The sequence below is a fragment of the Centruroides vittatus genome, unplaced genomic scaffold (genome assembly GCF_030686945.1).
Source record: "Centruroides vittatus isolate TY-2023 unplaced genomic scaffold, ASM3068694v2 contig_1114, whole genome shotgun sequence".
In the NCBI taxonomy this organism is placed as follows: domain Eukaryota; kingdom Metazoa; phylum Arthropoda; class Arachnida; order Scorpiones; family Buthidae; genus Centruroides; species Centruroides vittatus.
In genome coordinates, this window is record NW_027120716.1 from 776,809 (window position 1) to 904,365 (window position 127,557).

The window sequence follows — 127,557 nt, forward strand, 5'->3', positions numbered from 1 at the left end:
AACAATAAAACTCTGACAATTTGTAAGTACACAGAGTTTTATTGTTGCGTTGCCACGAAAGTTAATATTAAGAGTTTGGCCAAATTGCGTGATTTTTCCCTGCATATACTCGTACATTGATGTTAACGTCAATATGTACGCAAAAACCTAATATTCTCGTATAAAGATGAATAGAAATTTCGATCTTATCATGTCCCTTACAACCGGAAAAACAATAAACTTCAAGTATAGAAACCCCAATTTTGTCTACCTTTGTAATTTAGTTAAGCAGCTGGAGGGCGCTTTAAAGTTTAGAGTATAGCGGTGTGAATTTCATATGAGATATAATGTGTATATAAACCATAGCGAAAATTAACCATTTAATGTATTTATTTATTTCCATTTTGCTTTAAGAACTCTAACAATTCGATTAAATCTGGACTAAACGAATATTAACAATAAAGAAAGTGAAAAGTATCTCCTAAAATAAGTCAAAAGATCCATTCGTCGTCTCTGTGACGTAACCGATCAATTGTTATCTAGGTGGATCTTTTTCGGAAAATCATAACCAATAATTGTGATATTCGGCTTAACAATGTTCAAAAATATTTAAATTTAGAAAGTTCGCAGTCTGAACTTACCAATACAATAACTGCAAATGATGCAAAACTCAGAACAACGCTTGAAATCAATTACTTTAAATCTCGCTCACTGAAAATTCGTCCGCTCTGATCAACAATAAACAACCGCTCGCGACAAATCGTCAGAGTTTTATTGTTTCATCGCCTCGAAATTTAATGTAAAACGTTTGGATTTTTGACCGAATTTCGTGATTTTTCCGCCTCTCTGTGGCTGAAGAGACGGATTATCGCAAATCATTCCTTGCATATACATTCATGTTAACAGTAATATTTATTCGAAAATGTAATATTCTCGTGTTTCGCGTCTATATAAAGACGAATAAAAATTTCGATTTTATGATGATCCTTCGAATCAAAAAAAAAAAAAAAAAAAGACCCAGTCTAGTAACCTCCTTTTATCTATCATATTGTGATTTACTTGAGTGGTTCTCTATATAGTCTATTAATAAGATTGAACCTTTGTTAAATTGAGGTGTCTGAATATTACAGATTAAAGCTTATACATGATGAGGACTACGGAGCGCGTTACGTTCTGAAATATACGAAAGATCAAGACATCTATTAAGTGACTAAACATCCCTGTTGAGAACGATTTATTTTTGCATTTATGACGAATTAGAAACTTCATTCTAGATGTGTTAAACTATGCGTTAGACTCTGTTTTCCGTTAAGACTGATTGTAAAATCGGAAAAAAAAAAGTTCGTCAAATGATTATTGCACAAAGCAAATATTTACATAAGTTCAATACCGTTTATTTTTTCTATAAGTTCAATACCGTTTATTTTTTCTATAAGTTCAATACCGTTTTTAGGGGAATTTTGTGTTAAGTTTACTGTTTGAGTTTACTGACACCTTCTACTTTACTGTTAAGCTACGTAATTATAATAGGACAAGCAAACTAGACGCTTATTGAGTTGCAATCAGAAAATTCCGCCTGTCTTTTCCTTATCTCGAGAGCGGAGTTAGATACATGAAAGACGAGATCAGATACGGAAATTTAGGGGCAGTAGGAGACCCCGACTATGTACCAAGTATGTACGAACTTCCGATGCAAACCGGAAGTCGCGTTATTTCAATTGAAAAATTTTTTCCTTAAAATATTTAGCAACGAGTTGCTTAATTTTCCAGGCAACATGAAAACTGCGTGTGGCGCCATACGTTATAATATTCTATTAAAATGACTTTTCTATTTTTTAATCACTATAAAATTACAAAAAGCTTAATTCTGAGGGTGGATATGTGTTTTATAAAAAAAAAAAATTCTAATTGCTAATAACTACTGAAATTTTCATTAAGTCTGATTCCACTCAAGATATGACGCATGATTCACTATATTCCCACCCTCGACCTATAACCGTCAAAATTTAATAGCATCAATTCTCCTAATACAAAAACTTCTTTTAAAATTTCAGAAATTTTTGACAAAAGCAAAATTTTCGTTATTAAACTTCAAAATGGTGGAACAAAATCATGTCTTTTTCCAAGCACACACTAACATTCATACATACAGGAATCAACCCTCCCCTCAACTTTTTTACATTTCTCGACGTTTACACGTTTTCTGAGTCCAAAAATGTAAACATCTTGAGGATCACTCTCTGACCAATAGCCCTAATTTTCCTCTGTTATATATAACAGCCAAAAAAGTAAACTTCGTATTTTTTAAACTCACTCTTGAATACTCAATATACAGTGGTGTCTCATATAACGTACTTAATCCGTTCCAAGTGCACGTCTGTTAAGTGATACGTCCGTTATAGAAAACGTATTTTCCCATAGAAATACATGTTAAAACATCTAATTCGTTCCGCAGCATAAAATAACCGTACTGCATCATTAAAAAAATAAACATGGGGTGCGTTTTTTTATTCCTCCGCGTAACTCTGCGCGAGCGACATCGATTTAAAAATTCCTGCGGAACGCGTTCCTAAATTCCGGTGGGAGCGCGCGCCGTCGAACGGCAAAAACGGCCGCTTGTAGTAGTTTACGGTGGAAAGCAACATGGCGTCCTCCATGGCTCAGATAATTTCCTTTCCGGGTCCATTATGTGGTTTTATGAATGAAAATTCAGAAATTGTGAAAGCGCGAGTTAGCGCACGCGGTGATGTAAGTGTCTTTACGAATTTTTTTCGTGGCTATTTTGAATGCTCTTTCAACAAATAATCCATTTTATAATTAAATTTTACAATTGGAACACTTCTTTTGCCTTTAAAAGCTCATATTTTAGAATTATAGATTCCTCCATCACGATACTATCGATAGTGCGGGTGCCACCATCTTTCTTTCTTTCACCGTCGCTCCTAAATGCCTACAAACAGCAGCGCACTCCCGTAGTAGCGGAGACGCAGAGCGACCGCTATTAAAGAACGCACCCATGGAGCAGTCACCAATTATGCCGGAAAGTCCGTTGTTAGCAGCCAGTCTGTTGCTCGAGTCACGTAACGGCCAAACAGAAAATCCGTTGTTCGCAGCGTCGTTATTCGAGGCGTACGTTATACGAGGCACCACTGTACTGTTCGTTTGTTATTTTAATCAAAAGCTTAGGGGTCGCAAAACTAAAATTAACGGGGATAGCCCGGGATTTTGCATGGAAGGATGCGAGGATGACGGAGGTAAAAACATACGACGAATTTAAAAAACTCATGATTAAGAAATTTGAAAAAGAACCGTTTTCTTTACGGCTGCAAAAATTTCATGCCTGCGTTCAAGCGCAGGACCAGGACGTACAGACCATGCTGTACGATTACAGACCCTAGCATCAGAAACTATCATAGAACAAACTAGCGATGACGCCCGGGATGCTGATGTCATTAAAAGGTGCCAACAAAAGGAAAGAGTTGAAAGATTGAGGATGCAATTTCTTAGCGGGTCGATCACTGTCGCTTTATGCAATTTCGATTGCATAAAGCGACAGTGATGTCGAGGGAACTGGACACATTCGACCGAGCAGTGCGAGCAGCTATTAGTGAAAAAAAAATACAGTACAGTAAACAGTTAACGTTCACGTTAAGCGCGACTGCTTTCGGAAACGAGTTTCAGCATGTCCATAACACGATAAACTTTTTAATATTATGAGAAGTTCTAGACATAGTGATATCGATAATCAATTTTTGTTTTTGAGAGAAGAGATTTTACAGGAAAAGATTATCGTGAAGATAATCGTAAACATTTGAAAGCGAAAATAATCCGCTTCAAATCGGATTTTAATTAAATCACTAAGTAAGGTTTCTTAAATAAAATCGAAATTGCCTAGATTTATCAGTTTCACTCCATCATTCTTCACTGTTGATGAAATGAAACTGAGAAGAAACGCGCTCGCCCTATAATTTCTTTTGTATCGAGCGCCGAGCAAACAATAGAACGGGAAATCAAATTAAAATATTAAAAGAAGAGAATCCTCATCTGGTGCTGTATTAAGTTATGCCACCCAAATGAGTTTATGAAAATCGAGACAAACAAACTATTCTTTAATGTGATAAACAGTTTAAAATTTGTTGTGTGATTTATATTATGGTCGGAATACCTCATCACAAAGAAAGATTGATTTTAGGAATCTATTCCAAGCGTTTGATTTAATGCCAACTTTGAATCCCGTTAACACCTGAACATCGATGAAGTCTATGGATAAAATGATTGGGTTATGAAAACTCGGATGACTGGATAACGAGGTACAAAATTTGTTCATAGAAATTAATGGATAAACTCGTCTTTACGATATTCCGATTTAAGCGTGGTTTCCTAGACTCAAAAATCTAGACTCTCGTATTGCGTTGTTGTTCTTTTTTTTTAGGTAGACTTTTATTAATTATTGTTTTGTTTGAAGAGCCCGATAAAGTATGTGGCCTGAGGAAAGAGCAGTCTTTATCCCATCTCGGCAACTCTGTGTAGTATAATCAGTTCACATGTTTCAAATAGTAAAATTACATTATTTACGATTTAAGTAGTTATTTGTGCATAAAACACAGACAGTCAACAGAAAACACTTATACTTTTTAATTTAAAAATTCGTATATAAGTAATTCGTCCCTGAATCCCGAAAAACCCGAGTGGTCTCCGTTGCCGCTCATAGCGGTGGTGACCGTACCCTAAACACTGGGAAGTTCGGTAGTGGGTTCGCGCCGCGACTCGGACAGGCTGGCTGCTAGGAGTTTTCCGGGTTTTCTCCTAGCCAATAACGACTGAATAGGAGGCCAGTTCCCCATACAAGTCCTCCCGGAAGGCATGGTTTCCCGCGCGTACGTTTAGGCCGTGAGATAAACGGCTGGCTCTTTGGTCGCGAAGCGATCAATAACTGCTTTTCGGAGGAAACGCGTATTAAGGCTATAACCTCCATATGAACCTGAGAGGAGAAGAATGAGAATGAGAAAATCCCGAAAAACGGAATCCAGGCCACCAAGCGGAATGTAACGTAAAATAATTTAATATATTTACATGTAAAAACAACAAATATTTTAATATATTTTAAAGAGTTTACTTATAGTTATAAATTATTACAATGTTAATTATAATAGTCGCAAATTTCTAACGTTTATAGTAAGTATTTTCAAAACGAAATTTGTCGAATGTTTTATATTAATAAAGATAATATTGATAAATACGTCCTCCAGGTGGACCGAATCAATGATCGAATGACGTCAATATAACGGAAGGAACTGAGAGACTTGTCAAGTTTTGTTTTTATGGAGATATATACTTTCGTTAATAACTGAAGAGTTTGTAAGCAAACACACTATTGATATAATCAATTATGTCTGAATCGTACGGTAAGCGGGAACAGTATTTTTATACGTTTCGTTAATATTTACGTCATTTTTCTTAACCCATATTAAATCGCCGCTTATATTTAGTGTTGTAATAATCGTTAAACGTTAAAATTATTAAATTCTTATTTCAAGATTTTCGTATGTTGCCATACTTGTTTATATATTGTGTAAACACATTCTAAGCTTTCTTTAATAAATGCAATTATGAAATAATGATTGCAAAGAATTATGACATGTTGATCATCCATATTTTGCCTGTATTGATACCAAATGTAATGTTACAGAATACACACTGTTATATCATAACACTAAGATTATATAATTCTATTATCGAATTACACAAGCATTTTTTCCATAGTAAAGTGTTAGTTCATATTAAGATATAAAAATATCATCTCTTACTCTCATATTATATTTTTATTGATCTCAAATATTACATGTTTAACAGACTTAGGGAATAAATAAAATTATATGGTTTATTTATGAAATAATGAAATTACCTAGTATAATAAACTATTTTAAAATAATTATTAATAAGAAATATAAAAAATGAACACTATATTTCACTATGTAACATAAAGTTAATGTTAAATGTCATATTTCCAAGATAATTTTATTTTCTCTTAAGAGAGAGATAGCAATATTAATTTTATTCAGAACTTAATATGTTTGTGTAATTTAATCTATGGATATTACTAAGAATTTCATAGATAATATAGATAATACCTGTAAATGATTTTAAAATTTTAATAATTATCGTACTTTTTTCCTAGGATTTCTAGCATCCTGAAATTATCAGAAATATCTATTTTAAAAGGAAAAATATCATTATAAATAATTTATTATTTTTAAAAATTTAAGATATAATTTGAGAATAACATAAATGATTTCGGGTTAATTAATATATAATTTTGTAGGATGAAATAACTTTTGATCAACTTGCTTTAATAAAATTATTTGATAAGTAATGTAATTACTTATCAAATAATTATGCAACTTTTGAAAAATTATCTTATAATTACCACGAATGTCGATTACTTTACTTCTCAAATATAGAAGAATGAATGTCTTTATGTTAGTTTAAGTTTAAATATAGTTTAATATAAGTTTACATATACTAAAATATATAAAAATTATATATCCATTTTTTTAAAAAGTGAAATAATCTATTGATTCAATTAGTCACAATTAGTTATTTTTTATAATAACTAAGTACAATCACCCTTTTAAAATTCAGAAATTATATATTATAATGGGCTATTATATTATAAACAAAATAATGCTATTGTATGTTTAAAAAACTAAGTCATCATCATCTGGTTAAATTTTAATGCATTATATATAATGTACAAAATAGAATATAATCAGGTTTTAATGATTAATTTATTACTATAAATTAATTTCAAATAACAGTTATGTTTCTTTCACAAATAATTGTTTTATTAAATTTGTATATATAAATAAAACAAAATCTGAATTTTAAATATAAATTTATTTATGAATTTTATGATTTTGTTTGATAGAATTATGATTAGTAAAAAAAAATAGCTTCAAATTAGTCAGCTCATAAAATGCGTTTCAACAAAATAACTTGTAGGCTAGATTTTTATTGAAATATAATGTAAAACCACTTAGTTTGAATCTTTACATAGTAATAAAAATTTTCTGTATACTCAATGGACATTTTTCACTGGGCATTCATTTTTTGGAAAAGGCATGATTTCATTTAAATGTAACTTTTTTCTATTATTCAAGTGCCTCTTACATTAGAAGATATTTTTGACTTATCGTTATGTTTTTAGTTTTTTGATAATTATTGATTGCAGTTTTTTTAATATATACAAGTGAAATATTTTGTAACTTTCCCCCACTTCCATTTGGACATATTTGTAAATTCTTTTATGTTACTTAATACAGTGCAATGTGATTTCTGTGATTATAGTTTTGTGACTTAAAATTCTTATCAATATTAGACATTTTAACAACTCTAATGATAAATAGAAAACTTAATCTGATTAAATTACTTATTCTATTTTATATTTATTTATAAAATATATAAATTATACTTTCCTAGGTTTACATATTCTAACTCAAAGTAATGTTTAAACAATGAGACAAATTAAATAAGTACTAGCATAAACAACTTTAAAAGTCTAGCAATACTTTAATGGATATACATAATACATTTATATCCATTTAATGAACTGGCTTGATACATCCAGTGCAGGGTTGTCCAATCTTTTTTCCTAATGGGCCAAATTAGAAATTTACTTATATTCAGCAGGCCACAAAGATATGTTATATAAATATATGCTATTAAGAAGTTCAAAATATGAATATCAAATATATATAATTACCTAAAATAGAGTATCATTGACAGTAAAAAAATTATACTCGCACAAAATAAAAATAAATTTAATGTGATTTTTGACATTGCTTTCTTTTTAAAATGTAAATATCTGCATTTATGGTACTAGTCTTAATTCTAAAAATGTTAGTTAAATGGGAATCACTCAACCTATTTCTTTTAGCAGTTTTGATATTTTACATGCATGAAAAGAATTGTTCACAACAATATGTACTACCCCACATGCATAACAGTCTTCTAGATAAAACAATTTTTAGCACCAATTACATCATAATGACATCAAAGTGTATCCAGTGAAACAAGAATCATTTTTATGACATAATTTACCAAAATAAATGAAAACATACCTAAAAATTTAGGGTGCAGTGAGCAGCATAAAAATATTAAGTAGGCTAGGCCGCGGGTTAGACATCCCTGATCCAGTGTATAATATGTTTGATTTAAAGAACTTGGAGCTGCTGGAAATTTACAAATTGGGCAGAAGTGATAGGAGTATTAATGTCAGGGATGCAGATACAGTACAGTCATAGCTTTATGGAGATCATTACATGAGTTGCTATAATGCAAACAAGAATAATAATATTTTGGTAACATCATCTCTTTATTTAATGAAGGTTATAATGTAATATGATTTAATGTATGTTTAGTTTTACACATGTTCTTCACTTTTGTTTGTAGTTATTTAATAAATTGAAAAACTGACACTAAAAAGTTAGTGTCAGTTTTTTTTTTTTTGCCTGTAAAAATTGCCAATTTTTACAAAAACAATATTTATAAGCTTGTTTCCCATTGGGAAAATATTACTGCATGTGAGGGTAATTATTTTGTTGAATAACTTGGTTATTACATTTTTTGTTTCTTTTCCATGATAGAAAAATGACAAAACTTTGTTGTTTTCTATCAGGTAACCAAGAATAATAATATAGGTAAAAATATTGCATCACTTTGAAATGCCCAGCTTATTTTTACCAAAGAAAAATTCCCAAAGAGAGAAAAATTTGACTGTAATCTAAACTGTTATAATTTTTACTTGGCATAATTTTTTTACATCTTGGATGTTTTTGTTTATATATTCAATATTTCACAAATGAAATATTTAGTCCTTAAAATTTAATTGGTGTATTGCATTTAAGGACACCTTCCTATGGAACTTGGACCCATATTCATTGTATAAACAAGTGTCCAAGTTCCAAGATAGGAGTGTCCCTTGTTAGGCAGACAAGATTGTAAAGGAGTCAATGTCCGATCATTAATTCTTGTTTTGGGGCGTTATTTTTATTTTGTTCTTGGTTCCTTTTTTTTTGTTGTTACGGACAAACTCCCAAGCACCAATGACCAAAAGAACAAAAAAACGAAAATTTTTAACTTAGTTTGCATCGTTGCCCGATCCTGGAACATCATCCTATGTAAATTAGACAGTGCGGAGCTACACTGGATGAACAATTAAAAGCGGAACAGCCAGGACCAAAAGGAGAGAGAGCTTCAGGTGACCAAGGTGGTAAACGTCAGTGATAAGTTCGAGGAAATTGTGTTTGGCTGTACACTATTTATAGCTTGAGGAGGAGATAAAACGTTTTCTTTATTATGAGAAAGCTGTACAAGATTTTGATATTGTCTGTGGTTTGTGGAAATTATTAGTTTTAAATAAAGTCCTGGTCTGGTACTTGCCTCATTATTATGTAACCTATTGTTGTTTCCGAAAACGGTGAGTTACATAACTGGCGCCCGAACAGGGACCTTATGGGTCATAAGCAAGTTTTTTTTTGAGTTTATTTCAGATCGAACCGTTAGTGTATTTGTTTTGTATGGACGAGAAAATAATGTCTGAGGAAGATTTCATTACTCGTGAAGAGTTCAGGACTTTACAAAACCAGCTGACAACGTTATCGCAGCAAGTCGCTGCACTGACGCAAAGTATGGCAAGTATCGCTTCTGCCTTATCTTTTAAGCAGGCGGAGCCGCCAGCCGAGAACCGACCCGATCCCAGGGAAGTGAGCCAAACCAGTCCGGGGGGAAGCATTCCCAATAGGCCGCCAACAGGTATATCTACTCCCCTCCCACCAGTGACACCAAATACCTCGGTGGTGATTGTCAATGCTCAACCTACGCCATCTAAAACATTTAACGGGACATCTGAATACCCGGAGGCCGACTTTATCCAAGATATGGAACAATATTTTTTCGTTAATCAGGTCTCAGCTAATCGTTGGGTTGATACAGCCGCCTTCTTATTAGAGGGTTCTCCAGCTAAATGGTGGAGAAACGATGGACGGAAAAGAGTAGGTAATAGCTGGCCTCTCTTTTCCCATTTACTTAAAGAATTGTATTCTCCTCTTACAGACGAAGTCGCTCTAGCAAAGAAATTATTCAGCCAATCGTATGATGGTATGTCTGGTGTCGAACAGTACATTTGGGACACTGTTCAGCTGTACCGTGCGTGGAAACCCTACTCCAGGGACGAAGAAATCGTCCAATGTATAACGACTCAAATGCCTTTAAATTTACGTGAGTATCTAGAAATTAGACATTGTTATTCTATTAATGACTTAGTGCGAACTGCCAAGGAGTACGAATTTCGGAGAAAGCCGACCAGTCGCCGATCTGCGGAACGAACCGATGATTCGAGAGAAAGTTTACCTGAACGCGCACTAACTCAACCCCTTAGTGCGGAAAGAAAGGCGCTCTCAAACAATTGGAAGAAGAAAAGTGTAGAAGAAAAATATGACGAACTTCAAAAGATTCTAGAACAAGCACAGAGAAACATAAGAAAGGCTCAACGCCAACAAGAAAGAACGTATAATCTAAGACGGCAGCCACTCTCATATAAGGTGGGTACACCTGTATTATTAAAAACTCATCCAATTTCTTGTTCGCCCAAACGTTTTAGTGCAAAATTTGCCCCGAAATGGTCTGGACCTTATGAAATTTCCAAGGTGATATCGCCATTAGTCTATGAACTACAGGACCCCGCTACAGGAGCCAAACATGGACGACATCATATATCAAACCTTAAGAAATACAACTTATTTCCAACCGTATCACCAGTTCCTCTTGATCAGACGTCACCAGCACCCCGACGACTCCGGCCCCGAAAGAAAATAGACTACCGACAGACTGCCAAACGGAGGTCTAAGAAATGAATAAAGAAAACAATAGCACCGATAATGGTTACAATTTATTGTCAATCATCGATGTTAGGAAACTGTAAATCTCCTCCTCATCGACAAATATCTACAACAACAGCTTTATTACCAATATTACGGCACCAGGACGGGCACCCTTACTGGTATATAATATTTTTCAAACCCTATAAAAGAAATATCCAGTATTTCTTTTTTTTTAAGAGGGGAGGGGTGTAAAGGAGTCAATGTCCGATCATTAATTCTTGTTTTGGGGCGTTATTTTTATTTTGTTTCTTGGTTCCTTTTTTTTTGTTGTTACGGACAAACTCCCAAGCACCAATGACCAAAAGAACAAAAAAACGAAAATTTTTAACTTAGTTTGCATCGTTGCCCGATCCTGGAACATCATCCTATGTAAATTAGACAGTGCGGAGCTACACTGGATGAACAATTAAAAGCGGAACAGCCAGGACCAAAAGGAGAGAGAGCTTCAGGTGACCAAGGTGGTAAACGTCAGTGATAAGTTCGAGGAAATTGTGTTTGGCTGTACACTATTTATAGCTTGAGGAGGAGATAAAACGTTTTCTTTATTATGAGAAAGCTGTACAAGATTTTGATATTGTCTGTGGTTTGTGGAAATTATTAGTTTTAAATAAAGTCCTGGTCTGGTACTTGCCTCATTATTATGTAACCTATTGTTGTTTCCGAAAACGGTGAGTTACAAGATGACTGTCAATCTGACCTGTCTAACGAGGGACACTCTTGGGTTTGAACAAACTAGTCCATTCCAAAATCTGTAGTTTTGCAGAATTTGCTTTAACAAGTTTTTGCAGTGGCTCTAAATACAAATCTCCAACAGAATGTTTGGTTAATGTTACCTAAGGTTCCAAGATGGCATCTCGTCTCTGATTCCAGCAAATAGAAGGGAAATGGGGGATGAAATTGACTTGCAATCCTACTTGAAATATTTCTTTTACATAAATTAATGTTTTAAATCTTTTATTATTAAATGCTGTATTTTTATTATAAAATTTGTGAATTTGTTTTTCTTTTTATAAAATGAAAATGATAGAATTCAATAAAATAATTAAATATTTTTACAAACATGTACAAAATTTTGATCAGTTCTACATTAAGAAATTAAGGTAGAAGTCATCTAGGTAGCCCCTGTGGCAGCACTTCTGGAATATATACAACATGCATGCTTTGAAAGTTAATCTAGGTGTTGTTAGATATCTTGTAGTCTGAATAAAGCATTGTTTGATAAATTAATTTTTAACCATTACAATTAAAAGTACAGTAGAATTTTGATTATTTAAATTGATCTGTTCTACAGATGATTAGATAATCAAAAATTTGGATAAGTGGATTTACATTCTTTACATGTTAATCTACTTACCCTGTAATTTCATTCTTTACATGTGGATAACAGTACAGTATTGTATGTGTATTGTATTTATTTATTAATGTGTAAATAGTATTCTACTTTTAACGTACTGCTTGACCAAAACTAAGTCCAAAAATAAAGTGGTGTTACACAAAATTAGAGCTGATCTTAACGGAAGAACAAAATACAACAATTGAAAATTCACACTAAAGTAAGCAAAAATTTACAATAATATTTATTAAGTATATAATAAGAACAGCAATATGTATATAAACAACAATGATTATAAACAAGAAGTTAGTAATAAATATATATTTTAATTCCTCAAAACAAGTCAAGATCAATTATGTATAAGCAAAAAAAAGAACAATCAATAAAAGAAATTCTTTCTTTTCAGCTCAGGATGTACAATTAATTAAATCTATATAAAATAAATTCAAAAGCAAGGAATACCCCTCTTATGAGTTAATTGCTTCATCAAAAGAATGCCAGAAAATTTGGTTCGAAAGAAGTTTGCTCTCAGTAGCTACACCACATTGTTGAATGGGTGTCATCTTTTATTTTCTTAAAAGTGTAATTCTGCACTATCCTATTTACATATTGAAGTGTTACAGAATCAGTCACTTATGGAAATGAACATTTGTTTGTTTTAATTTTCCATCCTTAAATGGAAAAGTAAATTCCCCTTAAGGAATGTTTTATGTTTATAAAACATTCCCTGAAAGAAAATAACAACAACTAAAAATAATGCCCAAAACATAAAATAACGATCAGACTTGACGATCAGGTGTAGACTCCTTACACCCTGATCATTTGGATCTGTCACACCAACTAGGTATCACTGATCATTCAGTCACATGATGTAAGAGAATTGCAGTGTGACATCAGTGGGCAAAAGAAAGGAAGGCAAGTGATGATTTGGATAATTGGACATTCGGTTAATTGGCATTCAAATAATCAGAGTTTTTCTGTAAATAAAGTTGAGAGATATTATTTAATTATGTTAATCATAATAATAATCAAATATTTAATTTTGTCCTATACAGTATTAGTATTATTCATAAAATTTTTGGCATCACAAGAAGCATTTTCAAGCCTTTTATATCCTATATAAAATTATGCTACACTATTTGGGCTACGATTTGAAAAAATTGTAGACCTATTAATTCCTACTGGCATCCATCTATCTGTCCTTTCCTTAATTTTGAGAATGGGGTTAGATGAAAGACGAGACCAGATATGGAAAGCTTAAGAGCTGGAGGCTCCAATTAACTATATATAAACTTCCAGTTTGCATTGGAAGTCCTGTTATTTTAATTCAAAAATGTTCCTCTGAATCGAGTTAGATAACTAGCATGACTCTATTGCTAACAGGAAAAATATGATATACAGGGGCAAGACACTATTAAAATGTTAAGAACATTGTGATGAAAACTTGTAGCCTGGCATTGTGATGATGTCACAATAAATAATTGCTTATTTTCATTTTAAGAAAATGACATTGTTTTTACAAAATTCTTAAATTGGAAAATCTTTTAAATTGAATTTTTTAAAAATAAATTTTAGAAACAATAAATTTGATAAATATTAGCTAATATTAAAATAAAATTATGTAAACAATTCAATGTTTTAATGTATTAGATGTAATTTATTATTAAAATAATAATAAATGTTTATTCACAAAAAGGGAGAGTTTCCCTGTTAAGGGGGTGTTACATTTAATTGGGAAAATTACGAAAAACTTGAACAGTTTACATATATAAATAATAATCTTTATAACATTAATTACAAGTTTACTTTTGTTGAATAATAACAATCAAACCTTAAAGTTATTAATACAGATGAAATCAGTTATACAGTAGTAATGAACAATGAAACTATTAAATTAGGTTTTTTAATATTTCTGTAATTTTGATAAAGTAATTATATAGTTTATATAAAACTTTATTATCTTTGTTGATACGCATTCTAAGTTCAAGAAGTGATTTACATTGAATTGTTCATTTGATATCAAGTGAGTCATGCACATTAGTTAAGCCTTGACAATCCTGTATCAGATGGTAAAGTGAGAGTTTTTTGGAATTGCACCAAATACATTGATTATTAGCAAAATTAATATAACTGTTGTTGATGTAAATAGAATATTTATTAAGGCATATTTGTGCTATTAATCTTTTCACATTTATTTATTTATTTTTATTTATTTTATAGTACAAGGTAAGCCCTGTATGTACGGGCAAAAAAATGAACCAAACAAAAAAAGTATTACAATCACACATAGTAATATAAAAACAAAATTACAGTGTCTTCCACAAGAAACACGTGACAATCAATCTATAAACAAAAAGAGGTACAAATTATTATCATCACATCCTTACTAAAGTCAATAAATGTTACCCCTAAAAAACAAAATAACAAATAAACACACACAAAAAAAAGAAAGTGGCAGCGATTAGTCGACGCATATAAAACTAAAACTGATAATAAAATAAAATAAATTAAACAAATACCTGAAAAATATTAAAGTGTTAATTAATAATCGCCCGAAAGTGCCGACCATAAACGCTGCCAACTATCCAACACTTAGATGTCCTCTTAAATACTATAATCACACCACCTGGTGGACAAATTTCTGAAAAAGAAAGAATAAAAATAGCTTATTCTAATCAAATCAAACCTGTTGATCGTTTGTCTTAGTAATAAACCTGTAAATACAATAATATTTGTTATGATCTTGCAACAGTTGCCTATATGATTGAATTGACAAGTAATCCTCCAAAGCACTTTTGTCTATCTGCAGTTAAAACTTTACATTCAGCTACCACATGGTAAGCATCAAAATTGACACAAGAATCACAGAACTCACAATACTCGATACATGGAGAACTCATTCGTCTAATTGTATTACAACGAACCTGTAGCACTGCTTGTATCATAGAAAATGGTCTTTCCATATTTAAATAAGTCAGCGACCCCCAATCATTAAAAACATCCCAATACCACTTACTATATTTATAGTTGGCCGCTCTATCTTTGAATTCGTTTACATAATTGATCGCAAGCTGCATTAAAATATCAGAGGCAATAGTTTCATTGACGGCTCAATTCGATAACCGAACTTCTGCATCAAAGACACAATACGATCTCCCCATGCTATTCTTAATGAAATTAATAATTAGCCGACTCAGTAAGCTTACTAGCAGCCTGTTTGTATATCCATCTTAGGTTACTTTTTATTATATTAAAATAAAGGGAAACCTTTTGAAACTCCAAATATATAATATACGATGGAATCCATCTTTTTAATGAATATAGACGCTTAATAAAATTAATTTGTAGATTATCATCTCTGTCTTTCCAATCAAAACCCCACACCTTGGACCCATATAACACTACTGACTGTATAAAAGCCTCAAACAATTTTAACTTATCTTTCCACCATACCAATCTCCCAGAAACACATACCTTAATAATATCTATTCCTATATTCACTTTATTATGAATATACTTTAAATGTTCAGAAAAATGTCCATTAGACTGGAAGAATACACCCAAATATTTATACTCATCAACTACTTCTATTTTACACTCTTGTAAAAACCAATTTTCCCTTTTAGAATGTTTTCCTCTGTTTCGAAAAACCATAATTTTGGATTTATTAATATTCACCGAGAGATTTAACTCCTGTAATGCAATTTCCAAAAAATCTATCAATCTCTGTAGGCCCAAAGGCGAGTCTGCCATGACCACCAAATCATTAGCATAAGTCAAAATTTTCACCTCAGTTCCCAACAGATCAATACCCACTAATTCAGAAGCATTCAATTTACTTACCAGTGGAAATAAATATAGATTAAACAATAATGGGCTCAAAACACAACCCTGTTTCACACCCTTTAGTGAAAAAAAAGATCAGAAATACCCTCTTTACCGGACACACAAGCCTCTGTATTAGTATATATTGAATCAAAAAATTTACAAATTTATAACTCAACCCGATCTTCAATAGCTGTTTCCACAAAATGTCTCTATCCAAGGAATCAAATGCCGCAGTCAAATCTACAAAAAAGACATAAAGTTTGCCTCGTTTCTTCCTTAAAGACTTCTGTATTAAAGCATATAAAACAAAAATATTTTGCATTTAAATTAATTGATTTAGATATACAGGTAACCCCGTATAACACGGGAGTTATGTTCCAAAAAATTGCCTTGTTATGCGAATCTGTGTTATACGAAACAAAGAACTAGTATGAAAAGGGGGGGTTAGGTTCCAAAAATTAAAAGACATGCTATTATATTTTCATAATTAAGATAAATATCTTTATTAAAATTTTCTTAAGAAGTGATACATATTAATATAAATTAAATAATGTTTTCGTCGTCGTCACTAAGCACTGTTAACCAAAAATTTTTAATCTACATAGACAAAAAAGAGACACAATTAAAGTCTTAATCCACACCTTTACAAGTATACTTTATCCCAACGGCCAGAGTCGGTTCAGTGCCTAAGAATTAGTGACAGAATAAAGCAAGTATGGAATAAGAGAAAAACATCTGGCAACGTAAAACAAGAAGCATCAAGATCTGGCAACACTGAAACAAGTTTTGAGAAGGACCACGCGTATCGACAGAAGGCGGGAAAAGAAAATTTACGTACTGTACTTAAGTACTAATAGTTCATGAAAATTATGCATGAAAATCTGATAGTACATACATGCTCGAATGAAAAATGTCAAATGAGGTATCTTTCATGCTTAAAAGCTTTATCATGTTTATTGAACTGTTGTACAGGGGTTTCCCTAATTTCAAATTAGATAAAGTTTGCTTTTAATGGTTTTTATTACATTTTATGTTGTATGAGGGTTTTACCCAATTCTCGAACCATGTTGGAGTGAATCCGTGCTATAGAAGTGCCGTGCTAAATGCCATGTATATGGTTGTGAAGATGGAATAAGGAGCAGATTGGTGTACCAAGCATTATATTTACTCTGATTTAAAGTTGTTTGGTCCTTGTTAATAGACTGAGATATTGCAGATTCGATTAGTAGTGTATAGCCATATTTCCAGTCTTGCAGATTATCTTTGAATAGCAGGTCAGATACACCAAATGAGTTTAAAATTTTTGAAACTTAGATTGCCATAGTTGGTTTGAACTTATGTTTTACTTTTTTTTTGATAATTTCCTAATTAAATTATTATCATTTTCAAATTTTATATAGTAGTAGAATTTTATTATACATTTGAGAAAAAGGGAATGAGCATATATGGTTGGTTTCGTTACGTATAGCATAACCAGGAATAGATCTTTCTAGATGAAGTTTACGAAGAAAATAAATTTGAAAGGATTCCGGTTTATATAAGTAGTCAAGACCCCAAATTGGACTGGCATAGTATATAATGGGATTAATTATTGAATTAGCTTCATATGGATATTCAAATTTGACATTTTCAGAGTAGAACATAGATTTTGAATAAAGGTTGGATGTCACGCCAACAATTTTACTGATTCAAGAGAAAATTCACAAAAAGGCATTAAAAAACACTTTAAGAAACATTTTTATTATCCTGCTAGTGCTTTCGATGTATTTATTAACATTGTCTTCAGGCAGAATTATTCTGCTTGAACATACTAATGCTGTTTCAATTATGAAATGGCTAAAGAAATTTGATTTATTTACTAAGTTAGATGTCATCCTTGTCTCAGTTATTCCAATAATATCTGGATTAAATTTGGATTGTAATTTATTATTAAAATGCTATTTCATTCATTTTGTTAGAGTATGTATTATTTAGAATTTCATATTTATATCAATTAATAATTTTGAAAAACCAAAAAATACAACAAAAACAAATTGTTAAATGTAATGTTTTTGAATAAAATTGAAACTACATTTGTAAATACAGTAATACCTCAGTTTTCATTGACTTCTATTATCATCGGTTTCAGTTTTCGTTGATTTTTTTTTTTCCCCTGTGAAAAATTTGTCTTGGATTTCATCAGCATGCCCACGAGACCTCTCTGCAAAATTTTGCAAAAACAAAGGGTGACCCATGCGTTTTCCTGCTCAGTGTGGTGTTGTTTCTCATTGTGTGAGTGTTATCCTGCATGTCTAGCCAAACTATTCCATTGCTTTCCTTTCTTTTTAGCTCCATCATGTTCATTTATTCTTTACATCAGTCTTTTATATTCATTTTATATTAATTTTTTTTAATTGTTTTTGGTATTAAATACTATATTATTCTCTATAAAAATGTATAAATTGTAAATATATAAAAATGTAATAAAAATGTGTTTTTGGTAGGTACTTCTGTTATTATTATCTGGTATTTCTGTAAATAAATAGCTGATAGACTTGATTTTTCATTATGACAAGTTGTGATATTTTTAAATGTTTATATATTTTTAAATTTTGATACATTTTTCTTATGCTTGTATGACACCAAATTTAATAATATGATTAAATACAAATGAAACCTTTTACCCAGTAAAAGCACTTCAATGAAAACATTCGCGTTTTCGTTGAAGTACTGTTACTGGTTTTACCCAGTAAGATTTTGTTTGTATTTAATTAATTACCCAAGTAATTTGTGAAGAACATAGTTAATAACCTGAACTGACAAAAAATGTTTTTACTTGAATGTGAATTAACATATGGTCTTATCCAATATCCAAAATGTAATAATAATGTAATAATCCAAAATATAATTTTATAAAGAATTATTTTAAATTCTCTTCAAGTAATGTTTAAAATGGATGATTTAGTTTTTTTAGAAATTTTTCTGGTTTACATTTTATTGCTTGATTCAAACATGCAATGTTTTTAAGATGTTAAAATAAATTTCTCTTCATCAACAATGCTTATTTTTTATTGATCAATACAAAACAAGATTCTTTAATAAATATTAATACATAGAAAAGACTAAAATGTCTTGATTTTTGTTATTAGAGGCATAGTCTCTGATAAAAAGTAGGTAGTCTCTACAATGGAAGACTGTTGTTCCTGGTGATTCAACATGATGAAAAATCAAGACATTTTAGTCTTTACTACACATTTTTTAATGTGTTAATTTGCCAACCATTTATTATTATTATTATTATTTTTTAAGTATTCTTTAAATCTTTCACAATAATAGATTATTAAAACTTCCCTGCATTCAAAGGACCATACACAAACCTTATGGGAAATGGATCCCAGTGAATTTGGCTGAATTTTTGATACATTTTGTAGTTCTAATGGTCCTGATCAAATCTCCATAAGAACAGGGAAGAAGCTACTGGGACATCTCACTCCTCCCATTATCAGCAAATTTCATGAATAGTTTGCTAAGTCATGCTACCAAAAAGAAATATAGTTTTCAGAAGTAAGAGGAATACAGCAGTATAAAAGAGATGCATGAGGAAAGGGAATCTCCCCCATCATTCTTCCAATAGTGGAGATCCAGCCTTATTGACTGATACTGATAATTCAGTCTCCATGCCTCAAAGCCTCCTCGAGATAAATGTTTTAAGGTTTCACAACCCAGACCATATTTAATCTTTTTTGTTTTAAAATATATGTGAGATCTGGAAATTTCCTTGAACGTAAAATTATATTAAATTATATCCAAATTAATAATTACCCCTTTCTTATATCCAGATATAATCCGAATATAATACGAATTATAATAAAATTGTTCCCTATATTGAATCGAAAATTTTCCTATTATAAACATCCTGCCTAAAACGAACCTGGACGAGAAAATATGCGTCCCTGGCCATATAACTGTCAACTATCCATTGTTCTTACGCTGAGTACAGATCATCTTGCAACTTAAGTTTATAGTTAGCGCCCAAATTTGCCGTATTGTTTCCAATCCCAGGAACACCTATGGTCTAAGCACATGCACGTGACCAACTTTCCCAGCAAAAAGCTATATAAGATGCTTCCTTCCCCCCTCACGGGGAGTCAATCATCGATTTAGATCGAGTCGCAATCTTACCCTTTGTGCCTATGAAATATATTTGACTTTTGTGCCTCAAGTGCCACCGACCCTTCCCTAAAAAGGAATATTCGAACATCGTGACGAACAGCATATTTGAATTACTGATTGTCCAAGAGGTATGGAACCCATTTATGTGAGCTCTCTCTCTCTCTCTCTTCGCGGGGTAGGGATATATAGCTTTTTATATATCACCCCTTTTATATCAGATTTTTGTAACGTATATTTTATTTTCCATTAAATCGTTGTTATCCTGTTAAATGGTGTCTTGTTTGCTCGAATATTCGTTTATCGCCTTACCATGACTCCACCTTCCCTCCTACACTTGACCGGATGAAAAAGTAGTCCCGTCCGTACGGGATTCCTACCAACAAATAAGCCATCTCTGACTCATGGGCAAATCCCTTCGACTTGTTGCCGAAATTAAACAGAGGTCTGACCTCGTCGTCCCACCTCGGTACTCACATATATGATGTGTTTTCAAATGTTGATGTTTGGCACATTATCTAGAAATCATTCATTATTTGATGTGCACAAATTTGATTCTTGTGTTGTGTGGATTCATACTGCACTAGTCCATATAGTGTGCTTTTGCTATGTGGCACATGGGCATCCTTCTCACAAGAGACTAACTCTGCCAGGTCTCTAATGTTGAAAGAAACTCTCAGTTGGGACATACCATGTTTTAAATTTTGAAACAACAAAGATTTATGGCTTCACCACACATGCAAATTATGCTGTTTTTGCATCTTGGATGTTCAATAACTAAAAACTGTCAATTTTTTAATTTTTAATGTCTATGAAGACTCTTGATCAGACCACTAAAACTACAAATATTAAAAAGCAAAATATTCAGCTAAATCTACTGACCCATTTTCCCAAAAGATTTGATTAGGGTCCTTCACTCTAAACTGCAAGAATTGTATTTAAAAAAAACTAGTAATATTCTTACATGTTTGCACAAAATCATTCAGTGATGTGTGATGTTTATTTGTGAATTATTATTTTCTAAATGCAATTAAAGATTACATTTTATATAACAAAAACTCTCAACTTTTTAGATTTGCATGGCACCAAATTTATTAATGTAAGTGAAATGAAATGTATCAAAAATAGACATTTAAAAATAGTCTGTCTTTATAATGACCATTTATGAAATCTCTACAATGTAAAGTTATTTCTTACTAGTGCACAAAAATTCATGAACTTTTCTCAAATCATGCAGACATTATTGATAGAAATGACTTTTGTAAAAGTAAGAGTTTGATTTTAAATTACAAAAATTTCTAGGAAAAATATGGAATTCTCAAAATTTTTTTGAGTTTGAGTGACTATTCTGCAAATGATTATCATATGAAGATATACTATTTATGGTTATATCAATTTTAAATGATAAAGAATATTGAATATAAATAAATACATTTCATTTCTTAAGTTTTTATGATTTTAACTGATATTTAATATATCTTTTTATTCATTTTCATACAGATTTTCTTTTTAAATTTCTGGTTATTGGAAGTGCTGGAACTGGAAAGTCATGTTTGTTGCATCAGTTTATTGAAAATAAATGTGAGTAAACCAATTTTATAAAAGTTACATTACATTATTTAATTTTAATTAAGTATGAAATTAAGTTAAAATTAATTTTGAATTCTAAGAGAAAATCAAAAATAAAGACAATTTTTATGTAAAATTAACTCATAAGGAAAGGTAACTAAATGACTACCAACTTTTAAATACAACACTCCCCTACTTATGAATAGGTTAAGTTTCCAAGGTTTTGTAAGTTGTAAACTAATGTACTTAGCAGTCAAAAATCCTTGATTCTAAGCATCTTTGAAGTAAAAGGAACCAATAGGATTTATACCAGTTATTGGATTTATATGCTCTGGCACAAGTATGTTTGTAATATTGAGTAGTGTAGTGGTTATGTTTCAGCTTATCAATCTTTCCCATGGCTGTTTGGGTTTAAATCTAATTATAAATCTAACCATAATTAGTAATTGCTTGTGTCATACATTTTATTTCTCTGACTTTTCCTTAATCTCAATGTATCATTTTGATGATTTTATTAGATTGATATTTGTAAATAAAAAAAATATTTAAGAGGTTAACTTAGGTCAGTTTCATTAGTTTATTAAAGTAACATTGTAAGTACTTGGATGAAAATTCAACAAAAGTTGTACAGCACTTTTTGATGAAATACTGCATTTTTGATTCTTTAAATAGTATTGATTAGGATTTGCATGTGGAAAGATGTGAACATCAAGTCCAATGTTGATTTAACATGGTGTTAGTTTACTAAAATGAAAACTACACACATAATGACAAAGTAAAATGCAGGAACATGATGACTAAAACAATGTTATGTTAGCCTTGATTGAATTAACACTAACAATTGAAAAGGAAGAGAACAACTTCAATACTATGGAAAACAATGACATAGACTGTTCAATATTTACTATAAATAAAGTTAAGTTATATTTGTGTGGTATTTGTTATCTCGATTTATCTATTTTTTCGAAAACAAAAATTTATGGATGAGTATATAGAAATTAAGGTTCATCTTAGATCCAAGTAAATATGTTATTTTCTAATAATGCAAAAACACATTGTTACATCATTTTTTTCCTATAGCTTCCTCTTTATTCTAAAAATATTAATATTAGCAAGAAGAAAATATTTCAAAATAGTCCAAAATTAATCTTTTCCTTCAATGAAACCATACTATTTTTTGTGAGAAAAAGCTTTAAATTTAAACCATGTAGAATTTTTATAATATTTAAATAAGTGAAAGTTTTATTTATTCTTGAAGTAAAATATATTTATTTTCTTATAGTTAAAGCAGAGTCTAACCATACAATTGGAGTAGAATTTGGGTCCAAAGTAGTGAATGTTGGAGGCCGTTCAGTGAAATTACAGATATGGGATACAGCAGGGCAGGAAAGATTTAGGTATGTTACCCTGTTTTGAACTCTAAATTTTTGTTATATTTAATACAATACAAATTTTTATATTAAAAATCTCATAAAATTTTAAAACAATTTTTAGATTAATACTTGTTAATATTAAATAATAATAGTTTTTACAATTAATATATAATTTAATTCATTAACATACAATGTATATGAAGAATATATTGTTTTACCAATATTGCCCTCACATCACAATCATTATTGAGATTCTGATTTTAATATGTACAAAATAATGATTTTTGAAAAAAATTTTAATGTTGAAAATATAAGCTTTCATATAATGACATCTGTTAATATTTAGAAACAAAAATAAACAGATGTCATTAGTTATGACTCAAAACAAAGATATTTATCATCATAGTTTGTCTTATTCATTCATCAGCACTGTCAACATCAGATAAGATACTGATGAATGAATAAAAAATAAATATATATATATATATATATAACTAGTAGTTTTTGCTCACACTTCTCAAAAAAGTAAAGTTATATATATATATATATATATATATATTATTAGGTGTTCCTTATTTTTCGAATATTTTTTTTTTCTAACGCATAGGGCCTAGTTTTGTTTATTTTACCCTTAAATACTCCCACAATAAATTTCAGCTCATTTTGATCACTAGAACCCGTGCCAACTTGCATCGAATCATTTCCATACATATGATGCTAGAGAAGTGGCACGTATTCGCTTTGTTCGCCATTCTAACACAATTTGTCAGGCTATTAACACAGTTTTTTTTCAAAGATGTCAGTGGAATTACAAAGCACTAAAAAACATATTTTTTTAGTCGGAGAGATAAACCACCAAATCACGGGTGCAAAATTGCCGTCAAATTGGCAAGTACTCGCAGTTTTGTTTTTTAACATTTGCGAAGTTAAACTAACTGAGTGAAAGCATAAATCTTGTGATACGCGAGTGTATCATATTTTGGGAAAAAGCTAGAATACCTAAAAAATCTATACCTAACTGTGTCAAGAAATTGGTGGATATTTATCAGGTATGGAGACTCTCCATAGGTCAATAAAATCTTTCAGCAATCAATTCCTTGTGAAATTCTGACCCTAAATGATGTGTCACATGACCCTATTTCCATTTAAAATTTCGGAGTTGCATTAAATATGGCCACCATCAGGATGGTGACTGTGCATGTAACACACATCAAGCTGTTTCCCCTTTGGTCTAATGTGTTCCTGATATGAGCAAATTAATTTTGGGTACATTTTATATTCTGAAGAAGAAGTGTTAAGTGACTTTTTCTTTACCATCCTGTATTATCATATTCTGAGTGGTGTACATAACTATCTGCAGAAAAATGTCCTGGTTTGCTCACTGAGTGAACTGTTTTATCAGGACAATGCACGAGCTCATACTGCTCACCATATTTCATGCACATTACAGCAATTCAGTGGGGAAGTATTGCCACACTCCCCTTACAGCCTGGATCTTGTTTAGAGCAATGTTCACTTGTTTGAACCTTTTTGAAGTTCCTTGGAGATCAGCATTTCAGCACTGATGAAGTGAAGCAGACTGTCCTAGGATGGTTCTGATGAACTGACAAATCTTTTTAATGGTAAAGCTTTCCAAGCATTAAATGCTGGGATAAGTGTATAAATGTAGCAGGAGAGAGAAAAACAAATGCAGTTGCCACTCCTTGACATTTTTTTTTATTCCATACACACAAGCCCTGGTTTGACTTGAACCACTCTCATATGTTTGAGACCTTGGTAATTCTGATAACATTAAGCAACTTGTAACAGTATCCATGATTACTATATGATAATTTCATGTAGAAATTTACACTGGTATATACTGGTATTTACTTGGCAGAAAATTGCTAAAATGGAAATAAAACCTGTACATAGCTTGCACCACAGTATACTCTGCATGTAAAGAGTGGCAGTCATTGAAATTATGACATTTATTAGTATGCGGTTTAGAAGGTATCATCTCAAATATTAAAATGTTTTTGTTTCATTTCCTAAAGAGGAAATGAAACAAAAATGTTTCAGATCTCTAGAGAGAATTGAAGTGTTCTACAATATGAATATTTATGGTTCAATGTGCCAAACATTGAGATATATTGCAGGCACTTCATCTCTCTCCAGAGATATCAGTGCAGTGCTGCCATAATATAAAATAGTGTTCATCTGGTATGATGCCATTCATTGCCACTTTAACATGAGCAACAGGAACATGACATACTTCTCACATGTGATCTAGCATATACTCAATGATGGCACTTGACCTGTGGAACATGTTAGATATTTGAAATTGTAAAACTCTGATTAAGAAAGGAATAAATGAGATGAGATACATTTTTGAAGTCACACAAAAGTTATTACAAAATGATCAGAGGATTCTTATAAAGTGCAAAAATGTTGGGCAGAGCTCTATCAGGGCCACACATTCCTTTGTAAATTACTATATATATATACAGATATCTTATTGGTAAACTAACACAGAATTGTTGCAAAATTTCAGTGTTTCAAAAAGTCTCTTATTGACTCCTTACACAAAATGATGGGGAAATTTTAAAACTGAAATCTTGAACAAACCTTCAGTTCCTAAAACAAAAAAAATTTGTTTCACATTAGACCCACTTCTATTTAAAAACACTAATTCATTCAAATTCACAAAAAAATCTAGAAGTTCAACTAATAAAAACCTCCTTAGCATTATATACATAATTTTAATGTAGATAATATACTATGACAGATTCCAGAGTCACTCACTCTGCTCTTATTTGCTGTAAAGAACTATTTGATGAGTTACTAATCATGAATTAAAATTATCAGTTAACCCTTAGCCTGCCGTTTGCCACGCCCCTTATTTTGTAAAACGGCCAAGGTCAAAATAGGTGAATCAGGCAATATTATTTTAAAAATTCACTAAAAATTAAATTATTATTTCATTCATATGAAAAAAATCACATATATTTATCAATATAGTTAGTTTTAAATACATATAAATAAACAACAACTAACCCGTTATATATAAAGACCAACAACTGCCGAATTATCGGATAGCAGAAGTTGCGGGTTCGAATCCCGCTCAGGCCGATTCTTTTCTTCCAGTTAAGCCTAAATTTATTTAAATTATTTAATTAAAATTCTAATTATTAAATTTAGCAAGAGATGGCGCCTAACGCCTAACTCTAGTACCAAATTAACTTAAATTATTAATATTACTATAGCCATTTGCTAGCCCGATAATTCGGCAGTTGTTGGTCTTTATATATAACGGGTTAGTTGTTGTTTATTTATATGTATACGCCTTGCCGGGGTTTGCGATGGCCGGTTGAGTGCCTTTGGGAGGACATGGGCAATTAATGTGTCCCCAGCCGGCATTGTAATAGCCGTCGATGGTCGTACGGTAATCTTATATCAACTGGAAGGGGAGGATCGGACCGAAGGTCCGGGTAGCGTAACTGGTAACGTGTCTGCACGGATAGCAGAAGTTGCGGGTTCGAATCCCGCTTCGGGCCGATTCTTTTCTTCCAGTTAAGCCTAAATTTATTTAAATTATTTAATTAAAATTCTAATTATTAAATTTAGCAAGAGATGGCGCCTAACGCCTAACTCTAGTACCAAATTAACTTAAATTATTAATATTACTATAGCCATTTGCTAGCCCGATAATTCGGCAGTTGTTGGTCTTTAGTTTTAAATACGACATATTTCGATAAAGTTTGTTTAAAAAATTTATGAGAAAAAAAATATATATATATGATAACTGACATTTAGACTTGAAAATTTGTTACTATTTGTCAAAATTAACATTGCCTGGTTACTTCATTCTTATTGTCACTGAGCCAATACCACGTAAAATATTGTTCTGTACAATTTGATATAACATTTATGCATGTACGTTTATTCGTTGTGAAATTATCGCACATTATATCAAACATTTGTTTAAAATCTAAACTTTATTCTGCTTTCAACTAATATAATAAACTAATATACTTTATTCATTTTATATCAAATAAGATTATTTATTTTCGTAATAAACATATGATTACCAGTAGCAATAGATGTAACATTTGCTGATATTTTAGATTTAAAAAATAATTAAAAATTAAAAATTAAAAAAATATATAAAATATCAGAACTAAAGGTCATAACTTGAATATTTATGATGCATTAACATATTATAGCTGAATTAACTGATTATAGCATTAATAAACTTATTATAGTAATATTATTGCATAAATATGCTAAAAATGAAATAAAAAATAATCAGAAAATGAAAAATTAAGGAAAAAACATCGATAATTAAAATTTTTTACATCGACAAAACACCACCTGGGCAAAAATATGTGAAACAGACGATAAACAAGACGATACCGTCAAGTGCTGACATCTGTTGTCGATAAATTTTATAAAAATCGATTTTTAACAGGGTAACGATGAATCGGTACCCTGGCTGTTTTGCGAAACAATTAGGGTAACGATAGATCGGTACCCTGGCCGGGAAAGGGTTAACCCTACATCACATAACTTGTACTTATTAGATTATATGAGTTATCAACATAAAATTTGGTAAGTGTGTTCATGTGTTAGATTTCTACTGTTTCCTCTGCAATTTTATCCCAGTGGTTTTCTAATGATGATTTTGTTTTTATAGATTACATGAAATTTAGATTTTTATCACTATTAACAATTAGTAGAGTATATCAATGCTGCATGAACAATGTTATCTAAAATAACATTTTTAAATATTTGATACTTATTTTTAGATCTGTAACTAGAAGTTATTACAGAGGTGCTGCAGGTGCATTATTGGTTTATGACATTACTAGGTAAGTTTTCATTTTTTTAAAGTATACTTAAAGTGTTGCTTAATTAAAAATATATATAATTATAATGAACTGATACAAAACACTTTTGTAAAAACATTATCAATCATCCCTATTTTTTCCATAGAAATGAGAATGGGTAAAACTTTCTGGAGTTTGAGATGAATTAGTATTACTTGAAGATATTTACAAACAAAGCAAAGAATATGGATTCAATCAGATTGAACAGGGTCCTTCTGTACATGAATTGCAGTAAATTATTTAAATAGACACTTGAATAGGAGGTGGATTGGATGACATGGACCAGTACAGTGGTCTACATGATTGCCAGATTTAACTGTCTGACATGAGGAATATTTAAAAATTGTCTATGAACAAGAACCAACTAGAGAAGATATGGAGAAAATTCAAATAGCTTGTGCAAACATACCACAAAACATTTTATTAAAAACTATGAGACATGTTCAACAGAGAATTGACTTATATAGTTTGCAAAATGGAGACGTGAATGAACATCATTTGCCATAGAAGAAAATTGTGACAGACACTCATGTTAATTAAGCATTCTGCTATAAGATTAATTAAAATTAAAAATACATTGCATAAATTTAGATAGCCTCCAGCTCTGACAAAAGTTTTTGTATCGGTTCATTATTTGAAAAAGAATGATTCCTATAAATAATAATTTTTTTAATGAAGTTCATAGATATACACAGACATCTATAAACTTCATAAAGGTTTAGGTATCTATGAAATGCATAAGGTATAGTAGTATTGTAAAAGTTCAAACACTCATAACTTCTGATAAATGCATCTTTTAAAAGAAAATGCTTAGATAAAAGTTTGTTCATTTGTGATGTAGAATCATAATATACAATAAAAAAAAAATGGAGATTTCCATTTAAGAAAATCCAATTCACTTCATTTTCACCAATTGTAGCACTGATGAAACTAATAGCTCCCCTTGAATTTTTGATTCAATTTTTTTTGTAGTATGCTTATTTTTTTAATTATTCCAATTTATTAAAATGGAACACGCTGTATAACAACATATACCTCAACCCAATTCAATCAGTAATATAATTTTGGAAGTTCCAGAAACACATTGCACATTTGAGTTATTAGTTTCACTCTGAGAATTTTACACATTGTTGTTTTAAGAATTTTTAAAAGAAGTTTGTTTTTATTGATTTTTGTGAACTTTTGGAAAGGGTTTTCTCTATAGATGGCATAGTCTCCTTCCTTATGCCCAGTCTTCCAGTTCAAAGTTTATCATTAATGGAATATGTCTGTTTGAACTTAACATGAAAAATAAAAAAATTACTTTTTTCCTACATTATAAGAGTTTATTTTGATAATAAAAATAACAATTATTATGTAGATGTATTTATATACTACAATTTAATGTGGCTAACTCGGCATATAACCTGGATCATTACATACACTGTACCACTGAAGCAGTATTGCAGCTTAGAACATGTTGCTTCAAATTTTTTCCCTTCACCCTTTCTTTCATTTCATTTTCCATTAATAATCCTTTATAAATATTATAAAATAAGTGAAACAGAACAAACAGAATAAATGGAATATTTATTCTGTTTGCTCTGTGTGACTGAATCTCCTAAATGCAAATAGCTGCCAAACACTCAATCTTTTTATTGCTTCATTTAGTTTCCATTTTATTTATCAAATAATAATAAAATATATTATTATTATTATGTTAATAATTCTCAAAGTTTTAGTGTTAATAATATCCAATGATATTGGTTTGAAAATAGATTGCTTAGATCTTGTTCACTGTAAAGAATTAATATATGATTCAATTGAAGTTGATTTCTATTTCTCTAAGAGGAATTATATATGGGGAAGTATTGGTAACTTATCAGCCTTCAAGATGCAAATTTAAATAGGAGTGTGTAATAATATCAATAAGAGAGGATTTATGCATAGAAAATGAATGGACGAGAACTAAAGGTGAGACAATGCTGTATATGTGCTTAATGATGATTTCAGGAAAAATTTCAATGGCAGATGCAAAGGATTTTCATGTTTTCTAAAGATGCTCTTAATAGCTAACCTACACTTGTTTTCAAATTGATTTTTAAATTCAGATAATCCACAAGTTAACTCGTGAAAATATAGTAATAAAATAGTTGATATTATTAACTAGCAAATAACATATGAACTATAAATGAAAGTCTTGAAATCTGTATAAATAAAAAAAATTTCGTATCCAGTCAAACAGGGGAAGGGGGAAAAAATTTGAGTTAATGTATTCCCTTAATCTGAATGATAAAATTGAATATTTTTAATTAAAATTAAAATTTTTAGTTATATAAAAATTAATGATGATAGTAAATTTTAACACAACCTAATTTTTTTTCTTTTCAAAAGCCGTGAAACATATAATGCTTTAACAAACTGGTTAACAGATGCAAGGACTTTGGCAAGTCCAAATATAGTCATTTTATTGGTTGGAAACAAGAAAGATTTAGAAGATGATAGAGAAGTAACGTTTCTTGAAGCAAGTAGATTTGCACAAGAAAATGGTATATATTTACTCTTTAAAATTAAAGAATTTAATTATTATAATTTATTTAGGTTTAAAATAATACATTAAGATAGATCTCAATGTTTTATACAATATAATCATTGAAATTTTTTCAGTAGTAATAATAAATTTTATATTCTTTTCATTAATTATGTGCTTTTGATTAAACAGAAGTGGTTAATATCAATTTTTTTAAAATTTACTTTTAACATTATGTGAGAATACAAGGGCACAGGGTCAATACCCTAATTGGCATTTACATGTCAAGTCATAAAACTCGCTCAGGTTGTCATTTCGGATGGCTTTTTATCAAGTGGCAATGGGGCTGAGCAAGTCGGCAGGTGTCCTTGGATAGACATTTATTATATTACTATGAGATACATGATGCTACACAAAGTTCAATACATAGACAGGTTATATGCGGTGGTTAAATGCGATTATATAGTCTAATATTTTACAAGAGTACTATCTACCAGCTAGGCCTATTAATTTTTGGATTTCTTCATTGATTTTTAATTATTAATTTTGCAATTTGAAATATTATAGCATCCATTTTAGTAATGTAGACACAAAACATTAGTCAACAGAAAAGAAAAATAAATTAAAATTACTGAACTCATTAATTATAATTTTTATGGACTTCATATTTTCCAATGTATAACTTTTTAGAAATCTAAATTTAAAAAATTTTGAATTGTCTACATATAAACTACTTTAAATCAGTAATTTTTAAATTTAAAATTACATTTGGCAGCCATTATAGATTTTTTTTTAAATATCCTAGGTTGGCAATACCACAATAGATAGTGTAGTCTATTGGAAAGCAATGCTAATTATCTTTAACATTCACTTTCCTAAAAAGAAAGACCTACAGTCTTTTCTCGGTGAAATTTTATTTATTTTGCTATAATGATAGTGCCAAAGTAAAAAATATTTATCAATATATTCTTAATATTACTATAATCCATGATTTTTTTTATTAGATATTGAATCAGGTCAGAAAATGCTGTCATCAGCTATTACTATTCTAGTGATGACTATTCAGCTTAATGTAGGATGGTTTATTTTACAAAAAATATAATCAAGTTTTTATTTGTTTTAAATAATAATTTGATTTTTTTTAAAAGCTTTACTTAAATATTTGTAGACCAGGAAGACTGAATGAAACTTATTAATCAGATTATCAGATTTATGTATAAAGTATAAATATCCAACAAAATCTGAATAATGATAGAAGAAAAGTGATACAACTCACAAAATATTTTTCAGAAGCAATTTAAGTTTGGTGTTATGATATTCAGTTACTATTATCCTTACGTCATTTGTGTCACCTACTGGTTATTATGTAATGTGTGTGAATTGTGACACTTCCTGCTATTTTCAACTCATTCTATTAAAAAAAACACACACACGCGCGCGCACATGCACACAAAAAAGTGTTTTTGAGAAATTATTTTTCTTTCTAGATGTGTAATAAATCTGTCATTTAAGTTTATTCTGAAACTTCCTTACAACTTTTGTTTCCACATGTTTTATATCTATTACAAACTACTAATTAGTCAATTTATATTCCTTTATTTTAGAGAAACCATTACTTTAGAAATCTAAAATAACCTTATGTATGTCAAGAATGGCATTTTTAGAACATTCTGTAAGAATTAATCCATGCTTTTTATGAGAATTTTTTATCAGATAAGACTGGTTTTTGAAAATATTGTAAATAGATATAATTTTGAAAAATTATAATACTTTACATGTTATTTTCTTCTACTGATGATTGACTGGTTGTTCATTAAGCTTACCTGCTATTTAGATGAAGCTATTAGCATAAAGTTAAATAATTGTAAAAAATAATAGTGTATAGATTTCTTTTTTTATTGTGTCATAATAAACAATGATTATTAAGATGATAAATTTTGATATTAATCACTAATGATAGAAAAAGAAATAATTACATCATAAATCAGATATTTATATTTCAAACTTGTATGAAGTTTTTTCCCTCTCTTACAGAATTAATGTTTCTAGAAACAAGTGCATTAACAGGAGAAAATGTTGAAGAAGCATTTCTTAAGTGTGCTAAGACCATTTTAGCTAAGATTGAATGTGGTAATTATTTATTTTATTTAGTTTAAATTTTCTTCTTTTAAATTTTTAAACTTATTTATATATATATATAGTATCAGGTTTTTGCATTTTTTTTTAGGACACTTCACTTATGATTTAAAGCATTCTTGTCTATCAAATTATTTAAATACAGTAGAATCTTGTTTTAACAGATTGCAGAACAATGATTTGGTGAGACCTGGGAAAAATCCAATGTGATTTTACCTCCTTTTAGTGAATCTGTAATTCAGAATAACTGATTTTTTTTTTCTGGCCTCATGTAAGGTAAACATCACATTTTTTTCAACATTTAATTAACAATTGGATGTTTCAGATACTGAATTTAAAAAAATACATTGCATGTGGTGCAAACTTTGCACATAATTGTCACAGTTCTCATTGCTAAAGTTGCAGCCACTCATTAATGCTTTCCTGTAGCTCATTGATTAGTGGTAGGAAATTATTTCAGGTTTTGTTGTAGACACGTGAATATCTGGAAGTGCTGGGGTGTTGCAGCTTGGGAATCTTGCACCTTAAAATCACATTGTTGTGTTTGCTTAAAGTTCATATTGATGATGCCACCAAAAGAAACCCAGAAATATCATATCACCTTGAAAGAAAGGATAAGAGCATACAGTAATGCAGGCTAGATTCGTAATTTTGTCTTGTCTGGTGTTTTTTTTTCTTGTGAACATAAAAGTTCAGCTTTGTAATCTTTCCATATTGAGATCTTTGTGAGGTCTAGATCAAGAGTCACAAACTGGCAGCCTGAGAGTCAGATACAACCTGTTAAGGCTTCATATCCAGCACATGGTCTTGATTTCTTTGATTTTTAAAAATGTTTCTAACATCTTGCGAGGATTAGAACAAAAAAAAATTCAAAAGTAAAACTTCAGCCTCAATCTCGCTAATTATAAACACAAAAACATGTATGTCAGACTTGGACGTTCAGCGCCACTTTTCTGTAAGCTTAGAAGTTTGGCAATGGCATTTGGAAAGTCAGTGGAATCATGCTTGACATTCCAAAGGCCATTGTCAAACTTCTAGGCTTACAGGAATGCAATGCCGAACATCCGACGTACACATTTTTGCATTTAAAACTTCGGCCTCAACCTCGCTATTGTTTGCATTAGTTGTAAACTGGCAACAAAAGGGCCTTTGTTACAGCCCTTTTTAAATTAAAGTATATTTTGGTTTGTCAAAATGATATTGAATAAATTCCGAGTATGATATCTGTTTGACCAGTCCTTTGCTGCATTTGAGTTTGAGATTCCTGGTCTAGAGCATATGGCAGATTGAAAGCAATCCTCGAAAATCATATTGACTATCATGTAGGCAGATTAAACTGCTTAGCAATATCAACTTGTTTTGTTTAAGAACAAAAAATTTTATGCAAAAGAAAAATCTGGTGACTAAGAAGCAAAGTGAAGTAAGATTTACAGATGGCAAATTTGAAGAACTTAATCCATATATGTAGCAAGCTCTCTTGTTAGCCAAAGAGCCTTAGATGATGGGACAAAAATGGGAATCTAGAAGGAATTTACTGCATTGAATGGATGGCTCTGGCTCTTGCTTGTTACCAGAAAGTACAGAAATCAAAGATGTTTCAAGAAGGTCCACATCCTGTCTTACAAGTATCAAAATAATAAATCTTGAATGACAAGTTAACTTTTTGAAGAGTTTCTTTACTCATTTGATGTGAACGAGCTTACAAAACAGGAGAGTAGCTCTGTTTCTAGATTGTTGTCCCACACATTCCAATGATGTGCAGAGGCTGAGAAATGTAGAGTTTTGCTTTTCCTGCCTAATTGCACAAGCTATCTTCAGCCCCTTGACCCAGGAATAATATCTTTCAAACAATGCTATATAGTTGGTCATCCAATATGCTTTGTTGCAAATGGAAAGAAATTATATCCAATGTATTAGACCAGATCTGTTGTAAGCCATACAATTCATTATATGTGCATGGGAGAGTGTAACTTCTCAAATTGTTTTTACCATGATGTCTTTGTGTAGTCAAGATTATGGACAAGACACTGTTGCTGATGGGGAGCACAAAATGGAGGATGATAATGCTGGAGGAAAATGCATGGGAATGTGGGTGAATGTGTTGGTTTTAATGAATCTGTAGAATTCAATGATGTCCTTTTTACATCTCGGATGTGTATAAGTGAAGAATTGTGTGAAGAGAGTCATCAGTCTGATATGATTGAGGAGGAGCTACTGGTGCCAAAATCTAGCAAGGCTATCAATGATAGTCTTTCCAAGTCATGAAGACCTTCCTGATGAGTTTTAGCATAAATAAACCAAGATGGTTTCATGATTTGTTAAAAAAACTTATAGTCATTAGTACTTCACTTGGACATGTACTGTACTTCGCCTCATACAGTTTCTGGTCAGCTCTGTATACAGTTTATTATACACATGTATGGCATAATGTATGATCTTGTAATATACATGTTTCTATAGAATAAAGGATAGAGATCTCAATAGACTGAATAATACAGATCTCAAGTAGCTGTGTTTCTTACATGGTGGGGTTAAAAAACATAAATCTTTTTGAATAACAGATATTTTCATGCAATTGCAGGAAATCTGTTGTTCATGATGTAATAGATTCTCAGAAGCCCACACAATCCATTAAAATAGATTCTACTGTATTTTGTTTAAAAATCTGTACTTTTATATAGTCCAATAAGATAAAAATGGCTATTTCTTTGTAAATTTAATCTATGCACAGTATTTATAAACTATTTAAACAGTATAAAATCTAAAAAAAAAAATATAAATTTTTAATTTCTGTAACTCCTTTTAATATTGGTGAGAGTTTGCCATGCGACCTGCGATTGGGTGCATCAGTGGCCAAACCACAAACCCTGTAATTCATGTGACTTACTGGTCCACTGTCAGTGTACCAGAAATGTGCAATGTGATATCCAACAAAAAGGGCTAGCGTTCCCAAGGATACTGCCACATCTATCCATGGCAATCATTCCTTCACAGACAGAAGTGGGTTTCATTCCTAAACAATATCTGATACCATTCAGTGATCCAGTTGCAAAGACGACAATACTGAGTCAGACATGCCATCCTGTGTTGAGTGGTTAATGGTACCCTGTTACTGGTTGCTGTGCATACAGCTCAACTTCATGCAGCCTGTTGTGAATGGTTTGGATAGACCCAGATGCACCCGTTGACAGTGACAGGTGGCTTCAAATGTAATATGACTTGGCGAATGGATCCCAACAGGCTGTTTCACGAGTCTGACATCTGTGCACTGTCATGCACTGGTGCAATTCATTCCCTCTTTGCATGTTCACAGATGTTCCTATGTCCATTGTGTCACACAACATTGGATTGCACTCATGTGCCCAAAATGTGTGACAACTGTGCACATCAACAAACCAAGACCGTGCAGCTCCAGGATACAGTCTCATTCTCCAGCTGTTAATCGGTGGTATTCAGCATCATCTCTGAAAACATTTTTTAACCTTCTTCAAAAGTTCAGCTGCCATGAACTGTAGCTCATGTTACTGTATCATTTCAACAGAAGTGCATGTGCTTATCAAGGTCATAGCTTCAAAATCTGCTGATTCATTAATAAACAATTTTGTAAAGTAGTGCAAAGATGGTTCTGTAATTGATAGCTGCATGAATCTGTCAGACATTCTATCAAGTTCCATGTGAAGCTTGGGAAATCTGCTACTGAGACCCTCTTCATCAGGCTTTCAGTGAACATTTGTTAGGTCAAACACAGGTTTTTGAGTAGCATGCGTGTTTCAAGACTGGTCAAGTGTCAGTTTAACGTGATGAGTGTTCCGAGCTGCCAACCACCAGCAGAACAGAGGGGGAATTTTTTTTTCAACATTTTCAACTAATCCATGAGGATAATCCATCAGCTCTGTAGAATGAAGTTAAGGAGCTTGCCAAAAGATTCTCATAGACAATCTGAACATACATCACATTTCTGCAGAGTTTGTGCCCCAGTTCCTGATAGGTGAACAAAAGCAGCAGCATCTTGACACATGCATTGAGCTTCATGAAATGGACGACGACAAATGAAGTTTCCTATTGCTGATCATTACAACTGATGAAACATGGGTTTATGGGTACAATCCCGAAAAAAAGTCATCACAATATAAGAGTCCACAGTCACCATGATCAAAAAAAAAAAGTATGCATTTCCGATCTGCCATATGGTTTTTTGACATTAGGGTATTGTAATAAAAGTCAGAATTGACTGTCATGTTTTGAGATGCTTAAGAGAAAATTGAGATGAAAAAGACAAGAACTGAGGCACAACTGCAATTAACTGTTGTGCCGCAGTTCCCAGCAATGTGCTAAGAGGTGCAAAGAGAGCACTCTTTGCACCTTTGTAGATGTTTTTGAAAACAGGATGGTAGTTGTTCACACCCTTCCTACTCACCTACCCGTGACTTTGCCTTATTCCTGAAAATGAAATTGAAGTTGAAAGGGCACTGCTTCAAGACTATTGACAAAGTGAAATTACAGGTGGTACTGGATAGCTGGTGGAAGAAGTATCAGGATGACTATATATGCTCCTAGGGGACTGGTGATTTAAATTCTGATAATTCTTCATATTTCAAAATGTTTACAGGTTAAACATAGCTTAGAATATTTGTATTGCATTCTGTAATATTAAGATTCTTTTCAAAATTTTTAAATTTCATTTAAGGCATCATTTTAATATAGTTTTATATTATATTGTGTAAAATATTTCAGGTGAATTAGATCCCGAAAGAATTGGATCGGGAATCCAATACGGTGATGCATCCTTGAGGAGGCTTAACAGACAGCAACAGCAACGACGACCAGAATGTGCCTGTTAAAAATTTAAGAAAAATGTCTGCCAGCACATTAGACATTTCTTGTGCTTATCTCCTTTTTAGTCAATAAATCTCATTTTGTGATTATTTCTAATGGAACCATTCAGTTTTGTCTTTCCTCTGTTTTCCTATGCGTAATATTAATTACGTTTAAAGATATAATTATTTCTGTGCAATTACAAAATTTATTTTTCCATCATAAGAATCTTGATAAAAGATATATGGACTCTAAAAAACACCTCATTTTGATTTTGCTTAGAATTTATTAAAAATGAGTAATTGAATGTTCTCTCAAGATGCTTGATACAAGATCAGCAGTCAATAGATTCATAATGAGAAGTACTTCAATTGACAATATAAACTATCTTTTTAACAAAATATTGAAGATTATAAATCGTTTTTTTATTATAAATAATAATTATTAACTAAAATTCAATAAAAAAAAATAAGCTTAACTGACTGTTAAAAACATTTATCATATTTGCTTTCATTTATATCCCATCCTCCAAACACAATACTTTAACAAACAACAACAAAATAAATTGAAAATTTATTCATATTTATGAATAAATTTTTCAAAATTTTAAATATATTAAAAAAGATGTTATGTGTTTAGTTAACTTTGGGCATTATAAAACATGAATTTAAAAAATTATAAATTTATGCTGTGGGTAGCAAATTTGAAAAGCATTAATATATGTATAAAGCTACAAAATTAATCACCACAATAATTCAATCATTGGTTTAAGACAGTTGTGGTTTATTTTTGACTAAGTGGCAAGAAAAAATGAACGGTTGTGATTATAACTTATTTGGATATTTGCAATAACATGCTTTTGGCATCATTAATAAATCTTGAAACATATGCACAAATGAAAATTTTCTTCCTCATATTTTTGTGTAAAATAATTATGTATATACAGTTTAAAATATAATTTACTTTTATATTTTTGTTTCCTATCCTAAATATACAGTGAAAATGCCTTGCAAACTTTTGTGATTATTCATTAGTTTTTAAAATGATAAACTTGTCTAACTAGTCTGTATATGGATTATGGATGAAAGTGTTTAAACTTCTGCCTCTTTTGGCAGTCAATTATAATCCTACACAAGCAAATATGTTTCTGCTTTGTGTGAAATTATGTACAATGTATACAAATGTCACTTGAATGTTAAAAAAACTCTTGTGTATATAAAGTCTTTTAATTAAAAAAAATAAAAATTAAAGTGTAAGAGAAATTATTTAAAATTTTATACATATTAAATCAATATACAAAAATAATTTAGAGTAATTATTAATTTGATAGATATAAATTGCATTCAATCCTAGAAAGATTGATGATAATTACAAGAGAAACGTTTCAACATGAGAGCTGATGATAAATTAGCAGGAAAAATATACAAAGATATATTTTTCCTGCCTAAATACAATATGGAAACTCACATATTGCACTACATATGAAATAAGTTTCAAAGTTTAATATTATCTGTTGGCAAATGTTCTTGGGGTGATAGAACAGACTTTTTCCTTTCTTTCTTTCTTTCGAAGACACAATGTAGTGACGTAAACTTAAAAAACACTGGGCGAATTTTTCATCCTTTTTATTCGGTTGGCCGAATAAAAAGGATGAAAAATTCGCCCAGTGTTTTTTAAGTTTACGTCACTACATTGTGTCTTCGAAAGAAAGAAAATACAAAACACGGTTTCTTCAAGACAGACTTTTTCCATTAAACATCTCAAGTAAAAGAAAGATTCGAAGACAAGGTTGGGAGTTTTCCTTGGGCCTGGAGAAACTTAGAATTATGCAGTAGTTCCTACCCCTTTAAATTTATTTTTAGACTGCTGATTATTATTTATTAATATTATTTAAGATTGCTTCTTTATCAATAAGTAGCATTCTTTATGTATTTTTTCTTAAAAAGGGGGTTAGACCGAAGCAAAACGTCTCCAGCTAAAAAGAGATCTTAGACATATCTAAATGTAACCTTTTGCTTCAATTCTGATGATAGTGATGTACAGCCAGCATCTAGGAATTTAAACATTGTGATCAAATGTGTTATTCAGAATTATTCATTAAAAAGTTATTCAAAAATGTTGCTAATAAGGGGAGGGCCAGATGTTCAGGTCTCCAATTTAAACGAAACTTGGTGAGCACATAATCTTAAACACAAGCAGCTCCTTGTCCAGATAATAGGACTCAATTATCATATGTTTCCAAAAATTGGGCTTCTGAAAATTTAGTGTTTAGCATATAAGTTTCACATCTCAGAGCAGTGATAGCTGAGTGAATAAGACACTAGGTACTAGAACTAGATGATGCAGGTTTCAATCTTCGGAGTTTTAGTTTGGTTTATGTGTAACATTATTATTTTACCACATCATAAGCATTATTATTACTCGTCTTCATGTTTAAAGCTTTTAAAATGAGATTAAAAATTGTGACGTCATTTCCTGTTTAGAGAAAATAAGCTGCTGTAAATTTAACCATTTTATGTCATAAAATAAAAACTTATTTCTTCACATTTATTTTCACATATTTTGCATAATGTGTCCTCACAAGCAAATAAACTTCAGATGTTACTGCACATGGACGAAAGTGACAAGTGATATGAAAACAGGGTAGCATAGTCGCAGCATTTTATTTTTTTAATTGTTAATATTATGGACAATTTCCTCATGTAATCAAGTTTGTTACACTTCAAATGTCAAAACATCACAATATCTGAAAATAAATATGAAGAAAGTTTTATTTAACAACATAAGAGTTAAATCTAGAGGCTTGTTTTCAGTAAACAGGAAATGACGTCACAAGTTTTAATCTCTTGTCTTATAAGCTTAAATGAGAGGAATAATAATGCCAAGGATGCTGTAAAAGAATAATGTTACACATAAAAAAAAACTAAACTAAAATGACAAAGGTTTGAATCTACATCAACTAGCTCCAGTGCCAGCTTCTCATCAGCCAACTGTTCAGAGTGTGGAGATTATCTTCTATAATCACTCTTCTGATACAGTTTTGGTGTCATAATCATTCTCTTCTGGCTCTTCTTCTATTGATTCCTCATAACCTGTTCTAAAGCTCCATCCAACCCCTCCTGGGTCAAAGCTGTATGAGAGCTAGAAACATTATTAAAGAATAGGCATCCCAAAAGCTGTTTGGTATATTCTCAAACTAATATAAGTCTAAGAATTTATTGAAACCTATGTGATTGTTAAATAAAGATATATAAGCAATGGGTATGCAAAAAGTAAGCTAATCTTTCAAATACATTAAAAAATAAATAAAGTAAATGCAAATTATACTTACATCACAAGGCACATAGTGTCAAGTACACCACAGATATGATACCACCTAATTCAAAGCTTAAACAACTAAATGGTTAGAAACAGGAAGGCCACTTGACATATAGGTGGTGACATGCTATGAATAGGAAATACTGAAATGCACTTCTGCACTACCTATGTACAATGTTTTAAACAAGACATTATAAACATTTTGCAGTGATTTGCCATGGGCATACCTCGAAAGGGTTTGACTAATTTTCTTAATTATAAATGAAAATGCAAATAAAATGAACAATCACACATTATCAGTACAAAAATTTATTTTTGAAATCAAAATACAAATCACACAAAGTAATTAAAACGGAACTTTGGTATTGAGCATTTGTACAACACAAATTATTTTAAGTATTACATTTTATGATTTGTTGGGTGGTCTAAGTTATCTACTCAATTTTAATCAAATTTTCCGTAATTCTAAAGATAATTATGAAATAAATAATTCACTTGAAAATATTAAAGTACTTTGGTGTTCAGTTGTTCAGAATTTTCCAAATATACAATAATTAAAAAACAAAAAAAAAATGTACCATTAAGAATAATTACTTTTACACTGCTTAGAGCAGTTTTATTCACATGATTTAATCAATAACAAGACTTGTACACATTTTAAGATATTCAATATAATAAGTAATTGATAAAACATGGTATTGCATTTGTCATTTAAGATGATATTAAAACATTTAAGGTATACATATCATTAGATACATTTTCTGGACAAGAATGACACATTACTGATAAATTTTACTTGTGAAAATAATCTCACTAAAAGTACACATACACACACATATATATATACATATACACATATGTATGGTTCAAATTATAAATAAGCAAATGCTTAAAATTTTCTTAAATGGCATATTTTGTTTTTATAATTTGGCTTAGAATAGCATAATACAATTTTTTTTTTTTTTTTTGGCAAAATATTTTGTACTTTCAGATGAGCATTATCTTTATGAAATTTGTTAAAATTTCTATTTTTAAAATAATCTCAATTTGATGTATGATATATTCAAATGTTTATAATATGAATTCCTCAAATTTTAATTTGTAACAATTTATATATTTGCATTAATCAATCATTGTTTAATTCATAGCAGTAATAACTTTTTAAATAATTGTTGTTACTTTGTTCATTAATTAATTGCACTTTTTATGTGCATATAACAGATTAAATTTTTATTTCCCAATATGCTAATAATAACTTTTTGAAATATTATATCATTTCAATGACTACTTTATTTTATAATTATTTGGGCAAAATTAATATTTTAAATTTATAATTACTCTATGAGAAAAATGTTTTTAGATGCAATTTCCTGATTACCTGTACAATCCCATATGATTATGGATGATAAGAAAAATGTTTAAAAAATAAATTGTCGCTTGAAAGCAAGATTTTTATATGACAGTTTAAAAACATACTTTGGAAATAATGTCATAAAAATTTATTTTTTAAATTTCAATATAAAAATAAAAACAAAATTCTAATCATTTATCTCAAATTTGAATCTGAGGTAGACTGGAATTAAAAAAAAATGAAATTAAAAGAAAATATATTTGACATCCACTGCATTTAACATCTATTTAAATTGACAGTTAAAATGGTAAATGTAATCTTTGGTATAATTTTTATATTTTTTATTCATAATTAAAGTTTTAGTATTTTATTGATTTTAATTCATTATATAAAAATGTTTTGGTTTGAAAATTATTTTATATAGAAATTCATCAGATGAACTAAAATAAAATCTTAACTTAATATGAATTTTATCTAATTTTCAACAATAATTTCTTAAAATTATTGTATATATAGTATAATAATTTTAACAAATTATCAAGTAGAATTATAAAAGTAGAAATTAATATACAATTTTAGAATATGTACTTATAATTATATGTAAAGAGAAACATGTACAAAATATAAAAAATATTTTTGTATTTTATAAATATTTTTTAAGTTTTAAGAAAGTAAGTATTTCTTTTCAAAATTTTTGAAGTATTTTGTGTATTAATTTTATTAGACTATAAATATCTAAATAATAGCTTCATAAACACAGCATGTCAATATTAAGTTAATTTGTTAAATTTGAAAGGTATCATAATTTCCTTAAAACCTCAGGTAAAAATTTGTCTAAAATTATACCAGGAAATGTACTAGAGATACATTCCCAATTGGAAAATCGAATAAAAAAAATTCATTAATATAAAAAGATTAATAATATAAAACTCAATAAGTTTAAGAAACCTTAGTATGACTTTACTTGCTATATATCTAAATTAAAGAAAAATAAAGCCTTAAAGCAGTTTAGGAATATGTCAAACGAAACAAATCTTATAAACTACATGAAGCTTAAAACAATATATCATAATTTGTTAAAATCCAAGAAAATAAAATACAGTCGACTCCGCATAAGTCGACACCCCAAGGGGAAGTGGAAATGTGTCGAGTTATCTGATGTGATGACTAAAGCGAAGTTGGAAGAAAAACCACAAAACTACAATTAGGAAAATACAATAGTGCATTATACAGTAGTATAGGCTTACAATACATTGTGTCCTCCATTTGCAATTACTCTATAGATGAAAAACTGAAAAATTCATTTAGTGTTGTTTGTTTTGAGCACTTGACTGTCTTGACTTATTTTTTCAAAGATCACGAACGCCTTGAAAACATCATCTTCACAATTGTCAATTGTTGGCAAGTAACGTCTAAGGCAAGAATTCTTAATGCCTCTGGCATGAGAAAATGCAAAATTGGATTCTGGTGTGACGACGATGTAGATTGTATATTTTCTTTTTGTTTATCTGTTATTATTTTATACATAAAAATACACAAAATGTTAAGGCATTTTTATTAATATATATATATATATATTAATATTATTAATATTTTATTATATATATTAATTATATATTAATAAATAAATCAACTCCCCCTCCTGAAAAAAAAAAAAAAGTCCACACCACACGTGCGGAATGAATTCATTTTTTCAGGAGGGGGTGACGACTTATCGGAGTGTGGGATGGCAAAAGTATGTCGACTTATCCAGTGGTGACGAGTTAAATGGTGTCGAGTAAAACCAGAGTTTTTTAACATTAATGCCTATGTAAATCAGCCGGGACCACAGAAAACTGACTACTTAACCAATGGTGTCGAGTTATCTGGGTGTTGACTTATGCGGATTTGACTGTATTTTAAAAATCTAGAACATCAGTTAATGTTAAATAAAGATAATACTCTCTTTAGGTCAACAGTACGAAAATTACGTAAACAGGCTACTGATAATCAATCGCAAATTGACTTTTTAACCTGGTCACTCTATTATAAAAGAATAACTGCTATAACTAATATAACTAATATAGAGTCGCTTAACCTGGAAAATGAAATTTTAAATCTGGTAATTACCTATGATGAATTGGAGGCATCAATCAACAAAATGAAAACAAAATCTTCACAAGGTATTGATCTAATTACAGTTAAATTCTTAAAATTACTACCACCATCAGGAAAACGGGTATTGCTTGAACTGTTCACAATTCATTCTACAACTCAGTAAACTTTCCGGAATCTTGGAATACAGTAAAACTGCTAATGATCTATAAAAAAGGAGACAGAAAAGATCCCAGAAATTATCGACCTATAGCATTATTACCAACATTATGAAAATGCTTTACTTCTATACTGGCACTACGATTTCAACGATGGACTGTGGAACTTAACTTGAACTCAAAATTTCAATTTGCATTTATAAAAACAAAAGGAACAGAAATAGCCTTATTCTTCTTATTATCAATAATACAAATTTACTTACTAAAAAAACATTAAAAAATATATTCAGCTTTCATTGAAATATCAAAAGCTTTCAATTCAGTTCATATCCCAACTTTGATAAATAAATTGAAAATCTGTGACTCTGGAAAAAATTCTCAGATTCAATTGCGAAATTATTTTCATTATACAGAATTAACATTATTCATGGTAAGCAAATATTCCCAGAATTAAATAAACTGAGGATTACTACAAGGAGAACCACTATTGCCATATTTGTTTATCCACATCATTTACATAAAAATTAAACTATTTCTACTCAATACTGAAGGAATTCAAATTTCTGGAAGAATTTACCACTATATATTACATGCAGATGATCTAGTACTACTTGCACCAACAAAAATCGCCTTGCAACACAAAATAAATATTGTAAACAATTATCTGAATTCTGTTTTTAATGATCAATATCTCTAAATCCAAAATCATTATATTTAGAAATAATGTTAAACTTCCAAAACAAGAAAAATCATTCTATTTAAATAATCAATCTCTTACCTTAGTAAATGAAATAAAATATTTAGGCATATCATTCAACTGGAATTGCAATTTTCAATCATACTTGAAGAATCTATCTACAAAAATAAATACTTTAATAGATAATGTTATCTATTTATGCACAACTTTAAAAATTACAAATATAAAACTACAGATGAAACTATTTAACCTTCTGATTATCCCTTCAATATACTATGCAAGCCCTATATGAGCACTAGATTTATTATACGATTTAGAAAAATTCCACGTTATTTACTTACGAAAACTATATAAAATAGAAAGAACTGTTCCAGGATATGCAATTCAAGCCAAAACAAATGGATTCCAACTATATCTGTTTTATTTAAAGAGACTGATTAAATTTTATTATAGATTTAAAAATACTAATGAAGATAACATAAGATTCTTACATCAAATAATGCTGAATCAAAATAATAACTCAGATAACAATAAAAATCTATGGCAATATAAATTTAATAAATTAATACAATCTTTTGGTGTATCAAACAGATTATTTGATAAATTTCAGAAATGGATTGGCAATATAGCTACTCATTAATGATTGAATCAGCATTTTCTCAATCAATAATAATGGATCAAAACTCATTAAATCATTCAGTATACCATCCATGGTACATCAACATTCCAAATATCCCATCTACTTCAAATATCATAACTGCTAATATCAGTATGAATATAAAAATATTACTAATCCAGTTAAGACTCAATAAATATACATTGTTTATTAATAATACTTATTTGGATTTTACCAAAGACGTGTTATTGGTACAACTCAAGTTACTATTCTTTGAACCATTTACTAAGAGTGTGAAGGACTAAATAAATACCATCAAAAATAGGAAATTAAAGAACTAATATCTACGAAACAAAATCAAGACTTTAGAACTAAACTAAATAATCTTATGTTAAATCAAATGTATAGAATTAATGATTTTTTTTAATCAAATTGCTAAAGAATTAAAAAATATATGAAAAATTAATTGAAGTAAAATATCATTTACTAATTAGATTACTTAAAGTAAAACATTTAAAAGTAAACTAATGACAAAATGTACTACTAAATGATTATTGTAATGTTACTTGTGATTTTTAAGAAAATGTGCATTGAACAATTGTCATGTAACAAATGTATACGAATAAATTACTGGAAAAATAACCCCCTGTAACAAGGCTTAGCCTTAATGCAAATAAAATATTTATTATTATTATTTAATAAATTCTTTTTTAAACTTTAAACTATATTTAATACTTTTGATAATTTTTAAAAATTTATTAATACTCAAATGGTCTCTAATTGAATATAATTTTGGATCACATTTTGTTTTTAATACAGAATTACAGAATGTTTTTAAATCATAGTTTATAACCAATAAGAATAGATGAAAGACTAAAATCATTGTAAATTGTGATGAAATCAATTTTTTGAATCTGAAAAATCTCTGATAGAAATACCACATACTGTATCCGTATTTCAGTTCTTGCCTATTGTATATTTGGAGGTTGACTTATATGTGAATATAAGCCTATATTACAATTCTAAGTTGAAAATCTAGAAATCAATTTAAGTTGCAATTTATAATATATTACAAAATCAAAATAAATGTTTTAACAAAATGTATATTTACTGTAGAAAATTTGTAATGTTTATTATTTTATAAACAAAGTAACATATTTTAAAACTTACAAAATAATTTATTTCCTAAATTTCCCTTAATGACAAGTTTATTTTATCAGCGACTTGTAAATAAATAGCTTTACCAATTTGAGTCACTGGCATGTAATTAGCTTTTCAGTATATACTATTTAATCATCTCAAACATTTAGTAGATTAGGTAATGATTTTATGAATAGATCAAAATAAAAAAATATATCCACGTGAAGATATTAGTTAAGACTATTAAAGATGAATTTTGAAAATAAATTAATGAATATCTGTCATATGCCAACAACTGATAGTTGTTTATTTATCATAATTTACATAAGTTATAATAATATCTGCTAAAAATTATGTAAAATTCAACATATTAAAAGTGATAAGAATTTGGCTATTTAAAAAATATATTTATAATGCTTAGGTAATAAATATAAAATCGAAATTCTGATAATTCACTTTTTTCTGCATATTTTATGAAGATGGAAATTTAATACTAAGATTGTTTTATATATGACAGGTTGCATAGTTAACAAATGATATTAAAATCAAAATTTCATTTATTTACAGCATATATCATCATCCAGAAGTTATATAGCAGAGATGGGCAAGCAAGAGTTCAGTGGGAACCGAAATGTAGTTTTGCAAAATGCATGGGAGCTGCAGTTCTGTACTGTTGTGATGGATAGTATGGTAAGGCAGGGAAGGATAGGATGTTCGCCATCTCGGTCGAGAACTTGTTTTAAAAGAATAGATCTGAAATGTCAATTAAATTTATTGCACCAACTTGGAAATAAATTACTAAATATTACATATACAGTTGACTCCGCATAAGTCAACACCCAGATAACTCGTCACTCACGTAGTCAGTTTTTTGTGGTCCCGGATGACTTACATAGGCATTAATGTTATTAACCTTAAAAAGCTTGGTTTACTCGACATCATTTAACTCGTCACCACTGGATAAATCAACATACTTTTTCTGTTTCACACTTTTTAGAATTCTGATAAGTTGACTCCCCCCCTGAAAAATGAGTTTACACCACACAGCTTATTGTACGGTGTGAACTCATTTCTTCAGGAGGGGAGTCGACTTATCAGATGTCAAAAAAGTGTGAAACAGAAAAAAGTATGTTGATTTATCCAGTGGTGACAAGTTAAACGATGTCGAGTAAACCGAGCCTTTTAAGGTTAATAACATTATTGCCTATGTAAGTCAACTGGGACCACAGAAAATGACTAATTAACCTACGGTGACGAGTTATCCGGGTGTCGACTTATGCGGAGTCAACTGTATATAATTACATATTTTCACAAAATTGAGGAAATAAAATTGTAAAAATAATAATAAAAAGCAGAAATTAACACTTTCAGCAAGAGCCGCATTTGCCCATGTCTGTTATATAGAGTTGAAAAGGAAAATGTTTGTTTTCAGTGGACATCACTGTAGAGATCAGCAGTGTGATTTAATTAAAGCTGTTATGATATTTAAGACATTACAGTTAATGTGTAATAGCAAAGTATCACTAAAAGCTTATTTTGCATTTTCTTTTTAACATCTTGTTTGGATAAGCAAAACTTTGAACAAATATAGACAGTTAATATGCATATATGTCATGTATATTTTATGAGTTTTGGAACAATATTACTGCCATGCAAACAGTAAAAACAATATTTTTTGTTTTTACTATTTGCATGAAAAAAAGACATTCAACTTATAATTGACTTTATACTTATACTTAAAATATAAATATATATTAGGTATTCAACCTAATATCAAAGTAAAGATAAAATAGAAAGTTTTCTCAAACCTTTATAATACAAAAGAAAATAGAATTATATTTAATTATAAACTGATTTCATATTTCAATAATTAAAATTATTTACAATGAAAATCTATTCGTATATATTATATAAATTGAAAGTTTTGAATTAAAAAAAATACATAGACATCTGTTCATAAATAAGTACAGTATTTACAAAACATGAATTACAGATGTAATATATTTTAAAAAATAAAAGCTAGTAACTATGTAATATAAATATACAATATACTATTATTTGATACATATTGTAGCAAGATGTGATCCAAAATTCATTTTTACTGAAATTAATATATGAAAGGATTAAAAGATAAATCTATGATCAACCTATAAACTACAATTTTTTCAGCTAAGCTGTTAAGGTAAGTTGTTTGAAAAAATGAAATAAAAGAAAATCTAAACAACAAATCAACATTTCCATTTTTTATAAAATATGGTATAATCCACCTATTGTGTAATCACTTTGGGACTCAGCTACATTGGTAACAATAACTGACTAACAAATATTGGATAAGTAAATAAGGTTACAGTTAGAGAAAATTCTAGTTTATTGATTGATATTAAAAAGATATGTTAAGGCAATTTTTAACTGCTTGAATATGTCTTTTTAATATTCTGGATTCTTCAAATTCTGCAAAAAGAAAAAAAGCTTAGAAATGCCTATTTACCTGAAGACATTGCAAATCAGAATTTGGTTATGATATCATTAAGTGGAGTTTTGTGTTGGCGTAAAAATTTTTGCATTGATGATTACCATAAGGGAATTCTATTGTAAATTTATATGAAAATCACTTGTCATTACTACTTTGGTTTTAACATTTTAAGTAACATAAAATAAATAGAAAAATTTATATAATGAATTAAAATCATTTGGTTTTATTTTCTGAAAAAGTATGCATTTAAAAAAAAAAAAAATATGTTTATTTGTTATTGCCAATTTAAGAGAGGTAACCTTTAGGCATAATTTTTATTCAAATATTTCAATAAATTTATCAGTAATATTTACAAATACAGGTTATAAAATGATTAATGGTAAATTAATACAATTATGAAGGATGAATATTGAAATGAATAGATGAAAGATGAAAAAATGTTTAAAACATGCAAATATTAACATAAAATTTGTAATTATTTCACATATTTTTACAATGTACAATGAATGTATGATGAACAACAAACCTTTCATTTTATAAATGGATAGTGTAAAATCACACAATGAAATTCAACATGTGTATAAGGCACTACAATCATTAAAAAATATATATATGTATGTATATATATTTAAAATAAAATCAGTAAATTTGTATGCACAGTTTTTATCTTCAAAGAAGTTAAAATACTTTTGGGAAAATAAGATATGGAACATTACTTTTATACTTGTTCCAAGTTGTAGAATATTCTTTCTTGCAGATTTCTTCAATATGTAATATTCGTTTCAAAAAATAAACAAATAATATAAATATTGTAAGATAGGGTGTAACATGTTTAAAACCTGAAATAAAAAAATTATTTAAATTAGTTTTTAAATTAATGATCATTTTAAATAAATATTAACAATTTCATTACTGTTATGCTTAACTTTTAAACAAAACTTTATCAATTTCAAATTTTTCTTCATTTCATATTAAAAAATTATTATTAGTTAATTTTTTGAAGTTCTAGATAAATTCAATATTTTTTCCTACTATATTTTAGTTTAACTTCTTTTTACTCAGTCCTTTATTCATCTACATTTTATTCCACTTTTTCTTTTTCTTTAAGTGGTCAATAAATAAAGTTAATAAAAAGGACAAATAAGTTATATTCTATCCTAAAATAAAATAATTTTGATTTTAATTATGAAATGAAATAAGTAAAATAACATTTATCCTTTACATTACTTAAACTAGTTAACACACATACTTTTCATTACAAAAAGCAATGTTTTAATGTAAATAAATGACATAATTAACCTAAAACATGTGTTGTGGCATCAATCTTTTATCATTACAGACTACAGAAATTTGATAAATTCCTGGCAATTCCAAGTGTCTCTGTCCTTGACTAAAACTCTTCTTATTGACAGTAATGAAGTTATTGCTGATTCAACAGTTCAGCAAGATAAAAAGGAACATTTACAAATGACTCTATTTAAAAATCTAACACTGGAAATAAAAAGGATATTTTAAAGAATTACCAGTAACCACTTTCTGAAACTTTATGCTGATTTTATGCTGATTGAAAGCAAACTGATTTTATTCTTTTCCAACTCCATTTTTTAAATTAGTTTCATGGAACAGTAAAAAAACAAACATTCTTTTTATAAAAGAATAGATGGCCACTTATAAATAAGGTTCCTATTGAAAAGAAATATCTATGATACAACTAATTAATACAGACTTGAAACTGAAACTTAAGTGAAGATCTGATGACCACCAAATCAAAGAAAGTTACTACCAAGGAAGAAATGAAAGGCTGAATAACATTGATGCAAAGTTTTAGAGACCAAAATCTGCATAAATACTGAAAAACAATCTGATTTTTATTAATCAAATTGTTTTTCAACCACAAGATTAGAATATCATTCACATATTGAAAATATCCTAAAAAATACTTGATAAGAAGATTGTTGAATAATTTCATTTCAATTTGTTCTTAGTATAATTGTGATCTGAAGTGAGAGAATGGTTCCATGGGTAGCTCCATTTTCTGATGATAAATCTTTCCATTAATTTGAAAGTAACGTGAAGAAAATATATTTAAATAGCTCTGTAACTACAATTGATATGATGGAAATGAGAATGTCTATGCACGTTTCTTTGTGTACATCACTGCTTTGAACAGTGAAATAGAAACTGGAACCACACAAATAAGTTTAAGACATTTCATGTTAAATACATGTAATCACTACCATTGTGTTAGACCAGGGATGGCGAACCTTTTTGAGTCTGCATGCCATATTGTAAGCATAAGCATGTGCTTTAAAGATGTTAATGCGTGCTAATGTCTTAGACTTCGAATAATGATATTTCAAGAAATTAAACGAATACACTTTAATTCGAATAAATGTAAAAAATCTGATTGAAAAAAAAGATGATCAGGTGATAAACAGAAAGGATGATTGAAAAAGACGACAGAAATCATATGATACATTACGTGCCAGATGATTCCTCTTACGTGCCACTTTGGACACGTGTGCCATAGGTTTGCCATCCCTGTGTTAGACCAATGATTATACATATAACTTATATTGCTCAATCTTGGCACAAACTTGAAAGCTACAAACTTAAATGAAACTTAAAAATTTCAAATGAAAATTTTATTCAAAGTATGGAATATTTTATCTTTATATAGTATTATATATTCATCCATATAATTTGTTATATGGAGATATAACAAATTATTATATTTCAATAAAATTGAATGTATTTCTCCTTTAATTGCATTATATATGTAAAAAATTTACCAGTTTTTAAAATACTTTGTTTCAGTTAATTTCAATTAATTACTAAATCAGGGGTCACACTGCATAGCACCAAAATTGCTACTTGGTGGTATTTTTATTAAAGTGGTGATAAAAACCCTAGTCTGCTTGTATTGATATACAATGTGAAATTGAATTACAAATCACACTTCAGGACAAAACAGAATGTTGGGCTTCCATGCAATGAGAGTCCAGTGCATCACAAACATAGGGTGCATATACTTTTCATTTCAGATGAATCAATCTGTAAGATCAGATCAGTCTTTGTCATGTGTTACAGATTTCTTCTCTCCAGTGTTAATTGGTAAGGTATAAGGTATATAAAGATCAAATCATATTTACTCTGTGAATACAACTGTTCACAAAATAGCAAAATGTAAGCCATGCATTCTTGCTGTACAAACTCCACAAAATTGTCTCTTAACACTTATTTTTCATATCAGTTTACTGGATATTTTAATAATGTTTTTAATTACCAGTACCGTTCATATGCGAAATGCATATGGAAAGTTTGTCAAAGTAAATAAAAAGTTTTCTCTGCAAGTTGATTTCCTTTTACCTTTTTAACTATAATCTTTTTTATTCATTGTTAACAAAATGTTTTAAAAAAAATTTTTTAGTTATACAATATCCATAAGTCAGAACGGGAAGAAAAATATATTTTTTCATATACTTTAAGAGTAAAACGTAAGAAGACCATTCATAAGTTTTAAATACTTTTCTCTGTCAACCATTAAACATATTTCTTTGCTGTAAATTATAAGCTTGGCTTTAATCATGGAAGTTGCCGTCTTCTTTTTTTTATCAAATCTAAACAATCCTACCCTCTGCTCAGATTAGCTTGATTGCAATCCAGTTGATCCTAGATGGTGTTTATATATGTGGATAGAGACTGATCAGATCATTATAGTTCTTTTATATACACAATTTGAATGATCAAAGTAATGTTGGATCAGTTTAATTCTAAAAGTATATGTACAATATGTACCCCTAGCAATTTCATGATGTTACACAGCAAGTTCTGGCAGAAAAGTAAGAAGTGATGTTGATAATTGTAGGCAGTTTTGTGTAATGCCTCCCAGCATTTCCAGACTGTGAATTTTTTATCAACCAACCGAAAATTTGATGAATATTTTGGGATGACATTTTTTTCACTTTAACATTTTTTCAGTAGACTAAAACAAAAATTTTGACATGACAGAACATGTGAAATACTGTTTGAACATTTTGAACAAATGTGTTATTCAGAATTATTCATTAAAAAATTATTCAAAAAATAATTCCTATTGCTAACGAGAAGAGGGTCAGATGTTTGGGTCTCCATTTCAAACAAAACTCTGTGAGCACATAGCCTTAAATACAAACAGCTGCTTGACCAAATAATAGGACCCACTTCTCAAGCATTTTCCAAAAATGGGCCTCTCAAAATTTAGTGTTTCGGTTCTAAGTTTTTGAAAGTTTCACATTTGAGCAGCAATAGCTAGTGGATAAGATGCTAGGTGCTAGAGCTGAACAATGTAGATTTGACTCTTCAGAATTTTAGTTTTGTTTTGTTTTTTTCTTTTATATGTAACATTATTATTTTACCACATCATTAGCATTATAATTACTATTATTATTCCTCACATTTAAAGCTGATAAAACAACAAATTAAAACTTGTGATGTCATTTCCTGTTTATCAAAAACAATTCTCTGCAGCAGCATTTCTCAACATGGGGGTCATGGTGATATTAAAGAGGGGGGTTGTAAGACAATAATGAAATCATTTTACAAGAAAAAATCATTTATTATAAACTTATCAACATTTTACTTACAATACGTACACATGTAAAGAAAAAAAATTAATGTGATGGTTGCATTTGCTTTTCATTTAAAATTTTCTCCATACGTGGATCAAATTACAAAGAGCATGTACACATCAAGTTGGAACTTGTAAATTGCTCATGTATGTACATGTCATATATGCATGTTCATACCCGTCGCTATAAACGCAGCGACATAAAATAATAGGAATAGTTGTATTACATTTTTTATACTGTTGGTATTTTCTTAATGTATAAAATTAGTGCAATGTGATTATATAATATTTTAAAAAATTTACATTTATAATTACAGTCAAAATTCAATTAGTAATAGTAAGGCTTACTGTTATTATTCCTTTGGGTAGGGGGGAGTCGCAAAATATTATTTTTATTTATATTTACTATTTAGGGGTCGTGGAGCTAAGAAGGTTGAGAATTGCTGCTCTACAGATTAGATTAATTCTTTTATGCTGTTAAATAAAATTTTTATTTCTTCATATTTATTTTAAGATATGGTGGTATTGTGATATTTGAAATGTAACATCAGCACATAAGAAAACTGCCACAATATTAACAATAAAAAAAATAAAACACTGCAACTACGCTACCCTATTTTCATATCACTTGTCTTTTTACTTCATATACAGTAACATATGAAACTTATCTGCTTTTGAAGACATCGTATGTAAAATATGTGAAAATAAATGTAAAGAAATAAAAGTCTTATTTAACAACATAAAAGAGTGAAATCTACACTCTTTTAGAGACTTGTGATGACATTTCCTGTTCAACAAAAACAATTATTAATTTCTTGTTATATAAAGCTTAAATGAGGAATAATAATAGTAATAATAATGCTAATGATTTGGTAAAATAATTATCTTACATATAAAAAAAAAAGCTAAACTAAAATTTCAAAGGTTCAAACCTACATCTAGCTCCAGTACCTAGTGTCTTATCCACCAGCTATCACCACTCAGAGATGTGAAACTTCCAAAAAACACAAGCTAAACACTAAATTTTCAAAGGCCAATTTTTGGGAAACACTTGAGAAATAAATCCTATTATTTGGACAAGGAGCTATTTGTGTTTAAGGCTACAGTTCACAAGTCTGGTTTTCTCCTTGTAAGTGACAGCTTATAATGTTACTTTTGCTTTCCAGATGCCAAACTAAAAAGGCTACCAGCATTAATTAGTAAATAAAACTGGCAATGATAAATAATTTGAAGTGACAAAAAATATTTAAAACTGGGGAATGGCTGGCAATATTTTCCAGAGCGACCCCTGCTAAATATAAATTTATGTTATGTATAAAACTCAAATACTAACCACAGGGTAAGGTCCAAGCAATATGCATCAAAAATTCACCAAGATAATTTGGATATCTGACTTTACTCCACCAATTTGAAGATGAAACAAATCTTTCATTTTTACTTGCAATAGAAGGAATACGTTTCACATCTAAAATATTAAGCTTAGTTAATTATCAATAAAATTGTTTTAAAATATTATATATTTATTATAACTAATATATGAGGATAAGTCAGAAAATAAGTTTCCCTAAGTGTTTATAGGGGACTGCTTTATATTGTCCTATCTTTCCTCATACTGTTTTATTTTGTCATCACTTCTTTATTCTGTGACATAATCACCAAATTTGTTGACCTTTATCATAACATGCAATGAGATTTTCCATACCCCAACAATAGAAAGTGGCATTGCTCATTGAGCCATTTCAAAACTCCATGCTTGACAGAGTTTTCCTACCCCATAGATGATTCTTCAATAGTTTAAACAGATTGATGATCAGATGGTTGATGGTTCAGGACATCTGATGTTGATGGTTGGCCACTCTGCTCTGTATTTCACAGTCACTTGACCATATGCATGGCACCATTTTGTTGGGCAGACATCATATCTGCTCCATACACAAACACAATCCCTCTGTGGATATTTACAAGTTCCATGTTTCTGTCCACAAAAATTGTATGACTGTGTACACCTCCCTTTGCCATTTTGAAACTGTCATCAGACCCAGGTTTTGCTTCACTGGCCAGTGCAGCTGTATGCCACCTGGAAATGGGATTACACACTACCAGTTACATAAGTTGCAGCAAGTTGCATTCTGCTGTTACTAAGTAATAACATAGGGAAACTTACTTTTTGACTTACTCTCATACTTAGAAAAAATATACTACATAATAATTTTAACACACTTTAAGAGTGATTTCAATTAAAACTGAACTTTAACAGATTTTAATTTTTCTGTCCTTTTAACAAAATATTCATATAACTTGAGAGAGAGTTTAAAAATTTAATAAAAACTATAAAGTAACTACTACTAAAACTAATTTCTTTTATGTATCTTATGTATTTTCTTATTAATAAAAACTGTTGCATTTTATCTAAAAGTTTATATGTAAAAGAAAATATGTTTAATTAAGATGGAAATAGAAAAGATTAAGAAAAAATAGAACTACAAAGATATAGAAAAAAAAATAGATGAAGTAATTGGAAAATATTTGTTAAATAATTATACAAAATATCATTTAAACAAATGTTCAGAAAAGATGAATAATAATAAAAAAGTTAAAATAATGAATAAAAATGAATTAAAGTATAAAAAATTAATATACATTAAAAACTTATTTTAAAAGATTAAAAATGCATTAAGATCATTTAAAATATATTTAGTTCCTAATGTAATAAACACAATTAGCTTAAATATAAATTATAATTAAAAACAACAAAAAAACTGATGTAATGGAAAAAACAATGCATAGTATAAAAACTGAATTGCAGTCACATCCCACTCTAAGTGTGTATATGAGAAAAACAAGAAAAAAAATTGAAGATAAGAATAGATGAACATATTAGAGCTATTAAATATAATTACAGTAGAATCTTGTTTTAATAGATCATTCAAGGCCACCAAAAATCATCTGTTGTTCTGAGAATCTGTTATATCTCAAACAACAGATTTTCCACAAACAGGAAAATATCCAGTATTCGAAAAAAATTTTTGTTTTTTTAACCTCTTACTTACAAGAAGTACCAGTATTTGAAATTATTGTCTTTTAATATCTCTTCTTTATTTTACAACCCTGACAAAAAAACCTTGGACAGCATGTTATTTAATCCATCTCTAGCTTATCCTTCAATAATATCAAATATAAAAATTTTGTACACTTACAATCATTTTATATTAATAAACTTCTGAGGATTTTACATAAAAAATTTTCATGTTTATAATACATAAAAAAGATTTATGAGAAGTTGATAAAAGCATGTGCGACAAAAAAAAGCTTGGACAGTGCATCAATATTTAACCTTTGCTTGTATAACAATGTTCATATGATCATTCATCGTATGAACAAGAGCCAGGCATTCATTTTCAGTAATTTCATCCCAACTTTGCTTGATTTTTTGCTTTAAATCACCCACACTTCATTCAGGACATTTTCTCAATGCTTTTTCTAATTTTACCCCACATATTTTCTATAGGAAAATGTTCAGGACTGCTCAATGGCCATTTTAATGTGTTAATATTGTTTGACCAGCCAAGTCTTGGTGATTTTAGCAGTATGGCAACTTGCACCATCCTGCTGGAAAATAAAATATCCATAATATTGTACTTTTTTTAAAGATGGTAATAGAATTTCCTCAAGGATTTGTTGATATTTTTCTGCATTTACTGATCCCTCGATGAAATGCAAATTTCCCACACCTTGGGCTGACATGTAACCATAACACTTGCTGAGAATTTTACAGCACTTGATAGAGAGTCGTGATGGAATGCCTCTTGAGATTTTTAATGAATTTTTTTTATTGTTTCCAATGCAGACTTCAAACTTTGCCTCATCACCAAACTGCTTCTACTGTTGTTGTGTCTAGCTCTTTGGCCCACTTCAGTTTTTTTATTTGTGTTTTTAAGAGAAGTGGTTTTGCCTTTGTCTAAGAAATGTCACCTGTCACAATTGACAAGTAAAAACTAATACATTCTTACCTAGTAGAAGCTGTAGCAAAGTTTGTGCAGATGGATACAGTAAGTTTCTGCTGTATCTTCCTTTCCAGTAACTTTATTTCATTATTCACTAATTCACTGAGTGATACCCCTTGATTTTTTTAAATTATTTCATGAAGGTGTTTGTGATCAGCCTTTATTATGGTTGCTGGCCTTCCAATTGATTTTTCTGGATTAAATTTTATCAGTTTCCTGATATTTTGAAACAATACTCTATAATGTGGAATCACCAATTTTTAATTCCTTTGCAATGTTTCTTAAGGAGCTGCCCTGTCTATGGAAGATGATAATTACTTCATGTACATCAACACTTAAAGCCTTATCAGGTGTCATTTTCATTAAATAAATACACCTCAATAATGTTAATAAGAAAAATATGCAAATATCACATCAGCTCATTTACACATTTAGAAATAGGTCATTTAATGTATTGTCCAAGGTATTATTTGTCAGAAATGGTTTTGTCCAAGGTTTTTTTAGTCACACATGCTTTTTTCAACTGCTCATAACTTTTTTATGTATTATCAACATGAAAATATTTTATGTAAAATCCTCCTTTCAGTTATAATAGAAGTTTACTAATATAAAATAATTATAAATGTACAAAATTTTTCTATTTGTTATTATTGAAGGATAAACTTGAGATTGATTAAAATAACATGCTGTCCGAGGATTTTTGTCAGGATTGTATAAAAACACATTACAAAACTGTATATTATGTCACATATGTATATGACAAAGCTCACAAAAATTATATACAGTAGAACCTCAGTTAACGAACTTAATCCGTTCCACGACTCTGTTCATTAACTGAATTGTTTCGTTAATTGAAGCAATTTTTCCCATAGAAATTCATGCAAATACAATTTATCTGTTCTAGCCTTCGGAATTTTTGTAACTGTATTTGTAAAATGGGTTTTCTTTGATGAAAATGTAGGAAAACATGGTATCTATCATTACAGCAACAAACATGTAAACTTTATTTAATAAAATAGCACTGTACATACCTTCATTTGTTGTAGTTGGTGGCAGTGGAGTGGAGATATACGGAGCTTAATGCTTAGAAGAGAAATCCCCCACCAAAAAATAATGGATAGCACTTCATGGGAGATTCTTCGAGTTGAGATCCCTTTTGGTAAGGAACAAGAAATTGATCTAAAGTTGATTGTCTTACTCTTTTAATCAAAATTTTTCTCAAATGCAATAGTGCATTGTTGTTCATTTTGAATTGTCATTTTCTATTGCCACTATCATTTTTCTCTTTCTTGGATACCATATTGATTAAATATATAAATAAAAAAAAACTAAAAAAAGAAGTTTAGCCCAAACACTCTGAAAAGCAATGCTTAACTCGCGCATGCCTAACAGCAACTAAAATTTGACACAAAAAACCATTACGTTCATTATCTGAATTTCGTCTGTTATCCAAGACAAAATTTTTGCAAAATAAAAGTTTGTTAACCAATTTGGTCATTAACCAGGGCATTTGTTTTAACCAAGGTTCCACTGTATACTGTAAGCACAGAAAGAGGCAAATTACATGTTTGACATTTTGTTTGACTTCACAATTTGTTAAAAAAACTCATCCATCTTGGTTTGTTTTGATGCCACTTTTCTGTCTATTGAATACAACAATCACTTGATATTAATGTCATATACAGTATGTTTGTTTATGCTGAAATTTGTCAGGAAGATCTTCATGAATTGGTAAGACTCAATGGCCTCACTAAATTTTGGCACTACATTTGAACCAGCATCAGAATGTTCACTAGGTGCCTCCTCCTCAATCGTTTTCCCCTGCTGACTCTCTTCATACAGTTCATCAATTGTATTTATTCCAGATGTAACAAGTGCATCATTGAACTCTACAAATTCCCAGAAACATGCAAATATTAATTAAACATTGAAAAAAAATGCAAAGTTTACAACAGATGAGGCTAGGAAAATAATCCATTATTCTGAGTTACAGATCTACCAAAAGGAGGTAAAATTACATTGATTTGGCAAGACCTGGGAAAAAAATCCATTGTTCCATGATCCATTAAAATGAGATTCTATTGTATATAAATTTTGTGATGGGCATGCATTGTAATGAATGTGGTTGTAAAATCAATTTAAATAGCATTAGAATTAAAAAAGGGAAAAAAAATGTATATGGAAGACTGCTGTTAAAACATTTAGAAAAAATTGTGTGTAAAGACCAAATACGAATAACCATTTAGAAGGAAATTGACAAGTCATGGCATTATTATTTAAATATAAGCTGTGAAAATAGAGAAAAGGACACTTTGGTTAATGTGGAAGGTCTATGTTAAATTGTTGAGGATGTTGGAATAGTGGAATGCAGATGGTCTGTGTTGGTAGGCTAAATTGAAAAAATAAAAAAAAAGAAGGAAAAAGAATAATGTAATGTAAGTATTGTTTAATAAAAATAGTGTTAGTAATAAAAGATGAGTAAATGTTTTACAAAAGTTAATTATTACAGGAATAGTAATATTGGATAGTTGCCTCACATGTGATTGCAATGTGTATACTTACTTGAAGAAGATGATTGTAAAAAAGAATACTCTGATGGAATTTGTTTTCCAAAAAAGGATGTATATAAACTATATCCTACATACAATTTTCAACAAAGAAAATTGTATGTAGAATATAGTTTATATACTGTATGTTAATCTTATGGTATTTTAATTGTATTTTTATTATAACTTTATAAAAAAAATGAAATTTTTAATGGTGTTGTGTGTCAGTTGAAAGAGTTGTAAAATTAAAAGCCAACTGAGGACAACATTGGTTTTTGTTATCAAAATGCATACTGGTCTTTTGCACATTGATATATAAATGTATATCATACTATATAAAAATATAGCTATGTTTTGCAGCATAATTTTATTGTGTAAATGTGATCAACTAATATTTTACAAAAAAATAAAAACATGAAAATAGATCATATCCCTAGTATAAGTTGACCAAGCCTGATCTACATAATTAAGTTTTTATTTAATACTTAAAAATGTATATTTTTCAGTAACAACTAATATAAAAATATAAACTTACAAGAAACAGTTGGATCATTAGGACTTTTGCATGACATATATTTTTCTCTAGTTGATGTCAGGTAAATCCAATAACCAGAAACTGTAATAATGTATAAAAGTGAAATAAAAATTCTTAAAATTAATTTATTAAGTAAACTGAAATTAATATTAATTTATTATAAACTGAAAGAGCATTTTAAAACATATTACAATGTATGTATTAAATTTAATTTCTTGGAAAAAAATTTTCTACAAAACATATCATGGTTAAAATTTGGATAAGTTTGATGTTATGTGGGGACTTTGAGCCGTCAAAAATTGAGTTCTGGGAGTTTTGGGTAGGATCCTGCCACCAGGTGTGTATTATCAAACACACCTCGAATTTAGACTATAGAGAAGTCAGATATATAAGGTGAGAGAGTAAGAGACACTCCGAAGTCCAGGAATGAGCCTTTCAGGAGGATGAATGTAAAATCCATTAAACCAATTTAAGAATAAAATGGAAAATTTATTACAAAGAAAACTAAACATACCATTAGAATTAAGTTTTAAATTAATATAGTCTATCCTCCGAAGTTAGCCTATTTCTATATTAATAAAACAAGGGGTACTTAGCGGGGGGTATCCAAAACTTTGCAACTCACAACATCCCAGGAAAAGAGTTCTCTTCAAAGACCTTCTGTCTTTCTTTTAGGTTCCTTTTGCACTTTATCCTTTACCTTCCTTATCGCTCTATTTTTGCTGACTCTATTTCCTCCAAATTTAACACACTCCTCTGGAGCAGTTCTCTACTGTTGTGTTGGCCTTCTTTTCTCAGAGTTGACTCTCTGGATGTTGTGTTCACTTTCCTCTCCTCTCTTCTTTTTTCTCTCACTTTCTGCTTTATCTTCCTCTCTCTTTCTCTGTGTTTTTCATCATTTCTTTTGCTTTATTTTTTTTCCTTATCAATCATGATTTTATTCCAGAGGAAGTTGAGGTAATAAAGGATAACTGTGATTGGTTATTCTTTATTCCTCCTTCTCTCTTGTCTATTATGAATTATATGCTTCCTCCTAACACTATTGAAAAAGGGAAAAACGAGTCATCCCCTTCATCTTTTCCTCCCAATGTTGTGAGATTTATAACAATTAATTGATAATTTTTTTATTATAATTTCTCTTAATTATTTTTAATTGGTATTGCTAAAAATTTAGAAGGGGAGGTCCCTAAAATTGAAAAATAGGCAAAATTCCTGTATAATATTGCTTGATCAACATAAACAATTCCAGTGTCACATTCATGCACACATCTTAGAGATGTGGGTACAAAGGGCATGTTGTCTGATAGCTAACAATTGTTTGATGAACAACCAGACAAAACAAGAAAGGGATATAAAATACATATATAGTTTAAAATACAATAAAATTTTCAACTTATTATTTTAAAGAAAATACATTATTAGCTCAAAATTAAAATAATAAGAATAATGTTAATAATAATTCATGAATTATATATATACAAAGGTATATAACAACAACCAAAATATGGAGAAATGGTGGGCCTCACAGTTATATATTGGGTTGTTTGGAAAGTAATTTTGTTTTATCAGCAGAAGGATTAGTTGTATTTTTACCCCTCCATTTTCATTCTAAACCATATTGTCATTATTTTGACAGCTGACATTTTAAAGCTTATTTGTAAAAAATTTTTGTTTGATTTTGTGTAATTGTTTTTTTTTCTTTTTTGTGTGTGTGTCCCATTAAATATGGAAGAGTACAAGCTGCATTTTTGGCATATTTTGCTCTTTTATTACCAAAAATATATATATATATATATATATTTTTTTTTTCATGAAAAAAAAAACTTTCCAAACAACCAATATGTTTTTATTTAAATTTAAAGTAAATCATTGAATAAATTACGTTTTCCACTTGACAAACATCTATATCAATTTATCTAAACTGAAAATTTAAAATCACAAAAATATTTCTAAATCAAAATACCTAAAGGTTATCACGTTCCATAAAGTGAATGTCAAGTGTGTATTGTACAAAAAAATTAAACTATAAAAATATGTTGTTATAATACAATAGCGCAGAAATATATATGGGATATTTCAAAATTATCTTTACAACTTTATAGGAGAACAAAAATTATTCAATCATCATGCACAATATTTTTAAATGCACAAATTTAGCCATAGACATCAAGTTTCATTTATATAAACTTTTGCACTGAAAATTACTACCACGGTATGATTATCCAGTATCAAGATGACTGCTGTCATTGTTTAAAAACAATAAAAACTGAAACCTTAAAATTGTTAGTTTGTTTTACTTCACGACTGCCTTTTATCAGAGACAAAGAACTAAGGAAACTTAGAATAGAAAAGTATTCTTTTTATTTTTCAAAACAAGCTATGCATTTTGGGTGGTTTTACATAAAGTTACACCCCTCTTTGGGATATTTTTATAAATTGGACATCATTTATCTTGGATAAATGATGTCCAATTCAGTGGCGTGCCGTGACATTTGATGATAGAAAAGCTGTGTTTCTGTAAGAAGCCGACTTTCAGGGGCAATCAATTAATTGCGCGTCAGGGCCCGTTCGTATTCGTTTGTTCGATAAGCCAGTAAAAACCGTATACTTTAAATGTATTTTTAATAAATTATCTGACATACTTAATAAATAAAAAAGTTCAATATAATTACCTCCGTTATTAGATTCAATAAATTCCCTACGCCCTCTAAATGCCAATTCTCGCTTTGAGAAAAAACATATAACATCTATTAATTTAGATATATCTATTAATCGTAATTATCTCGTTATAATTTTCAATATTTATTTTATATTGTCTACCAATGTTAAATTCTATTCTTCTTTGATTTCCAAATTGCTTTAATTTTATGAAAGAATCGTCATTCGTCATAAATTTTATCGTCAAAATGTCGAAATTTTTTGTCGACGTATTTATATTTAATTTAGGCATTGGTCTTTCTCTTTTAATAATGTTTTCTTTTTCATTATATGGTCTTAAGCCAAAACTTTTTTAAAATAAATTTTTTAATCACTAGCCACGATATAAGGGCTAAAATTAAAATTATCAGAAAAACTTACTTGGTAAAACAAAATGTGTGATGAATATACATACCTAGTACAAAAAATTCTTCAATTGTATGAATATACTTTTAATGAAACTTATAATTAAATATAACTTTGTGAAGAAACGTACATAAAAATAACAAAATATTCTTTACTTTTTAAATCTTAAAACAATCCACTTAGTGAAATACTGTAGCTCCCTACGAGTGGCTAATGAATGGAATCAGAGACGGTCCAGGTAGGTGTGTCCATGCCAAATCCCGAGGGTGCCGATACCGGTCAATGTCAAATGCCTCTTTTGTCGCGTCACTAGTATATATCAAAGGACGCGACGGGGTTGTTGTAGATTTTAAACGTTTCTCACCATAGCTGTAAAAATCTAAATATGTTAAACTTAACAGATTGTCCGTCGTTCGTTTTCTAACTAATTTGTTTTAGGATCGAGTGTTCACGAAATTTCCAAAATTTACAACTTTTCGGTCACTCTCATTGAACTGGAGAAATTTCTGTCTTTATTACATCTAATATTACGAAGAGATCAGACCCCACTGTACTCGGCAAGAGATTGGTTCGGTTAAGCTTCTGTTTAAGTAAAATTTCGGCTCTTTCATCGGGGTTTTATTTATGTTTCTAATTCCCTAATCGCTTAATTATTTAACTACTTCTTAAATAGAAATAAGTCGAAACCGGTTACTTTGTACTTGAATATCTGTAGTCTTGGGAAAGAAGTGGAAAGAAATTTTAATGACAACCGATACATAAATCGTAAATTTAAGGAAAATAAATTCTAGAGCTTTTTTTGTACCATTGTACGTCTCATTCATTAAATTTGGTTGTAAATGATGCAGCCAAAATAACAGTTTATTTTTTATCACTGTACTAGAATTGTACACATTTTTTCTGCATCCCCTTATAGATGGGACATACTAAATCGTAATATCACCGGTTTAACATTGAAATCCGTAAGTAATATAAGATGGGAAAGCAGAATAAATGCGGAATAAATGTATCAAATATTTTAATGGATTTTTTTAAAACTCCTGTCGGTAAATTGCCAGTAAATTCCTATCAGTTGGGTTAAGTTATAAATCTAGTCTACGGTGGGCAACCTTTTTTATAACGTGGGCCAGAATAAATTTTACGTTTTTTTTCTGCGGGCCGTAGTAGTTAATTGACGCTTTCTTGTGACTCAAATTTTTTTAGTCTGCAAATATGAAATAAATAAATAAAAAGTTAATTACTACATTTATTTCTCTTATCGTTTTCGAAAATTACAAACTATTAATTAGTTTGTATAGTTATTAATAGTTAGTTATAACTATTAATTAGTTATTTTTCCAATTTAATAATCTATTAAAGATCTCGCGGGCCAGATAGAAACTTTTTGTGAGCCGTAACTGGCCCGCAGGCCGGGGGTTGTCCGCCATTGATCTAGTCTGCTCATGATTCACATAATCAGGTGAGGGCGGCTGAACATATAGCAGGCGGCTAACAGCCCACAACCGCTCCGGGATATAAAGTCGGACTCTTTACGCGTGTGTCGCTTCTACCAGCTAAACTGGATGAGGTTGGTGTTGGTGCTCTGTAAACCTCATGTGACAATGCCTATATAATCTGGCTGATTGGAAACTGACCCGGTTTCGACACTCCTTCCGCCACCAAATCATTCGAATATACAATAGCAATCTTATCGTTTTTTTCACATGTAGTATAGAAATTTGTAAAAGTTACATAATGCAGTTATAATAAAATATTAATTTTAATTAATGCAAAGTACATTAAAATATGAAAATTTATATTTTATAAAATACAAGGGAAGGTCATTGGAAGGTGGAATCGGCGCTTCCATCGCTTCCAATGACGGCACGCCACTGGTCCAATTGGAAAATTTGTACACACATTATAAATGTTAATATTGTTAAAAATCTTTAAAAATTTTTAACAACATTTTTTAACACAACTTTTGAAATTCTTAAAATTTCAAAAGTTGTGGAACAAAATTTAAACAATATTCCAAAATATAATGATGTATTCATTCTTCTTTGAGAAATTCTAAAAAGCAAAAGATGTCACCAAAGAGGACGCAGTAGTAATTGAAAACACTTTTATTAAACTAAAAAAGTTGGTTCTCTTAATTAAGTAAATTAAAGTAATTAATTTTTGATCAATGAGAATAATTAATTTTAAAATGAAACATGAAAAATAAAATATTGAAAAATTTTTGGTTCAATGTGAATGTGTGAAGTCCCAGACAGATCCAAACTGTCATGAAATTCACAAAAATTTAGTTGTTTTAGAAAAAAATAAAAAAGAGAAAGAAAATGTCAGACACAATTTTGTTTATGTTCAAATGCAACTCAGTCATAAATTTTAGAAGAAATGTAGACCTAAGATTGACCATCTCTGGTTAGGTGATCAAATCTAGCTTCAAGTTGACCTCTCCTATGATCTGAGTCAGGATCCCATTAGGCTTAATAACGAGGAGCCAGCCACTTGGAAAGTGCAGATGAAGGAAATCGACCAATCGGAATGAATGATCAAAAGACACAGGTTAATATAATCCTTGATCCTCAAGGATTATACACAACACACACACAGTGTCACTGCACTTGCACTTGGGCAGTCAACACACTGTGATGACACACCCAGTGTTAGAGGACAGTCCTCGCCAGTTGCGATTTGTGATGAATCTGTCGCCTGGAGTGCAAATCTGCCCGATATCTTCTGTGACTCCGCAAGTTTGCCATCCCATCCGTCCTCAGGATTCTCACCAACCATCACTATCTGTCAAACTTAGCTGTGTCACAGCCTTGGGGACTTATATCAAAAGTCTCGTTGTAAGACTGTCAATTAATTGACTTTAAACATTATGTGCTGCTTGAGGAAGTGATCTTCAACCTAATGTAAGCAATTCTTTCTGCTTCAATAGTTTTTGTAAAGGTGCAGTGTCATCTATGTCTCTGTCACCACCACCCACATATGCAAGCGTGCAAGTGACCCTTGCCATCCCTGACATGGGATTAAATAAATCCCCCCTTTTTGAACCAGCCAAACCTACACATGCATATACACATGCACATGAATATATTTACTTTTTGTTTATATATAATTTTAATTATTTCAATTAATATTTATAGTAATAGTAATAATTTCTTTGAACTTACCGAAACATATAAATGACATGCCTATTAACCAGTAATTATTATTTTTATTGGGATAATCAATCATATATATCAATGGAATTGTAGTAATGAATGGAATATATGTACATAGTCTTATTATCATAAAATAATTAATTTGATCATATTGGAAAGCTGAGGTAGTTACAAGTGCTTCCTAAATATAAAAAAGAAAAAATAATTTACATCATTATAGGATTATTAATGTACAAAAAAAAATGTATATTTATAATTTTAGTTAATTTCTCCAATAATAGTTAATAACTTACCTCTCTCCAATATAAATCTAAAACATAGAATATTTGATAACCAATTGATGTTATTAAAGCAATATTTGTGAGATTATCTTTAAAAATACTTTTGTATAACAAACAGAGGTTCACAATGACCTAAAAAATAAATAGAATAAAATCACAACAAATTTACAATGTAGATTAATTTACAAACAAGTAGAATAATAATATAAACAAGATTAATTTAATAACAGCTTTCAAAACTTTTTTAAAACTTACAAAATGTTATAAAATAAATTCATACCCAAGAAATTAATCCTAATCGGTAGCAATATAATTTAAGATCAAACAATTCACCAAAACGTGGATTGGATTCTAGATATTGCTTTGCTGCTTCTTTGGATTCTTTTAAAAAATCATAATAATTACAAACATTCTTTTCATATTTAAAATATATATAAATTTAAACTTTTTTCTTTTAGATTAAAAAAAATGAATAAATAAAAATTTGAGTTAAGAAAATAAATCATACTACTACTACTACTACTACTACTACTACTACTACTACTACTACTGTTGATGGATTGTGTCATTCAGTTTATGCCAATGTCTAATATCACGTTGAAAATTTATTACTAGCTCTTGTATCTTTAATAACTTTTGTGTTTGTATTTATTATTATTATTATTATACCATTTGTTCTATTAAATAATCTATTGACTTTTTTATATTGTTGTTAATTATTGATATATACAATACAAGGTGCGTTCCATAAGTAATGCAACCAAATTTATAAAAAAATCATTTATTGAACATATTCTTACAATTAGTCAAAAATCTTCGAAATAGCACCCTCCTGCATCGATACACTTGTGAAGGCGATGTTTCCTGGCCTGGAAGGCATTCTGGAAGGCCTTTTCCAGAATGCCCTTTAGAGTCAATGTAATGTAAGTCTTGATATTTACAATCGTGTCCGAATGTTTCCCTTTCATGGCCCCTTTTAAACGAGGAAACCAAAAAAAAAAGTCTGCAGGAGCAAGGTCAGGACTGTAGAGAGACTGGGGAACTAATGAGATGTGGGTCCTGGCCAGGAAATTGTTGACAATGAAGGCACTGTGGCTTGGTGCATTGTCGTGATGAAGTTTCCACACGTCCTTGATGTCACTTCGGTAGTGCGCGACCCTCCTTTTCATTCTTTTGAGCACTTCAAAGTAGAAAGCTGTGTTCAGTGGTCCCGGCAGGTACGAATTCATGGTGGATAATGCCTCTGACGTCAAAGTCGACAATGAGCATGGTTTTGATCCTAGACTTGCTCATGCGTGCCTTCTTGGGGCGAGGCAATGTTGGAGTGTGCCACTCCAAACTCTGCCTTTTTGTCTCAGAGTCATACTCAAAGATCCATGACTCATTACCAGTGATAACTGAGTTTAAAAAATTCAAATCATTTTCACACATTTCCAAGCTCTTGGCACCTGAGCACTGGCATGTCCTTTTGTTCATCAGTCAACACTTTTGGGACCAGTTTGGCGTACACCTTTTTCATGTTTAAATCTTCAGTCACAATGCGATAAACTGTTGTTTTCGTCATGTTTAGAGTGTCTGCTATCAATTGAAGGCTCAACCGTCAGTCAGAGTTCAACAATCACGCACACACATCACATTTTCATCGATTCGAGAAGTTGATGGATGTCCACTGTGGGGTTCGACCTCCTTTCGGCCATCCTTGAACAATTTGTGTCATCGAAAACTTGTGAATTGGACAAGCAATCACTCCCAAAGGCCTGCTGAATTAATGTAAAGGTTTCGGTGGCAAACTTTCCAAGTTTAACGCAAAATTTGATAGTGTAACATTGCTCCACAAAATGATCCATCGCATCGTGTTACATTAACTCAAAACGGGGTTCACGGGAACGAACGTCCTCACCCTCCAGCAACTTGGAGGCAAATGAGACCGGGCAAGTTTTGAAGCTAACAACCCCCACCAACTAGCGCAGAAAGTTAAAACAAGTTATGGCGTATCGTCGCGTCATGAAAAAATTGGTCACATTACTTATGGAACACACCTTGTAAGTAGCATTTTTTTCTAACCATTATTCTCTTTGGTTTGCCCTGAGAGGTCAGATCTGCTCCTCTCACAAACCCTGCAGTAGAGTTTGGTCACAGAGTTTGATTCTGTGAAAGGAAAACCGTTGCAAACTACACACACAAAAAAAAATAGCTTACATCAAATTATTGTTTTTTGTCTTAAGATATATTCATTACAGAAAACAAATCAATTTCTTTATCTAGTAATGTAAAACTTAAAATATATATATTTATATATATATGTATGCATTGATATTATTAGAACCAAAATCATGCATCTTTTTATTCATTTACCAAATAATTGAAAAGATTAAAATTCAGGAAAAGCAAGTTGTACAACTTAATTATTATTAATTTCACTTAATTGATGAATACAATTCATATTTATCAAATTAATATTACTATGAAAAATAATATAGTATTATTATTATTATTGTTATTATTATATTTAAGAAAACAAAGTTAAACTAAAATAATGATCACCATGCATTTGATTATGTATAGTTTCCTCATAACTGCATATATAACAATATACACATTGTAATATTAATTTGTATTTGTTAAAACAATGTCAAAGTACTTACTTTTAAATAAATATATTTTGATACATACTATCAAGGCAAACATATTGGAAAAGATGATAGATGTAATTATTAACTGAAGAAATTTATCATAAACAATCTCCAAAGGTTGTTTCAGATAAATCAATACACCAACAATTATGCATGAAATGAGAAGTGTAATAAAACCTAGAAATAATAAGACAAATTCTTTATTTTGCATTGTAAATAATAAAATTAATCAATGGATTAAAATAATAACTATTTATATAGATATATATATTAAAAAAAACAATTTAAAACATCCAACCAAGCTTTATTTCTCCAAAAATACTGAAGAGAAATTAAATGTTGAAAAAGTGATAGTAAAGATGTAGCAATTTTAAAAAATATGAAAAATTTCAAAATCTCTAAAGTGGTGAGATATTTTCATTTAAAATTCTAAGTTTGTTTCTAAATTTTTTGAACTTCCTATATGCATCTTAATAATTATTTTTAGTTGTTTGATTTTATCTTCAATACTTTCAAAGCTAGAAAGCATGGGTTGTGAGCCATTTATTTTAACTACATTTAATAACATATCATAATCATAGTATGTTATGTTAACATTATTTGTAACTAAACTAAGAATTCTGCAATATTATCTTCTTAAATTCCTTTATTAAAATTCTACAAAAGAGAAAATTATAACCATTTGAAATTTTCAAGTAATGCTATATTTGAAACACGATGGTGACTAACAAGAGTTGTTGTTGTTGTTATTAATTTGTTTGATAATAATAATAACTCACAAATTTATTTATGTAATTATGTAATTTTATTTTGTCATTTGGTGTTTTGTGACTTTTAGGGATATGACTGATTGTCTGAGAAGGCCAAACAGCCAATTGATGGATCTGCCTTTAATCACTTGTATAGACCCGAGATAATTAAGGAGGTATGAGACTAGCAAAAAATGTTCAGGCCCCAATATAACTCAAATAAACACAGATAATAAAAAATAATCTCAAAAAAATAATAATTGTATAAAAAAAGTTAATTTTTTATTTGTATCTAATTTGAATAAATATTGTAACTTCGTGTAAGCAGATTTCTTGTACTTATTGACATGCATTATATTAATATATATGAATGTTATTTATATATATACTAAATATGAATTCAACAATCAGTTTCAATCGTTGTGTACTGATGCAAAATAAGGTAAAATTGTTTTGATTTACTCCTTGTTTGGTAAGTACTCTATACAACTACGTTCCGATAACAATTTCCATGAATAAAATATAACTTTTTTTGGATGGTTTCTGTCAAACAAAGTACAAGTTACGGCACATCTTGCTTCTAGCAAAGCATTGTGTTATTGCACATTTCTTTCAAGAAAATCTGCATTAATGGTTTTATAAATAAATAAATAATAAAATAAAACACACTTCAATAATTTTAGAATTGATAAAATCAAAGAATACATTCTGTTAATAATTATGTATTATTTATATATTAATGTATATTATTTCCTCTGTCTCAATATCATTAAAGTCATTATTTAATCAGTCAGATGTCAAACTGAAAAATCAATTGTAATGTTAATATAAAGAATGAGCATTAAAATAGATTTTTAATAATCAGTTATTCCTGAAGCTACTATTATTAATAAAAGAATTTCATGAGCAAATATTGTGAGAATTCAATTCTATCTATGCATGCTTTCAGCTAGTTTTATATTAAATTTATTAATTCTAATAAATAATACATTCAAATTCTTGAAGCTAACAAATTATTTAATTAAAAGATATAATCAAACATTCTTAAATTCTTAATTTTGTTAATGATATGCTTTTTCAAAAGCATAACATTAACATTACATTCATAAGACAAATTATATTATTTATACATAATTAAATGTGCATTCAATTTTCATTAAAAAAAAAACAAATGACAAATCTTTTAAATGAATAATAAACTTTTCATTAAATAATAAATACTAACTTTTGTAAAGAACTTATATATTATTAAGACAAAACTCTGAATAAATCTTAGATATGTATTGGGTTGTTCGGAAAGTAATTTCGTTTTTTTTTTCATTAAAAAGAAAACAACTTTCTTATAATATATAAATATTGAATTATATTACATATTGACCATTTTAATCCAATACCTTTTGCCATCTTTCTGGTAGTAGCACAATTCCACACACACAAAAGTTCTGATCTTTGCTTACAAAAGACTGATCCAAGTGATTTTTGACATCCTCATTTGAAGTAAATGGTTTACCATTTAAAATATTTTGTAAAGACTGGAACAAGTGATAATCCAAGGGTGCCAGATCTGGCAAATATGGTAGGTGTAGTAGCACATCCCATCCAAGCTGTAACATCTTCCGACAAGTTACCAAACTTGTGTGAGGTCTGACATTAACATCGTGAAACACTACACCTTTTCTGTTGATCAGTTTTGGTCTTTTCTATTTGATGGTATCACTCAATTTGTCCAGTTGACTGCAGTACACTTTCAAATCAATTGTGTAATTGTCTGATAGAAGCTCGAAAAAACAATTCCCTCAAAATCCCACCAAACAGAGAGCATCACTTTTTTTGATGAATATTGGCTTTTGAAGTGCTTTAAGCTGACTCATGTTTTATTCCATGATCACTTGCATTTGACATTGTTGTATACAATCCATTTTTCATTACAAGTTATGATTCGCTTCAAAAATGGATCATTTTCTTCACATTTGAGAAGCAAATCACAGATGTTAATGCGACAGAGCAAATCTCGTTCTTTAAGAACGTGTGGAACCCATATATCGAGTTTTGAAACAAAACCAAGTCATTTCGAGTGATCATAAACAGTTGAATTGGACAAATTTAATCTTTTAGCAATTTCTCATGTTGTTATTTAGTAGTTTGCTTCAAACAATACCTTTATTTTGTCTTCATCAGCTTCAACTGGCCTTCCAGAATGTGGTGCATCTTCAATATCAAAATTTCCAGAAGGAAATTTTGTGAACCAGTTTTGTCACTGTCGTTCTGTCAACACATCACCTCGATAAATGTCACACATTTTTTTCTTGCTTGAACAGCATTCTTACCTTTTTTGGTAATAAAAGAGCAAAATATGCCAAAAATGCAGCTTGTGCTCTTCCATATTTAATGGAACACAAAAAAAAAAAACAATTACACAAAATCAAACAAAATTTTTTACAAATAAGCCTTAAAATGTCAGCTGTCAAAATATATAATGACACGGTATGGTTTAGAATGAAAATGGTGGGTAAAAATATGACTAACCCCTCTAGTGGTAAAAAAAAATGAAATTACTTTCTGAACAACTTTTTTACTTTTCAACTATGTGAAATTTCAAATTTTAACAATTATACTTTAAGGATATTATTATTACGTTTTTAAAAGTTATTAAATTACTCTCAAGTAAATTTTATAATAGATCAATAATCTAAATTTAAATTATTACGGAAAGTGTACAATAAAAATATTTACCACTTAAACGATATTTGATGGCAATTTCTGTTTTTTTGGCTGATATTGAAAAACTTTTTATCAAATTACCAAATGGCAAAAACATAAAAATTGTTTGTAGTAAAATCCATGCAGCATATATTACTCCTATTTTAAAATCAAAATAAGAATGCAGATCTTTTGGAAAATTTGGAAATGTTTTTAATGTGCAATGAGTCTGCAAAAATAAATAAAATTATAAAAAGTTTTATATTAAAATATGCATATATAAGTTTTGAAAACTAAATTTAATATATTTTTTAAAAATTAGTTTTTAGTACCATATTTTTGCAGAATGACCAACATGCCACTTAAAACCAGGAGACCAGCATGCTGGAAATCCTGGGGTTACGGCATGCCAGTTAAACTGAACTAAAAAATAAAATTAATCAGATGTAATAAAATTATTGTTAATTAAATGTTAAAAAAAATATATTCTTCTGATTACAATAAAATAATAACATTATAATTTGACAAACTTAAAATCAGGAAGAGTTTTCCTTTACAGCGCAATAAAACAATTAACCGCTTATTGACACTAGTAGTAGTAGTAAAAGTTAGTCAGTGTGGGCTGCACTGACCATCTATCCTGACCTTGAAAATAACACCTTTCTCTCAAATTTCATGCAAAGCAGATGTTAACAGGTATAGAAATCAAGATAACTTACTGCCAGTTTCGAAAATTTAATGTTTATTTTTGCATTTTTAAATTGAATTACAATAAATAAATAAATAATGTAAAAAAAGCACATTCATTGTCCCAAGAGTATTTTACATTGTTAGAAAGACAACAAAATGAAGAAATTATACATATAATCATATTTTTTTGATGTAATAGACCGCGTTTCTTTATGCAGCGAGAGTGTAGCGAAATAACGTCACGAGTAATGTTGGCCAATTAGAAACCAGTTTCAGTGTATTCGCTGTAAAGCGCTTTTCGAGCGCTGCATAAAGAAACGCAAGGATACTGACAGTTTCACCATTTTAGAATAAAAACTTATTTTTTTTAATGCATCTTCTAAAGAGGAATCTATAACCTCACTTAAACCTACATGTTGGCAATCCCCAGGATAAACAGACATGCCAGTTTTTACCATACAGAAATATCTGATTTTATGGTCTCCCTGGATAGACTAGCATGCCAGTGATTCTGTCAAAATACGGTATACTACAAAAATTTTAATAAATAATATTAAAGAGTATGCAATTGAATCAAGAAATTTTTTCAAAATTATAGCAGTAAAGCAACTTTTTAAATTAGAAATTGATTGCATAATTTCTGTAAATATCAAAATTTCTATTTTATGCTTGTTTTCTAAAAAATAAATGTATTTTTCTTTTATTTTTATTAAACTCGCTCTTTTATTCAAAACTTCCAGAAAATTTTGTTTTATGGCATCAGTCAACTCAAAATGATGACCACAAAGCAGAAATTTTAGTCCAGAAAACAGGAAAAAGTCACACTGTGCCATATCCAATTAATATGGAGCTTGTGAAACCATATTTGTTGAATTTTTGGCCAAAAATTCACAAACAACAGCAGCATTGTAAGCAGGTACATTATTGAGCTGCAAAATCCATGAGTTTTCTTGCCACAAATCAGGTCATTTTCTATGCAAAAGACGCACAATGCTTAAATAATATTCTTTGTTGACAGTTTGGTCAGTCAGAAATAATTTGTGACACTATGACAAAGCAAGGAAAACAGTCAACATGACCTTGATTTTTGACTGACTTTGACATGGTGCTTTCAGTCTTGCTTCACCTTTCAAGTGCCATTCACTGGATTGTTGAGCTGTATCAGTGTCAAAAGCATAGATTCATATTTCATCACCCATAATAATGCATTTTAAGAACAATTTGCCTTGAGAAAACATCTCAGCCACTTGAACAGTTTGTTGTTTTTTTTGGAAAAACTTCAACATTTTCAGGATAATTCGAAAAGCACCATGCCCCAAGTCCAAATCATCTTTTAAAATTGATACTGGAACATGTTCAATAATGTCCCTAATTGTTAAATGACAATCATTGAGTACCAAATCTCTGACTCAAGCAATATGTTGTTCATCAGTTGAAGTGAATGGTCTATCAGAGTGTGGTTCATCTTCAACAGATTTTCTGCCTTTCTTAAACATCTTGTACCCCTCTATAGACTATCACCACCAAAAGCTTTTTGCAACATTTTTAATCATTCTATAGCAGTAATTCCATTGCAGAAACAAAATTTAATGCATGTTCTTTGCTCAATTACACTTGACATTTTTTAAAATGCTGGCACAAAAATTCTTTACACACAAATCAAGTGTTTATTTATGGTTGTTAGAACAGTTGTTGTTTGTTAGTTGTTTATTAATTTAATTTTGTATATTTTTTCCATTGTTATTATTGAAACATTTGATCTTGTAATTGTAATATATCAGTTTCCATAGCAACATAGATACTTTCATAAGTGTCCCTAATGATGAATTTTTAGTTGTTATTCGAGTTATCATTTAAAGTTAATAAAAAAAATATAGACAATGTATCTTTTTCTTCTTTCCTTTATATCAAGTACATAGCCTTCAATTATATGATCAAATGCTATGGACATCATGTGACTTTGTCATATGATGGCAGAACTGAGGCAGATCTGGAAAGAACAAGTCAATCCTTGCACTTGCTAGACTTGGATGAGAGAATCCTTGCATTGGTGAGGCATGGACAAATGATTCTGAAACTTCCTGCCACAGAAGAGGCCATCCTTGCACTTGCCAGTCATGGGAATAACAATCCTTCTACTGGAAAGGCATAGAGAGATGATCCAAGAACAAAGCAATCAGTATTCATTTCTTTGTTCTTGTGTTGTTAGTTTTTTAGGGCCATTTTCCATTAAGTGCATGCAATGCTTTTTTATTTTTGTCCTAAATTCCACTAAGTGCACTCAATTACATCAGGGAGTATGGACATTGTTACTTTGACCCCACTGTATCTTGTAAATGAAGTTATGGATCTCCTTTGTTATTACATTTTCAAATTCCTCGTAACAATTAATGGAAAATAGCAAAGTTTTTTCATTATTGGCCCATCAAATTTTGAGAAAAAACTCAATTCTATAAGCGACACAAAATACATGCTAACAACCTTGAGACATTATATGATGTCATTTTGTTGCACACACTCGTGCTAGCAACATTGTATCTCATAAACTAAGTCACGAATCTCTATTTTTTATTTCATTTTTGGATTCACCATCATAATTAGTGTAAAATGGCAAACTTTTATCAAAATCAACCAATCAAATTTTGAGAACTAACACAACTCTGCAAGACACATAGAAGAGGCTTTGCTAATGCTCTGCTTCAATAAAATAAAAAAAAAGAGATAAATTTTTATTTTCTAATCAATAGATCACTTACTGTTTATTTGAGATAGGACAATGTACAACATAATGCAGCTGAATTTATATGATTTAAGCTGTGTTAAAAAAGATAAAATTGAAATGTGCAGCTACATTATGAACATCTGCATTGACTTCTAATGTAAATATTACAATGAATCCTTAAAATGTTCTTTTCTCTGAATAAAATACACATAAACTAAGTAATCTGTACAAATGCATACCTCATTGATTCATCTAAGTCAACATATTTTTGTGATGCCTGTTAATAAACACTCTTATCTCAAATATCAAACAGTAAATAATGAATTTTAAAAAATTTTTAAATTTTTTTTACAATGTAAATAAATATGAATATTTTAATAATTTCATTGGAATAATAGTCTTGTCTTTCATCACTGATTAAATTTAAAATGTTTTGTTTTCTAATAAAAGTTTTGTTCATTATTTTGTCAAATACAGTGGGTGATCAGTTAACGAACATAATCCGTTCCAAGACTTTGTTCACTATCTGAATTGTTCATTAACCGATTATTGATTTATCATAAGGTTCTTATGGGAATTTGATTAATTCATTCTGGCAACTCCAAAAAATAAAAAATATACTTTCTTACTACATTTATTTATATGTAATAATAAAAATACCGATGAGAATTGTAACCTATATACACAGTCTTGCATTTTTATTAGTTATGTTTTTTCCATTTGTGGAGCATTAAAGAATCTGTCTAATGTCGATTGCTTTTCTCTCTTCAGGATTTTCCAGAAGTAATTAATAGCATTGCAATTGTAGAGATCCCCAACCCTATTAACCTCAACTTGGTTTAAATGCCATTCTAAGACCATTGTTCTGACATCCTCCCACTTCTTCAAAAGATTTTTAATAGATGTCGGTATTAATCCTCTTTTTCAGTAGAAAACATATCTTGCCGAGTTTTTTGGTGTTCTTTATTCAGGAGTTCTTGGCATTCTTCTGTCATCATATCAGTTTCGGGTTCCACTATGAGCTCTTCAATTTTCTTTATTTCTCAGATGTGATTTTTGTTACTCTTAATCTGAGTCTTCTTGATTATACTGTATCTTTCTTAGATAAGATTAAACTGCAGCCTACTGTAGACCTGTTCAAGCCATACTGCCCAGCAACATCATCTTCTGCCCACTCTCTACCTTTGCTATTATACTCTCACCTTTTGAAAATAAAAACCAACGCAAAACTTAACAAGTGCCAGCCCAACAGTCTTGTGAATACTATAAAAGAATTATTTCTGTCAGAAAGATAAAAGGCTAGAATTACAAGGGAGAGTTTCAAGGTTTGAAAGAATACTATCTGATCAGTATATACTGGGTTGAGCATCAATGTCGATGTCTCCCACACTCCAAAAAGTTTTGAATCATTGCCTGAAGACAAGGGAAAACCAATCAGTATTCATTATTTTACGTTGCTTCTTCTTGTTTGTTCTGTGAGGTGTTCGTTGACCAAACATAAAAATCTTTCGCAAAAGTGTTCATTATCTGATTTGTTTGTTAACTGATCACCCACTGTATAAACAGAAGTAAATTATACTTAAATAGATATGAGTTTGACAATAAATGTTTTTACAATTTACATCACATTTTAAATAAATAATATAATCATAAACATAATAAAATCTTACCTTTGTACATAAAAACAGTAAAACAGCAATTGTAGGTAAGAATAAAAATTGGAGTAACCATAATATCATTAAATGAAATTTAATTCCTGGTTTTTCTTGTTTTTCTTCTTCTAATTCTTTTTCTATTGCTGAAATTTCTGTACTTTTATCCAATAGTTCTGTTTCAGAATCTGAAGATAGATTTAATATTTTTGGCTCAATTACAGGTTTTGGTGTTGAATGTCGAGATAAATCGGATTTTTTCTGCAGGAAAAAAAATGTAAATACATGGAATACACAATATAATATAAATAAAGTTCAAGTTATAACAATAAAAACATTATATAATATGATAGCATTTAATTATTATGTAATGATATAATGAAATTATGAAATATACTTTTGCTTTTTGTTGCAGAATGGCAACATTTAATGTAAAACTTTTCTATAAATAATTATAAAATTTCTAAAAATTTGCATTTATATATTTAAAAGCTGTGGCTAAATTCAAGTATATTTATTACTTTCCTGTTATAATTCATATTAATAAAAATACAAATCTTTAAAAGTTTAATATATATATATATAATTATTGAGCAAAGAGCATCTTATCATACTTGGAGTTTAAAATTATCATCATCTTATCATTTATATAATAATTATCATCATAAGTTTTATTTTATGTACACTTTTTTAACAATAATTGTAAAACATTAAAATTTTAAAACTATTGTATTTACTAACATTAGCAGAAACACGTGCAGATGATCTTGCAACTAAGTGTGGGTCTTTTCTATTAATAACAGTGTGGCTATCAAATTCATCACTTCCTGTAGATATGTTATTTCGTTTTAAATTATGGACAATTTTTTTATTTTCAACATTTCTGGTGACACTTTTGGAACGTGAACGTGATCTTGATCGTGACCGAGAACGAGAACTAGATTCAGAACGGGATAAGGTCTTTTTAGCTTTCCGATCTCTTTTTAATCTATTCTGAGATGTTGATCTTCTTTTATTGCCAGATTCAACAACCTATAAAGTAAAATAATAAATAAATCTTTAATACTAGTTATGAAAATAGCATAATATGCTTTAATATAAATGAAATAGAAAAACATTTACAAAATATTTTGTTATTAGCAAGAGGTGCACTTTTATTTTTATTATAATCCTATTTAGGAAAGTATAATTTTAAAAAAATTTACTTTTACATCTTTTCTTGGAAAAAGTTCTTCATTTCCACTGGGGAATTCAACTTTACAGTATCTTCTGTTAACATTTAGAATAACTCCTTCTTTTATTATGCCCTGTTTTGATTTTGTTATTACAGTATCACCTACTTTTAATGTTTTATCTCGAGAAGACATTATGTAAACTGAAAATATAAATTAATAGATCATGAATACATCTAAATTAAAATTAATTAAATTTACTTATTAGTTAATATTTTACCAGAAGCAATTCTTATATTTTTAATTGCTATTAAAGTGTAAGATCAACTTCCTCATAAAATTATTAAGTACTTCAAATACTATTTTACCTAATGATAAATCTGTACAATCTATGTGATAACATGAGTAAATTAATTTTCCATTATCTTAACACAATTGTAATTCACAAAAATATTTATATAAAATTTAATAAAAAGGAAAAAGTATAAATTTTCATCAAAAAAAAGGTAAGTGTAGAAAAATTTTTTAAATAATTACAATTAAATTCATAGGTTTTATACTTAATCTTAAATAGATAATTGTTATATTCCTAAATACTATTTATAATTTGATGTTTTAACTAAAAAAATTTTTTGGGCATATTTGACAGTATAGAAAAATGTTTTAACAAGCAAAAAGATTTCATTGAGCAAGTTATTTTTACTGACTTTTTGAAATTTAGTCCCATGTTCAATAATTACACTAAAAAAAAAAAAAAGTTATGTGACTACCACAAAAGAAAATGGAACAAACTATTCTTATTTGAGTAGTTTGTTTTATTTTCTACTGTGGAATGATGAAAATTGTTCTCATCTAATATTATCACAAAGGATGGCATTGAAGGTGTTCCAAAACATTTTAAAGTCAATTAAAAACTAACTGCTTATATGAAAAGTTTATGCATTAAGTTGTTAGAACAAAATATAATAGAAACTCAACATTTTTCAAGAAAATGATGAAAAAATACATTATTATTTATTGTCGTCTACGTGGACGTTATTTATTAATAGGACATTATACTGGTGTTTAAGGGTTGGCACAGTAATGAGAGTTAATTCAGGAAAAATTTCTTTATTCTCTATTTCCTCTGATAACTTTCCCTCCTGCATTTTATTAGAAAAGCCTTACTGTCCTAAGGACAGTAAGGCTTTTCTAATAAAAAATACATTAAATTGCAGAATAGATAAAAAATCTGAATATGCTTAAAACATGCTAGAATGTACAAATATATGTGTATATGCATTCAGAATGGATAAAGTGAAGATAAACATACATTTCAGTATAAATGCTTCCATAAAAGCCTTTATTTCATACAACATAATGTAAAAATGATCATCTTTGTGTAAAACAGAGGTGTCAAACTGTTAAAGCCATCTTTTGAAAGTAATAAAGTATACTTATTTGTTTCCTGATGAATGCACACCAAATCCTCAACATGTATTTCTAAGTTTGACACAAATTTTTGTCAATATCATCTGAACATACAATATATTTTTCTTTTTTTTTGAAAAACATTACTTGAAGGAAATATTTATTTAGGGATCATGTTTTCAATGCATTAAATCCTTAAAATTCACAAAATTAAAAGACACTAAATGTGGAAATGTTAACATTTGGGTTTATGAAGATTTCACAGGTCTGATGAAAGAATATGCAAAATACAAAAAAAAAACACTGTACCCCACTCTTACCTACCTCAGCACATTAAAATAAAATTTTAGTGTAGATAAGAGTGGAGGTAGATAAGAGTGGGGTACAGTGTTTTTAAAGTAACTGTTCCAGCTTTTGAGTGTGTTTAAAATACAAAAATACATTATACAGTCGAGTCCGCATAAGTCGACACCCAGATAACTCGACACAATCGGTTAAGTAGTCACTTTTCTGTGGTCCTGGCCGACTTACATAAGCATTAATGTTAAAAAACTCCAGTTTATTTGACACTGTTTAACTCGTCACCACTGGATAAGTCGACATACTTTTGCTGTCCCACACACTGATAAGTCATCACCCCCTCCTGAAAAAATTAATTCACTCCACACGTGTGGTGCAAACTCATTTTTTTCAAGAGGGGGAGTTGATTTATTTATTAATAATTGATTTATTAATACATATATACATATTAATAAAAATGCCTTAACATTTTATGTAATTTTATGTATAAAATAATAACAGATAAACAAAAAGAAAATATACAATCTACATCAACCTCACACCAGAATCCAATTTTGCATTTTCTCATGCCAGAGGCATTAAGAATCCTTGCCTTAGACGTTACTTGCCAACAATTGACAATTGTGAAGATGACGTTTTCAAGGCGTTCGTGATCTTTGAAAAAATAAGTCAAGACAGTCAAGTGCTCAAAACAAACAACACTAAACGAATTTTTCAGTTTTTCATCTATAGAGTAATTGTAAATGGAGGACACAATGTACTGTAAGCCTATACTACTGTATAACGCACTACTGTATTTTCCTAATTGTAGTTTTGTGGTTTTTCTTCCAACTTTGCTTTAGTCGCCACATCAAATAACTCGACACATTTCCACTTCCCCTTGCAGACTCAACTGTATTAAGTTTTTACTGTATTATTTGGCCAAATAATTAATTTAATTTTTATTTCATTTAACTATTAAATAATTTCATGTTTTTCATATTCATTGCACCATTTCCTCAGTTATACATTCATTAAAGTTTTTTCCAATTAGTCTTCATATTAATACTTTGAAAAAATTTTGAATAATTAGAAAATTTTAGGTTTATTTAAATAGAAACCATAGTTACCACATGACATCTATCAGATGTCATGACCTATAATTGAAGCTATAATTTTAATTTACAAGTATTTCTCAATTTTACTATCTTCTGATAAAATGTTTTTGATATTATCAGTTAACATCAGTCAAACTGTAAAAATGTAGCATGCAAATTACTATCTATACAGAGTCCATTAAATTAATAACCTACATATTAAATGCTAGACAAATTCATCTATTATAATGCCAAGTGTTCCCCATATCATCTATAGCAGGGGTGGCCAACAAGTCGATCGCGATCGACCGGTCGATCGCCAAGCCAATTTTGGTCGATTGCTAGCGATGTCTTGACTTAATGTATTATATTTGTAACCGAACGCAACTGTATGCATGCAGTTATGATTCAACTCATAAGCAGTGAGTGCACTTCGTACTGAAACACAGTGTATAAACATAGTATGTATTTCACACTCCTCCTCCCACTTAGACAATGCCTATGACAACAAGTCGATCGCGACACATTTTTACGATAAAAAGTAGATCTTTTGTGCACAAAAGTTGGCCACCCCTGATCTATAGGAATTGACCATACAAAACTTTCAGATTACTTTCGTTCTATTTCATTAAATTGTATTTTATTAGGAATAAAAATTATGAGTTATCAATGGCAAAAATTCAGGATACATAATAAGATTTTTACAGTCTTATCATATTGAAACATCACCAAATGATCACCTAAATAATCAGGCTATTATACCACTAATTATATTAATTAATACTAAGAAATTAAATACTAAAGGTACACATTAACTGCTATCTCTTAACTAATTTAATAATTTATTAAATAATTTAAAACCATCTGGAAGAAAAGAACTGACCTGAGGTGGGGCTTGAACCCAAAGCCTCCACTTGCTGTGCAACACACTTGCCAGATGTACGTACCACCCAGACCCCAAGCAAAACTTTGCTTCCAGATGTATTTAAATTTAGATATAACCTTACATGGTTAATTATAGCCTGATTGTTAGGCAATCATTTGGTGATGTTTCTATATACATATCAAGCTTTGCGATGTTTGATGTTCCTATCATATTTTAAATGTTTTATCTGCAAGTATGTAAAAAAGCATATGGCTAGGTGTAGATATATCACCACATTACTGTTCATACTTATCTTGTAATGAGAAATGAGTTTCTAAGCTGTGTTATTACTAGCAATGAGAAATAGGTACACTACTTCATAAAAACATTCATCCTTACTAGTTAAGAAATTTAAGAAATATACAGGTACAATTAATATTACAAGAATGATTTTCCAGAATCATGTACATCTGAGAAAAGTATATGTAGCATAGCCATTTAGCAATGCTCAAGCTATTCTTCTTCAACGCCATATCAGATTCCTGACGTCGGCGACACTTCGCATAGGTTAGTAAGATAGTAATACGCCAAGGTGTTTCTAGGGAAAGTTACAGCCAGAGTAGTTTCCCGTTGCCTTCTCTGGGACGTGATGTTACACGAGGGGAAATGCCTTCCAGGAGGTCTTGTAAGGGAAACTGGCCCCTATTCAGGTGTTACAAACGTGGAGAAAACCCAGAAAACTCCATGTGGCCAGTCTGTCCAAGCGCAGCGCAAATCCGCAACCGAACTCCCAGTGTTTAGTGACAGAACCGCTTGGCCAGTGGTGGGCGCTCAAGCTATTAGGCAAATATAAATTAATTTAAGATATAGAACAGTAACTCCTAAATCAGCCAGTCTTTCTTAAACTGTTCCCTGAGTCTACAGAGTTTTAGAGTTTATGACACAAAACTACATAGCAGAATCAAAAATAAACTGAGATTGTACTATTAACATAGTAAAAGTTATATTCAAGTAATTTTTACAAAAGATCAGCTTCAAAATAAACATCATCTGCAGCTACACACTTCTGCTAGCATCCACATCATTTGTCGACACAATAGTGGAACCACTTTTTATGATGCAGCAACCATATATATATTTGTGGCTCTAAGTGATAGATCTTTCATATATTTCTCATCCAAGAAAATATACATAAATTATATTTAATAATAAGCATGTTTATAAAGTGGTCAATTAGCTAACTATTTATTAAACAAAGTATGGAATTCAACAGCCCTAATCCCCCAAAACTATCTGTTTTGGAATCAGGGCAGTTGGAAAAACAATAATGAAAAAACAAACAGTTCTTTTACAAAATGCATTAAATATTTCAATCAGCTTTTATATTTTAAATATTTTACTGGTTATATACAGTCTGATTGGCTTCAACTAAAAACACCACAGTGAAACCTGCATAACCAATCCTACATGTATTTTTACATCCATTTTTAGATTATCAATTTCCCAAAGATCATGTTTTTAAACATATTTCACAAAATTTGATTAACCTTGTAAACATACTTTTTGAAAATTTTACTCTTTTTAAAAATACTTTAAATTTTGTTTTTATTTTCACAATTGTTTTAAATGTGTTCTAATGCATTCTAATGTTTTTCCATTACATCTTTTTAGCTCATTTATTTATTTGTTAATTATTTTATTTTATTTATTTTTATGGGTTTTATTGTTATGCAGGGAATGAAAATCTTTTATCTCAATCAGACTTTTCCTAATGTACTAAAATAAATAAATAGTTTGTTTTATATATAATTTTGTAAAGTTTATTTGGAAATATAGTGTTGATCTTTGATTTCACAGATCCTAATAAAACAAATTTATAAAAAATAAACCAGATCTGCTTGTTCCAAGAGATCTGTTGGAAAAAAACACGGTATAATTTTCTGGCATGTTGTAATTCCAAAGCCTTGACAGATCAAGAATCTGCTGAACCAACAAAAAGATCACATAAATATAATACAACGGTATGTCCTTGACCAATAGTTATATGCTTCCCATATCTGTAAAATTAGTCAGTCCATCATTATGGACTGACAAAAACCTAAATAAATTTAAGTATTTATTAAATATGAAATGGTGTTTACTTATTTATTTGTTTGGTTAAGTTACAGCAATGCAAGACTTGAGTAAGGGGCCGTCCATAAATTACGTAAGGGTGATTTTGGCCATTCTAGACCCTCACCCACCCGTGTAAGAAACCATAATATTTTCTTTGATCCTCCCTACCCTTCCCTATCTTACGTAATATTTAGGCATGATTTTATAGAAAGATTTTAACAAAAAAAATTTTTTATGAAACCCTAAAATTTTACCTTAGGTCCAAAATATATAATTATTAATTAGTTAATTTCTACTAATGCCTCTCTCATTCTAGCAGAGCTTCTTCCTTTGCCACTATGTATGGTAGAAAAGATTCTAAACTACTACATCTGAACTACAAACATCAAGGCTCAACAACAGTCTCTACTCCTATCTACGGCTGTTCAAATGCTATCACATTGCAATTACCCTATCTCTGATCATCGCCCTGTAAACAAGGTTATCCCCAGGGTACATTTGGTGTCATCTGCTTCTTTTGTGGATAACCATGCACACATTAATATCTACACAGATGGGTCCAAAAGCCCCCTTCATGTCTGCTCAAGTATCTGTATCTTCCTCCAAACTGACATAATGTCCAAACTGACTTGCCCAAAATATGTTAGAAGGTACAGATACCTCCACATATCAAGCTGAAGAAGATGCTGTTTATCAAGCTGTTCAGTGGGCCACTTCACTACCAAACAAAACTCTATCAACATTTACAGAGATTCTTAGTCCGTCCTAAAAGCTCTATAAATCCCAATTGCAATAGCAATAAAATCACATATATCCAGTACCATATTAAAAATCTTGTAAATAAGATAACTTTTATGTTTGTTCGTGGCAATACTGGCATACTAGGAATGAAAAAGCAGACTTTGAGGCTAAGAAAGCAGCTGCAAAGGACACTGACTTGGACTACATTCATAACACTCTCTCAAGCAGCAGCCTTAAAAATTATATTCATGACAACGCTATCGGGACATTCCAATTTTCAACACGAGTGTTGAGTGTTGAAACCAACATTTTGACGTCATCAACGACATTCCAACTCGAGCATGAAGTGCTTAGTTCCCATAATTCCATTCTCAACAAGATGGATTCCATTCAAATGTCACACCAATTACTCACAATTCATTGGAAAGTAGCAGTCAACATATCTGTTGAGTGCTGAGTGTGTTGAGTCAGCGCTGACAACAGTGCCACTTCAACATTGAAAAAAGGAATGATTTTTAACAAACATTGAGATCAGTGCTGAGTCAATGTTGAAAATTGGAATGTCCCGTATGCAAAAGCAGAATCAACAATAGTTGAGCAGTAAAACTGATAGAATAAAAGACTTTATTTTCTTAGTGTTGAATGCAGGTTTTCATCACCACTTGGAGATTTAACGTTTGCTACTGCTCAACTGCTTACTGAGCATGATAATTTTAGAAGCTACCTGGGGATGTATAACCGGGCAGAAACTGACTCTTGCTTTTGCTCTACAGAAAACCTAGACACCGTCAACCATATGATCTATCATTGTCCAATTTACGATCAAAATAGACTTGTTCTGAAATTAAAAATCTTTACGCTTGGTTTCAGGTGGTCATGTCCACTCAATAAGCTTGTTCAGAAGCCACTGTTTGATGCTTTTTACAATTATGTTAAAAAAATGTGGAAGAAAAGACTATTTCTAATTTCTAATATCTAGTTTTACATTTTAGTTTTCACTAAAAGCCGAATACTAATTTTATGTTCACTTTGTATCATGTATTTTGGTTTATGTATTCTTAGTGTTATACACCCATAAGAGTGGTGCACTTATTCTAAAAAAAAAAAAAAAAAAACGAGAGAAGAACACCACATGGCCTTTCTCCCATGATCAAAAATGTGTAGAACATGAGTCTGCTAGCATTATTTATTATTCTATCACGTCACACGAGATGGTGTTAGTACAAGCGTTCTAAATAGAAACGACCAAATTGAAGCCAAATTCAAAACTCCACCACTCAACGAGATCAAAAAATAAAAATAACAATATTATGTAAGATGAGATCTATTACCCCCCTACCCCTGAATAAGAAATCGTAAGAAATCCTTGACCCCCACCCACCCCAAAATATCTTACGTAATTTATGGCCTTCCAGGAGGTCTTTTTAAGGGTAACTGGCCCCTATTCTGACATTACAGACAGAGAAAACCTGGAAAACCCCACTTGGCCAGCCCATCATGGCAAAGCACAAACCCACAACTGAACTCCCAGTGTTCAGGAAATGAAACTGCTTGGCCAAACGATTTTGGAATTTCAATTTGGAATTTAATTCAAAAGCTTTGCTTTTCCTATTGCTATTTATCTTTACTCCTGACAACACACAAGAACGATTCAAACAACCCAGATAAAATAGTTTTGTTTTTAAATACCAAAAAGCGAGCATCCAGTAAAAAATGCAAATACAGGATTGACAAAAATTATTGCAAAACGCACAGAATCCTTCGCTCGCACGTATAGGACCTAGGTTTTTGAAGCAGTGAAAAATAAATAAAAACCTTTGGGAGTCTATCCGCTGTTAGACGTGACTGCTTAACTCTTTTGTTTTTCTTTTTTAGGTAAGTTCTTGTTTTATTATGTCTCAAGGAGTAAAGAGGAAAACTTTTTCACCAACTGTTCCAGAGAGAACACCAAGTAGACCTAGAAGGAGTAGTTCCAGTCAGGACGAGGAGGTTTCTGAATTACTACAAAATTCGAATTTTGATGTATCGGAAGGTGTTCGTTTATTACTGCGTATGCATGCGGCTCTCAATGGTAAAGTGGAGGATTTTATAAAGCGGCTCGACCATCTTACGGAATGGCTTAAGAATGTTGATGAGGCTCTTGTTGACTATGAGGTTAGATTAGTTAATATTGAGACTAGGATTGGTTCGGGTGGGTCGGAGATGACGAGCTCCTCCCTTATTGATAATATTAGTATGAAGGTGTCGAAAATAGAACGAAAGATGGATTATATGGACAATCAGCAGAAAATTAATAACTTAGTGATTCATGGTTTGGAGGAGGGAGATGGAGAATCGGCAATGGAAACATTGGAGGTAGTTAAATCTTTTGCTGCGAGTAAGTTGAATTTGCCTCTGTTGCGATATGTTGATGCCAGGCGAGTCGGTAAAAAATTGAGTGATAGGCCTAGAATAATAATTTGTCAGTTTAGTTCACTTAGTGATAAATTATCTTATAAAAAAGCAGTTATTGAGTCGCGTAACTTAAATGTTTTTGTTAACGATGACTTTTCTCAACGACTAAGAGACATTAGATATAAGTTACGTGTGTTTGGAAGGCAGAAGAAATCAGAAGGTGCTCATAGTATTCGTTTATCCTATGATAAAATATTTATTGATGGAGTAAAATATGGATATGATGAGAATTTGGGGAAAATTATTGTTGTCTCCTCATAGCAACCAGTAATCCAGGCTACCTCTATCGTGGCGTGGAATTGCGCCGGTATCAAAAATAAGCCGAACTCATTTTGGAAATATATATCGCAATTTGATATAATCTTTTTATCTGAAACTTGGTATTCTGCTAAAGGTAATAAAAGTAATTTTGAGGTTTTATCGGATTATAATTGTATCATTGGTGATGCTTTTCGTGATGGTAGTAGGGGTAGATTCAAGGCTGGATGGTTGCTGTTTATAAAAGTGTGTTTTTGTTATAAAGTAATTTATAGAGATGATTTTTTGTTTTGATTAATATCATAGTCCCTACGGGTGAATTTTTGTTATGTTTTGTGTATGTGCAAGAGCATAGTTGGCAGGAAATTTTTGAGATTTTAATTAATTTTCATTTCAATGAAGATTCTAACTTAATTATTTTGGGTGATCTTAATGCTTGGATGGGTGCGGAAAATGTTATTCCTGATTACATTGGTGATGTTTTTGGTATTGATTATGTTAAAAGAAGCAGAACATCTAAGGATGCTATTGTGAACAGCAGAGGGCAAAAGATGCTTCAGTTTTGTATAGATAAAAACTTAATAATATTGAATGGTAGAATGTCGGGTGATGAAGCCGGTGAATATACGTTTGTGTCTAGTTTGGGTTCATCGGTTATTGATTTTGGTCTAACAACTTCCTGTGTATGAGGTTGAGTTAAATCTTTTTTTGTTGATGATTGTTGGTTATCGGATCATTTTCCTATAGTATTATGTTTGGACAATCCTGTTCAACTTAAGGTGACTAATAAGGGCAGCTTTTACGAAAGAATTTTTTGGAATTGTGAGACTATGAATACATTTGTGCTGGACTTTGAGAAATATTTGTTAGATTGTGATTCGGTTTCTCCATCAAGTGTTAGTAAAGTAATTGTTGAAATAGCTAATTCCCATAATATGAACTTTAAACCAAAGGACTATATAAATATTAACAATTGGTTGGATCTGGATTGTCGCTTAATGATCTGTAACAGAAATAGAGCTTGGAGAGCGTTTAAGAAACATGGTTTAGAATCGTATTGTAAATTATCTGTGTTATTTCGTAGTTTGGTTAAAAAGATTTGTGTAGCTAAGAAAAAAAAGTTCTTGTATATGGTTCAGAATTCGGATATCTTTCGTAAAAATAATAAATGGTTTTGGAATTTGTGTAAAATTAGAAACTATAATAGTAAAGTGAATATTTCTTTGGAGGAGTGGTTTACTTATTTTTATTCCTTATATGGTTCTGCACTTCCTTATAGCGTAGATTTGTCTGTTTTCAATGAGTGTTTAAGTTGGTCTGATGAAATTTTGGATGTAGACATTATGGATTCTGAATTGAGCTATGTTTTAAGTAAAGTTAAGGTTAGTTCTGCACTTGGGGTTGATGGTATACCTTCTGAATTTTGGAGGATGGATTGTGTTTTTCCGATACTGCTTAGAAGTTTTGATAGAATCTTGAGAACAGGGGTAGTCCCAAAAGATTGGGGCAGTGCTATTTTATGTCCGGTATATAAAAATGGCTCTAAAGCAATCCCTAGTAATTATAGAGAAATTTCACTGCTGAACTATGTTTCAAAGATTTTTTGTAATATATTGTATTACAGGTTGGTTACTTGGTTAAATTTAAACAATATTTTATTTGAGAATCAGGCCGGTTTTCGTGAAAAATATTCTACGTTAGATAATATATTTATTCTGCATACCCTTATTTCTAAGACTTTAATGAGGAAAAGGCAAAAAGTTTATGCATTCTTTGTTGATTTGTCCTCAGCTTTTGTTATGGTGGATAGAAATTTAATGTGGAAAAAACTTTTGAAATATGGCATTAGTTTTAAATTTGTTTCTTTACTTACAGAATTATATAGTGAGTCTAATGTAAAGATTAAATGGGGTTGTCTTTGTTCTAGGTCTTTTTTCACTGCTACTGGGGTTAGACAGGGCTGTGTTTTAAGTCCGGTATTGTTTAGTATATATTTAAATGGTTTAATTGAACAAATAACTAATTCTGACTATGAAGGTATAGAGGTGAATGGCATTGGTATCAAAATATTGGCTTATGCAAATGACATAGTCTTGATAGCCGACTCTGTTAGAGGTTTACAAGGATTTATTAATATTTTGGATAAATATCTATTAGAAAATAATATGAGTTTGAATCTTATGAAATCTAAAGTTGTTGTTTTTCGTAATGGTGGTAAACTTGCTAAGTTGGACAAATGGTGGTTTAGAAACGATGTGATTCAGGTAGTTTCTCAATATAAATATCTGGGTGTTGTATTTAAATTTAACGGAAAATATAAATCCCATATTCAGATTGCTAAAAGGAATGCCTTTATTAAAACTGATAGAGTTATTCAGATGTGTAGGTTGGCTAAACTACGTAATTTAAAAGATTGTTTAAGGATTTTTAATTCAATTGTCACATCATCTTTGTTATATGCTGCCGAGGTTTGGGGTTATCAATCCGATGAGTTAGATCCAGTCCTGGCTAATTTTATTAAAAAGATTATTTGGTTTGCCTCGTTGTACCCCAAGATATTTGATTTTTATGGAATGTTCGCTATTACCTTTGTCTTTTACAATACTAAATAAGTGTTTGAATTGGATCTTTAGGACTATTGATTTGGATGAAAAGCGATGGAGTAAAACGTGTTTATGTTATGTGTTAAATAAAAGGGATCTGCTGTGGTCTAAAGGTTTAAGGAAAATTTGTGTTGATAATGGTATTAATTTTGATGAATTACTAAATAATTATCACTGTTGCTCTACTTTGAAATTAAATTATTTTGACAACTTTATTTTTGATTTAAATCGTCGTATTAATGTAAGTTCTTATAATGTTTGGTATAAGCACTTAAACAAATCTTTCTTCGACTGCTTGATTTATAACAATAATCTCTCTTTTAATATTTGCTCCACGATAATGCAAATCAGATGTAATTCCCTTAATTTTTTACAGAACCATCGCAGAGAAATTTGCATATATTGTCAGGGCGATCTGCCATTGGATGCTTTTCACGTGATAGCTAGATGTACAAACTTAGAAAAAATACGTGAAAGTATTTTTGGTATTCCCAGTATTCAGTTTGATAAGTTTTTGGCCCTCATTGGTAATGAATGTAGTTTTGATTTAATTAATTTTGTTCAAAAAATTAAATTATTTTTTAGGTAATCTATTATTGTTTTATTGTTTCAGTGTACCTTTGTACGAAGTTTGGCGTACATTTTGTTTTATTTTGCATATTAAAATATTTGATTTGACCGAAAGGTGGCATTCGCTTTTTTCCTTTAAAGTGTGTTCGTTGCAAAGGATTTTTGGGAGTCTATCCGCTGTTAGACGTGACTGCTTAACTATTTTCTTTTTCTTTTTTAGGTGGGTGTGATTACTTTTTTTTATTTATATAGTATTCTTTGTTCGGATAGTTCTCCCCACATTTTTGTTTTCTTTTTATATATATATATATATATATATATTTTGGTTAAATATATAATGTTATCGCTTTGTGTAATATATTTCTTTATTTTTTGTATATTTTCAGTTTCTCTGTAATAACTTATGTATTGTATTTGTATATTAGTTTTGTTGTAAATGTTATGTATTGATTTTGTACTCCCGCATCATGGGTTCGTCCTAGCATGACTAAATAAATAAATAAATAAAATAAATAAATAAAAACCTTGTCTTATATGCGAGTAAATATGGTATATGTTACAGCTAAGGCTAAGCACTTGATTTGGATAAAGCTAGGATTAACTGGCTAATGCTAGCTTTATCTAAGTCTTTTGGTTAAAGCAAGTAACAATTTATTCATTTTAAACTTCATCTGTAAAAAGCATGCTTTAGTCAAGTCATAAGTGGATAAAGGAACAAAAGCTTACTGAAATGAAAGTTTTCTATAACATTACCTGCATTTGCAGTTGAGGAAGGTGACACTGTTGATGCCATCAAACAGCGAAACCATTGCAGTATGATTATTTGTGTTCCTTTAAGACTGATCAAGGAGTCTAAATGTATAACGCATGTACTTTGTAGCTATTTCAAATCTGCTGTGTAATGCTGGAATCATGTAAACAGTTTTCTTCTCTATACTTTGTTTTTTTGTCATTTCTTAGACTGTAGACAATTACTTTTCTGTAATATACTAGTCAAATCATCTCGCTTACAATGCATGAAAATTCTAATTAAAACACTAATAGTTTGACACACTATTCATATTATTATTGTTATATTTCATTCTTATATCTATTATTTGTATTTATTTCAATTATCTCTAATTTATTATGTTATATATATCTTTTTAAAAATTGTTAGTTAATTGCAAGTTAATGTTTATTTTTAAAATCTGATGAAACATCTGCATTTGAGGTCTATTCCTTATGTTTGAACCTGAAAATTATTATTATTAACGATTATTATAGATAGGAATACATCAGACATTTTCTGCTCAAACATTTACAGCAAAAAAACATGTTTCAGTCATTTTCCTGTCTCCTTTTCTAGATCACCAAATAAAACTAAGACACCATCTAAAAATGTAAAGTTCCTACTGAATATTGGTTTTATGTGTAGTGCTTAATTACATTTACCATTTCAGTCAGTGAATGCAAAAAGCTGTAAAAAATTATTTTGTGTCATTTTATTTAGCACTTTGTTATACTGTATTTACTCGCATATAAGACGATCTCTCATACAGGACAAGATGTGACTTTAAAGATCAAAATGAAAAAAAGTTAGATTTATTAATACAATTCTAATTTTATTTTGTTTAATCACAAATAAAATATCAAATGCATATAAATGCACACATTGTCCCACAAAAATTACTGGCATTTTAAACTTTAAGGAAAAATCTTGTAAAATCGACAACACAATTTGTTTATGTAAAGCTGGACAATTGAAAACCTTATCTTTTTTGCCAATTCTTAACAGTCAAATTCACTCTCTGTCAATTACACTAATAAGTTTCTCCGAATTCTGATTTCCAAATAATCATCTGTTTTCACATGGGAATGAATTAAAACTTATATCGGGATCCTGTGTAATTTTGGAATTCAATTCAAAAGCTTTGCTTTTCCTATTGCTATTCATCTTTACACCTGACAATACAAAAGAATGATTTAAATGACCCAGAAAAAATACTTGTTTTTAAACACCAGAAGGTGAGAATCCAGTAAAAAAATGCAAATACACAGTTCACAAAATTATTGCAAAAACAAAAAGAATCCTTCACTCATGTGTATAGGATAACCTAGGTTTTTGAAGCAGTGAAAAATGAATAAAAACCTTCTCTTATATGCGAGTAAATACAGTAATTAAATTTAATATTGAAATTGTTTGTCTTCAACTCTTATTCATGTAAGATGTCTTCAGCAATCCAGTGAAATTATGTATAAATCAATTAATACTTGAATTATTTTTGTGATTTCCATTACACTACATTATTTTTATTCAAATCCTAAAATATTCTTAAATTTTTTATGTAGATTATACTAGAATATATGTAATAATATGATTGATTATGCTGCAAATTCTTATTTTTAAAAAAAATAAAATCACAATCATGCAAAATAGTCAAATTCTGTCTACAAAGATTTATGTAGAGATTCTGCAATATAATTCACTGTATATTAATTATTGTATTTATAGCTTTATCATTACCAGAATTTATTAATATTTTATCATTAATCATAACTTCTTCTTATGCACATAAAAACATACACGTACACAACCATTTATCATTTTCTATGTAAATATAGAAATTCATAAAACAACTAGATCAAAATGATATAGTATTAGGATCAATATGATAACAAATAGAAAAAGTTAAATGTGGTACTGGTCACAACAATAACAATCATATATATTTTTATAAAGATTTTATAAATTAAATTAAAATTAAATATCATCACGGTTTTGTAGCTTAGGAACATTTCTGCCTATAATAGCCTCCAAATTCTATTCTATTCATTTTCTAAGTCGTCTTTCTATCTGTAAATTGAAAACCGATTGACAATTTAAATAATCCTGGGTTATTCTTTCAATATGTGCTATTTTCTTCTGGATGTGTTTATTTCTTCAATTATATTAGTTATATTTAGTTTTTTTGGGCTGCAATTTGAAACAACTATAATTCTATAAATTTCCACTGTCATCTGTCTGAAAACAATCTTCACTAATGACTACCGGTACATATAAGATCAAATACAACCTCTTCAACCTTCAGATTTCCGGTACAAAACGACAGCGTAAATGACAACCCGTATGGTCTAAAGCTCAAACTTGATCAACTATCAAAAGTCAATGTGCATTTTTTAGACACCACCATTCAGCTCACTAAAAACAATATTGAAACGAGGGTGTACTACAAACCCAGCTACCTACCTATATACATACTCGCTGGGTCCGAGGACCCGTATCCATATAAGATTGCAGCGTTCAGAGCGTTAAGCCCTGGTCACACTATGCGATTTCCAGCCGTGCAGGCGACTGCAACCGCGACGGCTGTTCCCGTTAACTAGTAATCCCCCCTAGAAAACCGGCGCGACTGCAACCGCAACTAGAAACAAAAAGTTTGTTCTACTCGCGACAGTTGCAAACGTGCATCCAATCAGAAGACGTCTTTGTGCCACGTCATACTTTGTGTTCTTTATTTGTCAACATATCTTGATTTATAACATTTGTATTAACTCAGTTTCAATACATTTAAATGCTATATTTGATATAAATCAAATCTGAATTTATAAAAGTTATTGTTAGATTTATTTTAAAAAGTTTGATTACTTTTAATAATATACAATTGAATAAAATAAATGCTTATATAAAAGAAAAAATATATCGTTTATAAATTAATTAAATCATTCAAGCTTTCCTCTAAACAACATTTACTCTCCAATATTCACTTTTATATTGATAAATAGCATCCAAAACTTCTGGGATAATGACTAATATCGAATTATGGGCCACTCTAAATTGGTATATCAAACTACGAAATGTTTCACCTAAATTATATATAAGTATAAATTATATTCATGCGGATATATCCCCTATAACTTTCGGCATCCGAAAGCCTTAATTCATTCATCAGCTGGTGAAAGCACGATTGTTTAGCCCGTTGATTTTCATTTCGCCAAGTTTCAACCCAGCATAAACGTTTTTTCTTTTTTTTTTCTCTTCGTATATTCTCGCCAGCTCTAACAAAATTAGCGACTTTTTTCTTTTATTCAGTCCAGAAAAGGAACTGCTTGCTATTTTAATAAGAAAAGTAACTAAAATTCCGTAAATACTCTGAAGTAGAACATAAAATGTCGGTAAACTCACGAAAGTAGACAAAAACAAGCTACTGTAGTTTTATTGGTTTATTATAGGGTCACATGTTTCCGAGTTGCAACGTCAACAAACAATGTGTGACCACGAGAAGACGGGCGCGACTCGCGCTTGTTGCAGTTGCGATCGCCTGCGCGGCTGGAAATCGCATAGTGTGACCAGGGCTTTAGTAAATAGGGCATTCACACACAATTCGAAATGGGAAGACATGGTCACAGAGCTTAAACACATAGAAGACATTGCCGCTATTCATGGATACAGAAGTAACCTTATCTGTAGTTTAGCTCATAACTTCCTTAATATAAACGCAGTGCATCACACCTCTGCGGAACAGGATGAGTCCAATTTGAGCCCCGAACAGGATCCAATCAAGAAACACACTGTTATACAATACAACAAAGATCTGCATTCCCTGTACAAGGAAATAGTGCTAAAGAAAGGCACCAAGTTGGCGTACTCGAGAACGCAATCTATCTACTCGCTACTCAGAAACACTAAAGACAAACCAGATATTTTAAGAGCACCAGGGGTGTATAGTGTCCCAATAAGGGATCACAGGTTCCAAAGAGACCTGGTATATATTGGATCCACCAAGAGGTCCGTTCAAAAAAGGATTTCTGAACATAAGCATGACGTTGACAAAAAAAGACACACCACTGCCCTGTCAACGTAAGCCACGGACCCCAATGTAAGAGCAGACTTCGATAACACCAGCCTCATTAAAAAGTCATTCAAAACGGACCACATCAGGGCCTTGAAGACCCTTGAGACTTACAAGGCAACCAAATCGGGGAAATGTATTAATTTCAAAGACAGTAACGTATTATCGTATGCGTGGCACTATACCTCTGAGGGGCATCCACATTGGTAGTTATGTATTATTCCTGAGAAGATAAACCACATCATTATGATAGACTCCTGTCTAGTAAATTTATTTTAAAATCTTTGATCGTTACTACACGCTGGAGATATTCAATTTTTTTTAATTTCAAAAACGTTCTATATTCATCGCATTCCATTTTGCAAGCATCAAAGAACCTGACGAAGATCTCAGTCAGTGGAGAATCAAAAATGTTAGTTCGTTAACTTTCATCGTTTTGTACCGGAAATCTGAAGGTTGAAGAGGTTGTATTTGGTCATCTGTCAGTCAGTCCATCCTTCTTTAATCTTGAAAATGGTGTTAGATAGATGAAAGTCAAGACCAGATATGGAAAGCTTAAAAGCAGGAGGCCCCAATTAACTGGAAGGTCACATTATTTCAATTCAAAAATTTTCTCCTGAACAGAGTTAGATATATGACTGGAATGACTTCACTGTTAGCAGGAAAGGTATGATGTACAGGGGCAAGACACTATGAAATTTAAGTGCATTGTGGTAAAAACTTGCAGCCTGCAATTTCACAATATATAATTGCTTGTATTTCTAGTTTTTTTCTATAGCCTTGTCTTGCATATTCTATGCAAGACAAGACTATTGCAGCTATTATTGCATAGTCTATGTTTTCTACAGGTAGTCTTTATATTTAGTCAGTGGTGTTACTATTTTCATTTTTGCCACTTCAATACCTTGTTTTAATCTTTTTTGTCCCTGTCCATGTTTCACAGAAAATTTCATTAGTGGATTAAATTATAATCTTATGCAGTTTTATATACATGTGTGATCAAAAAGTATCAGGAATGGTTCAATAAAATGCAAGATTTGAATTTATTCATCAAAGTTTATTTTATCCCCTTTGAAGGGGTCAAAATAAACTTTAAATAAATCCCCTCCTACTGTAATGCCCTTATGCCAACATTTTCTCCAATCCTTGAAATATGCTTTAAACTTGTTTTCATGACACCCCTTCAGGATTCCCAGAAAGTTTTGTTTTATGGCATCAATCAACTCAAAATGATGACCACAAAGCAGAAATTTTAGTCCAGAAAACAGGAAAAAGTCACACTGTGCCATATCCAATTAATATGGAGCTTGTGAAACCATATTTGTTGAATTTTTGGCCAAAAATTCACAAACAACAGCAGCATTGTAAGCAGGTACATTATTGAGCTGCAAAATCCATGAGTTTTCTTGCCACAAATCAGGTCATTTTCTATGCAAAAGACGCACAATGCTTAAATAATATTCTTTGTTGACAGTTTGGTCAGTCAGAAATAATTTGTGACACTATGACAAAGCAAGGAAAACAGTCAACATGACCTTGATTTTTGACTGACTTTGACATGGTGCTTTCAGTCTTGCTTCACCTTTCAAGTGCCATTCACTGGATTGTTGAGCTGTACCAGTGTCAAAAGCATAGATTCATATTTCATCACCCATAATAATGCATTTTAAGAACAATTTGCCTTGAGAAAACATCTCAGCCACTTGAACAGTTTGTTGTTTTTTTTGGAAAAACTTCAACATTTTCAGGATAATTCGAAAAGCACCATGCCCCAAGTCCAAATCATCTTTTAAAATTGATACTGGAACATGTTCAATAATGTCCCTAATTGTTAAATGACAATCATTGAGTACCAAATCTCTGACTCAAGCAATATGTTGTTCATCAGTTGAAGTGAATGGTCTATCAGAGTGTGGTTCATCTTCAACAGATTTTCTGCCTTTCTTAAACATCTTGTACCCCTCTATAGACTATCACCACCAAAAGCTTTTTGCAACATTTTTAATCATTCTATAGCAGTAATTCCATTGCAGAAACAAAATTTAATGCATGTTCTTTGCTCAATTACACTTGACATTTTGAAAACTTGTCCTAACAGGCAGTTGTCCTAGTATCCATGATAGTGCTGTTGATGACGAAACAGGAAAATTTGACATTATTCTTAATAAAAACATATGAAGGGAAGAATGAATACAATGGGCCAGATGTACCACAAGTGTACAGTTAAGAAAGGTACAGAAGTTAGCACCTATCAATCTTTCATGGACTCATTGAAGGTTTGTGTTATAAATGTCATGATTATTTATGTTGAATGATCTTCATTGGAGATCAACAAGGAAAGATGACAAAAGAGTCTTCCATGAAAATCTAGAAATGCAACTAATAGCGAGGTTGAGGCTGAAGTTTTAAATGCAAAAACATGTATGTCAGACGTTTGGCGCCGCTTTCCTGTAAGCCTAGAAGTTTGGCAATGGTGTTTGGAATGTCGAACATGATTCCACTGACTTTCCAAACACCATTGTCAAAGTTCTAGGCTTACAAGAAAGTGCCGCCAAACGTCCAACGTACACGTTTTCGTGTTTAAAACTTCGGCCTCAACCTAGCTATTAACTAATATGTTAACTTGATAAACTAAAAAGAAGCTGATTTGCATACTGCCTTGGTTTTAATGAAAATTAATGAAACTTCTTTTTCATAACTTTTGAAAAAGAAGTACCTGTAGTTACCTACTGAAGGAATTAATAAATTACGGACAAAAGAATTCCAGATTATTTGACTGTCAATTTGGTTGATTTGAATAATTATATGTGTATCAGGAGTTACTCACCATTAGGGGTTTATGTTAAGTAAAAAGTTACAAGTGGAAGGGTTATAACTGTATTGGTTATTTCAATAAGTTAGATCATAAATATAAGCTATATATCTTTAACAATGAAAAAAGTCCATAGCTGAAATACAGAACTGTAATTAGCAAATTTTTGTGCACAAGAAAAAAATATAAACCTGTACTTTCAATATATACCAGGTTGTTCAATAAGTTTTGTCGTTCGATAAAAAAAACACAATTTTATGGTTTGAAATACATTTTATTATTCAATATAATTTCCCTGAACTTCAATACACTTGTTCCAGTGATCTTCTAATTTATGGATTCCATCCCTGAAGTGAGAATCCGAAAGACTGTCGAAATACACTTCCACGGCTGCTATTACCTCTTTGTTCGATGAAAATCGTTTCCCATGCATGAATTTTTTAAGATGTGAGAACAGCCAGAAGTCAGAGGGAGCTAAATCTAGCGAATAGGGAGGATGTTGCAACAATTCATATTTTAATTCGCTGATTTTTGCGATGGTTTTTTGAGCTGTATGAGAGGGTGCGTTATCTTGATGAAAAATGATTTTTTTCTTCTGTAAACCAGGTCTTTTCTCACGAATTTTTACATCCAGCTGGTCCAAAAGATTACAATAATAGTCTGAGTTTATTGTTTTACCAGTTTGGAGATAATCCACAAACAAAATTCCTTTTGCATCCCAAAAAACTGATGCTAACACCTTCTTGGCCGATTTCTGGACCCTAACTCGCTTCGGAGCCGAAGTACCGGGTTCACACCACTCCTTAGCCTCTTGTTTTGATTCAGGATCATGATGGTAGACCCAAGTCTCATCCATAGTAATGAAACGACGCACAAAATCCTTTTTATTTTTTCTAAAACACTCCAAATGTTGCTGAGAAAGTTGCATTCGAATGTGTTTTTGCTCCATAGTTAGCGAATGCAGCACCCATTGTGCACACAGCTTTCTGTAACCCAAAACGTCAGCCAAAATATTGCTCACACTGCCTAATGAGATCCCTAGGGCTTCTACTAAATCACTCTCAGTTAATCGACGATCTTCCAAAACCATATGCTGTATTTTTGCTACGATTTCTGGTGTTGATGCACTTTTTGGACGTCCTTCACGTGGATCGTCTTCGAGACTTGTACGGCCACGTTTAAATTCAGCAACCCATCTTTCTACTGTTCTAATTGAAGGTGAAGAGTCCTTATACACTTTTACCAATCGTTCATGAATTTGTTTTGGTGCTACACCTTCCAAAAATAAGAACTTTATCACTGCACGATATTCAATTTTTTCCATTGTAAAAAAATACACTGACACGTCAACTTTGAACAGCTGCAAATATAGAAATGAGTTGACAGATCTACATGAAACTTCACACGTATTTATAAAAAAGTAGTACTATTTTTAGAGTAATAAAACGACAAACCTAATAGCGCCATCTCTTATTGAACGACAAAACTTATTGAACAACCTGGTATTTTAAATTATTTTTTAAATAAAACACTAGGTACCAAGAAATAAGAATTTGAAGTTTAGTATGATTTCACGTGTCAAAATGACACAAGAATAGTAAAAGTGTAATTTTTCTATATACCTATATATAAAAAGAAAAATCTTATTAATCTAATTTTTATTAAATTTATGACTAAATATATTTTAATTTTCTGTTTCAAAATTTTATGAAACTGTATAATTTCTAAAAACTATGTATAATTCATCATACTGAATTAACTTACTTTAAATTTATCATAAAAATTTTTATTTTTCACTGGTTTCTCTGATGATTTTGTGCCATAATTTTTTTTAAAAATAACCAATATATATATGTATACAGTAGAACCTCTGTTATCCGGACTAATTGGGGATGAAGGTAGTCCGGATAACAAAAAATCCGGATAATCGAAAAATAATAATAATTGATAGTGCATATAGTATGGATAATTTTTATTTGTCTAGATTTACATATAGCTTCAATATTAAATAATTTTGATTAAGAAATTAAATTAACGATTTTTGTTTAAAGCTAGCTGTTCTTTTTGAAGCTGCTAAATCGCGAATACTTTTAAGACATATAAGTTGTCCTGAGTTACACTCTTCTTAGCTCTCAAACCACTTCATGGCGACATCTAAGCACTGAACTCGATCTTGTTTATCTGAGGCAGATATTTCTTTAATTATTTCCTCATCATTCAAAATTTGGAATCCAGGATTGATCGCATCGCAATTTAACCACTCAGTTGCATCTTCGTCACATTCAGCACATATTGAAATTTGGGCTATTGCTTCCGTAATGTCTCCTATACCACTTTCTACTGTTACTGGAATTTACTAATGGTCTTTTCAAAATTTTGTTCCATGCATTCCATCACGTACGTACATAAACAGTGTTGCAATTCGCCAAGTGCAAATCAGAAAATTCATACAATTTTTGTTTATTTTGAACAATCTGGATAATCGAAAATCCGGATAATAGAGGTCCAGATAATCAAGGTTCTACTGTATATATAAATTAAAAGATGGTTTGCTTAATGAAATAATATCATACTCAAATATAATTTTTAATTATTAATTATTTTCTGTAAGATTTATATTTTACCAAAGCAACTACAACTCATATAGATTTAAGTAACAGTGAAAAATTATATTTATCATATGTAAATTTATGAGTAAATATATATATAAAGTATATTTACTCATATATATATATATATATTTGATATATAAATTAAAATTTTTATCTTGTCATTTACATTTTATAAACATAACTTTACCTTATTTTATATTAGCTGAAAAGTATCATTTTATATATTATTTGAAGCAAACTTGAAAGATGTTTTATTACACAGTTGCTATAGCAACGAGTATTTGTAAACATAGTTTTAACAACACTTTTTTTCTCTCGTTTTCTTTCAGAACCATAAAATATACGTAAAGTTCAACTTTTATAGTTAAAAAAAAAAAATGTTAAATTTGAAAATATTAGCATAATTAATTACAAATTAAAATAGAAATTTAATGATTAAATAATTGGAAAACGAGAAATAACGAATGTTTCCGCCTTAATTTGCATTATTTCATAAATAAGAATGCATTTCCGTTAAACATTCCCGTGCAATATACAATAATTTCACCATTACAAGCTAAATTTAAATTGATTAAATAGTGAATTAACAACGATCAAAAGAACAGTATTTGTTAATTGATACAAAGGTGAGAATAGTGTGTTATTTCGTGCAATGAATATCGTATTTTAATAAATACGTAGTAAAACGTACCTTACGACGATCGTGCGAAACAAAATACTCCAAAACGACGCTTGAATTTGTCCGAGCGGGAATGCATTCTATTGGCGGTTAAGAACGGCGTCGTCGTATAACGAGGTCGGTGATTGAGCTATTCGTAATGGTTTTAACCAATTAGGTGGCTGGTAGAGATTTAAATCGTACACGTGTTGTTAGTAAAAACAATTATGGAATGTATAAAATTGAAATGTGTATTATATTTCGTTTGCAAAAATAGATTAATTATAGTCTATAATCTATATGTTAGATATAAATTAACTGAAAGTAATAAATCTTTAAACGGAATGCAATGTTTAATATTCTATAATATTTTTATTTAGTTTTATAGTAGTTGTAGATAATTGAAATAATAACTATTTTGATTTATCTAACAAGGATTTATTGCTTATCGAGATGATAATTTCCATTATAGATAAATTTTATAAATTGAAGATAAACAAACAGATATATATATGTAGTATTTTTCTCTATAGCATATATATTTGGCTTCTTTCAGCCCTGAGAATTAAGAAGGCAGGGGCGCCCGTACATTGAGGCACGTGCCCACCTCTTTTCGTCTTGGTTACTCTTTTCCTAACCCCCAAGAAGTCCAAAACAACAGAAAATTTGTGACTTCCAGACTATTCTGCAAATGTAAAAGAAACAAATGAGCGATATTTGCCCATTGACCCACGCAACTTCGTCGTCATGTTGACCAAAACACCATTCCTTGCTTTCAAAGCGAAGTTAGTCCCGAGTACAACCGGTGCCACTTTGTGAGAAGAGCTGATCCAAGATTGAATCATAGAGTTTGGAGCTCCTTGCATAATGTACGATGCCCTTTTTTTATAGCTTGTGCGTCCCCTGTTTTATAGTCTGCAAGCGCCGCTGTAGGAAGGCCTTTCTTAGTGATGTCCAACATGGTTGGTCCAGGTCATAATTGTGGTAAGATGGTGGTCAGACATATCCAAGACAAGCAATCTAGCTGTTTAGTTTTTTAACCACTAAAACAACGGTTCCCAACTGGTGGGTCGCCTTAATGTTAATAATTTATTTACGCTTGGCAACACGCGAGATATGCGACGTAATCAGTGGGCAGCCGGCGCTCGCACCTCTCCTTATGCCTAGTGAAATTCGACTGTGGCAAACTAGCTGGGTATAGTTGAGACCTCCGTTTTTCGGCCATTTCATACGTTTAGTGGTGCTTTGTAGCCCCGATTATGTTACTCGGCGTCGCCGCTAGAGGCGCCTCAATCTAGTTTCGGCGTTCCTTCCACTAGCTCTATAGTCCGAAGTTTTGACGGCCGGATGGCCGAGCGGTCAAGGTAACAGCCTACCGCTCTGGGGGACCCGGGATCGAATCCGAACGGGTCGAATAATCTCCAGGAATTTTTCGGGGGTGGTCCGTTCGGATATGTCGGGCCCCGTCCCTCACCACCCGGTCGCCCCATTGTGGGCCTGGCCGAACCCATAATGGGCCTTCTAAAAAAGGCCCTCTTAATGCCCACAGGGCGGAAAGAATTAAAAAAAAAAAAAAAGTCCGAAGTTAATTGAATAAAACATTGAATTCGACGGGTTCCTGCTAGTTATATTTTAAAATATATTTCTATAATGCATATTTATTAAATAATTTTACTTTTTAAAATTTCTTGGGGGACAGTCGTATAGCGCCAACCGTCTTATAGTAAAATAGTTTTTCGCTACTGGCGCTAGGTAGCATCATTCTGTGGTCGGTACTGTAAAACTCTTAATATATTTTTAACTTAAAATATAAAGTATCTGTTGAAAAACATTACTGATTCAAAGAACAGTGTATTCTTTGAACACGATTGAACATATTTGAAATTTTTGACGCGTTTTTGAAATTTGAAATGCAATTTTAAAATAACATGATAGAAAAATCAATGGGATTATACAGTATTCAACGTAATATTCAAGGTTACATTCGTGGCAAAGTTATGCTCTTTACGCTAATGTTTAGATACGTCATATCGTTCGGACAATACCGACCTTTTTTTTCTTTTTTTTACTTTACTCTGTGGACTCTAAGGTCTTTTTAATCACATACATCATGGATTCGACCAGACCTTCGGTTAGAGATGCAGCCCATACCTAGGACAGACTGTTCAAGAAAAATTTCTGAGGTTCTCCACCTAAATTTGACCTCGGGCTTTTACCGCCTTTATTACTTTGTCCATCTGGCCGGCAGAGATTTAGCTAAAACATATTGATATTTTAGCATTTTCATCATTCTGCTATTTTTCGACATTGCTACATTTTTATATGTTATAAGTTTGTGAACTTTAGTTTATTTTAAATAATTTTTAAAACAATAACTTTATATTATCTATATTGATTATTAAATGAATTATTCCTCGGGATTTTCTCTTGAATCCGCCAATGTCAAAAACCGATATTCAGAGAAAGTTTCAGTTTAAAGAGAATTGAAAATTTTTTATTTTTTTTTTATTTTTCAGACAGAGAAAAAGTGGCAAAAATATGTTTAAATTGTATATTGTGTTTACTTGAAAGTTTGGTTTAAAAGTTGCTGTTAAGTTTTAACTGAATTGTCGCAATCCAATTTGTAACACGATTATACTATATTTTTCCTATTTGGAGTATCCTGTCAAAAAGTTTAGTTATTAATTTATTGGGCTGCAGTTTAAAAAACTGGACCTATAAATTTCCACTGTCGTCATCCGTCTGTCTTTCCTTAATCTCGAGAACGAAATTAGATAGATGAAAGACGAGACCAAATATAGAAACCTTAGTGGCATGAAGCCCCAATTAAGTATATACAAACTCCCGATAAAAACCAGAAGTCGCGTTATTTCAATTCAAAAATTTACCCCTGAAAGGAGTTAGATAGATGACCGGCACGACTCTGTTGTTAAAAGAAAAGTATGATGTACAGGGGCAAGCCACTACTCATTTGAGGTGGAGAGCATATATTTTAAAGTAAATAAATTAAAAATATGATTAAAAATTGCAGGCCGGTATTGTGATGATGTCACAATAAATAATTGCTCGTTAAAAGTATACTTTTTCCTCTGCTCCTGGGAATTTTTTTTTTACTATGGATATAACTTGTTCGAATTTCTCCTTTGTTTTTTGTGTACAGTAGAGAGTCGAGAATCGGAATCAATTGGGGACTGCAGTTGTTCCGATTAGTCATTTGTTCCGATTACCCATTATGTACGAAAAAATACATTAACCTGTCCGATGTTCAAATTTTTCTCCGTTGCGTGTCGCTTCGTGTTGAATTTTCGTCAATTTTAAGCCTAACGAAAATTTTTATAATAATAATCGAGGCTATCGTATCGTTAAAAATTATTTCTGCATTTTGTACAAAATAAATATATTAAAAAATATAAAAACAAAAAAATTATACTTTAGAAGTAAATTTAGTATCAAAAACGTTCGATTCAGCACGACACAGTCCGACTGAAAATTGTTCCGATTACCGGCGATTCCGATTACCGGTGTTCCGATTAACGACTCTCTACTGTATATGCATATATGCAATTTTTAACTTAAAAGACATTTTGATTTAAAACACAATGATAAAGTGTAAATAAATAAATAATGATAAAGTCATCATACTATATTTATTATTTATAATATATCAAAATTAATTATGAAAATATTACAAGGTTATAGAAAAAATTTCTTAAGAATGCCTATAAGATTACAATATAAAAAAAATAAAAAGAAGAATGTTATATGTAATGAATTTTAGATTTTAATTGTATATCACAGCGTTTTCGGAATGAGAAAAAAATATTGTGAAGTTCGTGAGTTCAGAATACCACAAGATATACAAGTCACGATTTCAGAACAGGTGTTAAAGCTGAAAAATTATTAACAATAGACTTCTTGTTCCTATTTTGTCTTTTAAATATGTTAGTCCAGAAATAAACTTGAAAATTAATTAACATATATGTTTAAATTTAATAGTGTTAAACTAATTGCTTTATAATTAAATATTATCAGGTTTATTTAGAAAAGTTTCACTTGCTTTCTAAAAGTATCTAAAATAAGACAAAAATGTTTATAAAAAGTACATCAATTTTAGAAGTGGTCTTGTTTTATTCTATTTATTATTATAAATATATATATATCATTTAACTACAGTGGAAACCATTTTTCTTTAGTTTAATTATATTCTATTTAATAAAATTGTAATATATAAATGAAGAATATCAATTTATAAATCTTGCTGTAATAAAACGTTAATTGCATCAATGGAATGATAAATATAAAATATAGTAATTGTGATTTTAGACATTTTCAATCTAAAATTTTCTTTATGCGGAAAAATACGTGATAAACTTTAAAAAAATCATTTTCATAATTATTATTTCACGCTGCTCCGTGTATATGCAGGTAAACTGACAAAATACTCGTTAATAACCTTTAGTCAGCTAAAACACTGACTAAAGTTTATTAACGAGTATTTCAAAACAACGAAAGATTGGTCGTATAGATATTTCTTTTTAAAAATATTAAAACAAATCTCAAATATTTATATAAAAAACAATTTTTCTAAAATTGTATTGAAGAATATGTTATTTAGAACTGCAGTTAAATTCTCCTATTTTTAAAGAGTTTATAATAATAATACATCATTTCTCTGACCAATCAAATGAATTCCATTCAATAAGTATCATCATAACATAGACGAAATAGAACATTGCGTTGTTTGACAGAGAAAAGTTTGGTATTCTCTATTAATATAAAATCAGATGGTTATTTGTTTCACTGAATAATTTATGAGACAAGAATTTAAAAACCTAGTTAACAAACTGGTTTTTCAACTTCTTCATTGTAAATTAAGCTTTTAAGTCAGCTCTATGGTAGAGACGGAGGTTACATTCAGCGTATCATATAATTTAGTAAAATTTCTGAGCAAAGTGTACTTTATTGGCTCATATTTTAGTAATTGCGTTGACCCAGATATGCCAGATCTGTCAGCTCACCGCTCCGGGAGACAGGATGATCGAAAAATATTAAAGATTTTTTTGGGATGTGGTTTGTAAAGGATATGCCACGCAACGTTCGTCACCACCCTGCTGCACCAGTGTGGGTATGCAGAGCTCACAACGGCTTGATTAAAACGTCATTTTAGTTCCCAAAGGGCAGAGAGAGTACAAAGAAAAAAATTATGCCAGGTCCCGTGTCCTCACCTGAGTGCCTGCATTCTAAGTCTAACCAAACCTACTATATATAAAGTCCTCTTAGTTAAAAAACAATAAGCTGATTAGTACTTGTAGTTGGAATGATTTCTCTAAATACTGTTAACAGTACTTTTTAGTTGAGTTTTCAAAGAAAAAATTGCAAATTTATCTCCATTTCTGCACCTACATGCTTTTTGTACCCTGCATCTAGTGCAAGGCTGAATATGAAAGCAATGAAAACGAGTATGTTCCTGAGAAAAAACCAGAATTAAGTTGCGATTCAAAGCCAGATGGAGATGTGACCAAGTTCCTGCTACGGCTGACCCAGCTACTAGTTCCCTGGACAAGTACTAGTCAGGTGCTAAATGATTTAGAGAAAAAAAAAAACATATGAAAGAGGAAGTACTGGTACTGTGCACCTGCAGCCACATTGGTTGTTGCACACACACTTTGAATTGGACAAGAGGCAGTTCTGGTCTGCAACTTTACAAAATTTGATATTGACGTATTTGACCGAATGGCTTGCAAATACTGTCAAGACATAATCAAGGTAGCAGACAAAGTCGTGTTTTCTTCTTCAATGTACTGAACATGGCAGCAATATATGCCTGGGTTTTGTATAAGTAACTTCTGAAAATGTCAAATACCAAAATTTCATATTGCAACTTCTCAAGCACTACTTGGAAAGAAGTCAATGCAAATGATGCTTAGAAGAAACTTCCAGATTTATCAAATTTAAACTTATCAGTTATTTCTTACTTAAATATGTATCAAGCACAAGTGTGTTGAAAATAACCCCAACCACAAACAAAGGAATGATTTCTTCCATTAACAGAGTGATAAACATATACATATATATTATATACAATAATTATATTTAGAAATTCAACTTGAAAATTGAATAAAACTTCATTATCAATTTAAAACATGACCTAAGTTAATAAAATTCATGTTAAAAAGTATTTTTGCTGTTTTAATTAAAAAACTAGAATTTAAGAAGTTACTTTTAATTGTAATTGTATATTTCTAAATGAATTTTCACAATTAAAGTAATAACTCATTTATTGCTAGATAATCAAGGCATTTAAGAAACAGTAATTTTAAATATTTTTATAAAATATTCTCAAGTCAGTATATTTTTAATAACAGAATGTAAAATGAAATAAATACATAATTATAATAACGTTATCACTTAAAACTTTTTACAGATATTTTTAAAATTGTATAGTACAGAAGACAAAATTTTATATTAAGAATTAATTTGCAATCATATTTGATATATGTATGTATGTTTGCATATATACACACTTTACATTGTCACACTTGTTTAGTGTTAAATGGGTTATGAATATTTATGTACTGTACATTCTATATGTAATATGATAAGATGTACCAACAAAATATATGATACTATGTATAATGTTGTAAATATTCATAACAGAATCTTGATTAATGGGTAGGTATGATTATTAATTAAATGTTTGGGTTTTTATATTATTTTATAGTAAGAGTTTGTCTATCACAATCAGGATATCTATTTTTAATTTTTCACATGATGAAAAACTGCTTAAAGTTATAATTATTTAATCATGGAAACTCGTTTATGAAAGTTACAAACTTTCATAAATAAGTTCTAATGAGATTTAATCATCATTTATTACGTATCAAATAAAGGATTAATAAGATAAGATTTAACGAAATTAACAATCATAGTTTGCATCTTGATGTATAGATTATAATATTGATTCACTTGTTAATGCAAGAAGAAAATTTCTTGCTTATTTCATAATAGATTATGCTTAATTGTAAATGGACAAAATGAAAAATATGAATCTAGTTGTGTCTTATTGTTAAATATATAATAATATTAAATATACAATAGGAATTTTGAATAATTTGTAATTTATGCTGCTAAATAATAAAACCATATTAAAAAAATATTTAGATTTTGCACAATATTATTTGCCAAAAATCAAGATTCTGTTGTACTACTATATACATAATTTAAACTATATGATGATTTCTATATTTCGATAAAGTTTGCTACCAAAATTTATGATTTGTTTCTGTATAGTTTATTTAAAAACATATTTACATATTTGCATATTTTTAGATAGCTTGAATAGATCTTTCATTTTTTACTAAACCTTATAAATTAAAAAAGAGTATAACGTAAATTTATATTATTATTATTATTATTATTATACATAATATTTAATATAAAAGTAGAATAAAACATTCTAATCTATAAAAAAAATTCCTCTGAGAATATAAATATTTTGATTTTAGAAGAATTGAAGACATCAAAAATGCATAATGTTTGTATGAAGAATAACTTTCAATTTTTTTTCCTTTTCTTCTTCAATTTTTGAGCACCAAGTTAATTTTCTTTTAAATAATTATAAATAACACAATTCTTATTTTATCTTGAAAGTTTTAACAATGTGTTAATTTGGCAATAAGTTTTAAAATATTCTTGTAGTTTTATAATTGTCAAAGTTGACTTTCTTCTTGTGGTGATTCCATACATTCCCGAATTGAAGCCTGAAGAGCAACTGGAGTAAGCCATTCTTGAGGAAGGCAGCGTTGAAGAAATGGAACACAAGAACTAAAATAAGCCAAACGATTAACCCAGGACGGAATATCTTTGCCACATAATATCTAGATCAAATAAAAATTTTTATGTTACTAAGAAAGAAAAATTCATAACTTGTAAATAAATTAAAGAAAACATTGTGAGATGCTAATCATCATAAATAATAAAATTATGATATAATTGATGTAAATTTACAATATAATCTGATTAATCTGACAAATGGAATCTATAACAGATCTCTAAACATCACAAATTTAAACATTCAATACTACAAATTACTTTCAATAATAAAATTAAAAGTAATAAAAGATGAAAAATATTTTTGCAAATATTTATTACAGGCTTCTTGTAAAAACAAATTTAAAATACATACAGCCATAATTCATATTGCTAACTATTATTAAACACTAATGTCACATTTAACACAAAATAGCAATAAGTTTTTATCATCAATATAGAGAAAACAAAAATAAGTCTACACCTTATAATTAATAATTAAATTCAACTTTGTAATAGCCAGATTTTAATGACTATCATATTTTTAAGCTATATAAAATTAATTATAAAGTAGAATTACAATCTTACAATTTAATAATAGGACAATAATTTTAAATTATTTCATTTTATAAAAATCCAGCAACAAGTTGCATAACTTTCCCAACTATTATGAGATCTTATTTAGAAAATAATTTTTATAATATAGTTACAAATAACTTAATAAAATTGTGTGTGATGCATCTGTTATGAGATATAGTTAATTAAAAATATAAAGTTTTTTCTACTATAAAATGTCAAAAAGCTTAATTTTGAGTTTGATAAAATTTTTATAAGTAGTAGGATCAGACTTAATGATGATTTTTGCTAATTTAATAATGAGCAAAATCATCATTAAGTCTGATCCTACTGAAGATACACACAACTCCCTTTATCTCCCCATCCCCTTGACCTTTAATCACCAAAATTTATCATCATCAATGCCCCTCATATACAAGCCACCATGCCAAATTTTGTTACTTAATCTTTACCCATCCTGAGATATTAAGCAAAATAGATGCCAACACACACACACACAGAATGTTTTTGCTTTTTTTTTTTTTTTTTTTTTTACTTCTTTGGTTTCAGGTCATCTCAAAACAAAGATTTTCATAAAACTCAGAAGTACAAATTTGACATAATTTCAATAATTTCCCTTGTTATGTATACAAAACAGCCAGGAAAGTAAAAGGTGTTATAAATAAAACAAATAATTATGTTCTTTTTTTTAACAATAAAATGAAATATTTATCTAATAAAACAAAATATTAATAAAAAACACTTATTCTACAGTTCAAAAGGCTTATTTTGAATCATTCAGAAACACCAAAAATATAAATAGATAATTTAAATGCCATTATGAATAATGACTAAAATGGCTGTGCAGCTCAACAAATATTGATTAATTTATTAAACTGACCAGACATTATACATAAGTTAAATTCTCTTTGGGCAATTTGATTTTATTTATTTATTATTTATTTTTGGTAATTATTTCAAAGTATTTCAAGAAAAACTCACTCATATGGTTTATGTTAATACAATAATACCTCAGTTTTCATTGACTTCGGTTATCACCAGTATTGGTTTTCGTTGATTTCTTTCGCAAAAAATTTGTCTTGATTTTTGTCAGTGTGTCCAACTGACCTCACTGCTAATTTTGCAAAAAACGAAGGGCGACCCATGTGTTTTCCTGCTCAGTGTGACATTGTTTCTTGTTGTGTGAGCATTACCCCACACATCTAGCCAAACAATTCCATTGCTTTCCTTCCCTTTTAGCTCCATCATGGGACCAAAAAAGTTTCCAGAACCAGCAGCCCTTTGAATGCCATGTTAAATGTTCATTTACTCTTTATATTAGTCTTTTATGTTCATTTTATATTAATTTCTTATTATTTTTATTATTTATTCTCTAGAAAATGAGTTTTTGGTATGTATTTTGGAGTGTCTAGAATGAATTAATTGAATTTACATTGATTCATACGGAAATAATTTACTCAGTTTTGGATTTCACTGTTTGTTTTCTGACGGGTTATCGATGAAAACTGAGGTATCACTGTATAGGTATATTTATTACCTTAAACTCTTTATTAATTAACATACACTATATAATAAATAGAATCATTATTAAAATAAATTAACTGGCAATTACTTTGCACATAGCATTCAACAAAATAATTTGTGAAAATTTCACACACAAACTGGAATATTTTTTAAAAATTGTGTGGTTTTTATAAATTAAAAAAAAAAAAAACAATATGAAAGAAAATCAAGATATTGTTTTACTTACTAATGCTAATGCTCCTGAAAAATGATTACAATTTTTGTTCATTAAATGATAACGATCTCCTCTAAAATCCTTTCCTAATTCATCAATAATTCTGTGAACTTCTCTTTCTGTAAAATCTGTATATCCCACAATAATTGACTGTCTGAAAGTAAATGTATCATAATAGTTAATATATAAAAACACACATGAACAATTTAGTGTAAATTCTTAAATAAGCATGTGTAAAACAAGCCAAAGTCAAATGTTTCTTAATATAAATTAAATTACATTAAATCTTCCCGAATAACATTTCAGTATTTTTAATTAAATTATTAAAATAATTTACTAAAGCTAAATAATGCTTCCATCTTGTATAATTTAAAATAATCAATAAATTTAGAAATATCTGGACGAAAATACTAACCCAGGACAAGTATCTTACTAGTTATGCTATCCAGTAGTATAATTGATGATAATAACTGCTACAAGCAATAGTTAAGTTCTGCTCTGGGCAATCTTTTCTTCTAGATGTGCAGGATAACTTATAGATTATGGGTTCCTATTCTAATTGCTAGTGATCCCTGAGGGGTCAACTGATTTAGCTGGGAGGTCAATAAATTACAAGGAGTGTTTGAGTATAGGGAGACAAATTTATTATACCAATATTTAAAAACATTTAAAATAATAATATGGAATAATAATTAAAATTTTGTGTGTTTTGCCTTAGTAAAATTCAATTTAAATCTAAATTCATAGTTAATAAAAAGTATTTTTAATTCTTATTATGATAGTTTTTACTTCATTCTATTTGTAATTTATTATTTTGTGTCAGTATATACCAATAGAAAAATCAGGAAGCAGAACTTTATTTTATATTGATGCAACAGAAAGAAATCTAATTAAGGATATTATAGAGCATCAGAGGGATGTAAAATACCAAAGAACAACAACAGCTCTGGTCACACTAACCATGGAAGATAATTATGAACCTATATGAGACAAGACTAGATTACTACTCAGTCCAAGAAATCAAAAACATTTTATTCATGTAAGAAGCCATATATATTAAAACAAACAATGTATGCAATGTTTCTACTTTAAGTCTTGCAACCGTATGCTTTATGTCATTTCTCATCAGAGAAAGATATAGTATTGTACAACTTTTCTTGTAAGAGAGTAAAACCAGAAAAACACATGTTACTTTTACAAATGTTTTTTGACAAGACTATGTCCTATCTATAAAATCACACTGCTGTCAACAGCTGGACACCTTAGAGGTATGAAGGAGTACATGTCAGGAGTTGCAATTTGGCACAGAGTATTTGGTGCTCAAATCATGTGCACATAAAAAAAAAACCAGACTTGTAGGTAGTCAGGGAAGTGAGAACTGGGTCAAAATAAAATACAAAATGGCGAGACTGTTTCTACAAACAGACATGAGTGTGACATTCGCACATGTGTTGCTTGCGAACTGAAACAATAAACAAACACAAATGCAATGTAAATTCTCAAATTTTAAAGATATTCACAAAACATTTTGTTTTTTAAAAATTTGATTTCATATTTAAAATTCAAGAGGTATTCTTTATAAAAACTTTAATTTTAAGATTCAGTAGAATGAATATTTCAAATAGTATCTTTGATTTTGAATTTCAGTTTTCATAGGTTTGAATTTAAATTCACATATAATGAGACAGTCTCATCCCAAAAATGGCTTTGCTGTTTAAATTTTAAATTGATTTCTGAACAGAATCATTCAATTTCATTTTTTGTTATGAACACTAATGAAGCATTTCATGTCAAAAGTGAAAGTACTTTTTATTAAAAGTGAGTTTATGTTGTAGAAAAAAGTGATATTTCATTTTGATTGATAATTTCTGCAATTAAAGTAAAAAAAATTATCTTTGAACATTATTTTTTCTAATTGGAAAAAAATAACATTCAAAGATTTCTTTGCATTTCAAATTTAATTTTTAAAAATCATTTACTATATTTACTTGCATATAAGACGATCTTGCATATAGGATGAGGTGTGGCTTTAAAAATCAAAATAAAGAAAATTAGATTTATTAATACAATTCTAATTTTATTTTGTTTAATCACAAATAAAATGTCAAATGCACATAAACGCATATATTGTCCTGCAAAAATTACTGGCATTTTAAACTTTAAGGAAAAATCTTGTAAAATAGACAACATAATTTGTTCATGTAAAGCTGGACAATCGGGAATCTTTTTTGCCAATTTTTAACAGTTGAATCCACTCTCCGTCAATTATACTTATAAGTTTCTCCAAATTCTGATTTCCAAATAATCATCTGTTTTCACATGGGAATGGATTAAAACTTATATCGAGCTCCTGTGTGATTATGGAATTTCAATTTGGAATTCAATTGAAAAGCTTTGCTTTTCTTATTACTTTTTATCTTTACTCCTGACAATATACAAGAACGATTCAAACAACCCAGATAAAATACTTATTTTTTTAAATACAAGAGAGTAAGCATCAGTAAAAAATGCAAATACACAGTTCCAAAAACCTAGGACACAAAACAAATATACAAGCAAATCCTTTGCTTATATAGAACGACCTAGGTTTTAAAGCAGTGAAAAATGAATAAAAACCTCATCTTATATTCAAGTAAATATGGTAGTTTAAAAAATATAAACAATCCTTTCCCTATTTTATATCTCCTATCTTAAGATAAATCAGATCAGATCAGAAAAAAGTAGGAAGAGAGCAGCATTACCATTGTTCATTTCAAATATTAGTATAATCATGTTGCACACAAACATCTTTCCTCTACAGAGAACATCCTGTCATAATCTGCTAGAGATACATTTCCATTATGGTACTACATTGCTATTTCACTTGATTCTAGTTCCTTGGTAACAACAACAAATATTTTCAATACTATATATTTTTTGCTTACAGTATTAACATAACACTTAGCAACTGTATCCTCAAATTTGATTATGTTATTCTAATTTGAAAGGAATTTATGTTCATTTCTAAATTATTTATTAAATAATAAATCTGAAAGTTATTTTAGTAATATAAAACTTCAATATAGTCACTTCACCTCCAATATACTTACTTGAAATTAAAATGTTCTCCTAGATCTTCTGCATCTTTTGGAGATATTTCAAATATACCAGAAAATGGAAAAGGATGTCCTCCATACGCAAATTCTGATTAGAAAAGTATTTTTATTTAATAAAATTAGTATACAATATAAATATTAATATGTCAATATTTAAAAATTAAAATTTAATTCAATAACAAAGTTTGCATACTCAATAGAGTGTGTGTGTGTGTGTGTGTGTGTGTGTGTGTGTGTGTGTGTGTGTGTGTGTGTGTGTGTGTGTGTCCAGAAAAGTTTTAATAATTTGTCTTAACTGCAAACAATCATTAAATGATCAAATATCATGTCATATATTATTGACTAATGGCAAACTACTTTTTATGCTTTTCTCAGGCCACATGTTGCATGCCACTACTATTACTGAGTAATTAGAACTAAACCATACTAAGAAATAATTGAGCTCAAAATCAACTTTCTATCCAAAAAATGGGATTCACTAGTAAAAATGTTTGTGTTCCATAAACATTTTTACCAGTAAATTCCGTTGAACTGATATAGATAAGGATCAATATTGAAAAGTAATTTTGAACGTTATTCAAAATTATTGAATAACATTCAAATAAATTTTAAAAAATTTATTTGAATGTTAAAATTTTCTCAGATTATTTTTTTTTTCTCACTGTAAGCAGTAAGAAAGCTTTTATACAAAGTAATCACAGGTTCAAATCAGACCTGTAAAGAGATAGTCTTGGTGAGGGACAAGACTCAACATGTCTAGACTAGATTACCTAAAAAATTTGAGAATCTGACAGAAAAATCAAGTCTGTCTAAACAGCAGCATATATCTTGGCTATTTTGAGCATTCAACAGTTTTTTTTTATAATATACACTAAAAGTTTCTTTGTTATTGAAGATATCAGATTACATGAAATTGCTATAAGTGCTCCATTAAAATAATATTAGCTAATTAATTTTTTAAAATTTATGATAATGTTAATTCGATTTATAAAAAGATAATACATATTTAAAAAACTTACTGGCTTTTTTTAAATTGAAGTCAATAAAAAAAATATTATATATTTTTATAATTATTTACCAATTCCATAGACTTCGATTCCAGAATGAAATATTCCCAATCCTAATGGTGACATGAATTCATTAATCCAATACTGCAAAAGAGAAAAAATGAATAAATATGATGTAATTGTTTTATTTATTATTATTATTATTGTTAGCAGTAAACCAATTTTTTCATCATTACTTAAGAATTCAATTTATGAAATTTTCTTAAATTTATGTTCTTAATAACATACAAAAATATCAACAAGCCAATTAAGATTTAAATTTAATTATTGTATGATATATCATCATCTGTGCTTCAAAAAAATCTATTGTTATAATTACTAACAAAACTTACATTTTCAGAAACATCACTGAAGTGATATAGTATTTGTCTAAATATTTTCAGTATTTAAGTGTACTGTACATATAACCAGATGTAATAAATAATTTAAGTTATATCTTTATATTCCAGCAAATATTTTTAATACATATATTTTTAGTTAAATAAAAAAAAAACAATTTGATAAATAATATATAAATATAACAAAACATAGGATAATTAGAACCTATGATGAGATTGTTATTTGGATGAACATCAGAGTTCATCATTACTTAAGAAAAGAATATGATACACATTGGCTAGTTTGTCTACATCTCTGATTTATGCAGATATGCTTGAATTTGTGTTTCAAACTTTTTATAAGATCCATATGTTTGGTAAGTGTGGATGAGAGACCTTTTTGATGATGGGCACTTTCTTTCATAAAGTCACGTTGTCCTGTTAGGATGCAAAAGCTGCTACCACACTTAATTAATTGTTTTCACACTTAAACATGCTTAAAAATGTAATAATAATGTAAAAAAAACTGCCTTTGAGGACCCTTATTTCAGATACATGAAGAAAACACAGAAAATTCCTCATGGCTAGCCCATTGTGAAGCTCAAACTTGTGATTAGCTACTAGTGTTCAGTGTTTTTGTCCAGTCAGCCATAAACTAGCATGGACCATCTTCAAATGCATAAAGAACAGACAAACTTTTTGTTTATATTATATAAACAAAAATATTTAATCTTCTGTCAAGCGTGACCCTGTCCCCAGGACAGTATTTTTTTTTCTTGTGTACACCACTGCTTCCAAGTGCATGTGATCAGCCTGAAGAGTAGATGTATTCTCAAATAGATATGTGCACTGAATAATACTGGAATGAGGAGTGTTTGGTTTTGGAAAACAGTTACTTTTTCAGAAGAAATACATATAACTTGTCCTCATTACATATTGCACCTGCTTGTATTATATGAATGTGTGGAAAAGATGTAAGTAAATCTTTCATTTTTTTCTTTTACAGTGGGTGTTCGGTTAATGAACATAATCCGTTCCAAGACCATGTTTGCTAACCAAATTGTTGTTGACCGATTATTGATTTATCATAGATTTTTATAGGAATTTGATTAATTCATTCTGGAGACCCCAAAAAATAAATAAAAAATTATATGTAATAATAAAAATACATATATACAGTCTTGCATTTTTATCAGTCATGTTTTTTTCTTGTTTGTGGGGCATTAAAGAATCTGTCCAATGTCGATTGCTTCTCTCTCTTCTTCACAATTTTTCGGACGTAATTAATATCATTGTTGTTGTAGAAATCCCCAAGCCTATTAACCTCAACCTGGTTTGGATGCCATTCTAAGACCATTGTTCTGGCATTCTCCCACTTCTTCAAAAGATCTTTAATAGTAGGTGTCAGCATTGGTCCACTTTTGTCTTCCTCTTTTTCAGAAGAAAACACATCTTGCTGAGTTTCTTAGTGTTCTTCATTCAAGAGTTCTTGGAGTACTTCTGTTGTCAGATCAGTTTTAGTTGCCATTATGAGCTTTTCAATGTCATCTTCATACTCCTCCAATTTGAGATCTCTAGCAGTTGTCACAATTTCATCAATAATTTCAGGGACATCATCTCCATCTCCCTGAATGCAAGAGGGACACAGCTTTCACCAAGCAGAATTCAACTGTCGTTGAGTGACTTCTGACCATGCCTTTTGAATTAACCAGAAGCTTCAAAAATATCAAATTTTTCTTTTCAAAACATTTTTTATGTTATCATTGAGGAGAACTAGCATGCTCTAAAACAGTGACAAAACAGTGAGCAAATGTACAATTTCTTGAAACCCGCAATAACTTCCTGATGCATTGAAATCAACAAAGTGGTATTCAGGGTCAGAAACTGAACTGTCAGCCAGGGAAAGTCTTTCGACAAATTATCTTCAAGGTCTTTTGTGTGTCCTGGTGCATTGTCCAATAGCAACAGTGAATTCAGTGGTAATTTATTGGTCTGAAGGTAACCCTTAATGCTTGGAATAGACTTCAAACAGCCAAACTTTGAAAAGAGCCTGCATGCCCTTTTATTTGATCTCCACAACACTGGCAGTCTTTTTTCAGTGCTCTATGGTTCTCAGAGTGACAGACAAGAAGTGGGGTAAGCTTCATATCACTACTAGCATTATTTCCCAAAAGTAATGTCAATCGGTCTTTCACGGGTTTATGCTCAGAAATATTTTTCTCATCTTTCGTGATGTATGTACGATTTGGTATGTGCTTTCAAAATAAACTAGTTTCATTGCAATTGAAAATTTGTTCTGAACAATACCCTTCTTTTTTAATGAATTCTTCAAATTTGAGACAGAACTTTTCAGCTTCTTCATCTGCACTAAAAGACTCACTGTGGATTACATGTTCAATGCCAGATCTCCTAAATTTTGCAAACCATCCAGTGGAGCATTGAATTCTATCTCCTCATGTGATGAATGTGGAGTTTGTTTCTTCAGTCCTTCAAAAATTTCTCTAGCTTTCTCTTGAATGATAGTCATACTAGTTACATCTTTTTTCATTTCCCTTTCTTTTATCCAAATTAAAAGCAATCTCAACAAACTACTTCCAACAACCTTTACTCTGCAGTTAAATTTTTTCTTTAATCTAACGTTTTTGGTTAGCTTTACTAACACTCTTCAGGATCGACAAAAACCGTTATTTCACAACATGCTTTCGAAAAAATCTTTACAATTTAGAATGCTTTTAAACTTTCCAGCTGCACAATCTCAGATCATTCCCAGCTGCATATCGGCTGCTCTCCAAGAGGATGGGATTCGATACAATTCTTTAAAATTAATGCTTTGCTCTTTTTCATTGTACTTGCAAATACACCACGCCTCCGTATATTTAAGCTGCCTTATATTTGCCACTTTCTGTATAATTTTCGCATCGTCCCATTTGATAGACACCTCGTCCGGATCCGCTATCACATAGTTCGCTAACGCCGTAACCGGTTGCCTGCATCTTACATTTCTTTTATGTTCCTCTATCCTTACCGCCAGCGATCTCTTCGTGGCCCCTATATAATACAGCTCCATATTCCGCCTTTTATCCTGCACCGGTATTCTGTAAACCCCTGGAACTTTCATTCTGTCTATGGGCACTTTGTCATTTCGTAGCAACTGAAATACAGTAGGGTTCCTCCTGTATGCTATTTTCTTATTCTTCTCTACTCCTATTCTTCTATATATGTTGCTTAATTGAGCTCTATACTCCATTACGGTAAATTCTTTTTCTCCCTTTTCTTTACGCTCATTGTTACCTTTCTCTGTTTCTTGCACCAACCCTTTTATTATGCTACTCTTTATTCCTACTCCTTCTGCTATCTCCTTGATGTAATCTATCTCTTTTCTTGTGTCTTGCATCCTGCTACAATGCGTGTACACTCTTCTAAGCAGTGCTCTGAAGGCTGCCAACTTGTAGTTCGTCAGGTCATGGGAGGTCCATGGTATCATCTCTGGAATGTACAATGATTTACGATACACCTTAGTAACTATTTTTCCTTCTTCCTCTACTTCTATATCTATGTCAAGGAAATGTATTTTTCTATGGCTCTGCTGTTTTATTTCTAGCTCCAGCCCGAAGCTATTGTTGTTTATATCTCGACTGAATTTTTCCACATCTGGCTTCTCATTCCATATAATACATACATCATCTACATATCTTGCATACAGCAATATTTTTCCTTCATATTTGTGCAATTTGCTAATTTCCAGAGATCTTACTACTAATTCACATTATTTAATCTAAAAGATTAAATAATGTGAATTACTGAAAAACATTATTTAATCTAAAAGAAAAAATTGTCTTTCATATGATGGGTCACGCATGCTCATTTCAACATACAGATCACACTCACAAAACGTTAACATATTATACTTTTGTCAACTTTGGACATTCTAATGAACTAGGACTTGTTATACTGAGGGAAGAGAAAAAAACAATTTCCAATTAAAATATATTTATTGTAATGTAGTCTTGTATGCCACTACAATCAAGTATTTTGGGCCAATGCACCTCCTCAGCAGAATATATTAAACTTAAAAAAGGTAACTTTTTTCTTTCTGAATTATTGTGTTCTAACTGCCACAGTACCTGAGGATGATGGTTATATACTGTCGAAAGTGCTTGTATTTTGTTCTTTGTAATTAAATTTTGTTCTGATAATGCCAATAAACAGCTTGTTCACTTTAATTTATTGTTGAAGCTGAACTAAATTAAAACCAATTTTTTAATTTAGATTATTTTTAGCTCTAAACATAAATAACTAACAATTTATTACTAGACATAAACAGTTATCATTATATGGCAATTACACTCATTGACCAAAAAAAACTTATGCATCAAAGAGACAGTGTTGGAATCAAATGAAACTTCAGCAGTGTGAATTTAATGTCAATGGTAAGAAGGTTACAACACCATAGCAGAGGTACAATTTCCTGTGTAACAATGGTACAATTTAGAGAAACCTTTAGTACTTCATAAGACCTTCCCTTGCCTGTACAAACAGCAATGTAGCCAGACATGGAAGCATATAAGCATCATATGCTATCCTGCAACAGATTTTCCCACAGATGTTTTAACTGTTCGTCCAGATCCCTCACACTTCTTCCATTTGGTCCCACAAATGCTCAATGGGCAACAAATCTGGATACTGGTAGGCTAACAAAATGTGGCAATATGATAAAGACATTCCTGGAAAAGTCAACATTTTCTTGCTAAAAAATGGCTGTTTGCAACCCTGCCATGAAAAGCAACATTTATTTATTTCATTAATTTATTCATGTGGGTGTTTGATACAACTTATACTGCCACATACTACCTCCATGTAACAGGAAGAAAATATAAAACCCAATAAAAGTTACAAAAAACAAGAAAATAAAAAATGACTAAAAGAAACACACAACATTTATACATATGTGGCTTTTTACAATGATGTAAAATGTACAGTTTTATTTAAAAAATTGTTTAAACAAATTATTTTAAATACCATCCACCAAGAGGCAAGCCTGGTAAATGGTGAGAGTTAATGTCAGGAAAGCCCACCATAAAACTTATGAATAAATAAGATCTAATCAGAGGATAAGAAATAGTAAAAAAGTAGATCACCTTGTACCTCCAGCAGTTGATTTAATAAATCATAATGTTTTCAACCTTATACAATAAGCCTTCCTCAGTGAATTACACCATTTAAAACAAACGAACAAGGATATCAAATTCAAAGAAAATAATTTAAAAAATTAAAAGGTGTTCTAAAGAGAACATTATCATAGAGAAAGAAAGAAGAAGAAAAACAAAAAATTAAAATTAACAATTACAAATAAAAATTAATGAAGATTAATATAAACAAAAATAATTAGAGGACAAAGTCCAGGTTACATTTCATATAAGGACTTCCATGTCATAGGCAAAATATGCACATACAACCATAGGCAAAATAGGCAAAATAGGCAAAATATGCACATATGGTTGATACAAAATAATTTCTGGTTGGCTTTAAAAATTTCCGACATTCTAAGAACCTAATAGTGTTAGGGTTCTTAGCTGGTCTAATAATTCTGGCCTCATCTCACTTTATTTGTATATCTTGATCAGCAGCATAAGCCACTAAAGCGGCAGAGTTGATATGCTTTTTCACTGTGTATTTATGCTTCTTGATTCTTTTTTCCAAGGGACATCTGGTAGCTCTCTTATATATCAAATTCTTGTCAAAACGTAATATAGACCTTGATGGTAATGTGCAAACACCAGAAGAGCTATTATGGCTGATAGGATCCTGGTCATTACATAAGATTCCTAAGACAGTCAGATTATGACAATGCCAGCCAAAGAATATAGAAAATTAGTCCTGAAATGCTGCAAGACAGGGCCAAATTGGACTTCCTCCACCAGTGACACCTCAATGAAGCCTTCTCCATGTCTATATATCGAATACATCTACCAATTGGATGTGAATCTCTCCTCCCAAAACTACAACTTTGTTGTAGAAAAACAACTAGATTTACTCGTTGATGTTGTTAAACACTCCTTTATGATTTGATCATAATAGAAGACAAGCTTTTTCACCAGAACCCGGACTTACTGTGAGAGATGAATAGTTACAAATGACAGTCTTACTAAAAACACAGACCCACAAAGTTTGTTTTAATAGTCAAACAGTTCTGCAGGTGATTTTCTAATTCTGAAAAATACTTTCACATTATACGATACGAATGCTGTTTAATTTTCTTCAATTACAGTATTTGTTACATCATAAAATTTGTTAAAAGAGATAAACATTTTAACTGTTGATTTTGTACACTAAATACAATGATTAGAAGTCAGCAAAATATTTTTTAACAAATTTGGAATAGATTTTCATAGCATATAATCATAATATATCATATTTAAGGGAACCATTCATAAAAGTTAATCCACAAATTTTTCAATAATACCTGAAGCAGGAAAAAAGTTTTAATTTTAAACATTTGTATATATTAAATGAATTAATTATCAAATCGATTTTATAATACTGTAATGATATAATAAAACAATTTACATACCATATCGTATACATTTACATAAACTGGTTCTCTAGACATAATTTCTGTTTCTCTAGCTAATTTATATACTTTTAATGCTGAAAAATAAAATTTTTAAAATTTACATTTTGTCTTTTTAAAAAATATATTTAATTCTTATTTTTTTTTTTTTTTATAAATTAAGTTCCGTAAGTTAATTTTTGTAAAAAGAGAAATAATTATATACATATATAATATAGGGAGAAAATTACTTGATAATATAAATCTATATAATAATTTTATTAATTAACATTTGTAAGGTCTTTAAGGTTACAATATTGATTTGAAACATTTAACAGAATAGAATATTTTATGAGAAATAATACAATAAACTTATATTTTAAATTTAAGTGACTATATAAATGTGAATAGCACATAATAACAACTTGAAACAGAGATTAATTTTTAATACTGAAATATATGTATGTATGTATATATAAAACAAACTATTCAAACATTAAAAACAAAATTTTTAAAATTAGAGTTGGTAAAACCACAGACTTTTTTTTACCATCCATATTCAAAAATTAAATTTAAACTATATAAAAAGTTTTTCTTTGCAATACCAGAGATTCAAAACTAACTAATTTTGAAATTCAAAAATTTTTCTGAAAAGATTAGTTATAAATAATAAGTAATAAAATAATTTTGAAATTAAACATTGTCAATATGCACAATATAAAATATATAAACATGAATACATCCAATTTAAGAAAATTCACTTAACAATCCTTTTTTAAAAATTAGGTTTTTATGGATAAAGAAAGAATAGGCTAAATGATTCAAAAACACATGTATGACTAAATGGAAATTTATGAAATAAAGGTATTTGACACAGCACGTGTTGTTTTGGATCAATCAATTCCTATAGAAAATGCAATAAATTAAGCATTACAATGCAGTTTCAGGATTGAATATCTGAAGATGGTATGTTAATCCAGATTTAAATCCATAAACCAGATTGTCTGTTAAAACTTCATTTTAACTAAAAATTACATCTTTCGGGTAAAATTGAATATGACATCTACCTTTTTAATGGATGATCACTTCCTTGTATTTTCTTTATATAGACAAAAAACATTTTATGTGAACTAGTTATCCTTATAGTCAGTCCTATCTATCTTTTACAAAAGAAAGATAAGAGATGATGAATAGATCTCCTTGATGGTAATAATACTCATTAAATTCAGAATTCCATCTAAATTAGCCAAGACAATTATTTTTTACTAATTTTTATAAAACTACTTAAATAAGAATGCAAATATTTTTGCTTTTCAATGTCAAATAATTCAAAACAATTTTTTAACTCAAATTTTTCTGAAAAATAAATTGTATAGATGGTATAAACAAAATCTAACACCTTATCTTTGCCGAGAAAGTTTAATTTAAAACAAACGTTTTCGACCTATTCTATAGGCCATCATCAGGCTAAATAAATCGAACAGTTCCGTTTCTAGAACGATACAAATTTCTCGGCAAAGATAAGGTGTTAGATTTTGTTTATATAATTTTTTGCTGAGCACGTTCTATTTAATGTATAGATGGTTCAGTTGAAGGATAATGCAATGTAACATAAGGATGATCTAACAAGAGATGCCTCCTGGGAAGACTTTATGGAAAACTGAATTCCTATTTAAGCATTAATATATGATGAAAAAACCCCACAAAAAATACAAACAGCTAAGCTAGTCCATTCGTCAGACACAAACCTGAGACCAGTTACCAATGTCTGGTGGTTTTCTGTAAAGAAAGGTTTGAATAAAACATCTTAAAAATGATGTTGTAAGTATCATGGTATTTCTATAATATTTTTCATCTTGAAATGTTTTCTTGATAATTTGACTGGTTATTTTGAAGGCCAGTTGCACCATCAACTTCAAGAACTGATAAAATAATAAATTTAATCTTTTCTCACCATTTTTATATATAATTTAAAACAGAAGATATGGATTGTGCAAAGACAGCCACATTGCATAGCAGCAATAGTTCTATTTTGCAGATTTAGATAGGGCTAATACATTACATGCGAGTTGATTCAATGTTGACTGTAGCATCAGAGGTTGCAGATTTAGCTTGGATCTGCTGAATATAGTACATTTCATTATTGATTATCTAACATACACAGCTAGAATAATTTGCAATTGAGGAACGATTCTTTTTTGTATGATGCTGTCCAGTTATACTACTATATTCACATAACTATTCCTTCTATTATTTTGAGAAGTTTAAAAATAATCATGATAAAACAATTTCAAACTTCTATACTTGAATGTTCATAACTTATATAAATATAATCAATATATACTCAGGTAGAGGTTATATATATATTCATATAATCTTTTCACTGAAATATAACGTATACCAGTAAATAGAAGAAGGGAAACAGTGGGGACGCACATTCTAACCAAACCTAACCTATTCTAATAAATTATCATAATTATTACCAACAAAATTATTAGAATAGGTTAGGTTAGAACGTGCGTCCCCACTGTTTCTTTGCTGGAATCAGACAAGCCGCCATCTTGGAACCATAGGTAACATTAACCAGTATTAATATACAGCTGTGTAAAATGATGATGAGGAGCAAAACAGAAATTGACATTTAAATAATTATTTTAAACATTAATCATATAAAACATTTTAACAAATCTGTTTCCGGTGTAGTAAAGCTATAACATGCAAAACGTTTCGAATTGCAATACAACAAACTGAATTTCCTATAGACATTTAAATTTTTAAATGTTTACAGAATAATCATACAAAAATTATATTATTCTTACCTACAGATAATATATAGTGAATACAATGTTATTAAATTTAACTTAACGAATAATTTTTATGCATTTTAATAAATAAAATTGATAATTTTTTAACAAGCTGATGCTAAACTATAAATAAATTTTGTAAATTCAATTTTAAAGAAATACTTTGCTAGAGCTAAGATCCCCTAGTGGTTGTCTTTGGCATCATCATCATTATTATTATTTTATATATATATTTCTTTTACTCATTAATATCTTATACATAGAACTTGCTTGTTTCAATTTTTAAAATACTTTTTGCAACATATTATAAAGTATATTATATATAATGTGATTTCAATACAAATTATGAAAGTTTTAAGAAAAACTTTTTAATCTCTCATATCGGCCGGATAGCCGAGCGGCAAAGGTGGCAGACTACCGCTGTGGGGGACCCGGGAT

General features: G+C 30.0%; 3 protein-coding genes across 5 annotated transcripts; 1 reads left to right on the plus strand and 2 right to left on the minus strand.

Annotated features, from left to right (window-relative positions):
* The first annotated feature begins 5,239 nt into the window (after positions 1–5,239).
* LOC136977539 (ras-related protein Rab-4B) lies at positions 5,240–37,621 on the plus strand. The gene is made up of 7 exons (XM_067273039.1): positions 5,240–5,384; positions 21,730–21,810; positions 23,081–23,195; positions 27,959–28,021; positions 30,413–30,567; positions 32,583–32,678; positions 37,419–37,621. Exons 1-7 carry the CDS (start codon positions 5,369–5,371, stop codon positions 37,523–37,525), a joined length of 633 nt encoding a protein of 210 aa, XP_067129140.1. The 5' UTR covers positions 5,240–5,368; the 3' UTR covers positions 37,526–37,621.
* Positions 37,622–49,591: 11,970 nt separating this feature from the next.
* Positions 49,592–103,282, minus strand: LOC136977579 (delta(14)-sterol reductase LBR-like). Of its 2 annotated transcripts, none has more exons than XM_067273097.1 (12): positions 103,197–103,282; positions 79,891–80,060; positions 79,427–79,717; positions 78,704–78,946; positions 73,655–73,850; positions 70,185–70,349; positions 67,820–67,920; positions 67,552–67,671; positions 67,268–67,439; positions 61,041–61,121; positions 55,289–55,420; positions 49,592–50,185 (listed from the first exon to the last, which is right to left on the minus strand). In XM_067273097.1, exons 2-12 carry the CDS (start codon positions 80,050–80,052, stop codon positions 50,025–50,027), a joined length of 1,824 nt encoding a protein of 607 aa, XP_067129198.1. In that variant the 5' UTR covers positions 80,053–80,060; positions 103,197–103,282; the 3' UTR covers positions 49,592–50,024. The 2 variants fall into 2 exon arrangements, with proteins under 2 accessions (XP_067129198.1, XP_067129205.1); XM_067273104.1 differs by having other exon boundaries at positions 67,820–67,900; positions 70,168–70,349.
* Positions 103,283–110,431: 7,149 nt separating this feature from the next.
* LOC136977710 (deubiquitinase DESI2) lies at positions 110,432–127,297 on the minus strand. Of its 2 annotated transcripts, none has more exons than XM_067273259.1 (6): positions 127,135–127,297; positions 124,337–124,413; positions 117,460–117,532; positions 116,376–116,469; positions 113,299–113,440; positions 110,432–110,987 (listed from the first exon to the last, which is right to left on the minus strand). In XM_067273259.1, the coding sequence occupies exons 2-6, from the start codon at positions 124,373–124,375 to the stop codon at positions 110,802–110,804; spliced, it is 534 nt and encodes a 177-aa protein (XP_067129360.1). In that variant the 5' UTR covers positions 124,376–124,413; positions 127,135–127,297; the 3' UTR covers positions 110,432–110,801. The 2 variants fall into 2 exon arrangements, with proteins under 2 accessions (XP_067129360.1, XP_067129368.1); XM_067273267.1 differs by having other exon boundaries at positions 110,432–111,040.
* Between the last annotated feature and the right edge of the window lie 260 nt (positions 127,298–127,557).

Bases quoted from the DNA above. Each gene is read 5' to 3' on its own strand.
- LOC136977579 (XM_067273097.1), bottom strand. From the start codon at position 80,052: ATGTCTTCTCGAGATAAAACATTAAAAGTAGGTGATACTGTAATAACA. The intron at 73,851-78,703 runs GTAAGATTTTAT...TTATTTTTGCAG, and splicing joins TACTGTTTTTATGTACAAAG to ACTCATTGCACATTAAAAAC. The intron at 67,440-67,551 runs GTAAGTTATTAA...TTTTATATTTAG, and splicing joins TAGATTTATATTGGAGAGAG to GAAGCACTTGTAACTACCTC.
- LOC136977710 (XM_067273259.1), bottom strand. From the start codon at position 124,375: ATGTCTAGAGAACCAGTTTATGTAAATGTATACGATATG. The intron at 113,441-116,375 runs GTAAGTATATTG...ATTTACTTTCAG, and splicing joins GGAGAACATTTTAATTTCAA to ACAGTCAATTATTGTGGGAT. The intron at 110,988-113,298 runs GTAAGTAAAACA...GGCTTATTTTAG, and splicing joins TTTCAGGAGCATTAGCATTA to TTCTTGTGTTCCATTTCTTC.
- LOC136977539 (XM_067273039.1), top strand. The intron at 21,811-23,080 runs GTGAGTAAACCA...ATTTTCTTATAG, and splicing joins TCAGTTTATTGAAAATAAAT to TTAAAGCAGAGTCTAACCAT. The intron at 32,679-37,418 runs GTAATTATTTAT...AAAATATTTCAG, and splicing joins TTTAGCTAAGATTGAATGTG to GTGAATTAGATCCCGAAAGA.